At 47.3% G+C, this 135597-nt stretch overlaps 1 protein-coding gene across 1 annotated transcript; it reads right to left on the bottom strand.

The window, feature by feature from the left end:
- Positions 1-16529: 16529 nt before the first annotated feature.
- LOC119433893 (membrane metallo-endopeptidase-like 1) lies at positions 16530-100347 on the bottom strand. The gene is made up of 15 exons (XM_037701177.2): positions 100258-100347; positions 99548-99643; positions 83915-83992; positions 71186-71295; positions 70919-70977; positions 65447-65498; positions 59095-59162; positions 57252-57373; positions 49915-49965; positions 43164-43176; positions 33491-33510; positions 32976-33065; positions 22868-22972; positions 22704-22780; positions 16530-16794 (listed from the first exon to the last, which is right to left on the bottom strand). The coding sequence occupies exons 1-15, from the start codon at positions 100345-100347 to the stop codon at positions 16689-16691; spliced, it is 1137 nt and encodes a 378-aa protein (XP_037557105.2). The 3' UTR covers positions 16530-16688.
- Positions 100348-135597: the final 35250 nt, after the last annotated feature.

The following is a 135597-nucleotide window of genomic DNA, read 5'->3' as shown; positions in this document are numbered from 1 at the left end:
CATTCCGTACGTGTCGGCCATTACACAGCTAATCGCCGCCTGATAAGTGGCACTGTACGTTTTTTGTTCACGGATGGTCTCTGCCTTGTTACAGCTTTGGAAGCTGCAGCCATTCCTCGGATGCTTGTGCACAGCTGACTCAGCAAGGGTTGCTGCAAGGCAGTAGTTACATGCGTTCACCTTTAACGCTTGAAGTTGAGCAGCCAACGGCTGAACAACCGACGACGGTTTTGCTAGGCACCTGCAACCGGGTAATCTTCGAGTGCGACAAAGCCGGACTGCAAGCGCAAGTGGCTCAGTCAGCTAAGACGTTGCGCTGCTAAACATGAGCTCGCGGGATCGAATCCCGGCCGCGGGGGCCGCATTTCGATGGAGGCGAAATGCGAAAACGCCCGTGTTCTTGCGTTGTAGTACATGTTAAAGAAGCCCATGTGGTCAAAATTAATGCGGAGCCATCCACTACGGCATGCCTCATAATCAGAACTGGTTTTGGCACGTAAAACCCCAAAGAGAAGGACGGACTGCAAGCGCATCAAAAGAATTCAATGGCGAGGTGGTGGCGGCGGCTGCGCTGACTCGAACCGGAAGCAGCTAGCAGACGGCGCATCCCACAATCCCTCGCTATTTCACGGGTCACCTATTGAATAACGTTCAGAGCATGCGCAGTGATGACGACGCTGTTTTTTACGTACGTAATGCGTTTACGTTTGTTTGCAAACGTTAGACTAAAACTATTTACTTGACATTTTCGTTAACAGGTACAGGGCCCTTACATATCTTCCACCAGTTCAGAAGTCATCAAGTTTCTCACTGCCTGCCATGTTTTTTGCGAGAAAGTACCCAGATGCATTAGTAATTAATTTAATGACAATATCTCAGAGTCATCTAGTCGCAACAATTACATGATTTTCTCGAATACAGTATCACTATATTCGAGAAAATCCAGTGTGTAGGTTCCAGAAATCAATGGCTTAATTGAAATACGGAAACGTATCTCGTTAGTACATTCACCGTGATCACTAGAGCAAAAGCTACCAAGCGCATGCGTATATATATACCGGGTATTCAAAATTAGACTTTACGGAATTTTTAAAAATCGCCTGTGGCAGGTAGCATAATTCTTATCGCATAGCTGGGTTATTCGAAGAGGCGGACAGTAGTAGCACGAGCAATCAAACACATATTCAACTAATTAATAAAATTGACTAATGAACTTCCTAGTTATTTACTTCACGGCACATATTGCACTCTACGAATTGTAACCGGTGAGTTTGCAAGACGCATCCACTTGAAATGATTTTCTAGGATGACACCAGTTTCGAGACATTATTTCCCAAAGTGTGGGACAAAATACATGGGCATTCTAGTTACTTTTGTGCTTCAATGTAAAAAACAGCATTTTGATAAAAAAGTAAGCAGAATAACAGTGCATTTTTACGGCGAGTTCGATGGCGCATATCTCCAAACTGGTGTCATTCTGGAAATTAATTCCAAGTGGATACGCCTGACAAGCTCACCGGCTACAATTCGTAAATGGCAATATATGTTGTAAAGTAATTCACTAATTAGTGAAATTTTGTAAATTGTAAATGAATATGTGTTTAGATTCATCAGATTCAACCCCAGCTCAATGATAAGAATTATGCTACCTGTCACACGCAACTTCTAAAAATTCCGTAAAACATAAAAATGAACACCATGTGTAGCATTTGGGAATATATAAATATACTTAATCCAGCAAAAATGCAAGAATGTTCCCAGCTGTTTTGCAGAGAAGGCAGTCATGAAAGAAGCTTGACTTTCCTGATACACAATCTTCTCAATCCATACGCTAATCAGATTCAGTTTTAAGACCATTCCACAGGCGGTTTCCCTTGAGAAACAACCTAATGTTTATGTAGAAAATAAAAAGGATGCAACCACCCTTTGAGTAAAAACCAGGCATCACTCTCAAAATTTGCATGCTGGTAAGAACATTGAGCTTAACATGATGAAGTTCCAAAGAAGGTGTGACTGAACAAGTTCAATCTAACTGATGGTAGAAAATAAACCACTTCCAACGTTTATTTAACTGCTTCAAGTGTAACACTGATACTTGAACAGAAGATTTGAATTTTTTGTGCAAGAAATGTCCACCTCTTCGAGTAGACGAGATCATGAACTGGAATTGTGCTGCCACAGGCAACCAATACATTTTTTCCGCAAAGTTTGGGCCCTCATATCTCCAAACTGGTGTCATCCTGATAATTCGTGGATTGTCCTTGCGTACTCAACGGCTAGAATTTGTAAACTGGAATATGGGAGAATAGGTAATTAGTTAAAAACTTAATTACTGGCTTTTTCTTAATTGTATAGCTGATTATGCATTTCTTTTTTCTTTTTGCAAGTAATGTCCGCCTCTTCGATTGGACCAGCTCATTAACTAGAATTGTGCTATCTACCACAGGCAACCTTTAAACATTTTTGAAAGTGTTCGCTGAAACAACCTGTATATTCACCCATTGTCTTCCCAGCATCCACCCAGTACACCCACCATTCACCCAGCACGCACACCATTCACCCACCATCCAAGCAGTACACCCATCATTCACCCATCATTTGCACAGGTCACGCAGTATGTATTCCACCGACCACCCAGTACACCCACTATACAGACAAGTCACCCAGTAGGTATTCCACCGTCTACCCAGCATCTACCCAGCACGGTCTACAGGGTGTTTTTTTTTTTTTTTTTAGCTGCACCAATTTTTGCAAAATTAGAAAAATGTAAATCTTTGTCACGTTATGTTTACCATTCGAGTGTACGGATTGGCGGCCTCCAGATACAGAGCAATTTCGGCACTTACATGCGTAATTAGCGAAGTTACGCTAATTAACTTTTTAATTACCAACAATAGGTGGCTACAGCAAATTAGTACTTTGGGGCCCGTCCTGGACACTTCCTATCCCAACGATAAAATTTTGAATAGCAGAGTTCATGTGGGAGCTACGCGAACAATTATATCCCGTTGGCAGGCTCCTTGACACCGAAACTGGCCGCAAAAAGAGCGTCTGTGTCATCGATGTCACCTCCCCCCCGCCTTTCGTCACGTCTCCGACGTCAGCGCCAGTGCGGCCCCGCGAGCAGCTTGCGTTATCTCCTTGCTGTCTGCAGCGTATGCCGGCGGGCCGCCTAATTCACTTCGTCATTCCGTAGGGCGCCACGTTGCGCTGTAGCGCCAACCCGGCTCCTTGGGCTTTTCGATATTGCAGGCACGGCGTCATATCAGTCTGTAGCTTCGACTGCGAACGCCGCAGATAGCAAGGAGATAACGCAAGCTGCTCGCGGAGCCCGACCGGCGCTTACCTCGGAGACGTGACAAAAGGCGGGGGGGGGGGGGGGGGGGGGGGGGCGGCGACATCGACGACGCAGACACTCTTTTTGCTGCCAGTTTCGGTTTCAAGGAGCCTGCCAAGGGGAACTAATTGTTCGCGTTGCTCCCACATGAACTCTGCTATTTAAAATTTGATCGTTGGGATAGGTAGTGTCCAGGACGGGCCCCAAATACTAATTTTCTGTAGCCACCTATTGTTGATTAAAGACCGGGTGGACGTTCCTGCGAAAAGGACGAACCACAATCGCGGAAAGGCTCGCCCGCGCGAAGGCTCTTCTTGCCGAAGCTGCTACGGATTCCACAGAAGCTGCCTTCGTAGACGCCGCCCAGGTGGCCAGTCGCGAAGCTTTTTCGGTAGCCGTAATAGACGCCCACGAAAGAGTCTTCAACGCACTCTCTGTTTATACCAAGAATCCGGAGGTGGCCGAACAAATGGCCATTGCACTCGCTCTGCTAGATCCAGAGCGCTCGGTAATCAATAGCGATTCTAGGGCAGCTACTCGTGCCTTTGCTAGGGGAGTAGTAGATGCGAAGGTTTCAATGTTACTGGAAGGTAGATGCATTAGTCTCCACTCTACAGTCTGGTTGCCAGCCCATATGGGCGATTTCGTGGGAGGACAGCGGAACCTTAACGAATCCGCTCATAGGGCCGCGCGAGGACTTGCCAGCCGCGCTCCCCTGCAGACCTCCTCGTCTCCTCCTAAGGCCTTTAAGGACCAGCTTCAGACATATAATGAGCTCATCAAGCACTTTTATTTTGGGTCGTAGAGAATTCTCCCTTCCAAAGAAGGAACTTAACAGGGCGCAGTCAGTGACTCTCCGCTTGCTACAGAAGAACTCGTACCCCAATCCTTGGCGTGTGAGCCGAATCGACCCAGACTACGACGGAACTTTCAATTGTGCACAGTGTGGTGGACATGTGAACTTGGGACACATGTTGTGGGGATGCGCGACGCAGGCCTGCTATCTGGAGGACAAGAACAAGTGGGACGGCGCTCTTAGGAGGAGCGAGCTCCGAGACCAACTCTGGGCTGACCAGAAGGCCCGCGAAGCGGCGGAGAGCCTAAGGCTCCCCGTCCTGACGTGGGGGGTGCCCTCTACACCATGACGAACAGTCTGGTGTCCTTCAGGACCCTTTTTGGAAATAAAGTTTCACCACCACCACCACCTATTGTTGATAATTAGAAATTTAATTAGCGTAACTTTGCTAATTACGCATGTAAGTTCCGAAATTGCTCTGTATCTAGAGGCCGCCAACCCGTACACTCGAATGTTCAACGTAACGTGACCAAGATTTACATTTTTCTAATTTAAAAAAAGATTTGGTGCAGCTAAAAAAACAAAAAACGCCCTGTATATCACTCCGCCATCCACTCAGCATACCCAGGATGAATTCCATCGTGCCCAGCACATCATCCAGCATGCCCAGCACATTTTCCGGCATGCCCAGCATAAAACTAATGATGGGCAATGCTAGGATTTTCACTGGGATGCTGAGATTGACAACGATATACCGTATCACCGTATCGTACATGGAATATGTCATACCCGATAGAAACAGAATAAACAAAATAAAAGGAGCAAACAAAAGAGTAAATGAAGTTTGCTTAACCTGGGCCTGCCACTTTCACTTCCAAAGTACCATTACATGTATATGCAAGAACAATTGTCAGCCTCGAACTTATGAACCACATCCGGGGTATGCACACAAATACAAAGGCGACACTCAAGCAAACAGAACATTGGGCATTCTTGTAGCTGAAAAAATATTTGCTTACAGAGACGGATAGGACGGAAGTATATGCGCGTATTTGCATTTAGCCTCTAGGCAAATGTGGTCGCCACTACTGGTAAACGAACCCGCAACCTCGTGCGCAGCAGTAAAAGGACATAGCCAGTGAGCCCCCACGTTGGGTATGAAGAACATCGCTTTCGCTTTTCTAAAGATTTACGCGTTTGATACATCATTTGTTACGTTCGCGATGAAGGATAGGATGCTGTCGTACTCACCCAACTTGCCGAGGTACAGGGTCTTCCACTCCTAGTACGAACACGGCGCCGCGTGGCCGCGCTCCGCGGAGCGCCAGCGCACATGGCGCGGCCGCGCATCGAAGCTAAATGGCGCAGGCGCACAGGGGCTTGGAGGTGGGGCTTCGTGTCGTCTGCTAAAGTGCGCGATCGCGCTGTGCTTTAGCAGACAACAGACAGCACAAACACGGCTCGCTCGCGCGCTTTAGCAGACGACACATAGCCCCGCCTCCAAGCCCTTGTGCACCTGCGCCACTTAGCTTCGATGCGCGGCCGCGCCATGTGCGCTGGCGTTCCGCGGAGCGCGGCCACGCGGCGCCGTGTTCGTACTAGGAGTGGACGACCCTGTACTTCCGTCGAAGCTATACGTGGCACTACCAGCGGGAAGGTGGTGATGGTAGAAGATGCAACGGCACGCAGTCCGGTGCTGCACACAGCCGTAAGGTGAACAGAAGCAACGAACCACGCGCACGAATGACAACTCGCACTGCACAAGATTTACAAATGAAGAGTCGTGGGTGCGCACGCGCATGGACAAGGATCCCAATTTACTATGCCGCCACAAAGCGGAACAAACATCAGAGCCGCGGCAAAGCTAACACAGCTCCGTTCGGGGAGACCACGTCAGAGTTCGCCAAACGGCGCAGTCGAGCAATATGGCGCACAGAAATTCTTATTTCGTTCGGGAGCGTGCGTGACCGGTTCATTTTCGGCTAAAAGGGGTGGTTGTCCAAGTTTGCGCGAAACAGGCTTGGCTTCACCGCAGCCTTTAAGATAGCCAAAACATTATTTCTATTGCCGTGCGGAACCTAAAGAGGAGCCATATCAGAAGATTTGCGTGCGTCATAGTATCACGCAAACTATACTTAGTTTGCGCAGTGACAATTGCAGACAGTAGCCCTCCGCGGCTGCTGCTGCTTCACGGCAGCCACCCCTCGTGGTGCGAAATGAACGTGTCTAGGAATCGGAGTGGCCGGGAGTGCCGCGCTGTCGGCTGAAGCAGCAACGCGCTATCATGGAAGCGATAGCACTTTCCGCCAACTTTTGTCGTCGTTTGTAGGCGCGACGGCAGAAGCTTCCGGAGCACGGCATAGTGAAAAAAAAATCGTTGGCCCTTCTACTCCGTAAAGATGGATAAGTGAAGCTTGTCCCTTTGTATACCTAACCATCCCCTTTGCCATCAACATTATGTTTACGGGAGTGCGCCCTTGTGACTAACGAGATGCGCATTGTGTGGATACTGGTGACATCACTGAAGACAAGTTGGCAGTGAAACATGTTTATTGAACATCGGAAACTTCACCGGTCAATTTTGTGGAAGTAAGCAGAGAAGTCGTTTGCAAATGTCAAATCTACACACGTACGTCTTATAGTAGTGGCTGCGTTTACAATGAATGGTTCATACCCCCCTAAACGCGGCCTTCTCATTACGACGACAGAAGATGTATACGCTGGAATGATATGAGCGGCAACGGAGCCACCTGTGGAAGACGAAGACGACGACGAACGCGGGAGCAATGGCCCGAGCGCGTTCGTGCGGTTCCGCCGAACGGCGCCAACGTGCCTGCTGTGGAAGAAGACGACGACGCTCGAGCCATTGCTGATGATGATAGTTTCTGCGGTACATCACCGGTGCAGGCTAGCCTATACAAGCTTCGCTTGACAATTGTTATTCTTTAGCGGACGCCACAAGCTGACGATTGTGTCGAAACACCATCTGCCTTTAAACGCCGCAGGATAGGCGTGTGCTAATATTCAATATTTTATGCAAAACTTGAATGGCTGCTGCTCTTGGATTCATATAAAACCCAAGAAATCACTATTCGAAGTTGTGAATTATTGGCTTGTTCTGATTACATAAGGGATAAGGCTCATTAGAATCTCTAAGTAGACAAAATAACGGAAGTGAGGACTCTTACGAATTATCTTGTTGAAGGAAACATCTGAGTGTTCCGCAAGGGCACCCGCTTTTGTATGAATGCATGCATGAAGCAGGTAGCTTCTCGTCACAATAATTTTCTGACACAAATAAGAGTGGCGCCCATCTAGACAGCCCACGTGCACTTTTATATATATATATATATATATATATATAATATTCTTCAGACAGCACCATCCTGAAAGCTTCCGCATTTCTGTGGGTACGCTTGACAAATATTAAGTATAGCGCCTGGACCATCACCATGTAACTGTATATGTCTACAGCAGGACGAAGGTCATTCCGAGTGAAGTCTAGGTGATCCTGTTTTCTTTTGCGGACTTGTTCACATGGGTGCTTATATAGGTCACATTATTCTCTACCGTCTGATATTGCGTTTACCTTTCTTTGGCGCACACTGCCTTTCTATTGACCCTTTTCGCGGAGCAGTTTGTTTGAGAGAAACGAGACGGCGCTCACGGCGGCGCGCCATATACCGCTCCTCAGCGACCGCGCACGAATACGAAACCATTACTGCTTCTACCTTGCTTCTGTGCGATCAGCTGTCCGAAATCCAACTGAGTTTTCGCTAACACACTGTGCTCTAATCATGCTAGATCGAATCATGTGTATTGAAGACGTGTGCAGTAGTTGGCTGGAAAAATAGTGACTTGCATGTTAAGGAATATAATGAATCTGTGTGGCCAAGTTCGCGGACCGCTGCTGCAACTGTCCGAACGTGTTACAGGCACTTCGTGATGTACGGCTTTCCTCGAGGATACAAAAATTTGCTCATCCGCCAGCCTTCTATCGCTAACCTTCAAAGAAAGGGCTTCATCCCCAGAACGTCGACAAGAGTGAGTACCACTCGTTAAACAATGACAAAGAGGGTAGCGCCGCTTCCTGTCATAGTAAGTTTCGCGCACGTTATCTATACACATCTGTCCCAAATGGCAGGAAAACTTACGCCCACTGTATTGCCGACGTATGAAGAATAAGTGCATGGGCGCACACTTGAATATATATATATATATATATATATATATATATATGCGCACTGTATACGCACGATAAATGACGGACTACACCTATGGCGCACGAATGGTCGAAGCTGAATGTTTCGTGACGGTCCACAAGAATAAGCGAGTTACTAGCTGTAATATACATTTGCTGTGCTACAGGGTATTACAATGTACAAAACAGCTACGTTTCAAGCATTGTGCGCAGCAAGAACAAATATATCGGAACTGAGCACACCCGCGAGCGATTAAGCAGAAAATAATCAGATAGTGGCCGCACCGAGGAATTTCACTGAGTCAGAAACTGACAAGCCACTGCTTCAAAGTATTTGCCGAATAAAGAACCAAGATCAAAACACACTATCCTGACTGAATTCATAATCGTAAAGCTGGGATAGCTTGGAATACATATTTAGCCCCGCTTTTAGAACAAGCATCATATACGCTGCTTGCGCCGTTTGGACATAGCTTAATCAGCTCCGAAAGCGCTTTTGCATGTCTCTGAAGCTGTGATCAAAGCTTCGCGTCGTCCACCTAGTCACCATCTACGATATCTCCGAAGACAGAGGTTTTCTAAGCCGCGCCGGCGTCATACACTTCCATTGTAAACAAGGAGGCAACGAAGGCAGTTGAGGCAAGCAATGGACGCGTCACCACGTGATCAAACATGGCAGCGCCCACGGATCGCCGCGAAAAGGGCCAATAACAAACCCCACCGGTTATCTGTAAAAATATCCATTTACCACTAAGGATACATGCAAAAAGTAAGACACGTTGACGAAGGCAAGGGGGCCTTCTATTTTGTGCGCGTCGCTTTAGCAGCAAATATATGTTAGAAAAAGTACCATCTAATCCAAGTTTTCTCGTTATTAATTGCAACAGAAATGTCCGCTACGATCCTTTAGATATATAGTTTCAATATTCAATAGTGTCACCCGCTTGTCTCATTGCGTTAGGCGTATAATTTTTGTGACATGGCACGTTGCCTGGTACTTAGCTTCCTTTATTGCAAAAGCATTACATTGCTAATGAGGCGCAATATCCGGCGTTAGCCTGACCATGACGAAAATGTCCAATTGAGCCAGTCGAGGCAGTTGACGACGTCAGTTAGAACAAAGATTATTAAGGCAGGTTTAATTAAGGTAGAATTCATTACTGCACTCGAACACACTACCATTGTTGAGAGTCGAAACCGCGACCGTTGCTGTTAATTACGGTGAACCTAATTAGGGCACATCTAAGCAGGATAGTGTTAATTAAGGCACCCGAACCCACGACCATTGGTGTAAAGACGAAGTTTATTAAGGTACCATTAATTAAGGAAAATTAATCCAGGTACACGTCTAATTAGGTTAGTTCATTAGGGCACTCGAACCCACGACCATTTGTGGGAATCGAACCCATGACCTTTGTTGTTAATTAAAGCGAAGGTAATTAAGGCACAGTTAATTAAGACACTCCAACCTACGACCTTTGATAGGAGTCGCACCCTAAACATTTGGTTCTCGCAATGCTTTCGCATTCATAGACGTACGGATAATGAAGTGCCCCTTGAATTTCTTCAGAATGCTTTTGTGTCCTGCACATTTCTACCCTTATGGTTATTGGTGTTACATGTATTACAGCAGACTAGGGGAGGGGCATCTGATTTCGAATTCTCGGTTTTTACGTGCCAAAGCCACAATTTGATTATGAGGCACGCCGCAGTACTCTGAAATAATTTTGACCACCAGCGGTGATTTAACTTGCCCCCAATGCGCGGGACACGGGCTTTCGTGCGTTTCGCCCCCATCGAAATCGCCCCCATCCCGTGACCTCGTGCTTAACAGTGCCACTGAAACACCGCAGCGGGTAGCAGCATCTTGATGACTGGGATGCATGGCGAGATGTCAGTGTGAGCCTAGCAGCTGGACCATTGCTCGGTTAAAATGAATAAACCAAACATCATCATGAATAGCCTACGGAATTACAGTAATTCCTTTCGGCATGTATACGAAATCGCTCTGCCAACTCTTCCTCGCTGAGGATTCGTTTTAGCGGCATTCTTAATCTTCCGTTGCGCGCCACCGCGATTTTTGACCACACACCGTCCCGACGTGGGAGCGGCCCGCGGTTCTCCCTTCATGAAAACGGTGAGTGACTACTTCAGGACCTCAATAAAGTTTACTACCTACCTACCTACCATAAGCTAAGGGGAAGAGGACCAGTCGGAGGCGCTCGCACTACCCTCTTTAACCGGTTATCCATTTCCACAGAGCTGGCTCGGCCCCATTGAAACCTCTCCTCTTCAGCGTGATCCTCGCCTCTCGCAAGCCAATTAGATAAAAAAAAAAACGCTCAGTGTAGGCAATGTTATTCCTTTCGAAAGCGAACAAAGGTGACCTCCTAAAAACGAGGACAGAGTTTGATTGGTCTGTTCAGACAACGCTGCGGCTCACGGCCCGATGCTTGCGTCGGTAGTTACGTAAATTTGACGTCAGGAGATTGGAATAAAAACAGATTGGGAGTAGTTGTCCTTTATTGGGCCTCTAATTTATTATATTTTGTTCTAACCATAAATTGGGGACTATGCGCGGAAATAACCTACTCGCCTCCACTGAATTAGCACCCTTCGCTCCAGTTTTCTTTAGCAGTTCGTACAGAAAGATCTCCTAGACGTACCGACACCTGACGCAGAAATGTTTGTGCCGACTTCAATAAGGTTAATGACGAAGTGGACGCAGTATTTGCGACCTTTTTAAATAGATTTGATTCATGTTGCGTTGAACCAAATTAGGCGTTTTTCAGAACTTAGGTTATTGAACTCACTGATCGCTTTGTTCCTGTACGCAGAATTTTGCGACATCCCGACGCACCATGGTATAATACACGTATCCGCCTTAACCGTTTGTCAAACAGAAAAAAAAAAAAACACGGCTGTACTGTTCAGTAAGAATGTCGCGGAGCCTAGCTAATGTAATTTGTACTACTCCGTCCTTGAAACACATAATTCTTCAATCAAATGTGCTAAAAGTCACCTTGTTACTATTATACTACCACACAAGCTTCTATAGACAACCCAAAGAAATTTTTGAATCTTGTTAATCCCGTGATTACACATTGTCAGAACGAAGTATAATGATGAATTAGTGTGTGACAAAGAAGGTGCAAATGTATTCAACCATGCATTTTCCAGCTGCTCCTCAAGTAATTGTTACCATTGGATGTCCATTGAACCGGGTGTTACATTGAACTGTAGCTCGATGTCCCGCCACAGTTGGTCCGTCCATTGTTCTATGGCTGTGATTTGTGCCACCTGTTGCTTGTCACGATGTTTGCGTACCTTATTCCAGTTGATGATCTTCATTTGGCGACCGGCATTGTGTTCCTGCGGGCCACCGTCTGCTTCTATGGAAATAATGTATTGATCGCTTCCCAAGTCTTGCATGGTGTTTGTCCAAGTGACTTTGCCTGTGTTGCACGTAAAAGTAAGGTCCTGCGTCGTTCCGATGCTGAAGCTGGGGTAAATGACCGATAAGCACTGCAAAATTGTTATAGGAAGACGGAGCCGGCGAGAGATGCGTCCGTTCTCTTCGACGACGCTAGCGCCTTCATGCCACTGGAGAATTTTTCTTTTTGTTATTTACTGGCTCCATCGCACCTCGTCGGTTAAAGAGACCAGACTGACGGGAAACCATCGGATTTAGTCAGCGCCCAGTGAAGTAATAGATACCACTAGTTTGATGTTCACTACTTAGTCCAGAGAATACAGAGAGCAGCTCAGCTGTAATGTTAGTGTGCTTCTAGTGCGCGTGCGCACAACGCTGGTGTCATCAGAGAAAGTCAGAACTATGTCCGTGATCCGGCAGCGCCGCCATAGTGCGTAGCGTGGATTATGCGTTCGCATGGCTTCTTCGTTTTTGCAGCCAGACTTCGTTTTACGCTCTGGCTGCCAGAGCCAGCCAGAGCGCCTTCGTCTTTCCCGGGTTTCTCCGTCCACCGCGCGACGCACTTCCGCCGCGCGTTCGTTTTACCCGGGCTGGACGGTTCTGGCTACCCGCGGGCTGTCAAAACCAGCCAGGACGATTTTGGTCTGGCTGGTCTCTAGCAGATTACATAACCAGGCGGTGAGCGCTCACCGCCATCTTTGTGGGGACTTGACGGATTACAACGCGGGCGCTTGAGGCCTTTTACCTCGCTCAGCCAATTGCATGGCGACGGTCACCTTCGCATTCCCTTACTTCTAGCATTATCTTTTTAAGGTTCTAACGCGCCGTTCCGCCTTGCGAGATGACGCGATACGAGCGGCGGTGAACGATTTGAAGCTTTGTGTACGTGTCTCGTGAAGGCTTCGTCCCGGCCGTGAACAACGCTCCGCACTTCCATGCGTGCATGATATCTGCAACGCGTTACGCGCAAGTTGTGGACGCTCATTCCCAAACATTGCGGTGCTTTTTCGGTTCATCTTTCTCTGGTGGTATCTCTTTCCATACCTCTCGCGTATATGCAGCGATATCTCCTTTTTCCCTAGCTAGCGAAGGCTTCGCAGCTAGTCGCCAGTGTGCACGCCGTCTCTTCGTCGTATGTTTTAGTGGCAGCCCGAAATGGATGTGTTCTAACTAGGCCATTTATGTTAAAATAAAGCACTGGTTGAGTAATAGCTACCCGACATTAGCTACTGTTCTCATGATCACGACTCGTACTGTTTCTTACTTGAAACATTTAGCTGGTCACAGGCGGCGTGCATTTCCATACGCCAGCCATCCCCCGTTTCTTTAGCACAGGGGCATAAGAGAATCAGCCAAACAAACTTCCTGAAATGTAAGCCCTTAGATCTTGGATTTAATCTTAGATTGAATAAATAAATAAATTTTATTTTATTTATATAAATATTCTAATGTAATTAATTTAAATAATTTAAATATTAATTGAATAGTAATAATATGTAATAAATCTAAAGTCGGCACGAAAGTTATTAGTATAAGATCCGATATCCTGCTTTTCCATGTCTTGTCAAATTATGACAAAACGCCAACTCATCAATGTCGCCCGTGAATGACGAGGTCGGACGCATCGGAAGCCGTTTGCTGCGCTGTGCAAAGTGGGATGCCCTGAGCGCGTCCTGTGCGCAGTCGCGCGAAATCTCGCGAAGGTGATCGTATCCCCCAATGCAGCTATATATTTTCAAGCTGGCAACGCATAAACGGCCCGACTACGCCGACCACGCGCCGGCCTCGCCGGCCGCTGCCATGCTGGTAGCATATTTACGTTTATCCCGCGGTCAGCTGTCCCGGCGTTCAGTTTTGCAAACTTCGGGCAGCATCGGGTTGTCTTGGGATCCTAGCCCACGTGGCTTCCCATCAGGCCCGGAACTGGCTGGCTGCCGTCTGGCTGCTAGTGGGCCGCCAGAACCCCGAAAATCGAAGAGGCCCATTGGTTCCGCACTCTACTTCAACTGATTTTGGAAAGCGACGGATAGTTCTTCCCGTGCGGACGTGGAGTGAACAGCGCCATAGAAACTGGTTGCGCGGATCGCTTTTAGCGAAGGTGTACTCTACAGATTTCTTTTCTCTTCAACGTATTATGTAAGGGCATGTCATATAAATATGGCCACCTGCTCAGATGGAGCAAAGGGCCAAAGCAGCCCAATTTAGAAGTGCGCTAGAGAAAAGCCAGAAGAAGTCACGCCTTCTGAGCCAATTTAGGCATGTGATCACTGATAAGGTTGTAGATGGTTTTCCCATTTGTTTATTTGGAATTTTTGGCATTGTGTAATGGTTATGTAGCTCTCTTAAGCTATATGCTACGGACGGTGAATTAATGAGGGTCAGTTCTCCCTTCGCCTTCTTGGTCTGTGGAAGCTCTAATTCATAATTGCTTAGCTCCATTACGTAAACCCAGCTTGTGTCTATTGGCGAGGACACATCATCAGAAGCTTTATCGTACTTTTCCGGATCAACGTGCACCTGGCGATGCAGGGTTTTCCTTTAGACATGATGCTGTCAGAGTATTGGAATTGGTACAGTCTGGTGATGAGAATGGCTTGCATGGGGCGCTTGCGGCATTGTGAATGACTGACAAAGGTTGCTCCTTGGAGCTTGTCATGTTGCATTTCTGAAGTCCAGTCAGAGCCCACCTATCAAGAGGCATTTGGCCAGAAGCTCCTCATTGTTGGAAGCTGTGGCCCCATGGCTTTGAACAATGCGGGCATCAAGCCGGCTGAGCTGCATCGAACAACATGACCTCCCGATGCATCATCTGGTGGCGGGGGTGCTGTTGTGCCTGCGTGGTGGTCCCTCGGGACAAAGGATGCTTCACTGGCAGACAGTGCTGCTCACAAACGTCGTTTTCTCGACGCCACGGAACTAGCGACTGATTGAGCGGCATGTGGGACTAATGAACGAGCAGTTATATTCCGCATCTTTGGCTGTTCGACCGCCCAAAGCTGATGGGAGAAACGAGTTCTGGGACCCCAGGCTGTAATGGGTCATCGGCCTCGTGCGTTGCTAAAACGTCAACGTCGCTCTTGGTGTGTTTCCATGAAGCACCAGCGCTGACCTGGACCAAGACGGGACCCAGCGGTAGCTTCCGCAGCAGCCAGTTTCCTGACCCTGACAAGCTGACCGTCACCGCGAGGCCACTAATTCCGGTAAGGGGCCAACGACGAGCATTTGCGTGGGACCAGCGTCGACGTTTCGTTCCCAAGTTGCAACCCGTTGCCTGGTATGCGGGGGCGATCGACCAACATTGGAGGTGGAGCCCGGCAAAATAATGCAACATCATGGGCGGGATTTTTCGAAGGGTCGACGACTGTGATTGGCCGAGAGGAACCACAGTGAATTCCCTCAACGAGTCAACGAGTGAAAGGGGGAAATGAACTAGTAAAAAACGGGGCTGGAGTGTTGTGTAGACACTCGGATATGCAACGAGTTAGCATGTAGTAAGCTTCGTTATTCATGGAGCCCTTCTTGTAAACTATCATGTACATTTGTATATAAAACGCTTTTCTCGTCTCTAGGGACCTCTCCTCCCGGCACTTAGCACGACACCAGCCATGGAACCTTCGTGGCCGCTCGGACCATCGGACATCACAACAGTATGCGCCGCTCTTCACTGAACCTCTCGCCAAGTTGTTCAACGAAAACTACGCTTAAAGAAAACTCGAAGAAATGCAAAATTTTGTGTGCCGAAATACCGCACATTGCCTTCGCTGAAAAAGTTGACATTTACTTTAGCATGAGCTAAAGAGGATGAAGGCGAAGGCATGCGCACTTGCGAGACATTCATTAAATTACTTGACATTCTTCTTAAGGTCGAGAGTTCTATTCCCACCGAAAGCCGAGCGTTTGAGTGTCTCAAGTTCACCCTATTAACAGCAAAGGTCGTGGGTACGGCTCCCAACTAAGGTCGCGCGTGCTGCTCCCACCAAAGGCCGTGGGTTCGAGTCCCGCAATTAACTCTACCGTAATTAACTTCGCCCTAATTAACACCAAAAGTCGTGGGTTTGTCTCCCATCAATTTTGGTGCCATTAAATTTTTCAGCCATAACGCCGGAAAGGTCCGTTTTATTTAACACCAAAGGTCGTGAGTTCCACTCCCACCAAAGGTCGAGGGTGTGACGCCCACCAGAGGTCGTGGGTTCGAGTGCTCTATTTAACTCCAGCTGGATTACCTGCTTTAATTAACTTTGCCCTAATTAACGCCAGAGTTCGTGGGTTAGGTTTGATGTGGAGGGTTCGACTTCCACCAAAGGTCGTATTTTCGAGAAGCTTAATTATGTCTTAATTAGGCGCACCTTATTTACCGTGACGATAATTAACACCAAAGGTCGTAGTTTCGAGTGGCTTATTTACTCTATGTTAATAAGTGTGCCCTAATTCGCATTAGGTGACACCGAAGGTCATGGGTACGACTCGCACCAAACGTCGTGGGTTGGAGTGCCTTAATTATCTATATCTTTGTTAAGCTACAGTTAACTTAGGCACTCAAACCAACGACCTTTGTTGGTAGCACCATGGGGGCACCAACACATGGTGGCACCCTGTAGCATGGTCGCACCACGAAAGTTGGTGGCAAAACGCCGGACATGACATTTTTCGACCCATGAGCCACCTAAGGCTTTCGCCTTAATAATTGCAGTCACCAATTGCCGTCAATTTTTGTTATGAAGCTAAGCACGTCTCCGCCCTTCCCCCTTAGAAGCAAACGCAAGTGGGCAATCCCAGATTACATTTATTGATTTCATTACGAATGAAAACGACAAAACACTTTGTACACATGCATGTAGCTAGCGAAATTCGACATTTTAATAGACTTCGTCCAACTTGTTGGGGGTTCATAACATCCATCGTGAACTTCTGTCCAGTTTTATCACCATAAAGTGCACCTTTCTGTATCAGGTGGGTTCATATACGACGTATTTGAGCAACTGAACGCTTCTGCGAAAGGTGGAAAATTTCTGAGGGCTAGGTTTACCCTGGAACAAAAATAAAACAAACCTGGAATGAAATCATGTCAGCAAATTTTCTCACGCGCCAGCAGTGACTCAAGATCTTCCTCTTAGCCTTAGTAGGAAGCACAATAATTTTCTCCTAAAACTAAATATTTCATTAGAGGGTGTACTGTTACGGAGCTGCTCAGCAGAATACGATGGATTCCTTAGTGGGAGTTTCAAAATGTGACGCGCTCGGTATTCATCATCATCAGCCTATATTTATGTCCACTGCAGGACGAAGGCCTCTCCCTGCGATCTCCAATTACCCCTGTCTTGCGCTAGCGTATTCCAACTTGCGCCTGCGAATTTCCTAACCTCATCATCCCACCTGACTTTCTGCCGTCCTCGACTGCGCTTCCCTTCTCTTGGTATCCATTCTGTAACCCTAATGGTCCACCGGTTATCCATCCTACGCATTACATGGCCTGCCCAGCTCCATTTCTTCCGCTTAATGTCAACTAGAATATCGTCTACCCCCGTTTGTTCTCTGATCCACACCGCTCTCTTCCTGTCTCTTAACGTTAGTCCTAAGATTTTTCGTTCCATTGCTCTTTGTGCGGTCCTTAACTTGTTCTCGAGCTTCTTTGTTAACCTCCAAGTTTCTGCCCCGTATGTTAGCACCGGTAGAATGCAGAAAACAATAGCCAATAGAATGCAGTTCAATAGCCTGGCAAGGGAACAAGAATTCAGGATCGCCAGTCAGTCTCTAGAATCTGTAAAGGAATATGTTTATCTAGGTCAATTACTCGCAGGGGACCCTGATCATGAGAAAGAAATTTACAGAAGAATAAAATTAGGTTGGAGTGCATACGGCAGGCATTGCCAAATCCTGACTGGGAGCTTACCACTGTCGTTGAAAAGAAAAGTATACAATCATTGCTCGGTATTCATCATGCTCCCAAATTACGGACACGACCCGTGTTTGCATCCAGCTGTCCCGTCTGATGTCGTCAACGTGGCCTGGAATCGAGCCACAGCCTGTTACTAAGCTGCACAACGGCTGCATTGATCCAACGTTGCCGATGTGCCAACAACTATGTAATAAATGAATGATAAGCTGAGCGGATTGCACCGACTTAGGGTTAGCCACAAGCAACTGGACCAAAGCGAAATTTGGCAGAACTAATGTGTAGATTTTAAGTGTTGAAATTAGAAAAAACGAAAATGAGAGCGAGAGAGAGAGAGGTTTAATGATGCGAAATGCAGAGAGGTCGGCCTGAGGTAAATTCCTCTAGCCAGCTACTCGGCGGTGGGGGAAGGGGAAGAGAGAAAGAAAGAAGGAAGAAAGAGGCGCATGATGGGTGCCGATGACGAGAGAAGGAGGATGTAAAACATATGGCAAGCAATTTGGCATGCTCAAAGCCTACAGTCCAGGCCCGTACTTTTAAAAAGTTCAGTAGCGCCTGGATGGCCTTGAAACTCGATTGAGCGTCTGGCCGAGGGCCTAAAATAAGTTCCTCCGACAATGGTGGGCTGTCGAGACGCGTAAGGTCATTCTTCAACCGTTGACGCTCTTCCACGTACGTAGGGCAGTCACAAAGCACATGGCCTATAGTTTCATTTACATGGCACAACTCACAGTCTGGAGACTCGGTGCTTCGCATGAGGTGCACGTATCCGCGCGTAAACGCTACCCCCAGCCTTAGTCTGTGCAGAAGACTGGCACAGTTGCAGCACAGAGAAAATACATTCTGGTGCAACAACATACTAGCAAAGGAACCTTACTCCTAGCTTGTTATTTATGTCCTGGTGAACGCTGTTAACTCTTTCATGTACACAACTTTACTTTGGAGTAAAACTTGGTTTTCTTTAAAAATGCTTAATATCTGGTAGGAACATGCTGTCGTCAGTACAAGGAGTTCTTTCTTTTTTTTTTCGCTTTTCAGTGAGACAGAGTACTGTGGTCACTCGGGGTGATCACCATGCCAACAATGGTGTAGCAGTCACTTTTGATATATGACCGCAAAAGGGGCCTTGTTTCCCAGCAGGCACAAGGGGACGTTGAATTTCGGGCACATCCACGTCGTCCTCGAAGGTTGTGGTTTTGTGCTGCGGACAGCACGTTTCCGTAAAATGCACACATTTGGCTCGTGCTTGCAGTGAAGTACGCGTACTGAAGTCTCTACATACGGCTTTGATTTTTGTTATCCGAGCCACCTCGGTGATGGAGCCTCAGAAAAGAACACATTTCACGAACCTAGTTGGCTTGCACAATTTGCAACGCTGCTCAGCATAGGCATTTGTCTGAAAGAACATCTATCGCATGTCAAGGTCAGCTTCAAGAAAACGCTGAAGATGCCACTTCAACTTATCTCTTTGTTGTGACTGGAAAATTACACTCTAATATGTGATGAGTTGTTCAATGGTGTTGAGTTTTATATAAGGTCTTCATATAAGCACCTTCGCATTCACGAGGTGAACATAAGCTTTATCAGCGTCTGTTTCAGGAGGCTCACCACACTGTGAAGGTCTTTTCTCGTGCTTGCTCATTTTTGTGCGTTCTAGTAAACCGTAGCATGAGCTCGAAAGTCAGGGTCGCTTGTATTTGATTTGTCGCACCTTTCGAAACTATAATGTGCGACTAAATTTCCGCATACGCCTAATAGTAAACGACAAGAAATATTTATAAAGACAGTCCCTCAAAGACACTTGAAGCATGGTGATCACTTCTGGTGCGCACCACGTTCAGTGGCATGGAAAACTGTAATCATGTAGCCTAGCACTTGTTACACGATATGAAGTGTCCCTGAACAAAATACGTTATCGCGTGCTTTCAATGTAGGAGGGACAGAACTTACATTTTTTTAATACAATGTATTGCTTATAGAAGGGTTCGATATAGAAGTGACTGCATGACGCAGTCCAATTTGTACAATATCATTTGTGTATTATGCTAAAGAAAGTATAGGTTACGAGTGTCTCGGTTTCGACGAGCTTGTAAATGTCTGCATATAGGTAGCGTACGACAAAACATAGGCAAACAGAAAGACAGAGACATACGTGAGGCTACGTGTGTCCGAGTCTCTCTTTTTCACCTCGTTTATCGTGCGCTGCGTACACATAAAAAAAATGTGAATATGTTTTCAAGAGCATTACAAAAATCAAAATGAGGCAGTTTACATTTCTTTGTCGAGTGAAGAAATGTCACTGAAATCGGTCCAGTGAACGTCGCATAAAAGCATTTCTTTGTTCGAAATATATTTGAATATAGGTATTTTGAAGTTGGTCGCGAGCTAAAGCTTCCTCCTCAATTAAATGCATTATTTCCCAGCGTATTTTCCTGAACTACAGACGCTAACAAAATAAAATCGAAACCGTGTGAAATGGATGACCAGCTGAGCCAGTACTGGCGATTCAGGCATCATTGACGTCGCCGAAAGATAGAAGCTATCAGTGTAGTATAAAGACGCCACAGGTACTTTAATTTTCTGCAAAAAAAAAAAAAAAAACATAAGGAAGATTACGGCTGAACTCATCTCACGATGACTGTCGACCGTAATGTGAATAGCAATCGAGCAGTGTAGCGAGTAACAATAATCATGAAGTCACGTTTATGTAACACGTGTAGTTCTAATTCTGAGACATTCGTTGCTTCGGCTATATACCATATGTCCCGATGTCGTCCTACTTTGCTGTGCCACTCGCTTGCCATGGTCGCGCATGAGCAAGGGTCCATTAGGGCGACTGTATGGCGCCAACGCACTGACGATGAAGCGCCAAAGAAGGAATGATAGCCGAAGAACGACAAGGGCGTAGCACCCGTGTCGAGGGTACACTGGCTCGGCTGACATTCGCGCTACCAGGTTATAAAGCATCTGATCTATACCTGGTCTCTTCAATAAACCTTCCTCACGCGAAAGTTCATAACGTGGTAGGTGCCACACGATTTGTGCCAAATCTCTTTGACGCCATGCTTGGGCCACGAGGTATCTGCTGTGAATGTGGGTATGGAAAATATCAGTAACAGTTTTTCCGATGTTGGGCGTAATCGAGAGCACGTCTTATGCAATTAAAGGCTGTTGTTTGAGATCAACATGCGCACGCGCCGCGTGTGCATGTTGCGATGCCGCCGCTAGGCGGGGCAGCGTGCGTCGTGGGATGCGCGAAAGAGGAACCCGATACATGCAGGCCTCATCCATAACGCGCCTCTGCGGCGGCAATACGATATGTCGTTACATTGCTTCAACGTGAATCGCACTAACGTCGCGATTTATCGTGAGACAGGATCCGCTTTTATATTAATTACATATTAAACTTCACACAGTTTGTGTGAAACATAGCAGAGAAAATGCATACAAAGTGATCCCGAAAAGGCAGCGTGATTTTCAAGGGCGGCTTCTCAGTATTTAAATTTTGAACCTCTTAAAACGCACACGTTAGTTATAATTTGTCAGCTGTGTTATTGTGGTACGGAGCCGCATTAAAGTACATATATAATTTACTGTCTCTGGGGACATAGAATGAAAGCGCTGGTCGCAAGGAAATTGGCAAACATACCCACGTATTGCGCAACTTCTCTTGAAACCACCTGGTTTTGGCAATGAAAAAATCGGGTGGGCTGTATCAGGGACGCAACTACAGCGACAAACGTACTGCCCAGCTATGCCTCTCGGAACGGTGCGCGCGAGGCTAAATTTGCTCCGATTGCGTCAGGGGTGTCATCATCACAATAGCGCCAACAGCGCACGCGACAAATGCATGGTCCAGGAGTGGCCTTTTGTTCGTATTCAACCACAAAATAACAAAGCACATTACATCTAATCATACATTGGAAAGCTTACACGCTGAAATTGTATAACAGCTAGGGGGACCGAGGGTTCCTACGGTGTAATCTGCAAGCCCGGAGGTGAGTATTTTTGTCCCACCGTCTTGCTAACGGGGCCCTTCACGCCATTTCTGGATTCTGCGTGTCGAACGCGGTGGCTCGATAACCGAGCAAGCGTGAAGTTTCCTGCAAAATTTGGACATTTGTAGGCCTTGTCACTCCCAATGAGAACAAGTTTGCGCTTAATGTATTATACAAGATACGCCTGGGCGAGTTCTCTTAAACGCGGCCGCTCTCGGTCGGATTGACAAACGCACTGCCGTGCTGCGCCTGTCGGAACGTCGATTGCGAGGCGAAATTTCGCTCCGGTTTGCTCGTGCGTAACGACGCCATCTGTGGCTTTCTTTCTGTACACAACTATACCTAAGTAACTAGCGTGGCTAGTACAGTTATACAACCATAAGTGATAATGCTTATATCATGTTTTCGTTACATGCGGTTTCGGCAAGCGATCCCCTGTAATTGAGTTTAAATATATTTCACGCCAAGATGTCACCGAGCATATATGCAGACAGAAGTTTAGGCTTAATTTTAAATAAATTTTATTAGGGCAAGGTGTAGTTTATAGTTGATGCACATTTCCCTATATATGAAGTAGATATAGTTATCTGGTTTAGAAGTCTAATGCTTTAAATGTTTATGAAGGACATGGTCTTTCTGATGAGCAAAAGATTGCCAGAAATCCTTATTGCTATGATCGACTACGAGAAAGCTACCCCTCTATACCTCCCATGGTCTCGAACCATCGAGGAATCTACACGGACATGATGTAAATGTGCTTGTTAAGTAGACTGCTTTAGAATAAAGTTCCTTTTATTGGAACAGTACGCTTTTACGCAACACTACGCACGGGAGGATGTTACTACACACGAATACAAGGCATATACGAATACAAGGCACACACGAATCTCGACAGATAGGCTGAGTTACACAATAACAGTTAGCAACCTGAAAAGTATACTACAGTAGCCCTAAGTGCATGATTGCGTGAGCCGGCAAAATCATCACGATCGCACGTTCTCTTATTAGAGTGCATTATGGACATTGAAATACCTGCTCCGCTTACCTGAGTTGCTCAGGGCTGTGTGCATCGTTTTCAATTTGACGGAGGATTCCTTCTTTCGTTACATTGCGACAAAAAGTCTGTTTGAAGAACCAAGAACAAAATTACTTACGGAATATAACGTAAATGACTTGCAGTGTGCCACCACGAGCACAAAAGCAACCTACCGATGCCCATGAAACGAAGAACAGCTGCCTCCCCGAAAAGTGGTCCATGCCTTGTAGACGGGTATCTATACCGTCGCATTCGTTTTCAAGTACTTTGGAGTAAGCCTGAAAGAGGTTATCGTTGAGATTATCACTGCAACAGGAAGTTGAAACAGAGCAGGCCGGCGATGAAAGAATAGACTCGCCATGTAGGCCCTGCGAAATTAAGTGGATGCCCAGCAAAGCTGTTGAAAACCACCACCACAAATGCTGAGGGGGGAATTTAATGCTTTATTGCTTTAGAGTGATGGTGGTAATGGTAGTTGTGGGAGTAATGGTAACGTTGACAGCACGCCGCCGCCCATAGCGTTGCTACAACAACACTGAAATCATTGGGTAGGCTGGTTCTTTTACACGCGAAAAGCTAGTGACATAACTCCCTACGTCACAAGCTGCCGTCTCCGGTAGATCGCGCCACAGTAATCTTCACCGGCAAACGAATGCGGAGAGGGCTACGTCCTTAACATATTTATCAGGAGCGCCTCATCATCAATTATATGGTTCGGATGCTCCATTTGTGCCTGTTCGTTATTGAAACGTATGCTCTTCTGTATTTCGTATGCATGATTCCAAAGATTGTATGCATTGTACGCTTCACTTTGCTGAGTGCTTGAAGCCTCTACCGTACGATCTGCAATACCGCCCGTATATAGGCTAACATTTTTTTCTCACGGACGCTGACATGAAAAATGCCGACCATCGAAGGGCTAGCAGCTTCGCTGTAAAAGAGGTTAAAGCACTAAATAAGAAAATGTGCACAGCTTCAACACTGTGGCCTTTACTGCCTGCGCTCACAGAAATTTTTATCCGTGGGACGTGCAGTTGTGGCGGTCGGTGGTTAATGAGTTCTGGGGTGGTTTAAGGGGGGCCTCATTCACACAGCTGTCAAACATTCCGTCGCGTCACTGTCACGGCACCGGTTTTCGTCAGGAGTCGTTTTTCGAGTCGTTTGCGAGTCGTTTTCTCCTCAAAAACGGGTCGCCGATGACGTAAAGCGGTGCTCTACGTTTCCGGCGCCAGCACGGCGACGAAGCCCCCGCCCTTACAATATCGACCAATCAGAAATTGAGAAGCCGTCACTAAACACAGCCATTTTACGAAGCTGAAGCTGGCAACCGCAGTGGCTAGCGGATAGGCTGCTCAAATGTCACCATCACCCCTTTGGTTGGTGTTGGAGAGTGTTGGTAATGCACTGTTAAACAACGTATTCTTAGTTTATGCTAACATTACACCAACATAATATTCTTTAACAGATTCAATGCATAACGTAGATTGTATTTCTCTAGGTTTAGGCGAACATGGGACCGGCCAGTCATCACTGTATAACATAGTGCCGGTGTCGACGTCACCACCGCCATTGCCTTTTCGTACACTGCTCCGTGGCGCCTGCTGTGCGTTATTTGACGCGACGGTGACGCAGCGGAGCGTTTGGCGGCTGTGTGAATGACGCCTAAGACACATGCGAACAACCTGGAGCCCAGAAAGGGACTGCTTTTTGAAATGCGTAAGCATATCTACGCCTATACCCAAGGAGGAAACCCGTTCATCCCTCTGTCACGTCAGATGAATCGCTATAAGGAAAAAAAGTGGGGGGAAAATTTAAAAGGAAAGCTGTGGCGGTGGTGAGTTTGGAGCCTACGGTCCCAAGCTCAGGAGCAGCGTCTTACCCACTGGGTTTAACACCCCCACTTGGAGAAGGTTAATAAATCGTTGATTCGCAGTCCGAATCAACGTTCAACCGATGTCGCTACGTGATTGCTAACATGTATCCCATCATACAAAAAACGCCTTCGTGGCGTGCTCTTCGTACTTCTCGTTCAATATCAATGATTTCCAATTTCATTGCCATAGCAATCGTCCAAATTTTCCGGTTCGCTGCAAGCACTGCCCTTTCAATTGTATACCGCTGCATTTCAATCTCTAGCTCAGTGCACATTGCAAGTTGCAATTCCGTTGAAACATTCCGCACATCGCTAACCCCTTCGGCTATTTGCTTCGCGATCCATGTCCGCCGTCCCTGCAGTGCTTAAATCACTCCGCCCATTATCACCACTACTTTTCTCTCTTTCATTGTGTTCCACGAGTGTTGGCCGCTTTCGCTATCACTCCTCTAATCGGTTTCCCGGAAGTTCGCCAATCTGGACTCGCTCGCCTGCAGCTACCCTCACTATTATCACCTACACACATTCTACGTTACGCACGGTTCTACTTTACGCATGTCATAAGGTCACTCATCAACACTTGAGTTGATGGGTGACCTTATTTATTTTATTTATATACATCATACTGCAGGCCGTGTGGCCCAAGCAGGAGGGGCAAGGTAACACAAAAAATACGCGTACAAAAGGCAGAATTGCAAATTATAATACTTAAGAAAGGAAACAAAATGGCAATGTTACTTAGGAAATACTAATAATATGAGTTTGTATTGAGTTAGGGGAGTTCAGACGATGGAAAGGGATGAGGTTACATTTTTCTATAGTTCTAGAAAAGAAAGAAAATTTTAAAAGGTTTGTCCGGGCAACGTAAGAGCAGAGAGTGAGGGGGTGGGAATGGCAGTTTTCCTGGATGCAGAAAGAGTTATGTATGGACTAGGATCTAAAGAAAATTTACAGTTTATGAAGGAGTAGAGGAACTGTAGGCGTATTATGTTTCCCTCTTTTGAGGGGTGTGAAAACCTTTAGTGCGCAATAATTCAGTTAGACTCTTCTTGGCCATATTTGCAAAAAATAAAACGTATGGCTCTTCTCTGTATCCTTTGAAAGGCGTTAATGTTGATTTTGGTAAACGGGTCTCAAATAACGCACACATATTGCACTTTGGGTCGAATAAAAGTTGTATAGGCTAATGATTTCACTTCATCGGATGCATCTTTAAGCTTATTGCGAAGTAGGCATAGCTTTCTAAAAGCATAAAAGGCGGTAAGACTTAGAGTGTGACTCCAACCAAATAAGGGCATTTATTAGCCCGACGTTTCGTAGCCAATACGGCTCCTTCGGAACCAATTCTCCTTCGGAGCCAATTCTCCGAGGAATTGGCTCCGGGGCCAATTCGGCTCCGAAAAGTCGGGCTAATAAATTCCCTTATTTGGTTGGAGTAACTCCCTAAGTCTTAATTATTTTCCCAACCAGACAGGTAATTCTGTCGAAATGTTTAGCTTCAAGTCTACACGTGCAGACTTCGGACAAGAGGCTGTGCAACTTGTAAAGAACTATATCAAAGCCTTGAAAGGTGTCTCCACCTTCAAGACCCACCTAGACTTCACCCGTAAATGCAAAGACAAAAACGTCATTCCACGAAGTCTCCAGCAACGCCAAGCGATCAACACAGCGGGAGGCCGGAACATCGTCACAAAGGCTCAGCAAAGACTGCTGACATCGCGGATACATGAGTGCCACACAGTGATTTGAAAGAAAGAAGTCGCCACGTTCTTCGCTAGAAGACAGCTCGAACAGCACGTACCCCATCTCTTTTCATCAACTGATTCGTTTGCAAAAGCGATTGCGTCCTCAGAGGAAAAGAAACACCGCGAAACGCAGAAGAAAAAAACTCTCTTCCTTAATCAGCCAAATCGAGAAACCAGGAATGTTAGACAGGCACACTGTAGCCAATTTATCATCGAGGAAGCTCACAACAGAAGAGACTGCAATCCTGGCAAAAGGTCATAAATTCAATGTCACCACAGATAACCTCCAAGATTGTCACCGCCCTCGAGAGCGGCATCCAGCATCTGGACCCCAAAGTGCCGGAACAGGTCAGACTGAAAGCAATAGGCATAATAAGGTCCAATAACAACCGCAGAAGAGAAAGAAACTTGTCTTCAGACTAAATAAGAGCACTGAATTCACTGAGGTCACTGAAAGAAGATACAAACATTGTAACCTTACCGGCGGACAAGGGCAACTCAACCATTGTGTTGAACATACAGGACTACGAGGAAAAGGCGTCCCCCTATACTTAACAGCCAAGATTACGAAAAACTAAAAAAAGACCCCACCCCAAGGACCTAATGAGTACTGAATAAGACGCTGGTCGAAATATTCCGAAACAACCAAAATTCTCGAAATATTTACCTAAAATTAATGTGCAGGAACGGGTCCGCACCAGCCTTTTACGGCTTGCCAAAACTCAATAAAGAAGGAATCCCCGTACGGCCAATCGTAGACTTTTCATGCTCCCCACTTCGATCACTATCCACATACTTGCACCAGATTATATCACCCCTCACCGGAAGGACAGCATCCCACGTGCGCAACCCCGAGAACTACATCAAGCTCATATCAAATGTACGTCTCGAAGATGATGAATGCCTGGTCTCTTTTGATGTGATATCTTTGTTCACCAGAGTACCCATTCAGTTAGCTATATGCGCAACAAGGGATGCCCTGGAACGCGACGATACACTCGACGAGAGAACCCCCTTGAGTGTAGACGAGATCTGCCGCCTTCTCGAGCTGCGCCTGTCAAATACCTACTACACCTTCCGAGGCCGCTACTACAAGCAGGTGAAAGGAACTCTCATGGGGGTGTCAATTTCCGTCACCATGGCTAACCTAACTATGGATAATATCAAGGAGAGAGCTCTGAGTACTTTTTCCCCGAAGCAAAAAGTTTTCCTCAGGGACGTGGATGATTGCTTCTGCATCGTGAAGGAGTCGCAAGTCGAAAACCTACAGAGCCATTTAAATTCCATAGACCCTGATATACAATTCACGTCGGAGTGCCAACAAAGCGGATCGCTACCATTCCTAGATGTACAAGTTACACGAGCCGATGGCAATCTAAAATTTTCAGTCTACCGAAAACCAACCCACACGGGCCGTTACCTTAACTTCGCATCCAACCATCCGGCAAACCACAAGGCATCTGTTTTAAATTCTTTATTGAAAAGAGCCGAAACTCATTGCTCATTGGAATCAGATCAAAAGAAGGAAAGGAGAACGGTTCTCAACGAACATAAAAGGAATGGCTATACAACGAAATTCATTCCAAAAACCACCCGACAACAACAACAAAAAAAGAAACAAACTACTAGACCTCCAACCGCTGACTTCCCCCCGACCACAGAAACGAGTGTCCATCCCATACGTAAAAGGTACCAGCGCAGCTCTCAACCAAATATTAAAAAAAGCAGGGCTCAAAGTTGCGCACAAACCGATGAACAGCTTGAAAATTCTCATTCCTAAACCAAAAAATCGTCCACCAAAATATCTCAAGGCGTCGTCTATAATATCAGCTGTGCCGACTGTCCGGCGTCGTACACCGGGGGAAACCAAAAATCTAAAAGAAAGAATCAAAAACATGGAAAGGACGTCAGAACATTCAACCGATGACGCCGCGCCGTCGCCGAACATTCCGAAGACGCCGACCAGAAGATTTCCCCCTTTCGAAGAAACGCAAATCCTTCAAACAAAGACAAACTCGCGCAAAAGGCTGCTACGGGAGTCATGGCAGATTCAGAATACGGAGGGCAATACAGGGTGTTTGTTTAGCTGCACCAAATTTTTAAAATTAGAAAAATATAAATCTTGGTCACGTTATATTTACCATTCGAGTGTACGGATTGGCGGCCTCTAGATATAGAGCAATTTCCGCACTTACGTGCGTAATTAGCGAAGTTAGGATAATTAACTTTCTAATTATCAACAATAGGTGGCTACAGCGAATGAGTACTTTGGGGTCCGTCCTCGACACTACCTATCCCAACTATCAACTTTTGAATAGCGGAGTTCATGTGGGAGCTACGCGAACAATTAGTTTACCTTGGCAGGCTCCTTGAAACCGAAACTGGCCGCGAAAAGAGCGTCTGTGTCGTCGATGTCGCCGCCCCCCAGCCTTTTGTCACGTCCCCGAAGTCACCGCCGGTCTGGCCCCGCGAGCAGCTTGCGTTATCTCCGAGCTGTCTGCGGCGTTCGCAGTCGACGCTACAGACTGATATGACGCCGTGCCTGCAGTATCTAAAAGCCCAAGGAGTGGGGTTGGCGCTACACCGCAACGTGGCGCCCGACGGAATGACGAGGTAAATTTGGCGGCTCGCCGGCATTGAAGTGCTAGGCCAACGCCGCAGACAGCAAAGAGATAACGCAAACTGCTCGCGCGGCCGGACCGGCGCTGGCTTCGGAGACGTGACGAAAGGCTGGGGGGCGGCGACGTCGACGACACAGACGCTCTTTTTGTGGCCAGTTTCGGTTTCAAGGAGCCTGCCAAGGGGAACTAGTTGTTCGCGTAGCTGCCACATGAATTCCGCTATTCAAAATTTGATCGTTGGTATAGGAAGTGTCGAGGACGGGCCCCAAAGTACTCATTTGCTGTAGCCACCTATTGTTCATAATTAGAAAGTTAATTATCGTAACTTCGCTAATTAAGCACGTAAGTGCGGAAATTGCTCTGTATCTAGAGGCCGCCAATCCGTACACTCGCATGGTAAACATAACGTGACCAAGATTTATATTGGTCTACTTTGAAAAATTTGGTGCCGCTAAAAAAAAAAAAAACCCCTGTACAAACCGCGTGAAGGGCATCCCCGCTCTAGGTCACCAACACCAAGACATCTCGCCCCCCCCCCCCCCCCGCCCTCTTTCAACGGATTTCCCGCAGGTAAAGTGCACCCAGCATCGGTCAACCTAGCCGACCAGCAACGCCGCAGTCAACCCCCCACCCCACCCTTCCGCCTGTTCCGTCTGTCAAGAACAGGTGCCCTTTCAAGTGTCTCCCAACCTTCGGCTCTCTCCCCCTTCCTCATTCTGACGATGGACCTTTTCAAAGCTGCACAACGCCACCTCCGATAAATACCCCCTGAAGAAGGCGCCCAATGGGCTCCCACACGTCGGGCTATAAAATTCCCTTATTTGGTTGAAGTCACTCTCTAAGCCCTAATCAATTTTCCCAAACAGACAAGTAATTCTGTCAAAATGTTTAGCTTCAAGAAGACGAGGTAGTACCAACGTTGCTACTCGAATTTAGGTTGTTACTAATTGTAATTCCTGGATACTTGTAGTCGCTCACTTCGGCCAAGGGGTCGTGGCCAATGGGATAAGAAAACTTTAGGGGTAGTTTTTTTTTTTTGTTATACGTAGAAGCTCAGATTTATCAGAGTTAGGTTTCATGACCACTTGGTACTCCACTGAAGAATTTTGTTTAAGGATAAATCGAGAGATAGTTGATCATTAACTGTATTAATACTGTTAAAAATGATACATTCGTCTGCGAACAGACGAATATTAACAGGGGTATCAATTACATCATCTATGCCGTTACAATAAATAAGAATTAGTAGTGGGCCCAGCACGCTGCCTTGAAGCTCACCAGAGGATACTGAAAGAGAATTGGACTGGTGCCCATCAACCACTACGTACTATTTTCGACGCGTTAAGTAAGCAGAAACCCAGGACAGGATAAAGCCAGGAAGACCAAGGAACTCTAATTTACAAATTAATTTGTCATGAGGGACTACATCAAATCCCATTAGAAAATCCAACAATATAACATCTACATGACCAGCCTTGTCAAGGACCGAAGCAAACGAATGAATAACTGTCTTAATTGGGTGACTGTCGAGAGCCCCTTCCTGAAGCCATGTTGGATGCTCGTGTAAGAAATCATTATTGTAGTCAGCAACAATGTGATCAATTAATTTACAAGAAGTGGATAATATGGCAATCGAATGGTAATTCAAGGCTGAACTTGGGTCACCCTTTTTTATTACCGGGACAACACGTGCTACTTTCCAATCGAGCAGAACTACCACAGAATGTAGAGCAGCCTGAAAGACTACTACAAGAAATTTACTTATAGGTTCCGCATAACGCCGAAGGAACGTGCTGGGAATGCAATATGGACCAACACACCATTTCACTTTTAATCGGGGGAGCATGGTAAGTACACCTTCATGAGAAATATTGACGTCAGAAGAGCAGGCGGGGAGAACACACTGTGGAAGGGGTAATTTAAAAGGTTATTGGAAAGCTATCGTGCATAATGTTCGTTATAGATTTATTTCGTTCCTTGATAAAGTTCCAGAACTTCTGGAATATTTCCTTAATAAAATTTGGTCAGTGCTACTGAAATAATTTTTTTCCTTTGCAAGAGCTTCAGAAAGAGCGACACAAACATTGGTTAAATTCTCGGTAGCTGGGCCTTTCTTTCCTTAGGCATTTGGCTTTACTTTTAATTGAATATTCCACCTATTCATCCATGGTGTATGTTGAGCTGGCTATTTATTTAGTTAGGCATACATTGATCAATACAGGATATGCACACGGCTTTAAACTTTTCCCAAAACTGCGGAACATCATTCTGCAAAAATTAAGAAAGACAAGAAACAAGATGATCTGTTATTCGCACATCATGAGCATTCGCAAAATTTTTCACAATCGTACGCGCATGCGTGCCATGCGCGTGGGTAACATTCAACGAGAACAATACAACAATAAGTTCATGGTCAGAAAGCACAGGTTCGATAGATACAGAATAATCGGTAGATACAAAACGAATATAAGGCCCTACCGCAGGCTTGAGCGTTTCAAGTTCTGCATCCTCGCCTTTTCTGATTTTTCTTTTCTGAATCCCGGCATCGGCAACTGCTGTGAGGAGTGACACAGGGAAACCTGCTGCCAAAAGTCGGCGCATCTGATTGTCAAAGTTTTCCTGCATCTTATGCGCGCACGATTTTTTGACAGCCGATTCCACACATACTGCAATTCCTCTATTTACTATTTTGGAAGGAAGTGACTTAAAGGCGAACAGTTCCTTTTTTTGAACGTGGGTGGTAAGCCCAACACACATGTAGTTCGCGGTCCTCGAGCCTAAGGTCAAAAAACTGCAAAGCATTGTTCTGAGGGAGGTCGTGGTTGAAAACAAGGCCTTGTTTTCGTTGCTTAACATAATTTAAAACCGCATTAACCGTATCACGGTAGGAAGAGTCAAACGTTAAGAACACTAAATTATCAGCGATGTTTCTGAAAACACTTCAAATTTTCCTCTAAAAAAACAACGTGGCCTCAAGACCGGCTGTACTGCAAGCACTGCGTCAGTAACTTTCTTGTCTCTTTGTGGTTTGTCCTGCGTGCTTGCGCCGAATTTTTTCACCTTAGAATATTATGTACCATGTAGCACCAACCGTAGTTTTATCGATATTCTTCCTCCTATAGCTGCCGAAAGCTGTCCCTAAGGCCGCGATGATCAGTCGGATTGGTGGCTCCACCTGGTGTCGGACAGCTGAACCTGACAAACATAGAGCTATTATTAATGGAACAAAGTCCGTTCTGGTTGGCTGCAGGTCTAATGTTTCGGGAGCGGCGGAATCATGAACCCGTTGCTCTCTAAATGGAGGAGGAGGAGGAATAAACTTTATTTAGGGAAATTAGCAGACGCTAAAATCGTCCGAGGTGGTTTTTTTTTTTTTACAAGAGCGCTCAAGGAACACCAAATCGTGTCTGTAAGGCATTGTGACTAGACCAATCGTCACAAGTTGCCGCTGCCAGCATCTGGTAACATTGCAATGCGCTAAAGCCATTGCGCAGCCCGGAACCGTGGTCATGGTAAAAATCTGTATCTGCTCGGAACGAAAGCTAAAGATGAACCACATTGTCTACGTTTTTCAACTTATGCAGTGCAATTTGCGAAAGACCAGTATATACTATTTTCGATTTTCGAGATGCTTAAGGGCGTTTAGGAATAAACGATTTGTCTTTATCTCTGTCCACAAATATTTTACCAGGTGCAAAATGTGCCAGCCATAATTCTGCAAAAAATATCTACACTTAGGCACGTACCCAATGAACAGGATAGTGAAATTAGAGAAGGTAAGTAACCTCAGAAGCCATGCAGTATACAGTGTCGGGAAATATGGAACGTTCTTCCACAACATTTGTTGCAAATGTTAAATTATTTTAGGCACTCATCGTATGCGGTGAGCTATGCTGTTTAGGAAAGCATTGTGGCCTTGGTTCAAAAATCTTGTTTGGCACTATTCAGCAACAGATACGTAGTTTCAAATATAAGTAAAGAGAAATCATGATACTCAGAATGCACCTGTTTCAAGAAAAACATTAAAGAAGAAGCCACCTACCATAAAAGCCGTCTGCAGGCCTCCGTTGTCCACGATGTCATCGTCCAATGTTCTCGCATATTTTACCCCGTTAAACAACAGCTTCATCTCCTTGAATTCCTGAAGAAAAAGTTGTATTTGAGGTAAACCGATACAAAATATAACCTCGATATGTTAGCGAATAGACACATGCCATTTCGAAAACTATAAAAAACGGCCAGCAAGTATGGTATAATTCAAAGCTTTGAGATACCATGATGCCTTAATCAGAAAGCCTTAATCATCAATCAGAAAGCCTTAATCAGAAAGCCTTAACCATCATCAATCTCAACCTCATCAATCAACCTAATCAATCAGAAAGCCTTAACCATGAGCCTTAATCAGAAAGAAAGACATCATATTGGAATAAGTGATATACCTTGTCTAAAATAGACGTCCTTGCATACATTAACCATGATTTCACATTTCTTTGTGATATTGTTCTTACACAGCGGTAGCTTGAGGGCATAGCTCAGTTAGACCGCAAGTAATATGACTTCTGCTAACTTACGGAATCCTAAACCGATATTCAGAGAACCGGCTCGTGCTGCCAGTAGCCACCCCACTCCACCGCATTTTCCCGACTACTTGGCGTAATCTTCCTTGACTACCGAGCACACTACCGCAGCTACAAAAAAAAAAAAAAAAAAACGCTGTCGCTATCGTAATTTTTAGAACTCGCCGGCATCTGCAGGATGCGGAATGGTAGCGCCATGGACAGTGTCTCTCGGGTAGTTCAGGCATTGAAGTCACTCTCTGCGGAGAGATCAGTATGTGTCCGTCGACTAAGTAAAAAACACTCTCGTTCTTGCTTGCAGCAGGACACTCACCGCTAGCGTTTTTTTTTTTTTTTTTTCACAGACCATTCGTGTTTCTCACGCAGCAGTGCCATTGAAAGCACAGGGTCATTATACGTCCAACAATTAAAGTTATCTAGCTTCATAACAATTTACCACGAGCTTTAATGTTGCAAGGCTGTCAACAATATTTCTCATATTTTCTTTAAAAAAAAACTATACGCGTTCTCTGACACCGAAATTCTCAAATATCTTGGGTATTCGCAAAGGCACTTTTCATATTCCGGTATCATGTGGAAATATTTACACGATTCCTTCGACAGCTTTGAAATAGTATCGCCTACTTTCTCCATGTGAAGACAGTATGCCTCGAAATTCTCAACGTGATAGTCCTAGTATAACCTGTCACACTTGCTTTGATGGGTCGAGTGACTGCCTGCGGACGGCGCCAGCGTCCGAAGCTGCAACCTCGCGGTAGCTGCTGGGTACCAAACATGACCATGCGTGGTCTCGTTACGGTTTAGGCCTGAGCTTCTTTGTTGCGAGGAATAGCGGCCAAATCGACCGATTAACCACTCTATACAAGTGTGATTCAGACTGTAGTTATCTATGGCACTCGCTTTGAACTCTTGGTAAGCGCCGAGTCACAGCGAAAGGGGTACAATTTTGGCATCGCCTTCAGGATCCCGCATTCACTCTAGCCTTTTATTGCACGAAGAAAAACTGCACATGAAAACTGCGATTAGCTTTAATTTTCTACACTTGTGCATCAAGAAAAAAGCCACCATTTTTTGCTTCTTTCAAATGTATATTTCGCAAGATATCTAATGTCGACCACAGTGCACAGCTTGCGCTCCAGATCCGGTGAGTGTAGCTACTGACGGCCTTCTTTTGCTCCAGAAAGCGAGATTCCTTTATCCACAATAACATACGGGAGACTGAATACAAAATTTCGGCTGCGCTTGGATGAAATGCGAAAGAAAAGCGGCGGTGCTCATTCGACGATGACTGTCCACGGTAATTCATTTAGGATTGAATCAATATAGCGACGCAACGTATTGCCACCATCGAAATGAGTTGGGTATGAGGCGTGCACTGCGCCCAGATTACTATGTCACGCTTCCCTAAGAACACTCGGCGCCGTCCGGCACCGCCACCGCCGAACCTGCGCGTGGCCTCCAAACTGCGTGGGGCGCCAGTGACTGAAAATGCTGAGAAGCACGTCTTGCAGCAACCGGGCTGCTTTTAACGCGACAGCGTTAAGGGCCCCGCGTCGCAGAAATTCCGGCGTCGGCGACCGGCGTGCGGTGTCCGCGGGTGGCGGAGAAAATCATCCCCAACCCCGACCGCGTAGGCCCTCCACCTGGTGCAAGGTTTTGGTGAACAAAATTTGGGTTTCTCACAGTGAAATCGGTCACAAAAGTTGTAAAGTACGACTGTACCATTCGGCGTCGGATTCGCCGACGGATTGTTTACCAATCGGGGTCGGATTGTAATTTCAATGTACGACAAAACCTAATTCTGCTACGAGGAAACTGAAACGCAAACCCCTTTTTAGCATTTCTACCAGACCTACAGCCGCGCGTTCTGGTACCTTACTTGCGATAATAATATCCAGATGGCGCTCGCATCCTAGGCAGGTTAGGGAGCCTACATTCAAGCGCTGTTTTAAAAAGACGGCGTTGCATTTAGGCTCCCTAAGGCAAGTCAAATTGGGACTTTTCCTGCTAATTTATGACACGCGCGCGCGTCGGGGAAATAGCCAATAATTATTAAAATAATTTTTAAAAAGGCGCTAGGACCTCCACATTTTAATATAAGACCACGTATATTTCCCCTGGAAAAACGTCTTTCCAGCAATGCATTTCAGTTCAAAAGCCGACTTTAAAGGGATCGGTGTAAGCTGGCGTTCCCACGTTTAGTGTTGCAGTGAATGAAGCCTACTTGCCGTATGCGAACGGTGCGATGCGAACGGGTCTCGATAACGCTATCGCGTTCTACCCTTAAAGGCGAAGCTTAAGCGTCCTCCCATTTTTTTCTGGACATGCTGCGTCATGTAATGTCACTGCCAAGATGTACGCGCGCGGCAACCGAAACGAGAAGCCTGGCGCGCCAGTGCCTACGAACGCTCAGAATTGCTCGCTCGCTTGCTGCACACTCAGTGGCACATACCATGTGACCTCAAGCGGGCGATAAATTTGTTGAAGAGTGGCACATACCCAGTGCATTCATAGAGCAGCTCTCTAAAGCGTTAGCGTGAAAGGAGGTTATTGAAAGCCACACATAACTAGTGAATTTGTGGCCCAACTTGCTGTTGCGTTGGGTTCTTGTCCTTGAGGAACATTTGTGACATGGCTTTGATTCCATTCAGCATCGAAAAAATTTCACGGGATAATTTTCGTCAGTGAGAAGCACCACATTCCCACATACCTAGTTACCCAAGTTGTCGTAAAAGACGTTAATTGAACCGCGACACACCCAGTGACCCAAGTTGGGACAAAAGAAGTCGTTTTAAGACCATCACAGACCGAGTTGTATATGGAAAATTAGCGGATCGAAGCAACCAGGAGCGTGCCGGACCCGTAGGAAGACGAGGAAGCCGAAGTGATCGACGGCACGCTCACGGGCAGGGATCAGTCAGTTTTCGCCTCAATGTTGCAATAAACGTCGTCTCCGTCCCAAGTCTGCGAACCAGTTCTTTCGTTACATTGTTGGCGTCGCGAAATCCGGGATCCGCCCCTTCGGAGACTTCCGTTCACGCCACGGCCGCGAATTCGGACATGATGCGGAAGAAGCGCGGTGTCATCAAAGCTGGTGCCACGCAAGCCCTTGCGCTCTTAACGTACCTGCTTCAGCAAGCGGATCCTGATGCCTCTCAAGGGTACACGGGCACACGGATTACCTCACAGACAAAGAGGCAGTACTGTTGAGGCGCGACGACGTCATTCTTGCGGTAACGGACGAAGAAACCATCAACCAGGCAATCAAAACGGCGCACGAATACAACGAAAAGGTCCTCTACGCCGTGTCACGCGCCAAGTTCTCGTTGCAAGAGCGTGAGAGGACCACCAGAACGCAGGCTCAAGCAGCTGGACCCGGGTCGAGCAACGTCGACCGTCCGAGCTCCGTCGACGCAGCGGGCCAGGTGAGAGAGCAGTGTCAGCGCTCAGTTCAACTACCGAAGCTGCAGATAGCAACATTCGATGGCAACGTGCGTGGATGGCAGTCTTTTTGGGACCATTTTGACGCCACTATCCACAAGAACACCGAGTTCAAGTACCTCCTCACGTATTTAACAGGAAGCGTGAAGCGGGCCATCGAAGGTATCCGGTTGGCCGAGCAAAACTACGACCTCGCAATCAAAACACTCACGGATCGCTTCGGACGCCGAGACCTCCTTGTCAATGAGCACGTCAATCAACTCCTCCGGTTGAGCTTCGTAAAAAGCTCCGCAGATGTCTGGAATGTCCGCCTGCTTTACGACAATGTGCAGCTCCTCGTCAGTGCGTTAGAAGGCGTTGGAGTTTCACTAGACCAGCACATCGTGGTATTGAATCGTGTCCTGATGCGTTGCTTACCAGAAGATTTCGCCCTCAAGTACAGGCAGAAAGCTAAGGAAGCAGACAGCGCATCCAGTATCGCGTTAACTCCTGAATACAGAACACGACTGGCAAAGGAGATCTAAGTTTTCTCTGCATCCAAATGGAAATTCTGGGAGGAGGGCCGGCTGCAGTCGCATTCTCGCTCATTTCAATACGAAGACAGGACCCACGTATCCGAAGAAATGTATAGCGCGGAAACCATCCCATCAGTGTCAGCCTTATCGGGGTCTACTTTGCCCGTTCGACCCGCATGCCCATTGTGCAACACTTAAGTATCATAGCATCGCTCTCTGCAACGCCAACCTATCAGCTGAGGAATTGCGTGCAAGGCTGCAGTACGCCAATTGCTGTTTCCGTGGTGGAACACGCAATCACATCGCCAGATTGTGTAGGAAATTCCACAGCCCCACGTGTGGTACCTGCAAGCGACGCCACCTGACAGTTCTATGTGACTTATCAAGGCCAACTGACTGTCCGTAGCCACACGCTGACTCCCCTGCGTTGCATGGACCACCCTCGCCAACCCTGCGAAACGCGACAACCGTTGAGAGTAGTCACTTTGGATCTGCTGCTGTATTGATGCTGACAAGCCGTATTTGGGCCAAATCCGGAGGCCGACGACTCCTTATGCGGGTAGTGCTGGACAGCGGCAGTCAGCGCACATACATTCGCGCAGATGTGGCAAGGCTTCTTCAGTGCTCGGTCGTGGGTAAAGAAGAACTTTCCCTCATCACCTTCGGAGGATTAAAGTCGCAAGGACGACTCTGCACCGAGCGCATCTGCGTGTGATTGCGCAGCCAGTTGAACGACTCGGCGATAACTTTGGAAACGTTAACGATTGATGAGATATGCGCCGTGACGAGTCCACTGCTCAACCCCACTATTTTGCAGCTACTGGTTGAACGGGAGTACAACATCGCTGACAGCTTTCAACCATATACATGGCAACCAGACGAGATAAGTGTTCTCATCGGATCTGATGCCTATTGGAAAGTTACGACCGGGAAAATTGATCGCATCAACACAAGTGTAACAGCGTTAGACATATACCTTGGGATGAGTGCTAAAAGGCTCCCTTGAGTCCAACGACCACTCCCCATCAAGCGCACTGTTCGTATCGAGTGCCAACTCTGTATTGGAGAACCCCGACGTATTGTCGATGTGGCGTCTCGAGGCCATCGAAATTGACGGAGCCTGTTCCCAAATCCTCGAGAGCGACCCTCACCTGTCCGCATTTAAGCAAGTAATCTCCAAACAAGACGGGTGTTATCAAGTGCCTTTGATGGTTGAACCGCCGGGGTTACCATCCGGAAGCAACAATCGCCGATTGGCGGAACGTCGACTGCGAATTAAGGCCAACCAATTCCGCGAGCAGCCATAATTGGTAGAAAAATACAACCAGGCAATTCCAGCCTATTTCAACGATGGATATGCGGAAAGAGTTCACGACGAGCAGCAAATCAAGGACAACGTCTATTACATGCCTCATCAGGCCGTTGTTCGTCGCGAGGCAGTAACGATGAAGCTTCGTGTCGTAGTTGACGCGGCCTCGCACGAAGCTGCTCATGTTTGCCTTAACGATGTCTTATCGAAAGGCTTAAAAATCGCCAAGAGTAAGGGGCACTGTTTCTCACCACCCACAGCTTCCGATCGCCAAAGTTACTCCAGAACCATCGCCAGCTTCTTGAGAGTGAACGTGTTGCCGCAAGCTGTGGCCTGGAAATTTTTGACCACCCCTGTTCTATCGGGTACAAAATTACCCAAGACGTGCGAGCGTCGACCAAATTGCATCGCTGCATTATCCGCCGGTATGAGCCGCGATATCATCTGCGTTCAAGACCACCAGAAACCGTGGAGCACTTTCCAAGCGCAGATGTTAGTGTGGCTGATCGCGGCAGATACCGCAGCGGTAAATTTCGGTCGACACTCACGCGTTCTTAGCACTTGTGTTCCCGATATTACATTTTCTACACAATGAATATGCTCTACAAAGCGTAATAAGAGAAGCTGTAACTTAACGGTTACATCGTACGATACATATTCAGCATACAGTCTTCGTTTTCTGAATACGGGAAGCACCTGTACTTTAACGGTTCAACCGTATACTACAGATTCAGTATGCAGGCTTCTCAATACGAAATCACTGGTATTTTGTATTACGGTCTCTATGTTACAGCCGTCGGTTCTAGGCAAATGACTTCTTTATTTGCGGAAATATGTTCGGTCACAAATTACCAGCAGAGTTTTCCGTAAACTAGAGTGTATGAGTGACTTGGGCAGAAAGTGTAATCTACTTACTTTCTTCGTCTCGTAGTCCGTATCCTGAAAGAGTGAGAAAACGTTCAAGGTTATTGTGGCACTTTTTACTTCAATGTGTTAGTGAAGAAATTACTTAATGGCTCGTCGCATTTGACACGGTGTATTTAAATAGTATTCCTTGTGACGAAGCCAGACTTACCTGCAAGACCTCGTATATCGGTTGATAGCTCGGAAGCAAAAGGACAAAATCGAGAGAGGACGAACACAGCGTCAATAACACCCTAGTGGGCATTTATGCTTATTTATAATTACGTGAAGGAGTGTTTGTCAGCGTACGTTTGCAGTGCACTTCCTTGAGAAGCCGCACGATGAGTTATTTGGTGGTAGCCAAGCTTATTCAGTGCAGTGGTCAAACCACCTTTGACATGCATGGACAAACACAAAGTAAGTGTGGAGGCCACCTAACCACCTAACCTTTCTTGTGAAGGAGCGTGAAACAATGGTGAGGTCCAGGCGGCTCCTGTCCAACGCAGAAAGGTGGGGCTTCCATCGCTTAGCAAACACAGTTCTTGCGCGGAGGCAAACGCCGCTAATATTCCGCCCCTCGAGTTTATCTTAGAGCTTCCCTAGAGATAGTGGTGGGCATGAAAATCTCCAGTCATCACACAAGGCTGCCCCATAACCGCTCGTAGTCCAGCCCACTTGAGGGCGATATTTAGGCTTCAACTACTGTGAAAGTGAGCTTGCGTTCCTTCACTGTTAGACACATGTACTGGTTTTCATGGTCAGGCGGCATTGCATAATGGAAGTACGTAAGGTCACGTCGTATGAAAACAATAATCTTGCTGCATTCTCCGTGTTTGGTCGACATGAAGCACTCATAGCTGGATAGTCGGCAGATCAGCCGGCAGATCAGCCGGCAGATCATACGCCCTGTGGGAGTCGATGTTATGCGAAGCAGTGTGCAGGGAGTCTACCAAGTTAACGGAACGACCATGAGAGTACCAAGACGTAGGCGGCTCTTTCATGACCTACATGACACGCATATCATGACATTCATGGCATGAGTCCTTAGGAGTCCCTTTAGCAACGCCTAGGAGTCCTTAAGGCGAAAGCCTTAGCCATGCTCATGACTATGACTGCTACCATTATCCTTTAGTATTTCCTTCACTTAGTACCCACGTCCGAACCCATTTCAGTGGTTTCTGAGTGTGAATGTTTTTTCGGTGAGTCATGGTCATTTCTGCTATGTCACGGTCATGACTATGGCTTCGACCAACAACCTTAGCCTTTTCTTTTAACTAGTACCCCCTCTGAACCCATTCCAGTGGTTTTTGAGTGTTAATGTTTTTCGCTGAGTCATTGTCATTTTTGTTCAGTCATGTTCAAGACTATGACTTCTACCACCATCCTTTAGTGTTTCCTTCGCTTAGTCCCCCCGTCAGAACCCATTCCAGGGGTTTCTGAGTGTTAATCTTTTTTCGCTGAGTCATTGTCATTTTTGTTGAGTCACGCTCATGACGATGACTGCTATCATAATCCTTTAGTATTTTCTTCACTTAGTACCCCCGCCCGAACCCATTTCAGTGGTTTCTGAGTGTTAATCTTTTTCGCTGAATCATTGTCATTTTTGCTGAGTCATGTCCATGACAATGACTTCTACCATTATCCTTTAGTGTTTCCTTCATTTAGTACCCACGTCACAACCCATTACAGTGGTTCTTGAGTGTTAATGTTTTTTCGCTGGGTCCACTGTCATTTTAGGCGGCTGTTTTAGGACCTATATGACACGCATGTCACGACCTATCATTTATGTTCGTCATACACTGTTCTCACAATATGCCAATTTTGGTACCTAACAAGTTAACAAAACGACCATGAGAGCACTAAGACGTAGGCAGCTGTTTCATGACCTACATGACACGCATGTCATGATATTCATGTCATGACTTATCATTTATGCTCGTTATACATTCTTGTCATAGTATGCCAATTTTGGTAAATACGAAGTCAGCGATACGACCATGAGAGCACCAAGACGTTGGCGGCTAGATAGATACTGTCAAATGGACAAATGTTCGCCAAGAAATGCTTCGCATTTAAAAAAAGCCGACAGATTCCACGCCCTGTGGGAATCCATGTTATGCGAAGCAGTGTGCAGGTAGCCTACCAATTTAATGAAACGACCATGAGAGTACAAAGACGTAGGCGGCTTTTTCATGACCTACATGACACGCATGTCATGACATTCATGGCATGAGTCCCCAGCAGTCCCTTTAGCTACACCTAAGATACCTTAGGGCGAAAGCCTTAGTCATACTCATGACTATGACTTCTACCACCATCCTTTAGTGTTTCCTTCACTTAGTACCCACGTCCGAACCCATTTCAGTGTTTTTGAGTGTTAATGTTTTTTCGCTGAGTCATGGTCATTTTTGCTATGTCACGGTCATGACTATGGCTTCGATCAACAACCTTAGCCTTTTCTTTCAACTAGTACCCCATCCGAACCCATTCCAGTGGTTCTTGAGTGTTAATGTTTTTTCGCTGAGTCATTGTCATTTTTGCTCAGTCACGGTCATGACTACGACTTCGACCAACAACCTTAGCTTTTTCCTTCAACTAGTACCGCATCCGAACCCATTCCAGTGGTTTTTCAGTGTTAATATTTTTTCGCTGAGTGATTGTCATTTTGGCTGAGTCATGCTCATGACTATGAGTTCTACCATCATCATTGAGTGTTTCCTTCACTTAGTGTCCACGTCCGAACCCATTCCAGGCATTTTTGAGTGTTAATCCTTTTTCGTTGAGTCATTGTCATTTTTGCTGAGTCATGCTCATGACTATGACTTCTACCAGCATCCTGTAGAGTTTCCTACACTTAGTGCCCACGTCCGCACCCATTCCATTGGTTTTTGAGTGTTAATCTTTTTCGCTAGGGCATGACCTACATGACACGCAAGTCATGACATTTATGTCATGACCTATCACTTATGTTCGTCATACACTCCGGTCATACTATACCAATTTTGGTACCTACCAAGTTAACGAAAACACCATGAGAGCACCACGACGTAGGCGGCTGTTTCATGACCTACATGTCACGCATGTGATGACATGACATGTCATGTCATGACATTCATGTCATGACATATCATTTATGTTTGTCATATGCTCTTGTCATTGTATGCCAATTTTGTTACATACCAAGTTAACTAAAGAACCATGAGAGCACGAAGTCCTAGGCGGTTAGATAGATAGACAGAAAGATGGATAGATAGATAGGTAGATAGATAGATAGATAGATAGATAGATGGATAGATAGATAGATAGATAGATAGACAGATGGATAGTTAGATAGATAGATAAATAGATAGATACTGTCAAAGTAGCAAATGTTCGCCAAGAAATGCTTTGCATTTAAAATTGGAGTTGCTCATGCATTCTTAAACCGATCAACGAGTCAGACTTCAATCTCTAAAATTAATTGTAATGATACTGCATATGAAGACGACCTTCAAATTGCTAATGCTTTTAGTGACTTTTTTTCAAAATTTACAATCAGCATCACGTGGGTGTTGGATGTATCATGGATCGAGTTAGTTTATCGTTTTTTCTTTTCCCTGTAAGGCTAAAAGAAGTTTTCACCGTGATTATGAACCTTAAGGATACTTGGCCCAGATTAGATGGCATTCAAGCACGTCACTTAAAAATGGTAGGTCATTAAATCTGTCAAACGTTAGCCCACATAATTAACAGCATCTTTAAAACTGGCATTTTTCTGTGCACCATTAAAACACACAAGTCGTACCCATTTTTAAGAAAGGTGATAGGTCTATTATCTCTAATTACTGACCTATTTCTATCTTCTAAAATAAGCAAAATAATTGAGAAGCGATGTTTTGTCGTTTGAATAATTATTTGAGAAAGTTTAATCTCTTGAATAACTTCCAATTTGGTTTTCGTTCAGGCAGTTCAACCGAGTTGACGGTAATCTCATTAACAGTCTACATTACGAATACCTATGACAAAGGACTTATCGTTGGTTCTGTATATTTGGATTTCTCCAAAGCGTTTGATACAATTAATCGCAATATGCTACTAAAAAATTAGAAGCCTATGGAAGAACAGGTCCAGCGTTAATCTTTTTTAAGAAACTACTTGTGTAACAAAAATCTAACAGTTTATTTCTCGGGCGAGTTTTCAGACACAACAACAATTCATCATGGGGTGCCGCACAGCCCTATCTTGGAACCCTTATTATTCCTTCTCTACAAAAATGATCTTACGCAACAGGGCCTCACCCTCACAATCCATTTTATATGCTGATGACACAACTATCTCAGACTCAGATGTATCTTTAACAACGTAACTTATCAATCAAACAGTGCATTAGTAAACATTGCTACTTGGTGTCACAGTAATCACTTGATTTTAAATCTAAACAAAACTAAATTCATGGTTTTTCGCTCCCCTAAAAGAAGACTATCATTTTCACCTCAGGTTTCCCTTGATTCGTACTTTATTTCGACTAGCGACTGTGTTTCATTCCTTGGTATCTACCTTGATCAACAACTAAAATTTCACAAACATATTGCACCAGTTAAGAAAAGAACTTCTTTCGCTATAAGAACACTCATAAAAGCTAGAGCTTGTCGGTCTACTCCTGCTCTCCTTTCACTTTACTATGCATTCATTCATAGTCATATTAATTACGGTATTGCTGCTAATGGCAACACACATGAGTGTCACTTATCATCTGTTCAGCACATACAAAGCCAAGCTCTGCTCATTATGTATAACTTTAGGCGATATAAAATTAATATCATACGCATGGAGAATAAATTGCTGACAACTTCTGATTTATTCATACTCAACTTAATTACTATGCTTTTGAGGTTGATTATTAATGACCTTACACACAATTTTATTTCCTTGGATTCCTTGAAGAAAATTATCTCTACTCGTTCTGCTCATAAAAATTGTTTGTTGCTGCCTAAAGTTCTTACTAAGTACAGTTATATGACAGCATCATTCTGCGCTAATAAAATGTGCAATTCTCTTCCCTACCCCATCAAAACATCATCTCTTACTGCATTTAAAAAACACATAAATGCCATCTTTCAAATAAATAATTCTGTTATGAATTCTTTACTGTATGTGCGCTGTTCTTTTGTTGTTCTTTCTTTTTCTTTCTCTTTTTAATTTAGCTTTGTGATTATCTTACATGATATCGATGCACTGTTACTGCTCATATTCACTTTCCTTGCATATTTTCAGTGTTAGTGTGAATTTGTGTTTCTCTGTCAAATATTTCTGCTCTCACAAAACAGATTTATGTATTTAAATACTTTGGTTATTGATGCCTTTATCAATGTAATAATTCTGTAACTTATGCACCCATTTCTTCTGTTGGTTTGGTTATTTCTATATTTCTCTGCTAATTTCGTAATTTGTATGCAATAGTCATGTACAGAGGGTCTCGGTACGGTCTTGTGACCTTGGGACCCTCTTCTCCATATCCTTGTTGTTGTACTCCTACTTCGAAAAAAATAAATAAGCGTTTGATTTGATTTGGCGAGTTCCCAAAACGCATATAGATAGCAGCCTGATATTCTGTGGCAAAAGAAAGAATAGACAACGGAAAATACCCACAAAAAAGCCGTATAGCGAGAGAGTAACAAACTAACGCATAACATAACACAGCATAAATATCATAATACACAAAGAGTCTCATGTTATGCATTCATAAGTACACGATACACGATATACATAATACGCAAACAAGAAACAATATATTCTTCATATTTAGTGGACTGTACCATATAAAGGAAAGTCACGTCACTTTAATTACAAGGGACGTAAGAACGGTACACACGTTATGTTCTCAAGTTTACAAAATACTGAAGCCGCTCGTTCTTTGTAAAGTGTATCATGCAACTACAAATCGTGCAACATAATGTCGCTGGAGGGATGTGTGCGTACGACATAGTGCTACTATGTCGTACGCAGGTCAATACAAGAGGTATAGAGAAACTTGCAAATATGTGTGGTGGCGCAGCGACAAATCTAGGCCTTATGTCTAGCAGAGAGAAATCGGGAATTATCTTTAAGGAAGAGATGAGCAATTACGTGGCATTAATTCAACAGCTAGTCATAAGTCTGGGGCAAGCAATATAAGCACCTCGACATATACATAAACGAAGGAATGACTTACTCAAGCAGCCACTAAGATAATATGATAATTAAGGGGAAGCGTAATGCAGCAATAACGAAACATACAGCTCTTAGGGGCCGCTATAAATATGAGGTGGCGCGTGGAATCTGCAAAGGCGTAATGGTGCCAGCGCTAATGTTCGCAAATGCCATTGTTTGCTTAAAGTCGCATATCTCGTCGAGGTTTCAAGTTAACCAAAGATAGGTAGGTCAGTTGGCTTTATGAGTCCACGGTAAAAACACAAATGATGCAGTGCGGGGTGACATGGGTTGGGCAGCTTTTGAAATAAGAGTAGCGCAGAGCAAAATTAGTTTTGAAGAAAGACTCAGGAACGTGGATCGAAATAAGTGAACGGCTACAGTGCACAAGTACGAGGTGTGAACAAAAAGAACCGAACTTTTGAAATAGCACGCTAACCGGCATAGGAAGCACGCTGCGGCTACTAAGCGCACGTAACGGCACGTTTAGACAACAAAGTGCCCTTTCCCGCGTTTCGCTGTGACCGCTAGTTGTCAAGCTACAGCCGCTGAAGTGAGTACATGCACAGGCTGTTCGTCGGATTAGTGCCAAAGTTACAAAGAGCTTGAAGAACAACATGTGTGAGTGAAAGTTTGCTACAAACTTGGCAAAACTTTCACTGAGAGATTTCAGTTGCTTAGCCAAACATACAGGGAGGACTGTATGAGTCACAGGCAGTGCCATGAGTGGTTTAAGCATTTTGAACGCGGCAGAACGACGGCCGGTGACCATGCCAAGCATGGACGACCTTCCACATCAAGAAATGATGACCCTGTCAAGATAGTTGTTGCTGTGACTCGTGCACATCGTCATTTACCTGTTCTAAAAGTTGCCAATGAAGTGGGCATCAGCGTAGGATCATGGCCATCAAATTTTGAGTGACAAACTTGAGGTGCATCCTATCAGTGCACAATGTGTGCCACGTTTGTTGACTTACGGCCAAAAACAGACCATGTTAAAATTAGCCATGAACTGCTTGCCTCTGCCAATGAAAAAGGAAACTTTTTTAGAACATCGTAACAGGCGATGAGACGTGAGTGTATGGTTATGATGTTGAAACGAAGGTGCAGTCGTCGCAGTGGGTGGGCAAATGGTCTTCTCCAAAAAAAGCACGCATGAGTAGGTCAATCAACAAGGTGATGTTGGTTGTTTTTTCCAACGCAAAAACATTGTCCATCAAGAACTTGTACCACGTGGTCAGACGGTAAACAAGGAAGTCTACCAGAAAATTCTAGCACGTTTGAGGGATGCTGTGCGCAGTAAGAGGCCTGATTTGTGGTAAAACCAGACTTGGATGTTGCATCATCACAATGCGCCGGCTGATGCGTCGCTCCTTGCCCACAGCTTGCGAAACATCGCACTCAGCATCCCCCTCACACTCTCTCAGCAATCACGTGATGGCACAGCGGCACATAGCAACAATTGCGCCGCCACAGCTGTGGCCTCTCCCCCTTGCACTCTCTCAGCAATCACGAAATGGCACAGCCTTTTCGTGATTTCGTGATGGCACAGCCATTTCGCCACGCTCCTTCGTCAGACATCTCGTTGTAGCAGTCGGATGGCTCCCAAGCGGCCCGGTGATGATTCCACGGCAAGCGGTTCGGAAAAGCACCCCACGAATGTGGATTCCCCCGATACGAAACGCCAGAAGAAGAATGAGCGAGTGCGCATGCGGCGGTAGTGAGTCTAATGGGCACAGGCTTTCGCCGAACACACTTTGGAAACTACAAAGTGTCCTTCAATTTTTGAAGTCTTGCCCTGATGTCGATTACGCTGGGAGCACACTCTGCACGACCGATGCAATGGACAGAGCGCCCACTCATAAAGGATAGTTACATCGCCTGGTCACGTTCGTCACGAGCGCACGCAGGCGCGCCAGAGTGCAGCATATGCCCTAATTCTAGTAGACCCTTCGCCTGGCGCAAGTGCGTTATTGAACTTATTCAATTGTTCAAATTGAAGTGCGTCAGAAAATTTGTAAAGGACGACTTATACAATACCTGCAGACATGACAGCATCCGATTGTAATTTTAACGCACGAGAAAATATAATTGTGTTTTATATTCAGTTTATGTTTTAAAAATTCAACGCAAAATTGCACTAGCTCTAGAGAGAAAATTTTTCTTTGTCGACGCGACGGTGTACACGCACGTACGCAGAAAATTTGCCAGTGTAGCCGTATACAGCTGCGCTGTAAAATGTGATTACCCGTGGAAGTGTGGTATGACGAGTTTCGGTTCTCTGACCGCACAAAACCGAAACTGGGAGGCAAGCAGCGCACTGCTGCAGCGAGGAGTACGGAGCAGCAGTTCGTTGGCGGTCCGCTGCTGGGTCACGTAAGCAGTACGCCACGTGGAATGGTGCGACTTTGCGCACCGTGGAGCCTCTCAGTTTCGGTTTTGTGTGCTCGGAGAACCTAAATTCGTCGTGCCACAGTTCCGCGGGTAATCGCACTTTACGAGCAATGGTAACTGGCCAGCTGGCGTAATCGGCAAATGTCTGTTCGAAGCCACGAAGAAAGCGGAGGACAAACGTGCCTGGAGGTGAAGAGAATCACGCGCCGGGCGAAGTACGGCACGCGATTGCAACGCAATGCAACGCCACCTTGAGAAAGTCTAGGTGACGTTGAGCAAAGAGGGGAAGGAGAAACGGGGCTAAGTGTCGCGGTAGGAGGAAGGTTGGCGGAGGTGCGCTGGGTTAACCTAACAGCGCTTGCATGTAGGCTCCCTAGGTTGACCTCCTGGCACAATTCATTTTCCAGGGCAGCTGGGCCCTCGGACTGTGGCGCCGCCGCACGGGAGAACGTGAACTACGGCGGCGCCTCGGATCTGTTTGAGCCCCGTGCCGTGGCGGAAGCCGCGGTGCCGGGCGCCAATGCGAAACGGCGCTCGTTGGGGTGTTGCGGAGCGCAGCGTAGCAACAGCCCAAATAAAGAAATACTGCTCCAGTCAGGTAGACTGCTCCCTCCCTTATAGTGAGATTATATTTGGATCATCAAAACAGTGATGCGCTTATTTAGCAATAACATTGATCCCTTAACAGCAGCCACAGTTGTGCCTACAAGTCTGGCAGGTGACAGTGATCTGCCTTTTCTGGTCCTTCGGCTATTGGGGTGTTCAGGTGTTGCTACGCTGCACTCTGCAACACCCCAACGACCGCCGCTTCGCGTCAGCGCCCGGCACCGCGGCTTCCGCCGCGGCACAAACAGATCCGAAGCGCCGCCGTGGTTCACGTTCTCCCGTGCGGCGGCGCCACAGTCCAAGGGCCCAGCTGCCCTGGAAAATGAATTACGCGACCTCCTGGGGCAGTTGCTTCAGGTTTTGTTTGCCACAGGGACGTACCGTATCCGTCTCGTGATAACATCACCCTCTCGCACCGTACCCTCCGTGTGCGAGTGAAAGCGTGCGACGGTGAGCCGACGATGGCGGCCCAATCTCACGTGAGCGAGGCCTGCGAGGGAGGGGGGCGGCGGTTCTACTCCAGCGGCAGCTGCGCATGGCGCGGCCGCACGAGCCGCCTCGAATACGATCTGCGACGTGGACAGAGTAGACGGTCTAGGCGCACCGAAGGCCGGTAGCTTAGTCTCAGCTATAGCACCGGTAAGTTTGCGCGCCACCTACGTTCACGAAGTGCAACCTCAATAACGTTTTCCCGACTCAAAAGTTGATGTGGCTTGTACGGATATATTGCTTCAATTTCCCAATTACGATGAGCCTAGTGAAAATAAGCTATTTAGCATATTTTTGGTGATTATCGACTAATTACCACATATGACCCGTCACACCGTGATTGCCAACGATAACGGCATGTCTTTGAAAGGACAGCACATTTAATTCTCAATCACACTTTTTAAGCATTACCTAAAGTCTGCGTACAAACGCCCTGTATAATATATTGTGCTCTACTTGTCGAGTAAATACAAGAAGAAAGTTTGCCAGCTATTGTGCAGCGGTTAGTCATCACATACCACGTATTCACAGTTCAAGCAGTGAGACAGACTGAGAACAGAATGAGACGTATTTACTTACGTTTTTGTCAAAATCTTCCTGGGAGTCCTCAAAGTGCGTGGCGTTGATATTCTAAGGGATGGACACAAACTGAATGAACACGAGTAACAAACAGAAGGAATAAGACGACAATTGAGCATTAAAAATTATACTTTTGGTGAAAACGTAGCATGGAAATTTGTAAAAATTACACTGTAAGCCCTTTGATACTCGACGCCTCTGTGCTCATTATTCTTGCTCTTTGTTATGCTGCTCAAGCACCGCCACACGAGGACTTTTCTTGCCTTCGCAATACAATGGCTATATTTAAAATTGTCTTGAACCATCTCGCAGATAAGGCACCCGACTGTGAGCATCTGCGCCAAATCTCGCAGTCGTGCGCGTCGTGTCGAGCTCGCAAAGGGAGCGCGAAGTCAGCTTTTTCTCAAACAGCCTCTTTTCAACAGAAGCCTTCTTCTCACTCTTTTCGGTCATGTTGCACTTCCTCATAGATTCCCATAGGTGGCCGCTGTTGGCCAAAAGCTGACATTATTCATGAAGTGTGCTTGAATCACTGCGCTCCTTTCTGCTGTTACTGCGTATATTCTTGACGCACTTTAATAAACAGGCTGAAGGAAGCGAAAATTTCCATTTCGAATTTATGATAACTACTGACTACCACAAGTACGAATGTCGTACTATCCCCGACTATCCTCTGCTAACGCTCAGTTGCGGCCGCCCGCGTAGGAATGAAAATTTGGCCACAGTGCTTATGAGTGTAGTAGCCATCCGGTCTCGCTAATTCCGATTAGTTTTGAACCTTTAACTGTCTTCTAACCACGCGAACCACACATACGCTTTCCAGCGCGTCTAACTCCTGGCCGCTCCTGGCTAGACGCCTTGGCTGACATCCCTTCGTATTGAGATATTATTCAAAAACCACAATGTGAATGTAGCTGCTGTCCGTTGGTGAAGCTGGAGCAGGGCAAAGCTGGTACGCATCACGTAGCACCACCAGACTGGAGCACATGAGCCCGAGCTTGAACGCCAGCCCGGTCGTGCACATATTAGCCACTACAGTCGCATCTAGCTGCGTCTGCAGCGTAGCGCAGACGCTGCGGCGGCTGCAGGATGTCGCTATATGAGCCCGATCGCTGAGCTCGCTATGGCTCGCTGAGGACAACAGCTTACTCTGACTGGTATCTGTGAGTGACGTGACTCAAAGCCCGAGCGTCTACACCTGACGAACAAGTTATCTGCATCCCAAGCGCGACACACTCGAGGTTTGTCACAATCATGGTCGTAGCTCGTTATGTCAAGAATCCATCCAACACGAGCCCGGAGGGCGGCAGCAATCGCTCAACCGGTATGCGCTCTGCCGACGTACTCGCACGAGCCAAAATGAACTTGAAGTTTCTTCGACCATGGAAAACTGTGTGATTGTTGCACAGATAAATGCTAAATGGAATGTGATACTCATGTCACTCGGCATGCATAGGAGCAGCGCGTAGCTCTCCAGTACATTGTACCAGATCAAAGGCATCAGACACCGTGCACTCAACCATAAGCTGAGGGACAGCCTCTGAGTTGGCTCGTCGCAGGCGCCAGAATTGGAAGTAGGGGCGTCTATTCGAACATCAAAGGCAAACTTCAACTGCGCGCCGCGGTGACGTTGAATAGACGGAGCGTTTAAGGCGCCATCCCGCACCGCCGTAGACTTTGCCGTGCAAGGCATTGAAAATCGACCAGGAGCACCGCGAGGGGATCAAAGGCGATCTTTGCAAATACTTCAGATGTATTTCTCGACTTTAATAAAAAGTGTTTCAAAAGCCCTTGACGGCTCAGTCATTCACTCAAAAAAAGCTGAATATACTAGTTAAATTGTCCGCAAGTCAACTCTGCCCAATTAGCATATGTGCGAAAAACTCGGGCGCATTTCGAGCTCCATTGTGGTTGTGGACAAATAAGAACTTTCTCTGTGTACATATACAGTTAAAATTGCAGGGACGTGTCTTTTTTAAACTATCCTTTCAACATAACTGATACGATTTTGTTTAAAAAAACTTAATTTCTACAGCATGGTTGCTCTGACACCAAGCTTAAGTAATTACAAGATACCCATATCCTACGTAATATTAACGCCACACAAGCAATTTTTCCAAGATTTTTTTTGAGATGCAATATTACATTGGCAGCAATGGTACTGTTCGTAACTCATACACCACCTAGTTGCCGATATAGCAACACACGAGTGCCTTTCTTTGTATCTGCTGACTGACATAGTTGATAACAAAGTGCAGTGGTGCTTATCGTTTTAACCTTGGCAGCACCAACCTCTTTGCTTTTTTGTTGCAACATAAAGTGATTTCCACGCGCTCAGTGGGTATTTACTAGTTCTGCTCTATGTTAATAAGAACTTAGAATTAGGTGCTTCGACGGGCGACGCACACTGCAAACCATTTTACACCTTTAACAACGTTCTTGTGTGTTTAGAACTCGCACGCTTATACCCCTCGATATGAGTATTACACTTACACTATTTTCTAAGGTGGATTTCACAGCGCTATACCCTAAGCAACTTAAGATTTCGATGGGCGTAATCATGAAAATCACCCTTCCACGAAGGAAAAATAGATTTATTTCAACAAGGCCTCTAGAACACTATATATACGCTGTGAGGAAATCCATGTGTCTTCTGACTGAACAAATAAACGACCTCAAGAATACTAAGCTGCCATATCAGCATTTGGGCGCGAACTCACCATTACAATCGACATTAACATCGACCAATTTATATTATATCAGCCAATTAGTAATGCATAAATGAAAAGTGCAAACTTGGCAGCAAACATATCACAGGTAGCACAGTTTCTCCCTCAATTTTTTTACGACTTATAGCCCACATCGCGAGACGTAATAACAACTACCCAATCAGTATTTACAGTGAAACATTCAAGAGCACCGCTCAAAATGTTAAGCGCCTTTCTGCGTGCATAAATAAGCGGTCATATCCGCTCATTTACCAAGCCTATTGTGCATGCTTTTGTTTGTTAGTGAACAGCACATAATTGTTAACTGAGCATTACCTGAAGACAGTGATTTGCAAAAATAACATTATAATGTGATAATCATCTTTACTACACTGCCAAAATAAGGCATTTCTACAACCGTACACATGTATAAGCTGCAACCTGCGAAATATATCCTTTGTACACACTTAAACACCTTCAGAGTACAGTATGGGAGCTTTCGTCAAAGTTACGCCAAATTAAAAAAAAAAAGGCTGACCAGAATAAGGACAGGTCAAGGGCATTTTGTACGGCTATCCACCCTTAAAAACGCAAAAGGCATTACACTGCCAGCAAGCAAATTGACTTTCGCAACACATTATCCGAACACAGTAGGGTATGGAACCTGTAAACAAAATATGTTTCTGTCCATTTTGGTTGATTGGTGTTGCTGTCTTTCAACCTTTTAAATGCTACTATGGTCCAAATGCAACAGAGTAGCCGATGTTGGATGGAGGAGATATCAAGCTTAAAAAACCTTGCGGCCCTTTTATGCAATGCCTCACGATTTCAAGTGTGCCAGAGAGCTGGAGAAACGCCAACAGTAAACTAATCCATAAAAAGGGAGGCGCTAAAGAATTGAAGAATTATAGAGCCATTAGCTTGCTTTCAGTATTGTATTAAATATTCACCGAGATAATTTCCAATAGGAACAGGTCCACACTTGACTTCAGCCAACCAAGCGAGAAGGCTGGCTTCAGGAAGTGATATTCTACCATGGATCATATCCATGTCATCAATCAGGTAATCGAAAAATCTGCGGAGTACAATGAACCTCCCCATATGGCTTTCATAGATTATGAAAAGGCATTTGATTCAGTAGAGATACCAGCAGTCATAGAGGCATTGCTTAATCAAGGAGTACAGGAGGCATACATGAATATCTTGACAAATATCTACAAGGATTCCACAGCTACCTTGGTCCTCCACAAGAAAAGTAGAAAGTTACCTATCAAGAAAGGGGTCAAACAAGTAGACACAATTTCTCCAATGCTATTCACTGCATGCTTAGAAGTATGCAAACTCTTTGACTGGGAAGGCTTAGGAATGAGGATCAACGGAGAATATCTCAGCCACCTTCTCTTTGTAGACGACATTGTCGTATTCAACAACAATGAGCACGAATTACAACAAATGATTGAGTACCTTAACCAAGAAAGTGTAAGAATGGGGTTGAAGACTAAGATGCACAAGACAAAGATAATCTTCAATAGCCTCGCAAGGGAACAAGAATTCAGGATCGCCAGCCAGCCTCTAGAGTGTGTGAGAAAGTACGTTAATCTATGTCAATTACTCACAGAGGACCTTCATCATCAGAAAACATTTACAGAATAATAAATTTGACTTAAAGTGCATACGGCAGACATTGCCAAATCCTCACGGGGAGCTTACCATTGTCGTTGAAAAGAAAATTGTACAATCATTGCATTCTACCGGTACTAACATATGAGGCAGAAACTCGGAGGTTAACAAGGAAGCTCGAGAACAAGTTAAGGAACGCACAAGAGCGATGGAACGAAAACTGTTGGGCCTAACGTCAAGAGCCAGGAAGAAGGCGGCGTGGATCAGAGAGCAAACGTGGATAGCCGATATTCTAGTTGACATTAAGAGAAAAAAATGGAGCTGGGCAGGCCATGTAATGCGTAGGGTAGATAACCAGTGGACCATTAGAGTTACAGAATGGATACCAAGAGAAGGAAGGGAATTGCAGTCGAGGGGGCAGAAAAGCAAGTAGGGTGGTGAAGTTAGGAAATTTGCAGGCGCAAGTTGGAATCAGCTACCGCAAGACAGCGGTAATTCAAAATCCCAGGGAGAGGCCCTCGTCCTGCAGTGGACATAAAATTGTTGATGATGATTATGTTCCAATTGCAACGATGTTTAGTTAAAGATCATAAGTAGTCTAACAGCAGGCAAGCAGCAGCGAACAGCCCGAGCTCTCTTGCAATCACAGCACGACTCATCGTAGCCGTTCTTGAGCTGCTACCGAAAGCACGAGGCGTGTCTGCTTCATTACATTGGCCCCGGATGTGAAACGGAGCCATCCTGGCGACTCAAGGAGCAGACAGGATGAGGGGGTCATAATAAGGCTTCAGCCGACTAACATGCACTGTGTCGCGACATCGGCAACAAAGGTCCGGCGATGGTGTGATGGGCTCAACGATATAGTTCACAGGTGAGGAGGCTTCGATGATCCAATACGGTTCGTCGTACCACGCAAATAGTTTAGAAGAAAGGCCGGGAGTGTGAGGCGGTATCCATAGACAAATAAGGGAACTCAATTATGGGGTTTTACGTGCCGAAACTACGATCTAGGCACGCCGTAGTGGGGGACTCCGGAAATTTGGACCACCTGGGGTTTTTGAACGTGCACCTAAACCTAAGTACACGGTTGTTTTCGTATTTCGCCCCCATCGAAATGCGGCGGCCTTGGCCGGGATTCGATCCCGCGACCTCTTGCTCAGCAGCCCAACACCATAGCCACTAAGCAAGCCCGGCATGGAATGTGAGCGTGGCCTGATGACTGTCACGTCTTGTCTTCTGACACCCCTGATCCTCGATGGTGAACGAACGAGCCAGCTAGCGGCAATCATCGGCGTATCGGGAGACTTCTGAAATAGTTGTCACTCGGACGCGTCAGGTCGGTTGGGCAGGATAGTATCCAGAGGACACGAAGGCTTACGTCCTTACAAGAAAAAACAAAAAAAAAACATGAAAAACTGGTGGTCGCTTGCGTCGCGGTGTTATAGGCGAAAGTAACGAACGGGAGAACAGCATCGCAATTGGTGTGGTCGGACGAGACGTACATCCTGAACATGTCGCCAAGTATTCGGTTGAAGCGGTCCGTGAGACCGTTCGTTTGGGGGTGATACGAGCTCGATTTCCGGTGAATGATCTGGCACTCGTGAAGGAGGGATTGTATCGCTTTTGACAAAAAGACACGACCCTGCCGCGGAGTAGTTCTCGAGGAGCATCGTGGCCAAGGACGAAGTTGCGAAGAACGAACATCGCCACGTCGCGCGCGGTCGCGGCGGGAAGAGGCCCGCTCCCATCCGCTATATGGCCCACTCTACCCGCTGTATGGCCCGCTCCCATCCGCTGTATGGTAGCGGGCCATAGAGGTCGATGCCTACGCGGTCGAACGTTCGAGCAGGACACGGTAGCCGCTGTAGTGGGCCAGTAGGGCGCAGTGGGGGAGTTTTGCTTTGTTGGCAGGCGGTGCATGATCGAACGTACTGCTGGACAAACCGATACATTCCACGCCAGCAGTGGCGCACCGACAGGCGGGGATTCGGGGGTTTTAACCCCCCCCCCCCCCCTTAGGCCGACTTAACCCCCCCTTTTGTTTAACCCCTTTTCTTTCCTTACGCATTTCAGTACTGCAACTAAGATGTAAGACGCGCAATCGTCTGCACACTCGCAAAAAGCGCATTTGTTTGACAATTTCCCGTGACGACATCGAGAGTAGTGCTGTTTAGATGGTATTGGCAAACCGTCCCCCCCCCCCCCCCCCCCCCCCCCCCCCCTCCCGGCAGCGATCCTGGGTGTGTTACTGCACGCCAGTAATATCGTTGGCGCAGCCTTATGAAGGTTTTTAGGACGACGGCCTGGGCGCTTTGAGGGTCAGCATGGAAGTATTCGCACATATCGGAGCGCAGGTGACGAGGGATAGCCAGAAGCCATTTCCGACCGTCAGGCCTACAGTTGCGGCGTTAGAGGGTGTTGTCTCGCACGGCAAAGTGGGCTGCTTGACGGCGTAGCGTCCGCGTTGAAGGAACGACTGATGGAGTGGCAACGTAGTCGATGGGTCCTTGCGTTTGAATAGGGCATATCAATAGCGGTCAGAAGTGACGGGTATGAAGTCGTAGAGAGAATCGAAACAGAAGCCACATCAGGTGTCATCGGCGAGCGCGAGAGTGCGTCCGCGTAGTAATGGTTTCGACCAGAAGGGTATACGACACGAATGTCATATTCCTGCAGGCGAAGTGCCCGACGACCGAGGCGACCCGACGGGTCTTTCAAGGAGGAGAGCTAACAAAGGGCGTAATGGTCAGTGATGATGCTGAAAGGACGGCCGTAGAGATAAGGACGAACATTTCCCAATGCGCAAATGATGGCTAAGCATAACTTAATGCATTCACGACAACATGACTTGTATTTTCCTTTTATTTTTGTTTTTACTTTACTTGCTCGCCTGCTTCGTTTAATTATTCTCATATTGTCAACATGGTAATACTTAAAAACGTAATGGTAAAAAAAATCACACTGTAAATGTTGTATGTCGCCGCCGAAAGAAAGCGGTTAAGTACTCACCTTCCACAGCGTTTTGGTGGCGTTTTTGTATTGGCTGAAAAAACACTTAATTTTGTCTTCAAACGCAGCTGTAGCGTTAGGATCCAGTTCTATACTTGATGGGCCCTTTATTTTTCTCATAGCTTGGATAGAAAAGAAAACATGTATGGTACTAAGCATGGTCATAACGTTATGACGTATGTATGTCCACTGATATAAAAATGACGTATATCCACTGATAGAAAAAGGCCCCTCAGTCACCTTCACCTATACCTTCTTGCATCTGCTGACTCCACCGTAGGCCTTGAAATTGGCAAGACAATTTCTTTCTAAGAGTGTTATGCTCAATTTACCGTATGAGGTAGGTAGGTTTCTAGCATTTTTAACAAATCACGAGAGCCACTTCACAAAACTATTTTAAGCAAAAAAAATCACGATTCGAAAAGCTTAAATTGGTTATTTTATACAATCAATAAAATGTCATAAAAAGTTCATTTTAGATTAGAAAATTTAATTACGAAGTATGCAAACCATTGAAATTACAGAACAGGTGCCATAACCCCAGCGAGAACCGATCGCTCCATTGAGTTCATTGAGCAATTACCTAACCAGATCGTCTGTTAGTCTGTTTGTATATTCTTAGTGTTTGTTCGTTTGTTTGTACTAAAATCTTGTACCCACTCCTGCTATGTCTCGAAATAGAGACAGCAGTATTTGTAAATAAATAAATAAAAAGCCCCCCTGTTTTAATTACCTAAACTCCCAACTGCACCTCGTACAGCAATAAAGTGGGTCTACCTACTGCCCGAGTGATCCACAGTAGCTCTTCACATATATGGGAGTCTATCCGGAGGACTGTGCCATCTTGAAGGACAGATGACGCGTGCAGCCTCGTCCTAGGCTTCTCCTGCTCTCCCCACGCGATGGGTGACGTGACAGACTGTCGCGCACAGTGACTCCGCCTTCAGCACGTGGATGAACACTGCATCGCGAATGCGCCGGATAATTTGAACACATCACGGCAGGAGAATGAAATGAGAGCAGCATTCACTCGCCGACTACTAGCCTTCGCACAGGAATGCCGCTCTCATTCAGGGACACATTTCCAATGATCCACGTCAACTGTAGGCTGAATCGCCAACCAACTATCTTATTCCTTGTTATCCGCTGCCCAATCCTCAGCTGACTTTGGCCTATTCCACTTTTATTTTTCGAACCCATTTTGTCACTATAATAGGCGACGGGCTATCTGTTCCACGCCATTAAAAGGCAGATCCAGCTTTTCTTCTTAGAAGGCAGATAACTCAGACGCCCACTTAGGATCGCAAAATTGTTTTTCTCGGCAATCACTGCACCGAATTTGATGAGTGTTTTACATTTTTAGCTTGTGCAACGGTCCACAAGCGCTGGCCATCTGTTTGTAAAATTATAATTGAAGAGATAGTGAATACGTCCGCGTGTTTCTCGTCTTGTCGCACGGGGAGGCCAAGGTCTACCTGTGGAGCGCATACCGATAGGGTCATGCGTCATAGCACGCGCATGCAGCATAGCATCAACGTAAGAAATAAGTACCCTGCACGTGTATCTCAGCACATGCAAAGACTCTATTCCTTTACTTTGGCCACTGCCACACTGCCCTGATGCTGTTTCAAATTGCCGTAGTGACTATTGACTAACATACTGGAAGGGAGCTAACTCGCCTTTATGACTTCCGTTCTTTAGGTGTTTCTTCACAAGGATAAAAACATTTTTGCATTCTTTCACACCGCTGGCACACTTTAAGACCACATCCATTGAGTGCGCCTCCGTGCGAATGAATCGCGCCATACCCTTTATATATATATATAATAGGACTTATTCTCACCGCTTGCGTCGAAGGCATGGAGCATTTCGTGAGCCATAAGCCCACCCAGGGCACCAAAGTTTAGGGAACTGCAAACAAAAGGACACCTACAATTACCCTGTGGTTGAAACAAATGACCTTCGCAAGGTACTAATTCCTTATATAACAGACATGCACTCGAAAACACTCTCGCAGTTGACGCAACTTCCTAGAGAATGCACTTTAAACTAACTGCGAGGATTCTTCTACGTGTAGTTCTTAATAAATCCTAATTTGGTAATTATAGTCTAAAAGCTGCAAGTGAGCTATGTGTGATGGTGTTGTAGATGGCTGGGAAGTAACATCAACCACTTGCCGTTCTCGAACTCCCACGCAAATATACAGACAGACAACACTTCAAAGGAAGATGGAAAGTGGAAATGGTAAGGAGAATTCCAGAAAGGAATGTCGCTTTAAGCTCACATTTCGACAAAGAGAGTTGTCTAAAAGGAGTCTCCTTGTCGGAACATTGGCCTCAAGCAACATTCCTTGTTTGAGTACTCCTCATCAAACAAATATACGCAAATAAGCAGCTTTCCGCACTGCGCATTGAGTATCAATGCGCAAAGCTGCTTATTTGGGCAAAAGCACGCATTCCGTGTCATATTATGCGTTCCGGTCGCTGTTGAAAATCTTGCGAAAGACCTACTTTTTACTTTATGGTGGAACATTCACGTGCTACCCACCTGTGTGACTTAATGTTTATGATATGGCGCTGCTTATAACGAGGTCGCAGAAACCAATCCCAGCTGCGGCGGCCCCATGTTGATGGGGGCTGAATGGATAAAGATCCGTGTGTCGTGCATTACGTGTACGTTAAAGATTCCCAGGTGGTAAAAATTCATCGCTACGACATGCCTCATAAACACATGTTCTGGCACGTAAAACGCGAGATTGTTTTTGAAACATTCGCGTGCATTAGCTTTATTCATTTTACTTCTGAAGCCTTATTACGAGAACTATGAAAAATGATATTGGAGTGATTACAGTTTTAATTAGCCCTAATCGTACGATATTTTAAGCCAATTGCAGGTACTGCTTGTCATTCCACTACACTTGATGTAGAAGGCCACCAACTCGGGCACAAAATTGTCGCGACGATAACTGTACATTAAGTTACTTTATTACAGAAGGTTCAAACAGTAGCACGGTTCAAACAAAGAGACAGTTACTAAGTGAACGATGGCACAAGTTTTCGTTCATCGCAAATGCGGGCGACAGAATCTTATGCCATTACTAGGCGTGTTCACATCGAATATGATTGTTCGAGAAAGATGAAAACCAAATATCAAATAAATATCTATTATTATTTCATTTCTAACGCAACAAGAACTCTGAAGTTCGCGCGGAGTCCGTAGAAATTGTAGAGGATCTCTAAGCATACTCTTATGAGGTGAGAAAGCGAAATCGTTTATTTTCGCTCAGTTACCTTACGGAGAGGTGCTGCAAAGTGGTGTTGCGGAGTTGTATTATGATTAATGAGGTATTGTGAGAGGTCAAATTGTGTTTACTTTCATGGTTTCGTGCAATCAAAGTGATGTCGACAACCACTTTACATGTCCTCTTCTATTTCGTCGTCGAGGCAGTATGTACCACATGTACTGGGTAGAGCACTGCACGGGCCGATTTTTGCGGCCCGGGCCCGTTTTCACATTGGGCGGCCCGCCCGAGCCCGATCAAAACTTTTATGGCGAGACCCGGGCCCGGCCCGGGCCCGGAAATAATCTACGTTACCAGCCCGGCCCGGCCCGCCACCCCTTTACCTTAAGCCCGGGCCCGGCCCGAGCCCGACTCGAAACCGGCCCGAACCCGGCCCGAGACCGAAAAATACATGTTTTTCAGAGTTGAGAAGCCCGAGAAAAACTCGCAGAAAGCCCGAGCCCGGCCCGGGCCCGCGTCAAAAAACCCGAGCCCGGCCCGGGCCCGTGAAAAAACTCCTCTACCCGGCCCGGCCCGGCCCACGGGCCGGGCCGGGCCCGGGCTTTCGGGTAAGCCCGAGCCCGTGCAGTGCTCTAGTACTGGGTATATCGTAGGAGTGCGAACGCCATGGCGTTGTGGGTTGTGTCATTTTAAGTTTCCTGTGTCATCATGTTCTTGTCGTTCCGGTGACGCGTACATGCATCGGGGTGCATCGGCACTATCATGGCTTTGTGTCACACACCCCGTGAACGAGGCGCCAATGCCGGGCCAAATTCCAAAGCCGGCTTATCAGCTTCTGAAAATAACCCCCCGAAAAAAAAGGGCAATTCATAAGGGGCCGTTCGGCGCGCCAGCGAACGCCGGTTGTGGTCCAAAGACCGCGTCACAGCCCAGAGTTGTCAAAAAACCACAAAATATATTCTCCAAATAAGACAGTTACATACACACGTGTACACTTCGGCTAGACACAACTCAATACAATTCAGATGGGTATTAACAAAACATTGGAAAATAATTAACGACAAGCACTAAGAGTTCAGCACATCCAGTATAGAATGAATAGAAACACGAAGTGTCCAAGCGTTCACCCGTGCTGGCCTAGAGCCGGACGATCTCGGCGTAGCTCGAGGCAAATCTCGAATAAGGAACTTCTGGCGGTAATGCAGACGCTCGAGGAACTCTCCCACTAGCTTGCCGGGGAATCCCCTGCTTCAGCAGACGGTCTTCACGTCACATCTCTTCACCGGCGCGGTCTTATCCCACTTCTGATTCCTGCACGGCGCTTTTATTGCCTTCGCCGGCGTTTCTCGAACTTTCTGTCGGAGTCATGCTCCCATAGTATGTATAAAGCCTGGGATTCTTCTATACATATCTCGCGTTTCCGGCCGAGGCCGCCGAAGTCTTCGAGCAGCGTGGTGACTCATCCGTTAGCGCACGCTCACGCTGTAGTACTCCTTCTCCCTCTCGACTCGCCCTCTTCTCGAGAGTGTGTTTTGGCACGCGCTCTCTGCTCTCTCTCGGTACTGTAGCCTTCGCGTATCTTGTCGAAGTTGCGTTGATCGCGTCGGCCGTTTGTTGCGTATGCGCTCTCTCCCTCTGTCGAAGCTGCCGCGGGGCCGTCTTGTCTCCTTGCTGGCTTGAATGATGCGCGGCGCGCGCTTTGATTATGCGCACTTTTGTGACACCTTGTGATCCGATCTTAGGTGGAGACGTCGACGCGCTTACGCAGCACGCCGACTGGTCCTATGATCTTTCGTTCTCCCCTACTGCTGCGGGAAATCCCCTCTCCTACGCCGCGGTTGCCGGTGGTCGCTGCGGCTGAGGAGGGCACGCACCGAGTGTTGCTGCGGCTGGCTGAGCGTTTTCGCCAACCTAGCCGAGAATAAGGCTTACATGAACCGGCGTATGCATGTGATACCATTCACAATCGCCCATCCCGACAATTGAGAAACTTGTAAGTCGTAGGCAACTGCTTTCAATTATCTTGGGCACCCTGACAAGAATAGTTATGTAACGAGGGGCCAGCGTGTTACCAAACGCGCGTGTAGTGTTGCGCTTGCGGAGAGAAGTGTGACTGAACAGCGCAAATTCTTTATAGAGGTGCCAAATTAAAAGTGTGAATGAATTCGCAGTATTTCTTGAATGACTGGAATTGAGAACGGTGGTTCAATTGAGAACGGCGCTGTGCAACAAGCGCCGCTATAATGGTGCCGAATCATCCGGAACAGTCCTCACATTCATATTTCCGTCTCCCTCACTATTACCACAGATGTTTTTATTTTTGGTATACTGAAAAGAGACGAATATTCGGGAACTTGGAGAATTTAATTCACAAGTAAATGTTCAATCGAATCACAGGTGCTATTCGATTTATATTTCAAATTTTGAATATTCGCACGCCCTCTGTAATTAAGATTTCAATGCGAGATGTGACGGCCACCAGCTAGCTTGGAATAGCGTTGACGAGGCACGCAAGATATCTAATCAGCGAGTGGCCAATGTGATCTCGGAAATGGGCTCTGCATCCAGTCCGTAAATTCATGAAAATTCGGCTTTCTGCGAAAATGAGCACTCAAACCCGAGGTCCAGGCGCGCTGTTCTGCGGAAAGAGCATTTCTCTACCGCGGAAGGAATAAGAGATTGTTGGCAGAGTGCCCACTTTTGCAAGGAAACTGAGGAGTCCCTCGAGTAGCACTGGCCAAGTTGCTTGGATCGTGACCTGATTGATCATCTGAGAGGTCGCGACATAGATGAGGCGAGGAAATCAACAACAAATCGTTTAATTTCATCGCTAAGTAAAAAAGGCTATTTATTGCTCTTTAAGATTATTGTTAAGCAGAGCTAAGGAGAAAACTCGAATGTGGAATCTCGCAATGTCCGCTGTGTATTTATAAATACACGGAACACTGTCGCACGGGAAAGAGGGTGAATCCTTTCTGTCCATGCTCGCGCGAGAGGCGCGTCCAGACCATAGTTTCGGAGTGGCAACTCGGGAGTAGTAATGATTCCGGAGTCATTCCTGAGTAGTCTAGGTGTCGAGATTGAAGGGGGCCTGTGTTGGCTGTACTTGCCTAAATTTACGGGGCTGATCCAAATTGGTGTGCCTAGCGGTAAATTTTCGCTGAGGTCAGCGATAGTTTATTGCAATGCGAATTAGGTGGTGGTCGATGCCTTATGTAGTCTACGTTGTTTCCCTTTGCAGGTGGGCCACGTTTCTGCCAACCGTGAGGTCTAGGCTACTATGCGCTGTAACACTGTTACCAGTAACATTGGTAGTAACACTGTTGCCAGTAACACTGGTAGTAAGACTGTTACCAGTAACACTGTTACCAGCTGGCGTAGATAAGCTGAAATCATTAAAGATGGTAAGGGCGGAGCACCGGCGTTTCATTCAATAAAACTGTGCCTCTATGGTTGGTGCGCCAATAGCCCCAGTCCAGGTGAGCGCATGTAAAGTCACCGGTAATCAGTAGAGGGTTTGATCCAGCCATTTGGGCTTCGGATTTGAGCAATGGAGGGAGTAGGTGAATTGGGTGTTGTGGGAGAAGATGGCAGTTAAGCACGATCAGTGGGGGGGGGGGGGGGGGGGGGATTTTATGAAGATCTGAGCGATAGGGGAGGTCATGTCGTGTTCCACGTAATGCAACGGAGTTACATACGTATGTGACCACCCACGAATAATCAGGGGAGTCCGAGGGGATTAACAACGTATCCTGGCAGTTGCCTGCAAACATTGGCGTCCTGAATGTGACACATGGTTAATCCTTGCTGCCTACAAGATCGAAGGTAAAAAGTAAGTGAGTAGATGAAATGAGAAATTGGAACTGAGAGACAAGGACGAAGATTTGGGTGAACCACGAGATGTCGTCGAACCGGTCAGTTCTGTAGAGAAGCGGACACGAAAAGGCAGCGAGCGATTTCCTCTGGATGAGTAAATCCGGAGGTGCCGTCAGCGTAAAGCGGAGGCCAAAGCAGTGCGTTTCCTCCGCCAGGGTGGCTTAAAAGTCCGAGCCTTCAGCATCGGCTCAACCCTCAGAATACTCTTTTCCCAAGGCACGGCTAAGCTACGCACGTTAGACGCAGGTGGCTCGACACCCACATCTGCTCGGGTCCGGCATATCGCAACACGCCAAACGCCTGCGGCGGAAGAAACAAAGAAAGACAACTGTGCCTGTCGAAAGGAACTCGTGGGTATGCCATTCGTGAATATGCGCTGACAGCGCTCTTTTTCAAGCTGGTGTTCGTGCATGCAAAGTTCACGTTTTAGATTGAACTGCACATTCCAATCCTGGCTGCTCATCTTATCAAACGCACAGTTTTACATTTCTTGCGTTAAAGAAAACGTGCAGGAAAGGATGACTTCAATTTTTTTTTTTCACATTCTCTCGGTAGCGTTGTTCTTAGTGAAATTTTGAGACCCGCTGCACATATGTCAGAGTTCTTAGTGCCGAGCTGTTATAAATGACTCCTAATAGCGGAAACAGGCATTGATTCTTGCAAAGTGTTTCATTGCAATATATAAATAACCACAGAAACAATTAGAAATGACGTAGCAAAGCCTATTGTGTTCGTGGCTTTGCGAAAGTAAGAAAATATATCTCTTGGGGAATAATGGGTAACTTTAATGTTTCGAGCATATGACTGCACCTTTCAGAATATGAAAATAAACCAATAAGAACACTTCCAGCTTTTCAACGACTGTGCTCAGCAAGTGCTGCTCCTAACGCCTCACATAGCGAAATCTCTCTATAATGTCACCAAAACAACATGCCCTGTCTTTCGTCCAGTAGCCATAATTTAGCGACACATTCCGCCAAAGAATCCGGGCATCGAAGCCGATCAGATTCTTGCACATTCTATATTCGTGACTTTACCTATTCTTACAAAAAATATATGCAAACAGTGTATATCTTACCGAGGAAGTCCTGACTGGAAAAAGGGAGCATGGAGCATTGCCCAAGGTATTTCTGAAATAAGAACATCAACATCACTTTTCCAAGATGCGCAGGAAACTGGTTAGTTATTTACCTGACACTTTACACTTTACATGGCTGCTGAATTAATACGCCTGCAAACATAATGCCACATCCTATATTGCCACCGCGGGTATGTGCCAGCCCATAAAAACGACGCTGAAGTATAGCGCGCGGGTAAAAAAACAGAGACGACAACGACGTTGCGTTGGCTATTCATATAAAGTGTTTTTATACGTGCAGTACGCCGGCTTTCACGTCTCCTATACTAGGTCGTGACACTGGTGGAGGTGCTGGGTAGCATTGCCTCATGCTTGGCGCCCCTTCGCAGAGCCATCCATCGAACGCGGGATCGCCTTCGTTCGTCCAAACTCATGTCCACCGGTACAGCCGCGTGAAGTTATCTCTGCGTGAAGTTATCCGAGAGATTGTGCGAGAGGAGATCCGGCAGCTCGGAATGACTCCCATGGCACCGGTGAGCTCCGGCCTCTGGCGCTGGTGTCGTTCGGAAGGAAGTTCGACAGGCTTTTTCTTCGCCCGACTGGCAAGCGGTGCCGCGATGATGCACATACGCGGAAGCTCTTTGTCGTCCATCTCCCACCACTTCGATGCTGCTGACACCGTCGACCACTCTGACGCAGCCACCGCCGCTATCCCCGACGCCCTATCTTCGAGAGTCACAGCCGCCGCCAGCAATTCTGTATCGCCGACAGCCGATCGCTGCGCCGCGGTCTTACGGAGAATTCCCTGCCGGCTACCCGCTTCGAAAAACCGATTTGTGGCGCACCGCTGACCGCCGGCCGCTATGCTTTCATTGCGGCGAAGCCGGGCATGTTTATCGAGCTTGCCACTACCGCGCAGCTGGGTTTCCCAGATTTCACATCAACTGCAGTTACCTCAATTTGACGCTCCACGTACCTGCGACGACAATCCTTCAAACTTTCTACCGGAAGGTTCAACGACGCCTCGATCGCGTTCCCCATCACCGGCCCGTTACACCCCACCGACCCTTCGCGATTTTCCTGACGTCTATAGGGGCAGGTCCCCTAGCCCGCGCCGTGGACCGGGCCCAACATCGGAACTGGCGGGAGCCAGTTGATGACGCCAATTGGAAAATGCACAGCCAGAATCGTAATCGCCGGTTCAGCCTTCGTCGACACCTTCGTCATTCTCTTTGAGTGCTGTAAAGAACTTATTTTGGGAGTGGATTTCTTGAGGGAGTACGGTGCAGTTATTAATGTCTGCGACCGCATCATTACATTTTCTGGGAGCTCCGAAGACGTCGACCCCACGGAAGACCAGCGACCGCGTTTACGTATCGCCGACGACGATGTGACGCTTCCGCCGAGAAGTTGTTCCCTCGTGCCTGTAATCTGCGACAACTTGCACACCGGGTCTGGCGTCGCTGAACACATCAACGCACTGGTACTGAGTCAGGGCATTTCCGTCGCCAGGGCCGTAATTAATGTACGTGACGGACATGCTGAACTCCTGCTGACGAGTTTTAGTAGGGAACGTCGACAGATTGTTAAAGGCACTGATGTTGCTTACTTCGACGAAATTGCCTCAATACAAGACTGCCTCTCAGTGCAGCACGCGGCGTACACCGTGCCTGCACCAGTCGAACGTTATCACCCATCGAACGCAACAGCCTCCTTGAGCTCATCAACAAGTTTAACAGCTGCTTCTCATCTGCGTCAAGAGTTAGCCAGACACCGCTCACCAAGCACCGTATTATCACCGAAGACGACGCAAGACCCGTTTCACAGAATCCTTATCGTGTAGCACCGAAAGAGCGCGAGGCAATACAAAACAAGTGAAGACAATGCTTGAGGACGGGGTTATTCGGCCATCTGAGAGTCCGTGGGCATCGCCTGTCGTATTGGTGAGAAGGAGGACGGTAGTCTGCGATTCTGCGTCGACTATCAAAAACTCAACCAGGGCCGGTATTTTGTAGCGATGCCTTTAATGTAATAATGCCTTTTTGCGCTTATAGCGCTTTGTCAGTGGTCGGAGCGACGGTACGCTCGCATTATCAACGGGATCAGCCGGCCGTGAGCGGTGGATGATAAGACTAGAGTAGAATAAGTCATAATGCCTTGCTACAAAATCACGGCCCAGATCACAAAGAAAGACGTTTATATGCTACCGCGTATCGATGATTCACTGGACCGGCTACAAAACGCACGTTACTTCTCGTCGATAGACTTGAAAAGTGGCTACTGGCAAATCGAAGTTGATCAGAGAGACCGCGAGAAGACCGCTTTTGTGACACCCGACGGACTTTATGAATTTCAGGTGCTTCCCTACGGTTTGTGTTCTGCGCCAGCAGCGTTTCAACGACTAATGGACACGGTACTCTCAGGCCTCAAATAGCAAACCTTCCTAGTGTACCTCGACGACGTGATTGTTTTCTCCGCCACGTTCGACGAACCCTTACGGAGACCGAAGACGGTCTTTGAAGCAATACGCTCAGCAGGCCTAACTTTGAAACCGGAAAAGTGCCATTTTGGTTTTGAAGAACTTCAATTCCTCGGTCACGTGGTTAATCATGAAGGTATTCGACCTGACCCTGATAAAATCGCTGCTGTCGCTAATTTCCCGATGCCATCTGATAAAAAGGGCGTGCGACGTTTTTTGGGCCTTTTCGCCTACTACCGGCGGTTTATTGCGGACTTTTTGCGCATCGCGTGTCTATTAAGACATCTCACTCGAGAAGATGTCCCCTTCGTGTGGGGCGAAGAGCAGAAACGGGCACAGGGGGTGTCTGCAACGGCTACAGACACCTCCTGCGCTCGCACACTTCGATGAAGACGCCCCGACGATTCTTCAAACCGATGCTAGTAATGTCGGACTTGGCGCACTGCTTCTTCAGCGGCAGGACGGCACCGAAAGAGGTCTCGCTTACGCCAGCAGGACCCTATCCAGAACGGAGGCTAAATACTCCACTACAGAAAAAGAATGCCTCGGGGTGGTATGGGCCGTCCAAACATTTTGTCCTTTGGTGCGTGTCAATTAGGCACAAGCCATGGGTCAATGATTTCTGCTATCTACAAGTTTATTGAAGCGCCAGGAAGGCTTCACTGCTAAGGTACCGACCATGGGACACTTAATTTTTTTCCCTAAATTTATGAATATGCCCTCTCAAAATTTCTGTTGGCATTGTGTTGACTATTGCTTTGTGTTAAATGTTTGCCTTTCCCCCTGTTTGTGTTTTGTTAGACGCACATTTCAAACAATCTAATGTGGCCAATCTCCCCTGTGGTTACGAGCCATGTTTTGAGGCAACAACAACGACGACGTTGCGTTGGCTGTTCATATAAAGTGCTTTTATACATGCTGTACGCCGGCTTTCACGTCTCCTACCAGGTGGTGACAATATGTCAATACTTCTTCTGCCTCCTCGTAATTTCGAGCTAGAACTTTGATGATTACACGGATAATACTATGAAAGAGTGATATTGTCACACACTTGTGCTAAATGATAGGTATAGAAGATGCTCAAAATGTTATAAAGAAGCAGCGTTGATAAGTCACAATCCATAAATCGTAATGTATCGATGTAAATTGGTCGCTTCTTAAGCAGAGTGTAGCTGAAATAGTTACAATATTTACATACATAGTCACAACGTATATTAACTAATATGAGCCTTTATTTACGCAAGCTTTGAATTGCGTAATAAACAAGAATAAAAACATTCCGTAGTAAGACCAAATGAAGCGAAAATTTTGCACTTAGGACTAGTATGGCACCATAACCCGCCGTGGTTGCTTAGTGGATATGGGGTTGGGCTGCTAAGCACGAGGTCGCGGGGCCACGGCGGCCGCATTTTGATGAGGGCGAAATGCGAAAACACCCGTGTACTTAGATTTAGGTGCACGTTAAAGAACCCCAGGTGGTCCAAATTATTCTAGAGTCCCCCACTACGGCGTGCTTCATAATCAAATCGCGGTTTTGGCACGTTAAACACAACAATTTAATTTTTAATTTTTGTATGGCACCCTAGAAGCTACACATTCAACCGATGCGCTCATAGTCAAGCGTTCCTTATAGAGAGTTGCCAAAATATTTAACAAGTAACGAGACGAAATTCTCGCAAGCAATAAATCCCATGCAAGCCACCTCTATCACATTAAGCAATAATGAATGAGGAATAGGCCTCCGATGTAACATGGGGAGATATCTACAATAGAGCATTGATATTTCTTTTCACACATGAACTAGCAACACATTCTTTCCTTCACCCACGGGACGATGCATCAACCATGTCCCCCATTACATTTTCTGAAGTCGGAAATTCAGTCATTCTAGGTTGCACAAAGCTCCAATCCGCAGCTCTAAGGTTAGTCGAAGGTTCTGAAAGTATCAAACGCATCTCTTCAGCGTATCGTTTTCTTTTATTCACACAGTCTCTTCAAAAACCTATCAGTCAAGATGACTAGACATTTATCAGGGCAGTTTGTTCCAGCCTTCCAATCAGATAGCAGAGACTCCCCTTAACTATCATTCCATCTGAATAACAACCACACCAAAAAATCGCGAAGACGTCATCTTTCCGCAACTAATAGACTTTCTAGACTGAAACAACTTTTTTCACTATTTCACCAATCACCACTTGGAAAAGGACTGTCCTGTTAAAACGAAACGCATTTATTTACTTTTACACTGCAGTGCAACCTGGACATGAACATTCAAATCGATGCTGTCTTCCTAGATGACGAAATCAGTATTGAGAAAGGACCGCACCCGCGCCTATAGGCAAAGTAGCCCTAGCTAAAATTGTGCCCGCATATTCTGAACTAGATCAAAGTGCGTTTAACAAACCGCCTCCAGTCTATACTGAGTAATAGCCAGAGATCTGTTTCTTCTACAGTAGTATGAGGCGTCCTCCAAGGCTTTGAGCTCGGTTTGCCCCTTTTCCTTATGTACACTAGTTACTAGCCGCTGCCTGTGTCATTCCGTATTTGTTCATTTGTGAACCACTGCTATACATAGCAGATAGGTATTAGCCATCTTATGAATGTTCCATGTTAGTACTTAGACCACACACAAGACTGGTGCGATAAATGACTAGTGACCATCAACAGTTAAGAAAGTTATATCGTTCACCCGCTGTCGCTACCATTTCATTTTTTCAGCCATTTTTTTTTTCAATGGACGCACGTATGAATAAATACTTGCAAAAGACGATTGTGGCAAATTGCTATGAAGGTTTCCGTTACGAGTCTTGTGCAGTAAATTTGTGCAGTAAATCCTACACAGCGTGATTACAAAATTAGTAGTTGAAACTGCACTGACGCGTTAATATCAGCGCTTTTTCACTGTTACTCTCAAGCAATCTTATCAACGGTCTTATCACTGGCTATTATAATATTCGTGCATAAATGAGTCAGAAAACCATTATCTTTCTCACCCATTTGGTTGTTCACAGGAGAGTAAAATGCACCCACGTTTATGGCGCCTGGCACCCACCTTTGGAACAAGCAAAAAAAAAAAAAAAGGAAACAGGAAACGACAATCAGGATTGTTACCTACAGTGCAGGTTCCTTAAGGTACTGTGTGTGCAGTCGAAAAATACTGCAGTGAATATTTCTGTAGATCAAGCATAATTAAAAGGGGTGCGGAGCATGTTTGATAAATATATTTCTGCAAATTTTTTAAAGATGCTCGCACAACTTACCTATCCCTTTGCCTTGGTACTCGTAACAAAGCCAATTGCTTCCAGTATGTGTTTTGTTTAAAATGGTACAGCATTTCGAATAAAGTTGTATTGGCACTGAATCTGGGTACCTGCAGAAAACGTTTATTAGAGAATAGCGTTTGGCATTGATGTAAGCTTTCAACATTCTTGTTTAAACTGGCAAGAGCGACTCCTTCAGATAATCGTTTGATTCCATAATAATAGCTTCAATTTCATCTGTGTTTGCACAGCATACGTTTTTGTGACTAACGCAGAGCGATGAATCAGGCCTTTTACCTTTGCTAGAAAAAATAGCGTGTTCAGTTCACAATTGTTCCCAATGTCATCGCAAGTGGAGATTTTCTTCGAGCATTTTGCTACCATATTTTTTTCGGATTGAATAGGGTACATATCCTGCTTTCTGAATGTGATCCCCTTCACAGAATGCAGAGTGGAGTAAACTTGTTTTTATGTAGTATGCTGTGTGGTGCAAAAACACCTTGTATACGTTCTTTCAGCTTTATCCAAAGAAGTGTGTATTGCGTCAGATTAGACCGTCACCTTATAGTAAATTACGTATCCAATTCGGTGAGCAAGTCTTCAAATGTGGGAGCCTTGGGAGAAGCCGGTGTCATTTGAGGACGTTTTGGCCTTTAGTCTGTCCATTTAGTCTGTCCTCGGAAAAGGCAGCTAGCTCTCTTGCGCATTTTCATTGACAGAATGACTACTGACTGTATCAACGCATGAGACAAGGATCAAAAACAAGGATGCACAAAGAGTAAATTCACTTTATAGAGGTCGTAAACAACACCATAAAGTTTTGTTTTTTTTTTCTATTTGTTTTCCATGTATGTTTATTTTTAAAAAGGTAGTTCTCACTACCGCTTCTTTTGTTTCAGTTATTACATCCTTCTCGAATCAAGAGGAGGTTGGTACTAAAGCATTAAAGCCTGACGAGGTCCCAAAACCTTTGAGACAGCCCATAAATCACTGAGATAAACGCAAAATATGACGACAATCATAAACACTGCCAAAAGACAGTTTGCAGAGCACCTTACCTCACAGGCAAATGCAAATTTACAGATATGATATTGCATACCCAGACTAGGAAAACGACTACAGTGGTAATATTGCACAGATGATCACTCTCAGCAAATAGAAATGAAATGATACAAAACGAACAAAAAGAATATTGCATCGGTACACAATTGGCGGCGCTGTAGCTCGCACTTGCGGCGCTGTGGCTCGTACTTCCACGCTATGGGCGGGAGTAGCTTGCTCCTGTAATCCAAGCAGAGCCCGGGTGGTTGGTCCAGTCACAGGTGGATCTCCACCGTTCGTCAGGATGGGGCACGCGGCATGTTGAGATTTGCTTCGCGGCCGTCGTCCTGGTTATTCACCCAGACGTGCTGCGTTGCGAATGCTTCGACTGGTGCAGGAGATCCACACAAGTCACAGGTAAATTCGCTGCGAGAGGTGGCACTCTCGTGTAATCCAAGCCGATGATCTCGATCAAGGAAGCGCTGCCTGTGTCTAACCTCGCCCCCCCCCCCCCCCCTTCCACATGGGAAGGGGGGGGGGGGGGGGGGGGCGTTTCACCTGTTTTCAAACGTGCACGAAATGTCAGGGCAGTCACATTCATGGTGGGCACAGCTTGAAGCGAGGCGATCAGCCTCTTCATTTCCAGCGATGCCCACGTGCGAGGGTACCCACTGGGCAATGAGGGACACTCCACAGGAAGTAATTTTGCCGGCAGTTTCTTGGATACTGCACAACAATGGGCTATCGGCATCTTGTCTAAGTCTGCTGAGGGCAGCACGGGAGTCTGTAAGAATGACGACCTTCAAGGCGTTTAATTCTTCGTGTACGTATTTCAGAGCAACATCAATCGCTGCTAGTTCTGCAAGTTGTTGATGAGGTTGGATGTAGTATTCTAAATACCCGTCTGATGCCAGTCGAAGGGCAAAAGAAAGCTGCAGAAGCGCCTTGCGCGTCACTGAGTACAGATGCGTCCGTGAATACTTCAATATAACCTTCAAATTTTTCAAATGGGTGGGACTGGGCCAATTGAAATAGTGCCGGAACAGGCTGACTAGATTTTTTGTGTATTTCAGGAATTGTCAGATAAATGGGGAAGGAGCATTTGTTGCGCTTCTTCGGAGTTGTGAAAGAAGTAGTGTCTCCTGAACTGTGAGTAATGTCCACAAACAATGCCTCCATTTTCCCCATCCGAGAGAATGGGCGCTGAAGCAGCCGATTAATCAGTGTTTGGCCGTCTGATGCTCGGTGCAAACGCTCGATATGGTGTAGCGCTCTCTGGTGTGCTTGCAAGCTCAGGGGCCACTGGTGCGCTTCCGTGAGTAGTGGAACAGATTGGGCCTCACGAGGTAAGCCAAGCATGACTCGGAGGGCAACACGATGGTCCCGTTCCAACTCAGACATCACATTTGGCGGCACGTTCAAGACTGGCAAGGCATACATCACGCCAGAGAGGACAGACGATTGGTAAACCTGGGGCGCGATCTTGTACGCGTTCCAAAATGAAACGGAGGCGTTCCGTTCCATCGAGCCGCACACGATTGGTCAATTTCAACCGCGACGTTCAAATTGACCAATCGTGTGCGGCTCGATGGAACGGAACGCCTCCGTTCCATTTTGGAACGCGTACAAGATCGTGCCCCTGAAGTGCTGTCGTCTGGTCGCAGCCAGCGCCCCGAGTAGTCAAGGCGGCCACATACTTAAGCAGCGACCGGGATTTGCACCTAGACGCAGCCATACGGCGGCGCACAAAACAACTTCGTCGAAAGAGCTGGGCAGCACTTTGTAGTTCACTGCACACGGCAAATGGTTTGGAAGTGTTTGGCGAATACTGAAGGCTCTTCGCACTCCTGAGATCTGCAAGAATCCAACTGCTGCTTTGTGCATAACGACTGGCCGGACTCCGAAAATTCTTGCGGAAGCATTTGCCGACCTTTTCGTACCTCCTATGTCAAGTGACAACGCAAACAATGGCCTTAATCCTCTGACAAGTCAGAACATCACAACGTTCTGCTATGGTCCAGCCTGCCGGATGGATGAAACAGACTTGACTCTCGAGGAGCTGCATCACGCCCTCAGCCTCTCCAAACGTCGCACTGCCCCTGGTGAAGACGGTGTTACGTACCAGGCATTACGAAACATCGATGAGGCCTTTCATCAAAATGTCTTGGACGCATATAACGAAGTGTGGCGAACGTCTCTGATCCCCAATGATTGGAAATCATCTGTGGTGATACCAGTCTTAAAGCCCGGCCGCCCTGCAAAACACCTCAAGTCTTACCGGCCAATATCGCTAACTTCTAATGTTATGAAGCTGATGGAACGAATGGTACTGTTTCATCTAGACGGCAGGCTACAAGAGCTTAATTTCTTTCCTGATGTCATGAGCGGCTTTCGTCGTCACCGTTCAGCCCTCGATAGCATAGCAGACCTCGTTTCATCTCTAGAGTCTGCTCGAGAGAACAAGCACTCTGCATACATGCTCTTCTTGGATATACAGCAAGCTTTCGATTCGGTTCCCCATAAGGCGATTATTATCGCCCTTATGAATGCGGGAATTTCGGGTTGACTGCTTCATTTCGTGCATAACTTTCTATCTGAGCGCCACATGAAAGTGCGTGTTGGAGGAGCAACAAGTGATTCTCGCGCTATTAAGTGCGGTGTACCACAAGGCAGCGTCTTGTCGCCGCTTCTCTTCAACAGTGTACTTGCTAGACTTCCAAGCCGATTGCCTCAGGAAGCAGACTTTCCAATATGTATAGCAATCTATGCTGATGACATTGCACTGTGGATCAGCGGTCCTTCGTACCACGGTCCACGTCTTCGTGGAATCTTGCAGAGAGCTCTGAATGCGACTTCAGAGTACTTGGAGGAAGTTGGTCTGCAGATCTCACCAGCTAAGTCAGCCGCGATTGCGTATCATCCAAGGCTCGTCGAACCATGAGCCGGCTGTACCTCGGAGAGACACCGGTACAATGGGTACAACACCACCGCTACCTGGGCGTAACTATCGATGATCGCCTCTCTTGGCGCCCTGCCATTACCTTGAAGGATGGAATCCTCCCCAATCCAGCCAAACTTCGTGCCGTCGCCGAATTCCCTAAACTGAACGTCCGTCAAAAAACTGCGCAGTTTCGTAGGCTTGTGTTCCTACTTCAGGCGCTTCATTCGCAATTTCGCCGCCGTCATATCACCCCTGACGAAGCTCCTTGGAAGCAACGGACCCCTCTATTCGTGGCCGTCCGAGTGCGACGAGGCGTTCGCTAAGCTCCGTCGTTTGCTGACGTCTCCTCCCATTTCGCGCCACAACGATACAACGGCAGCTATTGAGGTACACACAGATTCCAGCGGTGTTGACCTCGACGCTGTCCTAGCGCAGTGCAAACAAGAGTTTTCTGAATATGTTGTGTTATATGGAAGCTGTGCGCTTACTAAAGCCGAGACCAATTACACCGTCACGGAAAAACAATGCCTGGCGATCATCTAGGCACTTACTAAGTTCGGGCCCTATTTGTATGGACGCCAATTTGATGTCACGGACCACCATGCACTATGCTGGCAGTCGTCATTGAAGGATCCCTCAGGCCGTTCGTTACTTCGCTTACAGGATTACGATATCCGCGTACTGTACCGCAACGGACGCCAGCATGCTGACGCTGACGCCCTCTCACGTTCTCCCTTTCCTGACGACAATGCCTGCTGCTCACTATCCCAGCTTGGCGTTTCTTCCATCGACATTGGGACCTTCGCTTCCAAGCAACACAGGGACCCCTGGATTGCCTCCATGATAGACTTCCTTGCTGATCCATCATCGCACCCAACCACTCGTTCTTTGCGCCGTCAAGCTCGTCATTTTGCCATTCGCGACGACCTGCTTCACCGACGCAATTACACCTCGGACAGCCGCCAGTGGTTATTAGCAGTACCTCGAAGCCTGCGTTCTGAAATCTGCGCATCATTCCAGTCTGATCAACAATGTGCACACTCGGGACTTTTCAAAACCTATGACAACGCTACTACTGGCGAGGAATGTACAACATATACGTTCAAAAGTTTGTTCGCTCATGCCCCGACTGCCAGCGCCGGAAATCTTCACCCCAGCTCTCGCCAGCTGATCTGCAGCCCCTACACTGCCCTACCCGGCCGTTCGGGCGCGTTTGAATCGATTTGTATGGGCCGCTTCCCTTGACGTCGGCTGGTAACCGCTGGGCCATTGTGGCAGTAGATCACCTTACCCCGATAGCCGAAACCGCTGCTCTCCCAGCAGCTACAGCGCGCGATGTTGCCTCATTCCTGCTTCGCCGATTCATCCTGCGGCATGGTCCACCTCAAGAACTGCTCAGCGATCGCGGACGCGTATTCCTGTCGGAAGTAATTGAAGTGATTCTCAAAGAGTGCCACGTTGTTCATCGTACGACTACGGCGTAACATCCTCAAACGAATGGCCTCACAGAACGCTTCAACCGTACGCTCGGCGACATGCTTTCAATGTACGTCGCCTCCGACCACACGAACTGGGACGCCATTCTGCCCTTCGTAACCTACGCGTATAATACCGCTACGCAGAGCACCACTGGAATTTCACCCTATTTCTTACTGTATGGTCGGCACCCTTCGCACACCACTGACACAATTCTACCGTACCGGCCGGATTCATCCGAGTGCGTGCTTATTTCTGCCACGGTCAGACATACAAAAGAGTGCCGCGACCTCACACGGGCCTTTACTTGTGATGATCAAGAGCGCCAGAGGATCACTTCACAGTCAGTGGTGACTGACTGTGAAGTGATCACGCCACAGTCACCTTCGATCCGGGAGCGATTGTGTGGCTCTCAGTCCCTTTCACTGCCCCTGGCCTCTCATCAAAACTGCTTCCGAAGTATGGAAGGCCCTTACTGTGTTCTCGAACACGCGTCTCCTGTGAACTATGTAATAAAACCAGTTCATCTTCAGACATGCGCCGTCGTGGACGAGACATTGTCCATGTCGACCGTCTAAAGCCATACTGCGACCCGCTCATCGTGACGAGCTCTTAGGTGGCCGGACGGCTCCCTTATCCCTCCCGGGGGTGGTGATTGTAGCGAAGAAGAGAGACACTAGGGCGTTCAGCGCTACTGGCTCAAAACGCTAGTGGGCCGGGAGCTCTAGCTAGGGAGCGGCTCTCGTGCTTAGAAGCTGTGGCTGCCCTGCCCGACGACGTTGCGCTGCTCCGAGATCTGCCAAATAAACACCTTTAGAATATATATATATATATATATATATATATATATATATATATATATATATATATATATATATATATAATATATATATATATAATATATATATATATATATATATATTGTAAAGATGAAGAGATGCACTTGGGCTCGGGCGCTCGCACACCAGGCGCTAGGGGGCGAACGAGGAGAAAACGAGGCAAGCGAGAACGATGCCAGCGTTGCAGCGCGGACGCTAGCCCTGTTTCTGCGGGCGCTGTTCGAGTCGTGTTGCAGGGAATTGGTCAAGTATCGGGCGGTTTAGTTTCTTCAGCTTTGTTTAGGACTTTCCTCTTATTGTGTAATTAATCTGATTGTAAGTTCCTAATGTCTCTTTCTTTTCCCGGCCAGAGGTCTTTCCTCTGGACGGCTTCACTTCCCACTAATGACATTCCTATAGAGGCTTTCTTGCGCAGTGGCATTCACAGGGTTCTAGTGTCCCTAGTGCCGACCAATGGGGGATTCAACCGCGTGAAAGATCCAAAGTTGACTCAAGATGAGTTGCGGAACGCCACCCCGCACTTCCAAAGCATAACCGATGTTCGACAATTTGGCAGAGGGGGCATTCTATGCTGTTCGCCGGACCAGACCTGTGTCTCCGACCTTCTGAAGTTTCAAATGTTCGCGAATCACCCTCCGAGGCCTTTTATTCCTCCTCATCTAGCTTGCGTTAAGGGGCTAGTTCGTGGAGTCGATGCGAGTCTGTGTGCTTCCGAGGTCCTGCAGATGTTCTCCCCGGCAGGTGCCGTCTCAGTCTACCGATGTTCGCGCGTTTCTGAGAATCGAAGAGTCCCCACAGAGTCGGTCATTGTCACCTTTGCAGGCACAACTAAGCCGTCAGAGATCAAGGCGTGGCCCTTATTATACAGGGTTCAAGCACTTTCTCCCCGCCCAGTGCAATGCGTTCAGTGTTGGCGATATGGCCACAGTATTAAGGGATGTAGATCTGATGTTCGGTGCCGCATTTGCGGAGAAGGCCACGATGGAAAAACGTGTTCCTCTCAGAGGGAACGATGCTGTTTGTGTGAAGGTTCCCACCCTGCGGACTGTACCAAATGCCCTACGAGAGACCAAGAGCTTGAAATTATACAAATTATAGAACGGAAACAGTGTTCGCGTCGTGAAGCTCTTGCCCTTGCATTAGAGAAATCATGTGGTTATGCTGAAGCTGCTGCTCGTCACTCCAAAGCTATGGATGCAACTCTTGGTGATGTTGTAGCTGCAGTTGTAGAGAAGAAGGCTATGGCAAAAGCCCTTGACAGTTTATTCACGAACCTTTCAGAGACCATTGGGCAAGTTTTCGCTTCTCAGTTGTGGCAACTTTTGAATGTTAGTGCGCGTCAAAGTGTTCCTTCTGGAATCACAGTTTCTGATGAAAATATAAAGAAACACCTATCGGCAGAGGTCTCGCCTCGCAGTTCAGATGACACCGCAGCTCCCGCAACTCCTATCGAACCTGAGGGCTTTAACAGTCAAGAGTCCGGTTCAGATACCACTGAGAATATGGATTTGGATGCTTCTCCATACTCCCCGAGAGCAACTACCCTCCATAAACTAAAAGCTAAAAAGAGTCAAAATGACAGCTTAACAAAGGATGACTTCCTAAAGGATAACATTCTACAAACGATAGTAAATACTGCCGGAATATCGTCAACATGGGAAGCTTGAAAGTGATGCAGTAGAACTGTCGTTCCATTTTTGCTGCAGCCGCTGATCTGTTATATCTTTGTGAAGAACTTTCTCCTGATTTGATTATTTTGCAAGAAACTTGGTTATCCACAGAAAAGAGATTTCGTCTAAACAATTATCGCAGTTTTCGTCTAGATCGCCCTTCTCGTAGAGGGGGATTAGCATTTTTCATGTCAACAAAAACTTGTCATAGAGCTAAGATTAGTCACCTGTCATTCACTGCTGAAAGTTAGATTCTAGCATTGGATTTCACGCTTCCTGGATGCGCCCCATTTTCAGTAGTAAATGTTTATTTTCCTACAGGAGTTCTTAATACAGGTTCTCTTGATGCCGCGCTTGCAGCCTGCAGAAAGGATCTAATCATAGCTGGTGATTTTCATTCTCACCACGTATCATGGGGTTATCGGTCCGACTCTTGTGGTAAAAAATTTTTGGATTGGGTTTCGTCAAATAATCTTAACTGTGTCAATTAGAGAGCCCCAACTTATGTATCTGGCAAATCGCGTTTCGTGTTACACCTAACTTTTTCCAGTCCGGGTTGTGTAATTTTCTCCTGGTCTGCTATCACCTCGGCCACAAATAGCGGCCATCTTCCAATAATTATTGAAGTCATGCGACCAATTAATTTAGTCGAAAGCATGTCCGCACTTACGTTAACTATAGTAAATTTCAAGACTCACTGCGATCAGCTTTAAATAAACAGGTTGGCCTAAATGATGAAGTTAAGGCAGTTAATTTGTGTCAAGTGATAAGTGACAGTTACAAAAAAATCCAGCTTCAGTATGCAGTCAACTAAAGAGGGTACTTGTTCACCATGGTGGAATCCGGACTGTGAACGCGAATACAGAAGAAGGAAGGCAGCCTGGAGAAAGTTACTGTATAATCAATGTCCACGTAATTGGAATGACTATAAATTTGTTGCAACTACATTCAGGCAAACAGTTGACAAAGCGAAAGAAAATTATAACACTAAACATTACAGTTACCTATCGCAGTCTAGTAATAAAAAAGCCATATTTAGGTTTGTACGGTCTAAAAATATTGTTTCAGCCCCGATAAATGTAGAGTATCTTAGCTTAACTTCCACTGAATTGGTACCGTCACTGGAGGAGATTGCAAAAGGCTTAGAGGGTCGATTCACATCACTTCGCCTCTATCATATACCGGCGCCTGAAACAACTAATGATTACATAGCAGTCACAATAGAAGAATTAATGAGAGTGGTAAAGATGTTGCCAGCTTCAGCCCCTGGTCCTGATGGCATAACTACAGCAATGATGAAACTATTATTCGAATTATCTCCCCAGGATTTGCTTAATTTTATAAATTTGTCGATTAAAATGCATGGATTCATCCAGATTGGAAGGTTGCCAAAATAATTCCGCTACTGAAAAATCCGGGTGATGGATATACAATAGACAACATTAGACCTATTTCTCTGACCTCAAATCTCGTAAAGTTAATCGAGAGTTTTGTATGGTCACATCGATAGATGTATAGGCCAGAACCAAATATTAAGTGATTCTCAAACAGGATTCAGGCCCGTCTGCTCAATTTGGTGTGCTCATGTTGACTTGGAGCCGAATTCAACTCGCTCGCCACAACAACCAGTACGCGGCCTTAGCGACATTAGACATTGCGAAGGCGTATGACACTGTCGATCACAGTACCTTAATCAACAGACTCGAAAGTGTGAGTCTCCCACATTATATAATTGAATGGATTCAAAATTTTCTAAGTGAACGCACATTTTATTGCTATCAAAACGGTGTTTCTTCTCACAGTTACAGACAAGGGGCGTTCCTCAAGGTGCAGTACTTTCCCCCGTATTATTTCATATTTTACTAAATCACATCCCGACACATCATGACGTACAGGTATACGCATACGCTGATGATATAGCATTTTTCTCGGTATCAAATGATATACATAGCCCATATAAACCTTTGCAATCGTATTTGAGTCAGATTGAAATTTGGCTAAAAGGAATACAAATGTCGCTAAACCTCAACAAAAGTGCAATCATTGTTTTTCCCTTAACTTTTCCTATCCGAATAACACTGTCGTATGGCCAGGAGATTATTCCGCAGGTGCAATCTTCAAAATATTTGGGAATGATTTACACAGAAAAGCTTAATTGAAAGACACACATAGAATACATCGCATCTAAAGGAGCACGCCCTGTTGGTTTATTGCGAAGAGTCAGCAATAATCGTTTTGGAATGCGCAGGGAGACCTTGCTGATCATTTATTGTATGTATGTCCGCCCCATTCTAGAGTTTGGATGCGTGTTATTTTCTGGAGGTCCTACTTATAAAATACGCCCTCTGGTTTTATTAGAACGCGAGTCACTACGTCTATGTCTCGGCCTTCCAAAATATGTAGCGAATAATATTATTTATCATGAAACTCACCTGCCTTCTCTTCAAACTCGATTTCGTCTACTGACAGTCCAAACATTACTGAACATATATGCTTCTCCCCAGAGACGCTCCTTCTATATGTTTATTAGAGAACCGGCTGCATTCTTTGAGAATCAATGGTCCAGACTGCATTGTCCCTAGGTAGTTTTTGTGCAGAAAATATTAGAGGGATTACAAATATCAATCCGTGATGTGGCTTTTCAAAATTTCCCTACTGCGACAGTAAGCGTTGAATTCGATTATATATTTCCTAATAACGCTAAACTCCTGCCTATTCGATACCTAACATTTTGTTAGATGACCACCTCGAGGACCTCCAAATAAATGTAGTAATAGCCACAGATGCTTCTGTCAGTGAAGAGAAGGCAGGAGTGGGTATGTTTTCGGCATCATTAAATTGGTCTTTCTCCCTTCGACTACCCGACTTTACGCCAATATTTCAGGCGGAGTTATTGGCGATCATCCTAGCTCTCCGAAAACTTCCCACATCTATTACTTCAGCCGTAATCTTAACCGACTCCTTGTCTGTTTGCTCCGCTTAATCAGTGCTCAATTCATCTATCATTCTCCGAGAATTTCATTCATCCATCCCCCAACATTTACGCCTTATCCATCTGGTATGCGTGCCACGGCACATGGGACTCACATTAAACGAATCAGCAGACGCACAAGCAGCGGCATCTCTTAAAGGCCCGGTACTGAGGATCCTAAGACCTTCGGCACACGTCACTTCTGCGAGATTTTAAAAAAACTTTCCGTCCAAGAAGAACATGCCAAATCATGTTTTTGTCTGGGGCATCACGGCATGTATTGAAGGAAAGCCGCCCTCAACAGCAGCTTTTTTTTTTTCTTTTTGTAATTTCAGTGCTAATTCAAAACAGAAATCAATGATGTAACATATTTTCAGAATCAGAATTCCATGGAAGAGATGACTACTTAAAAAAGTTGGCGATTGTGGTAAGTTTTTAGGAAGTTAAATTGGCGGTTAAAGGGCTAGGGACGCCGACCATGTAGCGGGGCACTCTGCGGCCCGCAAACTCTCTCTGTTAGATTAGACAAATAAATGTTCTTTACCACCACCACCTGAACAACACTTTGCAATATGATGAACGCGGCTTAACATATGGATACAGGATGATGAAGATGTGTAGTGTTTAATGGCGCAAGGGCCAGCTAGATGGATACAGGGCCTCATAAAGATGCGAAAGAACACTAACACATTTCTCTCTCGCATTTACTGCTAAATCGCCACGCAATTTTTAGCCATATCATTTACAGAAATGACATCCTTCATATTTTCATACATTCCACTTTAATTGGTGTCTAGTAGGTGGCCTTTGCAAGTACTGGCTTGAAATTAAATACGCAGGTTAGCTCTTTCTTTAAACCGAACATGTTATAATTCATTATATATTCTGGCGTCTTATGTGCCAAAACCATATCCGATAATCAGGCACGCCGTATATATATAGCGGGGAACTCCTCATTAATGTTCCGAACTAGCATTTTTCAACGTGCGCCGAATCCGTGGTACGCGAACGCTTTCGCATTTCGCCCCATTCAAAATGCACCGCATTGAAAATGTGGCCGCCGTGGCCGGGAATCGAACTCGCTAGCTCGCACTTATTAGCGAAACGCCATAGCAGCAAGCCATCACGGCGGGCTGAGAACAATATGTGGGGTTCTGCAAAAAGGCTCACAACTGCCGGCGAATACCAGAAACTAAGACTCATTTGAGTGTTGTCATGGCATGCCTTCAAACGCTACGTTCATAGCAGGAATAGGAATGGCTGTATACCCAAACGTGCGGTGTATCTAGGAACAGAAAGCGGGTGTGGCATTGACGACATACTGGCACAAGTCTGATGAAATAAGAAAATGTTTGCTCTTATATCCATTTGTTAACTTATATAGGGCACACGTTCCAATTTCTATTAATAAAGTACGGCCAGTAAATAATTCCGCTAAATAATATTTAGAAATAAATTGGCTTCTAATGAGGTACAAAATAATATCGTAAGGGAAAAGAAAATGACATAAAATATGACTTTACGCCAGTGGCAGTCACATGGCGGAATTTTTTATAAAGAGCGTGGTGCTCGACTGAACGCTCCAAGGTGGATGTATCTCCGTTCATGTTGTTATGTATAGGCATAATTGTGATAATAATAGCCCTGGGAGTGACAGCCAGCATAACACATGGTTTCGGCGGAATCTCCGCAGTTGGGGCCGTGTGTGACTCACTCGCACGTGCATCAAGGCAGCTAATCCCAATTTATTTCCCTAAATCTTTCTGCTGTGGATTGGGGAAATATACTTACGTGTTCGTACAGACCATCAAGATATGTGGTATTCAAAATATTATCCGGGAATCCAATTGCTAAAGTCATGTTCTTTAACTGCAATTATATTGGAAAACACATGAAAATGTATTTTCACGCCCTCACGTTGCATGTGAAATTACAAAAAAATCTGAATATAGGAAATACATATTCGGGCAAAATAATTGATACAATTTTCTCGGAGCAACATTTTAACATCTATACATGTATATGACATTTGTAGATGATGATTTACCGCCACTGCTCCGTTTCTCTGATGAATGAAGTGCGCGAGGCTGAATCCATTGTTTGGAAAGAAAATGACGTGGACAACGAAGGGTGCGCGCACTGACGCAAGTGCTGTGTTTGCGAATAGGCGATGGCAGCAAAGCATCAAGAACAAGGACACGCGCCTCAAGAAAATAGTAAAAGCAAAAGGGGCCAACCGCAAAAGCCCACGAAGCACCAACAACCAATTGGCGAAACACACGAAGTACGATAGAACTAATCTTGGGCATCACACGAGGCCCAGTGAAAAGAAAGGGATGATGCGCGTTGTAGAACGGGAGTGAAATTTCAGAAAGCCATGCAGGAAGAAGGCCGCGGTCACCAGCTCAGGCGTTGAAGATGGGCCGTCGGGTTCCGGACCCTTGCCACCACGACTTCGACCGTCCGCGGCTAGCAGTCAATGGCCGGCCTATATGCCTTCCAGCGCTTGGCGACTTGCATGGATGGAAGAATGCTGTGAGCGTCCCCTTTGATACGGGGTGGCGGGTTGCGCCACCAAGCGCTTGTTATTATTTTGCCTAATGTCCGACCTAAATTTTTGAGAAAAAGAAAACCCACACAGACAAAGAATTCCCGGCATCAAACATTTTGAAACATTACTGGGGAATTCTGTTTTTGTACGTCTCGGTTGTTTGTGGTCTCCCTACTTTTCCTACCACGAACCCTCCAATCGCCTCTTACCAATCTCTATTGCGGACATGTTTAATTTCAACTTGCTATCCCTGTACCCAAGGGCTTCAAGGAGGTGAGAGGAGCCTAAATTGGCAGCTGGGTAGACATCTCCAATGAGACATGTTAAAGCGTTTCCCTAGCTTTACCACGGCGAACAATGCGTCTTCGTCCTTGGTGAACCTCGCTTTATAACTACGCCTTCTAAGGCAACCTAATCTTGCTTCGAAAAGTAAGGAGCTTCCCTTTGAGTTATCATAAGTTGTTTATTTCTTGATCTCGTTTTTTTTTCTCTGAGGTAGTTAAGTCACAGCAGTTTTCTTTTCCACTGCCGCCACCCATGACATTGTCTCATCCCCTCTTTGCGTTTGACGTTCTCTGTTGCCGAGCTGCCGACCATACCGGTCGCATACTTGCTGGTAAGCTTCCTAGTTATTTTCCTCCACTGTGAATCGATGTTCTTCCTGTACAAATATCTGAACACCTCTCGCACCCCATCTACTCTCTTCCATATTTCTCAGTCGTTGTTCTTAATCAATTTTGCTATAAGCTTCCCTCCGTTCAAAACTTGTCCAACCCATATCACCCTGCACAGCTTCATTTGTAGTCTTGCCGTGAGCGCCCAGTGCGTGGGGTCCCACTGACCTTTCGTTGCCATCGAGCCCCGATTGTACCCCTGACTTCAAGCAAACCACCACATTTCCAAATGTAAGCCCCGGAACAACTATACGTTTCTACATACCCAGAAACACCTCGTACCTATTGTATCCCCATAGCGCTCTGTGTTTCATTACGGCCACATTTCTCTTCTATTTTGCTATTATTGTTTTTTCCTGTGTCTCCAGATATACATCGTCTTCATTTATTCATACACCAAGGTATTTGTATCCATTTACCCGAGGTATTTCCTGTCTTCATTGAATATCATAAAATCGGATTTTCTAACGCTAAGTTTTAATCCTACATTCTTACATTTTTCTCCACAAATATCAGCAAGACGTTGCATATCACTTTGATTGTTACCAGGCAACACAATGTCGTCTGCATAAAAAAACATGGAAGCTGCTTCTAAACTATTGTACCGGCTTGCTTGTGTGAGGGGTTAAACCTCATATTAATTCCTTATAGCGCCCTTTCCATCCTTACCATTATAGCATAAACAGCAGGGGGATAAAGGGCACCACTGCCTCAGTCCTTTGTCTACGACTGCTGGTATCTCTACTGAATCAAATGCATTTTCATAATATATGAATATCATATAGAGAAGTTGATTGTACTCCGCAGATTTCTCAATTACCTGATTGATGATATGGATGTGATTCATCATAGAATAACCCTTCCTGAAGCCAACCTGTTCTCTTGGTTGGCTGAAGTCAAGTGTTGCCCTGATTTTATTGGAAATTATCTTGGTGAACATTTTATACAATACTTAAAGCAAGCTAATGGGCCTATAAATCTTCAATTCTTTAACGTCTCCCTTCTTATGGATAAGTATAATGTTGGCGTTCTTCTAGCTCTCTGGTATACTTAAAGTCGTGAGGCATTTCGTATAAAGGGTCGCAAGCTTTTCAAGCATGATATCGCCTCCATCTTTGATTAAATCGACTGTTTTCCATCTTCTCCAGCAGCTTCTCCTGGTAATGTCTTGCAAGGCCCTTTTAACTTCATCGCTAATAACACAAGGAACCTCTGTATCCTGTTCACCACTACTTGGAATGAAAGTAACTTGGCTGCTTTGGGCATTGTACATGTCCGTATAGAATTCTACCGCTGTTTTTACTGTGTCATCGAAATTGCTGTTGATATTACCCTGCTTATCTTTCAGAGCATACATCTTCCCATGTCATATGCCAAGTTTTCTTCTCACTGATTTCATGCTGCGTCCATATTTTACTGCTTCATCTATTTTATCTGCGTTATAATTTCGAATATCCCTTACTTTCTTCTTGTTGATCAGTTTTGAGAGTTCAGCGAATTCTATCTGGTCTCTCGAGTTTAACAGTTTCATGTTTTCTGGTTTCTTTATTAGGTCCTTTGTTACTTGGGAGAGCTTACCTACTGGTTGCCTTGGTACCTTAGCTCCCACTTCAATTGCTGCTTCTGAGATCAGCCTAGTTACGGTTTCATTCATTACCTCTATGTTGTCTTCATCTTCCTGTTTTAAAGCTGCATATTTGTTTGCAAGCACCAGCCTGAATTGGTCTGCTTTTACCCTTACTGCGTCTAGGTTGGCCTTTTTGTTCTTGACTAATTTTATTATTTATCTCTTCAAATTGGGAGAAATCCTAGTCCTCACTAATCTATGGCCACTGCACTTTAGCCTACATAACACTTCTACATCCTGCACTACGCTGAGATCGGCAGAGAGTATGAAATCTATTTCATTCCTTGTTTCTCCATTAGGGCTTTTCCAGGTCCACTTCCTGTTGCTGCGCTTCCTGAAGAAAGCATTCATTATTCGGAGCCTATTCCTTTCCGCGAATTCTACAACATCTCTCCTCTATTGTTCCTAGAATCGTTGCCGTAGTTGCCAATTGGTTGCTCACCAGCCTGCGGTTTCCCCACTTTTGCATTGAAGTCGCCCATGATTACAGTATACTGAGTATGCACGTTTCTCATTGTAATTCAAAATCTTCATAAAACTGTTCTATTTCTTCATCATCGTGACTGGAGGTTGGGGCGTAGGCTTGTACTACCTTCATTCCATACTTCCTATTCAGCTTTATTTAATGACCCTCTCATTAATGCTGTAGAATTCATCAATGTTGCCCGCTGTGTTCTTATGGACTAGAAATCCTACTCCGAATTCTCTCTTATCTCCATGTCCACTAGTCAGCACTGTTTAAGCCTCACCAGTTCTTCTAACCTCACTAAGGCCAATAATATCCGGGTAATACCTGGAAATTCTTCAAATAGCCCTGCTAAGCTAGCCTCACTCGATAGGGTGCGCGTGTTGAACGTTGCCAGGTTCAGCTTCCAGTGGCGGCCTGTCCGGACCCAGAGATTCTCAGCACCCTCTGCCGCGACGCAGGTCTGACCGCCGCCTTGGTCAGGCGCTTCAAAGCCGCTGGGGACTGAGGGCCATGCGTTAATTGTCGGAGTCATCAGGGAGGTAGTGGCCGAATACTGCACCAGGGAGGCCAATTCCTGTTCTGGTCAGACAGTGACTTTGTTGAAGCTTAGTTGTCCTTCCTAATTTGGTTGCACCTGGTCAAGTATAGCCCCACCAGCTCTCGGCGATATTTCTTTTTGCTGGAGTCAGGCGCCACTCCATGCCTGAAAATGTACTGAACTGGAGGAGGATTCCAACTTACGACCGTCAGATTAGAAGCCGCGAATTCTACCTCTGCTCCACGCCGCCACCACCCTTCATCAACACGTGGCGTGTTTAAGTGGTAACAATATGGCGTATAGCAACATTGCTTCAGTGCAAACTGCATTCACGTCGACATCGTATAACATATGTATGAAATGAAAGCGATAAATAATATGCCGCACAGCTGGGAAAGACAGCAAACCTGGCTATTTTCAAATGAAACATAAAAATCCGCCGCCTATCAGTTTTTCACAGTAAGTTCTCTTCAATTTTATTTACATCTCAGGGAAAGAAAAAAACAAACGGTGGCGCGGAGTTTTCTTAAAATGGCATGCCCCAATCATTTCAATAGGCTCTTCTTGTGTCTCGGTCCAGTACCAGAAATTGCGGCTCAGTCAAGTGGTAGAAATGAGAAGCTCTTTGACGTGACGAAGTCCTGTTGGGGAGCAACAATGCCACAACGTGATCCTCCTCGCTTTCGCTATGTGTGTGTAATTTTCAGCGTTGAGCCTCCCTCCAGAGTTACGGTTAACACAATCCCGAATAAGGCAGAGGCGCGGCTTGGGTGGGGCCGCAATGTTCAGCCTTTCACAGGCGCGGGGCAACACATTCCTTCTACTTTTCTCTTTGAAAGAGGCGCGAAAGTGGGGTGTACACATAGCTGTCCCAAAAATTGGATTCAGAGGACGGGGTCTACAGCTGAAAAAAAAATTTTTTTTCGTACCTAACAACTATTGGGCGATATTGCATGCAACACTACAGGCTCGAACGCCACGTGTACCCTCCACCACACCCAAACCTCGGCAAAGAAGAAAGCGTGGTCCTCAGACGCCTACAAAGCAATACGTACACTCATGGAACTATAATGAACCGCGTCTACCCGACGCTCCACGGCTACCTCTGCCCTCACTGCAACGTTCCCGACACCCTGGCAGATTTGCTCCTGGAATGCACGTGGCATGAAAACAGCAAAATGCAGGCGGAAATGGACGCGACCACAGAGCACAACAAGAAAACGAAGACCACCTAGTCGAAAAGTAGGAGGCCAAGCTCACCCTCGGGGACCTGGAAGACCAACGACAACTCGCCGCCAGGACCAAGACGGTAGTCGAAGCCAGAGGGTTCCTGGACTACGGAACCTTCCCACATCAGGGTGATACCGGGCCTCGCTCGGGACACTGTTTCAACAATAAACCTTTCCTTCTCTTCTCTCTCTTAGCCTCTCCGTCCACGCCTCAAATCTGCTTTCAAGCAGCAAGCTTAGGCTGCGCATCTCTTATACACGGAGTATCTGAGCAGTGGTGCACGTTGTGTGCGCAACCGGTGACAGGCACAAAACAAAGGCTGGTCGTTCTCCAGAGAAGCACAAAGTCATCATTGTTTCAACAAATAAAAATATTCTGTGGCTTCAGACAACTGTTTTGCATGCCTGTCAATTTTCCTTTCAATAAAGTTTTTCGTTCTCTCTGCTCCCGTAATCGCTATGTGCCTCTCATAGGCATACGCGCTTGGGGGGAGCAGCGACGCGGATGACCTTGTGTCTTCACTTCCGAACGTTTGGACACCGGCGGCAAACGAAGCTAAGGTACACGAAAATTACTTGAATATTTCTAGACACAATTGCCACTCGGCTTGAGCCTCTTGAAATGGGCTCTCCTAATTGTCTCCTCGCACTATTTCAAGCCCACTAACCGGTGTGTCCATTGCAAGGGAGGAAATATGTCAGAGTAAATTTCACTAATATTCACTATTGAAAATACCGTACCTATTGTAAATAGGTCCTCTGTAATATTTTGGCTCCCCACTATGTGCTTTCTCTCATTCTCTTCTCTGTTCATTGCAAAATCCGCCTTTCTGCCCAGTTACAGGTATCAGCCATCGCCATTGCGGCTAGAAAAATTCTTCCAACAAATGTAGTCGCTTTTCACACAATCATATGCGTGCAAACGCGGACGCGCAGTAAGCCGCCGCTTTCGCCTATTTCTTCTTGATGCGATGGCAAAGATGTTTTGTGCGTGTGCATGGTAGAGGTTATCGCCCTCATGACAGCCCCCCGTCTTCTCTATTCGAACCGCCGCTAACCCTTGACTTGCTTTCGCATTCAACCGTTTCCTTTCCTCTGTGTCCCTCAATATAAGGCAGCCTCCTGAAACTTTCTGTTCCGTGGGAAAGGGGGAAGGGAGAATCCGTATTGCTTCTTCCCTCCGCAACCGTAGCCTGGCCACCGTTAGTGACCAGGCCAGGTCGCCATGTAGCCGACATGACGATCGATGGAGCCGGTGCCGGTACAGCCGCCATGCCGACCGAAGCAACCGCTACCATAACTCTGACAATCATCTTGTCACAACGCGCGACCAAGGGAGCGTTTTCTGGGATCGAAAATCTGGACGTCGATGAGTTGAGTAGCTTGAAATGTAAGAGCGCGTCAGCGCCCCTAACAGGTGGGACCAGACCATAATGCTCGAGGTGGAGGAGGAATAAACTTTATCTGTGTGAGACCTAGGCCTCTCTACCTAGATGACGGCCTCGAGCCCTTGGGATCTGGCGACATCTTCGGCCTGCTGGATTGCCTTAAGTTGCTCTTCCGGTGCAGAGCTGAGCAGCGCGGTCTCCCACTGCTCTCTGGTCTTGTGTGTTTTATTCTCTGTGGGTGTACCAGAACAAGACCAAACCATATGTTTTAAGTCCGCCCTTTCTTGACAGAATCTGGATCTATCGGTGTAAAGTTCTGGATAGTAAAGGTGGTAGGCCACCGGGTTCGGATATGTTTCTGTTTGCAACAAGCGCCATGCTTCGCTTGCCGTCTACTTAGCGAAGAGTGTGCCGGGGGGAAACGGGCCCTGCCCAATTTATAGTGTTTGGTTATCTCGGTAAAGCAGGTCATCCGGTCTCTCTCCGTTCCCAGTATTTGCGTGTCACCTGCTCGGTCCGTCAGTTCTCGAGCCAGGTAGCGCGCTATTTCGTTCCCGGGAAGGAAGGAGTGTGCGGGTGCCCATATAATGTAAACATCTCGATCTTCACGAAAGTTGCCTAAGATTCTTCGGGCTTCCGCCGAGATTCTTCCTTTGGCATAGTTCTTGACGGTGGTCTTGGAGTCACTGACTATGATGTTGGCCTCCGTGGAGGCTATTGCCAGTGCTAAGGTAGCCTGCTCCGCCATCTCAGCCTTTCGTGTTTTTACAGTGCCACTAACTCTGGAGTCACCCTCTAGACTGGTAGCAACTATCGACATACTCTGTCTATTTGTGTACTCCGCCGCGTCCACATAGACCACGTCCCTAGCACTACTGAACATTTTGTGGAGAGCTCTCGCTCTTGCGATTCTTCTTTCTTCATGAAACTTCGGGTGCATGTTTCTGGGGATTGGGAGTATCGAGAGATGTTCCCTTATTTTCCTTGGGATGTCTCCCCGCAGTCCGTACTGTGCTTCGTAGGATATTCCGATGTCGTCTAAGATGTGTCTGTCCGTCAAACTCTGCGTAAGTCTTTCACACTGCACCACTCTCCGGTCCTCAATAAGTTCATCTAATGTGTAGTGCACGCCGAACGCTAGCAACCTCTCGTTTGACGTATCTGCTGGAAGTCCCAAGGCTTGCTTATACGCCCTTCTAATGATACATTCTATCTTGGCTTTCTCCGCAGCGTAGAGCTTAAGGTCTTAATGCTCGAAAACAATTTTTTTTTTACCTGAAAGTCACGGCACGTGTCTGATTTCGAAACCACGAGGAAGGACGAACAAGCTGGGAGCAATCCGAGCAAAAACTACATCAGTTGTTCTGCAAACCTGCTAGCCATCAGTGAGTTGCCAAAAAGGAACTTGGCTCCCGCGTTCAGATACCGACCGAATCGTGTGTGACGTTCTCGCCCTTTGCTGCAAGTTTGACTACTAAATGTCAGAAGGCAAAGTGAATAACGTACTGAAGGGAATAGTGGGCAACGCTTTTAATCTTGCAGTCTATAAGAACTTTTCTATCACCGCCGACGTCATTAATGAGTGCGAAGACGCAAAAAGCCGTCGGATCACAACCAGTTCACGCATCTTCCAAGAGCCGCTTCTACTTCGTCGTGCGAGGACCTTCATCCTGTGCATCAACCGCCACCGTTCAAGAGTCTCCTTCGTATCGTTCACTGAGAGATTAAAACCGTAGCACCGGTTGGCTTCCAAGCCCGTTCTGGCGATTCTTGGCCTATGATTTCCCTTGGGCTGTCTGTCGTGCGCGAATAATTGGCGAACCTTATAATTCAATCTGTTTCGGCAACTGATAGTATACCTGCGCCTTTCCTACGATCCCTTCGTCGCGACGCCAGCACTCGTCTCGGCCTTGTCGAAACCCATCGGAATGGCGGGCATCTGATGGCCGACCAATTTGTTTCAACTACCGACGTGATGACCACATTTGGCGTCGCTTATTCAATACCTCGACGTCGTCCCGATACTAGTCTGCGTTGCAACCTTGCTGTCGTCCACCAGGTACTCACCCTCCACCGGAAGGTTCCACAAAGCCATTAAACTGAACTTTCTCTAGGAACACGATCTATGACACTGTCCCCCACCTGTAACTTCCACCTCTCCTTCCCTGGCACGCCACCCCTCTACCCCATAGGATACGTGGCTGACACACGCCACTTCCTTACTGGTACAAGAACATCTGGTGAAATTCATAACCCTGCGTTGAAAGATAGCACGAGTGAGGCCTTAGTTTGTGGGAATCCACCACCTTCATTATTGATTTAAAATAAAGTGTTCATCTCTCTCCCATCACATGTTCCACCGAACAAAGACGTGCACGATAAGGGGAATGAAAGCTCGTTGAGGACTCGTAAAAGGGTGGAGGAGGAAGTCTGGTGAGCTGGGTCTCGGATTCACCACTGCACGTGGCACGTTGGAGCTCAGCCGCGCGGAGCGCCCGGCGTCGAGCGACGGGATCGGTCCCGTAGCACGCCGGCTTCGTGAAAGATTGCAATAAATCGCGGTACATCAGCTCTTCCCCCTGCTATCATTTTATCATCGTATATAGGAACCTCAGTGGTCCCCGTAGGCGCCACATTTGTCAAGGTGGGCCTTCGTTTTACCATTTTTCGGTCATTTGAACCAATCGTCACGCCGACCCACAGCTAAGCCTAACGGCGGCAAGGCCCGTGCTGGCCTCGATGGGGGATTCTCTGGCTATGGCGGCTCCAAATCAAGTCACCCGATACGACCCAGAGTCCTTACGGATCGTAAGCATGGATACTACTCAAACCGAGGTGCCTCTACCAACCGAAGAAGCATACCTCCAGGATGCGATGCGCGTCTGGCGCGAAAGGAAGGGCATGGTGGCGGCCTCGAGGGACGCCGGCGCGGGTGCAGGCTAGCAACAGGCGGCGGCTTGCTCTGAGCACGCGCAGGGCGAGAGCGCTCTGCGCGTAGCCCCGAGGCGCGCCAAGCAACTCCGGTGGCGGCGGCAGAACACGCCGCGCATCAAAAAATACGACATCATCGTGGTGCTGACACGGCGAGAGACCCTCGACCTCAAGGCAGCGTTTGGTCCTGGACAAGCCGGAGCTCCAATCCGCAGAATCATCGGGGACGACACAAGTGCGCAATTTGTGGTATGGCCCGTCTGGGACCAAAACGTGCACGCTGAAATCAGTGGACGCCGCAGAGAAGCTACTCCGGGATATTATGCTGCTGGTTGGGGGCCGCCAGCTGCCATTCCGGGGACGCCCCAAACTTTCCGATGAGTTCTGTGGGGCATCGTGACTGTCTCCCAGGACGAAACGTCACAAACCGTGAAACGCAAAATCAGTGCGGAACCAAATGTAGTGTCTGTGCGCAAGTTGGGGGGAACCCCGGTTGGGGTGCTCCCCTTCGCGGGGACCAAGGTGCCACGGACGGTGTTATACAGCTTCAAGCGGCTGCCTGTTCGCCTGTATAAGACAGTGCCTGCATACCTCCTTTGAGGCATAGTGGGCCATCGCGCCAATGCCTGCCCGCGACCGCAGCCCTTGCCCTGCGGAAGCTGCGGGGTCCAGGTCCCTGCTGCCCCACCTGACGACCTAGCAGAACACCAGCGTAGTCTGAGCTGCCTCCTATGCGAAAGCGGCCAGCCAACCGGAGCTCCCAGCTGTGCCGGGTGGTTCCGGAAACCCATCAAGTGGGTACCACCATAAGCAACACAAACACTATGTGTGAAACCTCTATTATTCTTCCGATTGCAATATATGGGCACACAGTCCAAGTGCATTTTTGCCGTCGCCGTCGCCGTGAGGTTCCGTATGAAGTCCAACGGCGACAAAATCGTCACCGTTTTTTGTTCTCGTATAGTGTATATTGTTTTGAACATTTTTGTAGAGATTTTTTGTGGGGAGAGAATGGAGTTTTCATGGGTTTTCAACTTGTAGTTCCTGCTGAGTGCACTAGTGGTACATGATCTTCATTTGTTGTAGATCAGCCCCTGTTTTAACAGCGCAGCTGTTCTATCCAGCCGTAATTTGTGGTTCGTGGTGCGTATCAGAAACTACGAAGAAATAAAAGAAAATAAACTTGCTTGCCCAGGCGGGATTCGAGCCCACAGACCCCCGGTCGCAAGCCGAGCGTCGTGACCACTACGCTATGCAGTCACGCTTGCAGAACCTGCATTTATGCGAACCATATATTTGCTTTCGAGCGTCGCCGTCTTCGTCCACATCTGGCGTGTTCGCACGCTCGTGCTGTGCGAGGTGAAGAGGTTTTGCGCGCTATGAGAGCGAGAGAGAGAGAGACGCATTCACGGAGCCGGTCTGCTGGAACGCGTTGTCGGCATTAGAACGCGATGTCGGTGTTGCACGCTGCGCTATGCAACGCGCCGTGACGGTGGTAAGTCCGAGACGTGCGAAGAGAAATTATCACCGTCATGAGTAATAAGATGAAAAGTTCGCGCGCACTTCCGGAAAATGCTGGGCTACGATCGCCCAGCATCGCTGTTTCAAGCGTTGCGCGGCCGAGTGCAAGGTTAAGCGTTTTTTTTTTTTTTTCATTGCCATATGCTTCCCTTGTGAGCGCGAGTTGCTTATGTACAAAGCACCTTGCAGTACTAACCTAGTAAAAGCATACCATCCCACTGAAATTTAACAGCGAAGCTGTATACTTCTCGTTGGTCGGAAAATTTCGTGGCGTAAACACGAAACTCGAGGTTCACAATGGAAGCCAAACCACATATATTTGCACTGAGGCATATATATATATATATATATATATATATATATATATATATGTGATACTATTGCATGTATATATGGCTTCTTATGATATGATTATATGCATATATATACTTCGTGACGTCACCACGCTTTCATATATAAAAGGAAGCCCTGTCAAGCAACTCATTCCGTTTATTCAGACTGCCATGGTAGTCCACGGCAACAAAAGACACCAGAAGAACTGCGTGAATACAATGCTCGACCGTGTGTGGCGTTTGATACAGCTTCGCTGGACATCCACGCTCGCAGGCGGGATGGCGGCCAATTTTTTAAGGGGGAATACGTTGTATTGGTAGTTTTCGTTTGGATATTCCGTCTGGAAACCCTGTGAAGGTCTTTGGCGCTGATGTCCCCATGTATACAAATTGGTGTCATCAAATAAAGGAAGATCATTCGTTGGGTTATGGCTGATTGGCTCTCTTCTTCGTCGGCGCGTAGGTCGCGATACCACACGACCGTCCCAGAAAAAGATATTGTGCATCAGTACGTCGCCTTCCCAATGTGTTTCCGTGTCCTCTGTGCTGTCTTTCGCAGTTTGTATCGCACGTAACGATGTTTGACAACACCTAGCTCGATTTCCCATTCGGTGGCAAGGAAGGAAAGAGTGGAGAAGGAAAGGCAGGGAGGTTAACCAGTTCAGGACAACCGGTTTGCTACCCTACACATGGGAGCGGGGTGAGGGGGAATGAAAGATGGGGAGGAGAGAGAGAGCACATAACGTACACAGCACACACATCGTCAGTCACAGTCCGTCACTCTTGCGTGGTACGTGACATCACTGTCATAGCCGCTTGTTCAAGCCCGTTTCCTTTAAAAACTTAAGCAGTCCCTTCGTTGCTTTCAGCTGCGATGTCTTCTGTCGACGACACGCGAGAATGGTTTCAATTGACAGTGGTCGATTGTCCAGGTGTGCTAGAACGGACGCCAGGGACTGTCTCGGAACATTATATTCAGGACAGTCGCATAGAATATGTTCTAGCGTCTCCTCGCAAAGACAGGCATTGCAAAAGGGTTGTCGGCCATTCCAATGAGGAATGCATAAGATTTCGTGAATGCCACCCCTAGCCATAAGCGATAAAGCATAGTGGCCTCTTTTCGGCGGAGTCCAGTTGGCATACAGAGATGCATCAAAGAGGGCAGGTGGTAGTGACGATTGCTCCGGTTGGTCTGGCTGCTTGGTGTGCACCATAGAGAGAGCGTGATCTCCTGTGCAAGCACTCGAAGTCTGCCGGCTGCGTCGGACCGTGAGAGCGGTATGGCCTCTTCCTGTGTGTCGTCAAGAGCTGCCCGAGCGGCATTATCGGCGTTTTCATTCCCTATGACGCCGCAGTGACTTGGAAGCCACTGAAACGTCACGTGGTGTCCTTTCTCCTGTGATGTATGGAGTAAGTATCTAATATCGAATACGAGCTGTTCGTATGGCCCGCGACGCAGAGCTGATAGCACAGATTGTAGGGCTGCCTTTGAGTCACTGAAGATTGACCATTGTCGAGGTGACTCCCGATTGATGAAACGAAGTGCCGCACGAAGAGCAGCTAGTTCCGCAGATGTCGATGCCGTTGGGTGGTCAGTCCTGAAGCTAATGGTAATTCGGTGGCAAACACGGTACCGGTACTTCCGGAATGGACAAGTATTGGCTGCGTGATCCTGACGACATTGGATACACCGTTGTACCTGGCGTTCCTCCCTTGACCATGTCAATGCATACGCCCGCCGTCTGCTTTCTTCCAGCTGTGCTGAATTATTCCATCGCGGAGCGTGAGTGCGTGGCCCTTGTAAGGCGAAATTTCGCCTGTTTACAGTCACCAGAGACAACCATGCGCTATGCTGGTTTTCGTCCCTTCAAGACCCTACCGTTCACCTAGGGCACTACGCCTGCCGGAATACTCGTACATAGTTGCCTACAAGTCCGGCCGTTCACACCAAGACGCCGACAGCTTGTCCCGCCATATCCCGTCAACTCTGGTGATGTTCCTGAAAGCGATGCTTCTGCTCCTTTATTTTCGCTATCTGCTTTCGCTGAGCTTGCCGCCGAACAGCACCGAGATCCGAATATGCGTAGCATCATGGACAAGCTCGCATCTGCGTCAAGCGATCCCTCGCTTCCCATGTTCGTACTCTAGGACGGCACATCATGTTGACACAGCATGCACCCTAGCTGCCCTGATATGCTGTTTGTCATCTCCGGCACCATCATAGCACTGTTCCGTCCTAGCTGCATGAAGTACCTACTTGTGGTAACTTCGGACAATGTCGTAGTTGCAACCGTGTCCGGCGATAATTCATTCAGCCTTGTATATGCCGACCCGTCCGCCACCATGTCGCTTCCTGCCAGTTATGTCAGCGCCACAAGAACTTGTCGGTGGTCCATGCTGCTCGACTCCAACCTCTTGACGTTCCGGCAGAACCATTCAATCGTGTTGATGAAAACCTCCTCGGACCTTTCCCCACATATGACTACGGCAACAAGGGGATTGCTGTCAAAACCGATTATACAACTCTGTTAGCGATCACCAGAGCCCTTCCAATCTGTGCAACAGACGTAGCTGTTGCACAACATCATTCTTCCGCATGGCGCCCCTCGTCCACTTCTAATCGACGGGGGTCGCTACTTCGTGGATAAAGTCGTGGACGACTTAGTCCGCTCCTGTTCTACCAAACACAAATACTACACACCATCCGCAGACGAACGGTCTTACTAGGCGGCGTAATGGAACAATAACGAATATGGTCTCCATGTGTGTTTTTGATGACCATGGAGACTGGGATATTGCTCCCCCAATTGTCACATCCGCGTACAATTCATCACGCCATGAAACTGCAGGTTACTCATGTTACTGCAGGTTCTACGGCTGCGATTCCATATTGCCTCTTGAAACAATACTGCCTATCTCAACATACCGTGTCTGAGTGTGCCCGCAACTTTATTGCTCAAGAAGAATAAGGACGCCAAGTTGCTCACCGTCGCCTTTGCGATTCTCCGCGCAAGCACAAGAGGATTTATGACAGCCGTCACAGTGACGCAGATTATGTTTCTGGGGCTCTTGTCCTGCTATGGCCTTCTAATGTCTCGCTACTGCCATCCTTACCAGGTCCTCTTCGAGGTGATCGACGCAACCTACGAGACCTCTCCAGTCACACCTACTATTCGCTCCCTCCAGACTTCCCATTAGGTCGTTCAGTGTCAGCCGCCTAAAACGCTACCAGTCATCTTCTGCCTAAGTAGCACCGGACGGCGCTCCCACGCAGGGGTGGGGACAGGTTACGCTGCTCTGGACAACATTGAGAAGGAAGAACACGAGTTTGGGGCTTAAGTCGATGCTGCAGTGAATGGCCTGCTGTAGACTTGTCTTTGTGAATTGTGTACATACTGTAAATACATTTCCCATCTTGCTTCTTCCCTCCGCATATATGTATACATATTAATACGTGGCTCTACTATGTGTTACTATACTGCGTTAAACTAAGCGCATTAACGGCGACAAGGTCGCACACACGTTCTGCCAGATTTTTTTCCTGTTCAATTTTTTATTTCATGCAATAACACTCATCCGCGGCTGTTCTTGTTCATATAGTACGAGCTTTCCTGTCATGTTCTTGGTGTTTCATATAGTTTATCAACTCACAAGCGTTGGCCAACTACGTCATGCCACCATTGCAGGTGCGTCTGACTAGAATAAGCAAGACGTAGAGAGCAGACGTGGTTGTAACGAAGTAATCATGTCGTTTCCGCAACGCCAGCAGATAATCATGACGATATTACAAGCAAGCAGGATATTTACTCCTATAACGTGGCCAACTTTCATTTGAGTTGTGCAAAAGGTGCACTATAGTCAGAGACAGTCGTCGTCATTCTGACCCCTTATCTCTGCGAACCATCCCTAGAATGTGCTTCTTTCACATTGCTTATGCATAAGCGCAAAGCTAGCATGTTCATCAGAATTACTGTGTGTAGGGTTTTGCTGATAATATTTAGGCGTAGAATTGTATATGATGTTAAAGTGTAGTTATAGCTATAATTACTGTCTTAGCTATGTTATGGCGGGGACTTTTGCACTGTCAACATACTAATATTAAATAACACGTCTTGGGTAGTTTTTTTTTTTTTTTTTTATGTAGGTGAGATATATCGTTCGTACCTTCTGCTCCATTACACTTGTGCTGTTGTTCAACCAATCGGCTTCATAAATTGTAGCGTTGAATGTCTCACGAATTTTTTCAGCAATACCGAGCGCCTGAAAAAGCATTAAATTATGACAAATCACAAAAACGATTTTAACAGTCTTTCATAAGGCAGTCCTACAAGCAACTTTACACAAACAGAATACAGTTCAAATAATATATGGACTAGACTGCCGAATAAATGTGCTTCCCTTGCCTATATACCAACGTCCGCAATAATATGCGAGTGAGGTATAAAGAAGATTCTATGTTGTAAATGGCACGTATAAAAATCGCTTATGCTGTAAACAAATACAATACCAACAGCCCAAACCTGCTGGCATCATTGTGGATTATCCGGTGTCGTGGTCACTGCATGACACAAGCATCTTACAATATTGTTACAACGAGCGCCACAAGAGACTTGAAATAGACGCTGTAGGTCCTATGTCACGCTGCTGAAACCTTCTGGTTGTCAACTTCAGCAGCGGAAAATAAAACCGTTGCCCTTAGCATACCCGCGCGAACTAACAAACCCATTTGTCCCTTATCTCTACAAGTCGTGCCAATTCCCGGTCACTCAAAGTGGCCACACGATCCGAGAAATTCAAGGAATCGTCCACGGCCTCGAAACAACGGCTACGGGCATGGTGTGAAAAGGACGTCAAAGAAGGAACCTGTCGCCTACCGTAAGTATCGTGCTTCCGTTCCACATCTCGGTGGTAGCCAGTGGGCCTTGCAGCTGGTATTCCGGCGGTAATCTTTGAATGCTCGACATCGGGGAAGCAGCTTTTGTGGAAGGTCATCGCGCGAAGGCAGAAGAACAGCGAAAGACGAGGTCGCCCACGCTAAACTAGGCCACCCAATGACGTGTGTCCTACAGGCAATTCTGGTGAACTGTCGAAAGGTGAAGACGGGCAATCCAGCATGTCTCTTCTTGCTGTGCGAATAGCGTCACAAGCCTACTTCGTCGACAGCTCGAAAGTACTCGGAGAAGCCTGTGAATGGCAGCGCCGCTTTTCCTTCACGGAAATGTTAAAGGTGAGTTGCGTCACTGAGCGACGTGGTACAGGCAAAGGCACCGAAAAATCGTAGTGGTGTGTTCCAGTTGATGGCATCAGATGAAGCGTGCGTGCTATTCAGGCTTTCGTTAACGTCGTTCGCTTAATAGTGGTGCGTTCTCGTAAGTTTGTCTTTTGTGGCACAAGAGCGCAGTCCGTTTTCGATCACCATAGATAGTAAGTAGAGACGCCGATCGTTCCCCACGTGTAAAATCACGCCTTGTAGCAGGTAGGCTGCGACATCCGTAGCGTTGCTGTTCGAGAGAAGTGTTGTGACGGTACGGGTCAACTGACCTGTAATCACATCACTTCTATTCATTTCAATATTGCAGAAAGAACGAAATGCCAACGACATCGAAGCGAACACATCAGAATGGCTTATACGCTATATCAGTAGGAACGATATATCATCGGTAGCACAGCTTGATTTTACGGCGCTCACGTGACTCACGGGCAGCGATATAGGAACGTAAAGAAGAGTGGAGACCCGACCTTAAAAAGCATTGTAGAATACGGTCGTGCACGTTGTAGTTACCGAGGGTGCCAGCCATGGCAACAGAATGAAGTTTCTCGAGTACAAGGGTCGGCAGGTGGAGACGCAACGACGAGCAGCATTTCCTGCCCTTCGGGGTGCATAGTGCGACGATATAATGTGTCATTAAGGAATATGCGAAGTGAACAGTCCGACGAGCCACAACGCTTTCGGTTGATATTGCACAGATGTCCCGCCGTTTCTAGTCACAATCGCTTCTCAGTTTATTTATTTTTGGGATTCTTTGTTACAATTCGTTAATGTAAGTATACCCTTAACATGGGTGGCGACCTTAACATTAACGTTCTGGCAGATATCACTGCAAGAACAGAATTAGAAGCACCAATAAATGTTCATTGCAGCCAGAATGTCATAGCCACACCAACAACAGTCATGGGGAACACAGAAACATATTAGGCTATTTGGTCACTAGTATTGACACTGGCAGATTAAAAAGTCACTCGATTATGCACGTTGTTTGTAACCACTTAACGATTTTCTTATCTCGAAATCATACCCTCAGGACTGATAAACACATAAACAAATCCCATAATTTCCAGAGTAATAATCACGAGATCTTACATTTTCGCGAAGGCATAGCTCATTTGGATTACAGCGAAGCCTGAAATTAAATTGAAACAACTAATGCGTCTGACTTGATTATTGTCAAAGTCATAGGAAATTATCGCAATTGTTTAGCGTAAGTATTACATTCGCGGCAGCGTAAAGTCCGTGAACCGTGGATTACTCGTACACTGCTCCAACACATAAGCAACAGACACCAACTTTATGGAATATTCCTCCAGACCAGGTGCCTCCAAATACTGAAAAGGCACAAAGCCTACAGGAATGGCATTGCGAAAGAGTTTTGCCTTGCAAGACCACAGTATTACGTACATTTGTTCACCCCACTCGCGAACAGTCACGAAACAGATAGAAAACCGTAGATAATTAATAAGGCATAATTCTTATTGAATCACTTTGCTCATGTAGGGTGACTGAAAAATAACAGGAACCAAGATTGCAAATGAATTCAATGATTTCTCCCCTTCCTTTGACCCTTCGCCATTTTTTATGTGCCCTTATCCAATATTAAATCTTACCATGACATATTTTTTAGCGCATTTCACAAAAACCAGTCGCCCCTCCCCTGTCGATAGATTGGGGTAAGCGAAGCTTGTCGTGTGTTTCTTCGGTGTTCCAGCGTACGAATTGCACTGACGAGTACCACGTTCTGCTCGAACCACAACCGGTCACATGCACTGCAGCTGGCTCCGAAGTTCCGGTTGACAAACTCGCGTTGAAACCTGGCCGTCGCACCGCTGATGTTCGCGCTAGCGTTGCCGAGGCATGCACCACCGTTGTCGGGTTCCTGGAGGGCTAGACGACGCTGATGTTTGGCCTCAACATCGCGCTCCCGCCACTCGGTGTCGACGGCTCTTCGCTGACGATTGGCCTAACATCGCGCTCCCTCAGCTCGGGGTCCGCGGCTCTTCGCTGACGTTTCGCCACGGCTTCAGAAGCTCTCACGATAGAATCGGCACGTCGAAGACGAGCTCTTTCCTCAGCGCGTTCATTCTGGATGAATTTTCATGAAATTTCTTCAAAATGAAAGCTGTCCGTTACGTAATACAATGAATGGATCATACCCCCTTAAGCAATGGTTCATACCGCCGTAAACGCAGCCTCCCCATGGCGACGGTAGAATAAAAGTGAAATATTTGGTTGGGAGCAACTTTATTGATAGTCCTGCAGAGTTTTTGCCGACGGGGCCTTAGGTCACCCACGTGGGGACGCCGAGGTGTTGACTCGCCGACACCTCGCGGGCCTGCTGGACGGCCCAGAGTTTCGCCGAGGCTGGGGCTGCGCAAGGCAGCGGCCCACCGCGGATGATGATAAAAACTTTTATTGAAAATAAGAAAGTAAACCTTGGGTTACGGGAAGATATGGTCAGGTCCCTAGTCCGGGACACCGTTGGCAAAAGCCGCTGCCCGTGCTCTTTCGATGAGGGCTCGTTGCTCCTCGAGGTCCGAGCTAGACAGGGCCGCCTCCCAGTCCTCCCACGTTGGCTGATTTATTATGGCAATACTGCTATTTTTCTGACAAGCCCATACCATATGGTATAAGTCTGCCTTTTGGCCACAAAATTTGCACTGCGCCGAAAAAGACTCGGGCTCTTTGGCGTGAAGCTTAGATGGATTATTAAAAGACATAGTTTGTAGCCGACGGAGGTGACACTCTTCTGATTTATTAAAACCCCTAGCGGGCCCCGGCAGTGTCTGCCTCTCAAGGCGCAGATGCTGTAGTATCTCTGAGTATGTTGTTAACGGAGAGGGGGAGACAAAGTCAGCAAAGGAGGACGTAGAAGGATCCCGGGGAAGAAAAGCTCGGGCTGAAGCATGTGCACGCTCGTTTCCCTCAACCCCCTCGTGACCTGGTACCCATATCAGCTGCTTAGGTGCAGCGCGAGTCTTAGCTTGACTAAGAATTTTGCATGCCAGCGGCGTGATCCTACCACGCATATAGTTTCTATAAGCCGCCTGCGAATCTGTAATAATGTATTCTGACGCGGAGTGTGTCGTAGCTAGGGCTATCGCCACTTCCTCCACAGTCAAGGTTTCCCTGTCACGAACTGAAAGCCCGTCTACAACCTGCATTTGGTGCACCACTGAGATTGTCGATATCCCCTTTACAGGGCCCGCAGCGTCCACGAAGAAGGCTCCTTCTGCGGGCGGAAGGGTTCCGGAGTTAGCACCGTGCGGGTTTTCGTTACAGTCCTAGAGCATGTGAGTTAAAGTGGCTATCTCAGTGTGGCAGACCTTGCATATATTTGTAGTGTATGTACCGGAGTAGTCTGTGGTATTGAGCCGGGTTAGGGTACGCTAGCGTCTGCAGTTGTCTGAAGGCCACCGCCTGCGCCCTGTCCAGCTTGTCGCTGGTTGGAGGGAAGGTTCGGCGGGCCAGGCAGAGGGCCTTGGTAATTTCGTTGTGGCTTACCAAGCAGTATTTGGTGATGTCCCATAGACGACGGTCGCCGGCACCGTTCGCGAGCTCGCGCGCCTTGGCGTGTGTTTTCTCGTTTCGGTCGCGATGCGTGTCCGATATTTCTCCCATGTGCGCTGGGAACCACTGGATTCTGGTTGGAAATTCTACCTCCCGCTGGACATGGCGATTGCTCAGGACTCGGGCCGCTCTCCGTGAGATTCATCCTTTGGCGAAGTTTCTGACCGCTTGTCGTGAGTCGCAGAGAACTGTCGTGCACGTCGGATCCGTGAGAGCGAGTGCCACCGCCGCTTCCTCCGCTTCTTCTGCGCGTGAGCACGCTACACTTGCTGATATGCGCGTTGTGCCTTTCGGACCAACGACCGCAACCGCGAATCGCGAGCGATCTGCGTGTTCCGCGGCGTCAACGAATCGTGTCCCTGGTGCGTCTCCGTGGGTGTGGAGGAGACTAGAGCTCTGGCCCTGGCCACCCTTCTGCCCCGGTTGTGTTCCGGGTGGACGTTGCGTGGAATCGGGTCGACTCTTAGCGTTTGTCTAATCCCGTCCGGAACGGCAACTTTCTGCCACTGTTATGTGTGATATAACGGATGCCTAGACTTTCCATGATCTGGCGTCCCGCTCTTGTGCCCGCTAATCTTTCTAGTTGTGAAGTGCGCTGCGCCTCGGCAATTTCGCTCGGCGTGTTGTGAAGCCCGATCTGGAGCAAGCTGTGCGTGCTTGTGGACTAGGGTAGACCCTGTGCTATCTTGTACACCCTGCGGATGAGGACGTTGATCTTGACTTCTTCTCCCTTGTACCAGTTGTGGAATGCCACGACGTACGGAATGTCGCACATGACGAAAGTGTGTATGAGTCGTGTGCGACTCGCCTCCCTCATTCCGTGGTTTTCAGCTAGCGACCCTCTTGAGGAGTCTCATGGCGTTGGTTGTCTTGTGCTTGAGTTTAGTAATTGTTTCGCCGTTGACGCCGTTGACCTGGATTATCATGTCCAGGACCCTTATTTTCAGGACTATTGGGATGGTTGCTCCCTTGCTCGTGCGTAGTCTGATCTCTTCGTATTCTCGCCTGGCCGTCTCCGCATTACCACCACTCCCGTGTGGTCTGTCCCTTTGCGTGGGGTGGTAGAGTAGGAGTTCCGACTTTTTCGGCAAACATCGTAACCCCGTACCCCTAAGGTGTTCCTCTATTGTGTTGCTCAAGTGCTAGTTGCAGCGTTGTTTCGACTGTGACTGTCGCTGCCTTCGTGCACCCAGATGGTCATGTCGTCGGCGTATATGGTGTACCAGACGTCTTCGAGTTCCTGCAGTTTTTCCGCTAGCCCAATCATGACCAGGTTGAATAGCGTAGCCGAGATGACCGAGCCCTGCGGGGTGCCGGTGCTCCCCAGCGTTTGCTCTTCTAAGTGGAGGTTGCTGGCCACTAAAACAGCTCGTCTGTCCGTCAAGAAATCTTTCACGTAGTTGTACGTGCGTAAGCCGAGGTTGCGGCGCGATATTTGACATAAGATCGCCGAGTGCGTGATTCTATCGAACGCGCTCTCGAGGTCGAGGACTTGAATTGCTCTGGTGCCTTTCGTCTTGCCGTCGAGCACCTGGTGTTTCAGTTGTATCATTGCGTCTTGCGTTGACAGGTGTGGGCGGAATCTTATGGTGGATGGTGGGTAGGCCCCTTTCTGCTCTAAGCGGGCTTGCCAGCGGTTAAGTAGTGCGTGCTCCATGGTCTTGCCGACGCACGACGTTAGCGATATGGGGCGAAGGTTGTCGAGGCTCGGCGCTTTTCCGGATTTTGGGATGAGGATCGTTCTCGCAGTTTTCCACTGTTGTGGGAGGCTGCCACACTACCAGCAGTGATTGATGTATGCCGTCAACAGTTCCACAGATTGGTCGTCGAGATTCTTCAGGGCGCGATTTACGCCCGGTCGGGGCCTGGCGCCGATCTGCTGTGGAGCTTGTACAGTGCCGTCCTGATCTCTTCTGCGCTAAAGTCCTCATCCAATTCTTCGTTCGGGTACCCCTCATACGGGCCGTGTTGCACTGTCGAAGTGTGCGGCAGGTACTTTGCTAGTAACCGGGCGGTCACTGCATCTTCATCATGCTTCTCGAACCCCTTGTGCAACAGACGTGCGAGACAGTCCCTCTGGTGGAACTTGGTCTTCGTTTCATCCAACAGGTATCTGAGCAGGTTCCACGATTTCCCGTTGTGTAGTTGGCCGTGTATTGAATTGCATAACTCGTCCCATTGCTGGCGGTTGAGCGAAGCGGCAGTGTTACTTGATGTTGCGGTTGATCTCCGCTATTTTCTTTCTGAGTCTCAGATTGAGTCTCGGTCCCTTCAATCTGGCCAGGACCGAGCTCTTCGCCTTGATGAGATGCGCCAGGCGTCTGTCCATTTTGTCCGTTTCGACCTCGGTTTCGATGGTCGTGGTTGATGCTTTGGCGTCCGACCAACGAGCGGGTCCACGCTTCGATGTCCGTGATCGTATCTCCTGAAGACTGTTGTTGGTCTCGTTTCTTTCTAAAATATTCCCAGTCGGTCCATTCGAATTTGCGATTACTGCTCTGCGCCTTGCCCGGCGTCGGGACGTGTATTTCGACGATCATGTGGTCACTCCCCAGGTCGGTCGACGTGTTTGTCCCAAGGAGGTTGAGGGGGGATTCAATATCATCTGCACGTTTCCCTCGAGGTGAGTGGGCCTGTTTGCGAGCCCGAGGACTGTTGCATGAAGGGTCTCAAAGGGTGCTTTGCATGGTGCATAATGCACCATGCAAAGTAATGATGTCAGTAATTTCCGCTCGTACCTGGCTCTCGAAACCTCCCTCGTACGATTGTTGTTGTATCGCCCGTTTTTTCGGGGTCGGTGCGTCCGCGGCAGGAACGCTCGCCGGCACCGGGGGTTCTGCGCTCTGTTTTGTTCTGCCGCGGCGCGCTCGCGTCTGAGTTCTCTACATCTCTTGCATTAGCTTTTGGACTAATTCGCGCATTACCGAGTTCTCTTTCCTTAGCGCCTCTAAGATGCCGTTATCGGTCTTTTGATTGTGCTCTGGGACTTCAGATGCTTTGCCGACTCCCTCCAGCGCGGTGCCCCGGACAGCGTCCGCCCAGCTGACCTTGTCTACGAGAGCTGGTGTCCTGGACGTGGATCTCATCGGAGCGCGGCTGTGTTTTTGCCTGCTGCGAGACCGGGACCGGCTAGGCGATCGCGACCTGGATCCGGGTCTGGTCGACTGGATGGGCGGGAAGTCTTGCTGCGTCAGTTGGTTACTTGCGTTTTGGCGCTCCCATCGTCATCTGCGAATCACGTACGGAGTCTTGTACCTTGCGTTGCAGGCTTTGTCGGTGGTCATGTGAGCACCACCGCACAGGTTACACTTGGGCGAGCATTGATGTCCTTGGTCAATGTTGCGGAGGCCGCAGCCCCGGCAGATGGAGTTGGCGGGTTTTGGGCAAACGTCCATGCGGTGGCCGAGGCGACCGCATTGATAACAGATGTCAATCTGCGTGCGGTACAACTTGCAAGGAATTAGTGCTGCACCGTACTTGACGAGGTTGGGTACCTTGAGTCCGTAGAACGCGATGACTACAGTGGTCGTAGTGCCTATGCGTGTGGCCGCCAGTGCCAGTGAGTTTCTCGGGTTTACGATGTTCTTTTCGAGCACTTGGGGTCCGTCCTCAATGGGGATGCCGCGAATCACTATTTTCGTTGTATTATCAGGTGCCGTTTCGAAGCCGTTGACTTAGTGCGGTTTCCCTTGGATGTGAATTTGCCGCATTTTGGCTTAGCGGTCCGCGTTCGATCATTTGGGAGTGCTGACAACGACGATGTTCTGGTGTGAGTTCGGACAGACGGTGTCTTCCGCCCTTTCTTCACCAGTTATACCGGCGGCCGCAAAGATGGCGGCGGTGATTGTCTGGGCGCCAACCTTAACGATGTCGAGGCCACCCTGCGGTCGAACCACGATCTTGATTGCATCCTTCGTTAGTCTGAGCATGCGTACCGCCTTGATAACCTTTCCTTTGATATACTTGGGTTTATAACCTTGCTGGCCGGTGCCGAGCGTGTCCGTTCTGGCGTTGATGTCGTGCGTCAGGTTGTTCTCGCGGTTTCGGGGTCTCGAACGCCGCGCCCCGACGGTCTTCCATCCGGCTTCTTCGGTAATTTCGTCGGGGGAAATGTCATCCCCCATCAATTGCACGCTCATTCTTGAGTCATGTTCGTCGGCTTGTGCCGCTTCGGTTGAAAAAAGTCCGTATACGCGGCACCCCATCCGTCGGCGGTGCGTTACGGTTGCGCCAGCTAGGCCTAGCGTTTGGCGTAGACGCCTAGACCTAGAGTGGCTGCGGCGTGATAGGAGCACAGAAAGTTCAATATCTCCGCGTAGGGAGCCTACATGCAACGCCGTTTTAAAACGGCGTTGCATGTAGGCTCCCTATCTTCGCGAGTAATGGTGGCCCACCTCAAAATTGGGTATCCGTCGATGCCTCTCGACTTCACAGATCCGTTGGTGAAAGATTGTCGCTAGAATACAGTTGAAATCGCTGCGAAAACTTTTGTAGAAGATGGATCTGATGTGAACGCGTCCACTCACCTCGGCGCCGAGGTGAGCGGTGAAATTCTACGCTGGAATAATTAGCGGCAACGCAGCCAGCTGTGGAAGGAGACGGCGACGACGAACGCGAGAGAAATGGCACGAGCGCGTGCCGAGCACGAGCCACCTGTGCAGCCCTGAAAGCAGCTGTTTTTCTTTTTTTTTCTTCTTTTTTTTTAGCGTTACATCGCAGGCACAAGCTAGCGCATACAAGCTTCGCTTGAAAACGAAGTTCTGCGATTTAAGGCGCCAGAACCACTATATGATTATGAGGCACGCCTCATCATCATCATCATCATCAACCTATATTTAGGTCCACTGCAGGACGAAGGCCTCTCCCTGCGATCTCCAATTACCCCTGTCTTGCGCTAGCGTATTCCAACTTCCGCCTGCAAATTTCCTAACTTCATCATCCCACCTGGTTTTCTGCCATCCTCGACTGCGCTTCCCTTCTCTTGGTATCCATTCTGTAACCCTAATGGTCCACCGGTTATCCATCCTACGCATTACATGGCCTGCCCAGCTCCATTTCTTCCGCTTAATGTCGACTATAATATCGTCTATCCCCGTTTCTTCTCTGATCCACACCGCTCTCTTGCTGTCTCTTAACGTTACTGCTAAGATTTTTCGTTCCATCGCTCTTTGTGCGGTCCTTAACTTGTTCTCGAGCTACTTTGTTAACCTCCAAGTTTCTGCTCCATATGTTAGCGCCGATAGAATGCAATGATTGTACACTTTTCTTTTCAACGACAGTGGTAAGCTCCCATGCAGTCAGGATTTGGCAATGCCTTCCGTATGCACTCCCACCCAATTTTATTCTTCAGTAAATTTCTTTCTCATGATCAGGGTCCCCTGTCAGTAATTGACCTAGATAAACGTAGTCCTTTACAGACTCTAGATGCTGACTGGCGATCATGAATTCTTGTTCCCTTGCCAGGCTATTGAACATTATCTTTGTCTTCTGCATATTCATCTTCAACCCAATTCTTACACTTTCTCGATTAAGGTCCTCAATCATTTGTTATAATTCGTCTCCATTGTTGCTGAATAGGACAATGTCATCTGCAAACCGAAGGTTGCTGAGATAATCGCCGTCGATCCTCATTCCTAAGTCTTCCCAGTCTAAGAGCTTGAATACTTCTTCTAAGCATGCAGTGAATAGCATTGGAGAGATTGCGTCTCCTTGCCTGACCCCTTTCTTGATAGGTAACTTTCTACTTTTCTTGTGGAGAACCAAGGTAGCTGTGGAATCCTTGTAGATATTAAGTGCGAATGCACTTCTTAAGCGACCCCGAAAACTCCGCCGGCATCCGCGCTCCTCCTCCTCTCCCCTAGCAACGGCGCGAGGAGCGGAGAGGAGCGTCTGTAGCAACGGCGCAGCGACGTCACGCCCCACGTGACTGCGCGCGCTCCGCCCTCCGCTCCGTGGCTGCGCGCGCCCCGCGCCGGCTCCGCTCCGCTCTCCGCGCCGTGACGTCACGGCGCGTTGTGCAGCTGGCGCCTCCGCGCCGTGGCTGCGCGCGACGCGCCGGCTCCTCGCACCCTCTCCGCGCCGTGACGTCACGGCGCCATGCAGCTGGTGTGCCTCTCCCCCCGTTAGGTTTGCACTCACCCTCGGCCGCCGCCTCTCCCCTCGCGCTGACAGCTCCCTCCTCGCCCGGTAACAGCCCCTCGTGTGCGTACTCTCCCCACCGCTCACCCCCTCTCCAACCGCCTGGTGTGTTTCGCTCCGCCGTCACGTGTTGTGTGTGTGGCGCCGGCGCGTCAGTCGTGCTCTCTCGCTGCCGTCTCCTTCGCTCGGCTCTGCAGTTTAGTCGCGCGCGCCCCCTCATAGCATCACCCCGTGCTTCGCACTTCCTCATACTCTCCTTCGGGGAAATGCGGCTTTTTTTGCTAAGATATTCACGTATGCCTCCTGTACTCCTTGATTACGCAATGCCTCTATGACTGCTGCTATCCCTACTGAATCAAATGCTTTTTCATAATCTATGAAAGCCATATAGAGAGGTTGATTGTATTCCGCAGATTTCTCGATTACCTGATTGATGACATGGATATGATCCATCGTAGAATACCCCTTCCTGAAACCAGCCTGTTCTCTTGGTTGGCTGAAGTCAAGTGTTGCCCCGATTCTATTGGAAATTATCTTGGTGAATATTTTATATAATACTGAAAGCAAGCTAATGGGTCTGTAATTCTTCCATTCTTTAACGTCTCCCTTCTTATGGATAAGTATAATGTTGCCGTTCTTCCCGCTCTCTGGTACACTTGAAGTTGTGAGGCATTGCGTATAAAGGGCCGCAAGCTTTTCAAGCATGATATCGCCTCCATCTTTGATTAAATCTACTGTTATTCCATCTTCTCCAGCCGCTTTTCCCCTGGTCATGTCTTTCAAGGCTTTTCTAACTTCATCGGTAGTTATAGAAGGAGCTTCTGTATCCGGTTCATCACTATTTCGAATGGAAGTAGCTTGGCTGGTTTGGGAACTGTACAGGTCAGTAAAGAATTCTTCCGCTGCTTTTATTATGTCATCTAAATTGCTGATGATATTACCATGCTTATCATTCAGTGCATACATCTTGCCTTGTCCTATGCCAAGCTTTCTTCTTACTGATTTCATGTTGCGTCCATATTTTACGGCTTCCTCAATCTTTCCCACGTTATACTTTCGAATATCCCTTACTTTCTTCTTGTTGATCAGTTTCGACAGTTCTGCGAATTCTATCTGATCTCTTGAGTTGGACACTTTCATGTTTTGACGTTTCTTTATTAGGTCCTTTGTTTCTTGGGAGAGCTTCCCTACTAGTTGCCTTGGTGCCTTACCTCCCACTTCAACTGCTGCTTCTGAGATCAGCCTAGTTACGGTTTCATCCATTACCTCTATGCTGTCTTCCTCCTCCTGTTCTAGAACACGCCTCATAATCACGGTTAAATTGAGTTTAACCACCGGGGTTTCTTTAACGTGCACCCAATGTACAATGCACGGACGTATTTACATATACATTCCATTGGAATCCAGAAAAAAGTATGCTTTTAAACTGTTTATGAACCTAAACACTAGCTCAGTATGTATATAACAAGGACACTTGATTGATAAACCTTGCTAGACTAAAGAGGAACTACATCAATTACAGTATCCGCAAACACGGTAACTGGCATGTAATTCGCTGCTGGACAAACTATGGTAATCAAATGCTGTGTTTTCTGGCTAGTCTGGGAGTCTTCATTTACATGCAATGACAAATAAGAAACTGCGCGATGCATTATTGTGATATTTTTATTGATCCAACCATTAGTCAGCAATTATCACTGACAACAATAATCATTGGTAACCTAGGTAGAAAGCTGATAAGCCAACTGAAGTATTTTTTCCCACTCGTTATTTAGAAATGTTGTCTTTTTTATATTGTCCTACTTATTATACGCGTATGAGTTGAATTATGGGGTGTAAATCTCATGTTTTTTTCTTTTGTTACGAGGTGTGTGTATAAGAAAGCCTATCTGTTGATACCATGCTACAGATCTCCGTTAAGCCGCATTTTTGCGACTTTTTTGCCTATGCTTCCTGGCCCAATGTGACTTGATCCTGAACATTTTCAATTGAATTGCATTGTACCAAAGCACCAGGTCGGACAGCGTAATGCCAAAACTGAGTGTGATAATTGGTAACAGTAAATGGCCGACCGAATTAATGGGGACTGGATTTGTTTACTTCCGAAACAATGGCGAGGCACTCGCGCTATGTTGTTGAACGTTTGCGCTCTGCAGGAGAAAACACCCTGCTATTGTGTACGACTAACTCGACCTGGCCTACGTTGAGAATGCTACAAAACAGCTCCTCAAGATAGCTCAAACTGCGTAGCAACTAGCCTCAGTGGGGATCTCTGTCACAGGGGACGTGTCAGAGGGGACGCGAGCAATAATTGGAGTGGTGAGGAACGTAATAAGGGGTGTAAGAAGGCAATAGCTTGACTTTAAAGCAAATATCTTTATTTGGCGACCGTCTATTGGCCTTCCCATCTGTGCTGTCCAGTATCTCGCTTAATCAAAAGCGCAAGAGTCACGCACGACAGCTATCGCTATTGAGGATGGTTTCGTCACCGAAAGCCAACTCGCTCTTTTTATTGCGATATCAATTCTATGGACACTCCAGGCGCATTTCTGCCGTCGTCGTAACCGTGAGCTTCCGTATAAGGTCCACCGGCAGCAAAATCGTGGCCGCGTGCCGTACGATGTATGTGCGAGTGAAATCATGCGATTGTGAGCCGGCAATCGTGGCTCGCGCACGCATGGGCGGGAAGCGGGAAGCGCGCAGTCTTGCAGTCGTGCGCAACGCTCCGGAGCGATGGTAGGGAGGTGGAAGGGCCCCGCTCTACTGAACGCCACCCCCTCCTCCCCGAACTCACCCACAGGGGAGGGGGGGAGGGAGGGGGGCTGCGTTCCGCACCGCGAACTCACCCACAGGGGGGGGGGGGGGGGGGGGGAGGGGTGGCTGCGTTCTGCACCGCGAGCGGCCGCCCGCGCGGCTGTATCTTGACAGCCATTTGCAGCGGAGGTAGAGTCCGCCCTCCCTGTGCTTTCGCGGCTAAGATCACGCTGATGCGAACGCCGGCACGAAGCTCAATTCGCTCGCTGCTGCTGCCGCGATTACTCATTCCAGCGTTTTGACAGCGAGTTTGCCTGTGCGCGCGTAACACCATGCTTGTTAATTTATTTACTGTGTCTATGTTTACAAGCTTATGCGGAGGATAAAACTACTATTCTCACTTTGTATAGCTGTCCACTAATTTGATATCGCAATCCATCGCTTCGCCTTGCAGAAGAAACTGGGACTTTTTTTACGCACACGTTCTCTGTCACATCATCATCATCATCAGCCTATATTTATGTCCACTGCAGGACGAAGGCCTCTCTCTGCTATCTCCAATTACCCCTGTCTTGCGCTAGTGTATTCCAGCTTGCGCCGTGGAGCAGAGGTAGAACATCCGACTTCAAGTCTGAAGGTCGTAAGTTGGAATCCTGCTCCAGTCCACTAAATTTTCAGGCATGGAGTGGTGCCTGACACCGGCAAAAAGAATATATTGCCGAGAGTTAGTGGGGCTATACTACTAGTTCAGGTGCAACCAAACTAGGCCGGGCCACTAAGCTTCATCAAAGTCACTCCCTCACCAAAACAGGAATTGGCCTCCCTGGTGCAGTATACGGCCACTACCTCCCTCATGACTCTCTGTCACAAAAGTGCGCTAAATCAAAGCGCGCGCCGCGTTTCATGCAGGCGAGTGAAAGAGCACGTCGGCCCAGCGCCAGCCTCGACAGAATGGGAGAGCGCATACACCATAGACAGCCGACGCGATCAACGGATTCTAGAAGCTTCGACCAGATACGCGAAGGTTAAGAGAAGAGAGGGAGGGCGCGCGCCGAAAACGCCCTCTCAAACCCAGACTCACGGCGAGCCGAGAGGGAGAAAGAGGACAACCCCAGCTTGCGCCAACGGATAAGTCACCACCCTCCTCCACGACGTTTCCGCGGCCGCGACCGGAAACACGAGAAATGTTTAGAAGATTCCCAGACTTTGCTCACACTATAAGAGCATGGCTCCGTCAGAAAGTTCGAGAAACGTGGGCGAACGCGATAAAAGCGCCGTGCGCGAATCAGAAGGGAGATAGACCACGCCGGTGAAGAGATGTGACGTGAAGACTGACAGTCTGCAGAAGAGGATTCGCCGACAAGCTAGGCGACGAGTTCCTCGAGCGTATGCATTTCCGGAAGAAGTTTCTTCGATATTTGCTTTGAGCTACGCCGAGATCGTCCGGCTCACGACCAGCACGGATGAATTGGAGCGGCCACTTTGTGTTCCTATTCACCCTGGATTGTACGTGTTAGACTCTTAGTGCTTGTCGGTAATTACTTTTCGATGTTTTAATACCCACCTGAATTGAATTGTGGTGTGTCTAGCCGAAGTATGTGTATGTGACTACGTCATTTGAAGAATATATTTTGTTGTGTTTTGACAACTCTGGGCTCTGATTCGGTCTTCGGACCACAATCGGCGTTCGTTGGCACACGAGAGGGCCCCTTATTAATTGTCCTTGATTTCGTGGAGTAACTTCCGGAAGTTGATAAGTTGGCTTTGGAATTTGGCCCAGCGTTGGCTCCTCGTTCACGTTGTGTGCGACATTCTCACACACAACGTGTTATTGTGCGAATTTTTCTTACTTAATTTTTTATTTTTCTTCCATCAGCCTTTATTCCCCTTAGTCCTTTCCCCTGCACACGGTAGCGAGCCGGTACTTACACTGGCTAACCTCCTTGTCTTTCTTTCCCTTTCTTTCTCCCTCTTTCCCACAAGAGCTTCGTGACGTCTTGCAGGTCAGATTTTGTCGTAGATGATGGCACTGTGGCACGCTTCCTTAGCGGCTGGGGTGGCCTTAGCGGGGTGCGTTCGTCGGCGAAGTGTGCTGCGCGCCTCTTGCCAATATGGGCTTTTAACACGAAGCTGTTTAAGCCAGCCGTAATTTGTGGTGCGTAGCAAGAAACTACCAAGAAAGAAAAGAAAATAAGCTTTCTTGCCGAGGCGGGATTCGAGCCCGTGTGCCCCCGCTCCCAAGGCGAGCGTCGTAACCACTAGGCTATACATCCACGCCTACTGATCATGCATTTATGCAAACCATATGGTGGCGTTCGAGCGTCGTCGTCTTCGTCCACAACTGGCGCGTTCGTACGCTGTTGCTCTGCGAGGTGAAGAGGTTTTGCGCGCTATGAGAGAGAGAGAGAGACGCATTCACGGAGCGGGTCTCCTGGAACGCGGTATCGGCATTAGAACGCGGTGTCGGTGTTGCAAGCTGCGCTATGCAACGCGCAGTGACGGCCGTAAGTCCGAGACGCGTGAAAAGAAATTATCATCGTTTTATTTCGTTATCATATTTCTGCACTTGCTGACGCCAAATGTCCAATCACATAATGTGGTGCATACTTATTCCTCCATGCCTGACAGTGGTGCCTGACACCGGCAAAAAAATATACATATTGCCGAGAGCTAGTGGGGCTATACTAGTTCAGGTGCAACCAAACTAGGCAGGCCCACTAAGCTTCATCAAAGTCACTCCCTCACCAGAACAGGAATTGGCCTCCCTGGTGCAGTATTCGGCCACTACCTCCCTGATGACTCCGACAAACGCAGGGAGAGGCCTTCGTCCTGCAGTGGACATAAATATAGGCTGATGATGATGATGATGACTTATTCCTCTACTCTCGATTAATTTGGTACAGCAATTTCCCGCTCTTCCGCAATCATTAACAACGCTGCCGAATATCACGTTGTTCCCCATGCTTCTACTAAGTGTCTACGAAGCTTAGCCAGCTAAAAAAATCATTTGCTCTCGAATAGTCTATACTGATATGAGCCTGTGGTCTCTGATAGACGCCGTAAATTTTATACCCTCACCAATCATTGTCAATCCACTCATATTGAAAAGTCCTGCCGTCAATACCTTCGTTTAAGCCAGCGAGAGAATAAAAAATGAAATTCGTCTTTCGCCTTTTACAAGTGCCTAATTTGAGAGGTTATTTTGAGTGATGAGTAGCTCGCAGATGTTAACGTCATCACAATTGCTTGTAATGCTGGCCGGAATGAGTTCACTTGGACAACTTATAATTTGTGAAATATATTGGGTAAGTCATGTACACGATAGCGCAGTGCCCTCGTTGCTCTCGTACGCACAACCGAGATTGGTAAACTCTTTGCTCTTACCTCTTTGCGATAATCGACAGTGAAAGTGGAGTTGACGTAGAGGTAGTTAATCGCCTGATGCATATTCTTTCTCAGCAAATTGTAACACTCGTCCCAGTCTCTGTCAGGTATACTTTTGTGCCCAAGCTGGCCTAAGTACTTCTTACGGACTTCTTTCGACCCGTACTTGAGAAAACGAAATAGGATGTGGATGGGAGCGTAATTGTACAACATTTCTCTGAAAATGAAATTTAATAATGTAAGTAAAGCATGCCCTTCCCAGCCATATTTGAGGAGGCCACAACGCAGGTTTAACTAGAGCTGATTGTTTATCAGCTATGATAAAGTCGACAAAACCAATCGGGTATGCTGCCAATAAGGTATCAGTTCACATGTGTTACTGCATAAAATTCACAAATTAATGCCAATTGTTTAGCCCCTATCTTGTGTAGTAGCATAATCAAATGTAATACTAGCAGATATAGTTATTCGTCTATTTGACTGATTCATTTAGGAGACCTGTACTTCAAACAGTTTTTAGTAAAGTTTCAAGCACATTCTAATGATTCATCGCTTGGGTATTGTCTTCATGAGTTGTAAATTCTAAGTAATATATCCTTCTATATGTCTGAAATCTTGTCAGAAAGTCACATTGACAACCATATCTGTTCTTCCTACAAGCAGGGTCGGCTAGGCAATTGCTAGCATTACAACAATGATAAAGAGATCGGGTAATTCTGTTTTCCCGTGCAAATGAAATTTGACAATAATGGCCTTGGAATTGGTACGAACGTCAAAGTAAGCTTTCTTTTTTTAAAAAAAAAAGACCAATAAAAAAACGACATGAGTGTCTTAGGTTTCACGAATATCATTAATAGTACACTGCGCATAACCTCTTCCACTATAAAATATTTCAAGTAAACCACATTCTCACTCTGTGAGTTTATTCTAAAGAAACTTAGCTCAAGCGTGCTCTGCGCATTTCCATGCTTCATGTTGTCCTCTACTAAGTAACTATTCATTATACAGTGGAGCCTGGGCACGTATTTGGAAAATGTTTAATTTCATTTATTTCTGAAAGGTGCCCAAGAACATCTCTACGGCTTAATATTGGTGCACTTGAGTTACACAAAGAAAAGAGAACAAAAACAATAAACAAAACCGAAAAACTCAAAGAACAGTGGTAAAATGCAACAACAACATTGAATTACGTCAGTGGCAGACGTCAGATAATGAGCAAATACAAGAGCTGAAAATATCAACATCATAACGTATGTACATGACGTATTAACATAACGTATTAGCATAACGTATTATTAGCGTGTTAACATAACGTATGTTATTCCACGTTTAAGGTTCGTAAAAAATCTAGGGGCATTCTACTAACTATTGTAATGAGTGTAAGCGAAGCTCCGAAAACCCGGCAAGTTGAAAGACGCATCGTTTTAGTAGACACCCATTGGACTTTCACGACGAGCGCACACTCAGGTAGCCAGCCAAGTCGGCGGATAAACTCACCACAGCGCCACCACCGACTACAGGAGCTGTACCTTCGAACGCCAGAACTCTCGCGCGACTGCTCGTGCTTCTGATCGACATTGACACGTGCATGTGCTTCGCTTACATTCAGTGTCGCGCGCTGATTCTACAAGACCTGGCACACGCACAAGCGCTTATAGAAAGAGCTACTTGCGTGTAGTTCTAGGCCCCATACTACGTCTCGACTGTTTTGGGTACGGACGCAGATTGGAAGGTTTGCCAAGACACGCGACAGGGGTCGGCGCCAACCACTGAGCAGCATTTATCATTCCAGAGCTACGGGATTATTCTGCCATCGCTCCTAAAGGCGACGAGACAGTTACCTTGCACTGCAGACTCGCTGGTCACCAATATCGCTCTAATTACTTCTGGCGACCACTCAAACACTTGCGTGCCTTCTAAGCGAGTGGCAATGGAGCATACGAGATGTCGCACGTAGGGCTCGTGAACATAAAGATGGATGAAGCCCAGAAACATTTTACAGCGTAAGCTGTTATGGGCTCATTCCAATAGCCGTTTCTGGTCGCGATGATGCCGCCGCCGCCCAGAAACCGCTATCGCCGGAAATGCGAAAAAAAGTACCCGCTCTCCGCCGGGATCGAACCCAGGCCCGCTGCGCGGGGCAGATACTGTACCACTGAGTTAAGCAAGCGCTTGCTATCAGGCACTAGAAAATATCCCTTTATACGCGCCCTATAGGCAGGCGCGCAGGTGCAAACGACCCGAGTCTCCACCCGTATGGTGGCGCCGTCTAGTTAACGTGCCTGCAATCGCCGCGTGCGACGCGATGTGATTCAGACGCGATGCGATTCAGACGAGGCGCGCAATCAACGCTATCCCTATGTTAGATGTGCGTCACGCATTCTGGGTACCTCTTCGGTACACGTTATGGCGTCTCCTCGCAAGGTACGAACCGCTGCTGAAGAAGCGAATCGTAGAGCTACGTGCGCGGCTACAACCCGGCATCATCGGGTTCGGCATACTGCTGTGCAGAGAGCATTACAAGCCGCAACTCGCCGTCGACGCCGGGCGGACAGTTCAGATCGTTCTCGTCAAAATCGAGGCGAAGACACTTTGCCGCGAATGACCTTGTTGTGCATGGTGCCGAAATTGGAGCTACTCTTGCGCCGCTCAACCAGCTTACGTTGTGACTCTGCTGCGTGTGCCGCGCAGGCCTGTGACACCATATTATCACCACAGGACCACTTGTGCACAGTCGTTCACGACAATCGCACCTGATCGACTCAAGATTGCCAGAGCCTAATTTGACCAATTGTACAAAGTCCCCAGGCGACTGCCGGCCTTGCAGTGACTGCCGCGCCTTGAACAACGCCACTATTCCCCATCGCTTCCCCCTGCCTAACATCACCGTTTCACAGCACCACTGCATGGAGCAACTATCTTTTCAAAGATGGACCTCGTCAAAGCGTATCATCAGATACATGACGAACCCTCGCACATTCCGAATACTGCTGTCACAACGCTTTTTGCCCTCTTTGAATGCATGCGGATGCCGTTTGGTATTCTCAATGCCGCTCAAACCTTCCAGCATTTCGTGGACACAGTCACTGGAGTTTCCTTCTGTTTTGTCTACATCAATGACCTCCTCATCTTTAACCGCGATGCATACGACCACCTCTCACACCTTCGACAGCTTTTCCAACGCCTTGCCGAGTATGGCCTAATCATCAACAAAGCTAAGTGCATGTTCGGCGTGCCTAAGCTTAGCCCACTTCCGTACGTAAGCCACCTTTGTTCCCGCGACTCATTAATTTATATACCCCGCTGTGCTCACTTGATTCGTCCACTTACTGGTCTATTCCAGTCAAACACGAAGAATTCTACTCCCATTATATGGTCTGAGAATACGTCCAGCTCTTTCGAGGCTATTAAGACATAACTCACCGACGTCACCACTGTTGTTCACCCAATACCTAACGCTTCGCTCTGTCTCGTCACAAGCGCGTCAGACGTGGCAGTTGGAGCCTCCTTACAACAATGCGTTGACGGATCGTGGCAACCGCTAGCGTTCTTTTCACGCAAGCTCTCCTCCACCGAAAGCAATTACAGCACTTTCGGCCTTGAACTTTTTGCTGATTACATGGCTGCGCGTCACTTCGGGCACTTCCTCGAAGCTTGAAGTTCCCTCATTGCCACGGACCACAAGCCGCTGACGTTTGCCATCAAATCGGCCTGCAGCAAGTTTTAACCCTTAGAAAGTAGTCACTTCGCTTATATCGCGGGATTCACGACTGATATCCAGCGCGTGTAAGAATATACAAACGCTGCAGCGGATGCGCTCTCTCGCGTAACAGTATCCGTATCTTGCGCCGCATCGCCAACAACAGACGATTTCAATGCCCTCACTGCAGCGCAAGCACAAGACAGAGAAATCGCTAAGCTTCGCCTGAACTCTGGAACGCTCAAGTTTCGTGAAGTTACCCTTCCGTCCTCCACTCTTCCCATTCTCTGCAACATGTCTAAAGGCAATACTCAACCACTTGTTCCCAGCGACTTCCGTCGCGCTGTTTTCGACTCTCTGCACGGCATCGCCCATCCTGGCATCCGCGCCACGCAACAAACACCTTAACACCCGGCGTTTTTTTCTGCCGGGCATCAACAAGGACTTTCGTGGGTGGGCCTGCAGTTGTCTGAATTGCCAACAATCCAAGGTCGACCGTCATACCTTGTCTCCGTATGGTTCCTTCCCACCACCTTCGGACTGTTTCGACAAGGCTCATGTTGACATCCGAGGACCACGGCCTCCATCAGATGGAAACACCTACGTGCTGACGTGCATTGACCGTTTTACTCGGTGGCGTGATGAAGGGTTACATGTATCTCATCAAGGGTTGATGATGAGTTCGACGCGGATGGATATTGTGCTAAAGAGTGATAGGCGCTTATATTGGTCGAATAAATTCTGATTAGGATAATAAGCGCCGATAAGGGTTGATAAGGGTGGGATCAAGGCCAATAGGGTCGATAAGAGCCGATAACAGTTGATAAGAGTCGGATCATGTCCGAAAAATTGACAAGGATAGGTAAGGCTTGATAAGGACGGGGTCGATTGCGAGAAGGTTGACACCGACCGATACGAGATGATAAGGCTCCGATATGGTTGATAACAATCGATAAGAGGGGTCTAGTCCGATAAGGTTCCTAATGAACGATAAGAGTTGATAATTAAGCGTTTATACACGTGGGATCAAGTCTCTCAACAGTGATAATGACCCAGGGCTGAGTGGAGATGAGCAAGCAGCATAATGCAACGCATACTTAAACAACTCCAAGATAATAAACCCCCAGAGGAGCATCTTCGTGAATTATTTTATTTCGATAGCAATTATATGGACACTCCAACCGCATTTTTGCCGGGGTCGTGGACGTCGCTGTGAGGTTGTGTATTGAGTCCAAACACGGTAACATCGGCGCCGCGTGCCGTATACGCTGTATCTGCGTGTAATAGATTGCGAGGGTCTGCTGACGATTGTGGTTCAATCTTGCGCAAGCGACGAATACAGGCGGGGCAGATGTGCGCGAGGCACTGGGGGAGGGGGGGGAGAGAAGGGGGGGGGGGGGTTACTCAGGCAGCCGCTGCGCGCGCGCCGTCTCTTGAAAGCAGTGTTGTACGGAACGGTGTTCCTGGAACTAGTTCCTTTTGGGAGGAATGAAGTCACGCCACTTGAAGGAGGAATGAAGTCACTTTTAGGGTCGGTGGAACTGAAACGGTAACTCGTTACGTTTATGAAGGAGCGGTAGAGGGAACGGCGTTCCTTCTGTAAACGTTCCACGGCATTGAACAGACGCACGCACGTACGCAACACGTCGCGCAGGGCGGATGGGCGACCACGTGAGGCACAAAGAACTACTGTTTGCCTGTCACGTGACTGTCGGGCATTTTTTTCATGAGATCTGTGTTGCATATTTTTATTGCTAGGCTTTAAGATTGCCACGTGACGCTCCCTCCTGTAGTTTCTTTCCTCCATGCCGGGCTGCCGCAAAGGAACCATGACGTCAGGATCGCAGCGGTACTCGACGGACTTCGGGACGGATGGAAAGTTTTCAGTCCCCACTTCACCACGGGCACCGAACCCTTCCAGCCGAGCCACAGGATGAGCTGTCGCGGTACTTGCTGGTACCAGTTGACTACCCGGTGTCGCAGATGAAGAATTTCGAGCGATTGAACCAACTTTTCCTCAAGTACAGCACGGCAGTGCCCTCAAGCGCTTTGGTGGAACGGCTCTTCAACATTGGCAACGCAGTGCTAACGAAAAAATCACCAGCCCTTCGGCTGTCGAGAAAATGGGGGTAAGCGAAGCTTGTGGCAAGACGACACTGTCGCAGGCGTTCCGCTTCTTTTGCCCTAGACTCACGGTCGGCGGCTCTTCGCTGACGTTTGGCTTCAACACCGCGCTCCCGCAAATTGGGGTCCGCGGCTCTCCGCTGACGTTTCACCTGGGCTTCGGAAGCCTTCACGCTAAAATTGTTACGTCGACGACGAGCGCTTTCCCGAGAGAGTTCGCGGCTCCCGTAGCTCAAACGCAGCCTGTTCCGCGGCGGAACGCACCACGTGCGGGCGTTCCCATCCGGACGCCGAAACTGATCTGAGGTGAGGGAAGCCCGGCGGAGAGCGCGCCAAGCTCCGTTCCTTTCTCTCCCCGTGAGACGCAAAACGACCCTGATTTGTCGAGCGCGACACATGATCCGGCGCCGGCGCAGCTTTCCCCGCACCTGCTCTAGTCTGGCAGCGGAGCACAAATGGTATCATCCACACGTGATTTCTTTCTTTCGTTCTCTCTTCCTTCCTTCCTTCATTCCTTCCTTCCTGTCTTCCTTCTTTCTTTCCTTCCTTCCTTCCTTTCATTCTTGTCTCTGGCTCATACGCGCACATCCAATGCGGGGATGCGCCACGCGTGATTTTATTATCGGTAATTGTGCATCTGATATTATTGACGTCATGACATATCAGTCATGTTAGTTACACTTTCGTACCCTTCCATGCCAATTTTGGTATATGCCAAGCGAACGAGACGCGACATTTCGACACATTTTCAATAGGGTTTTAGCATGACACCACCACCACCACCACCGCCAACACTTGTGAGGCAATACGACCTTCGCCTGAAAAACGGGTTCGTCTGTCAGGCACCAACATCGAGATGCCACTCTTGCCGAGTTCAAACAAGGGACTTAACTAAGTTGCGAATATCTATTCTAGACATTTCTTTTTCCCACTCATACTGCAATAATTCATTAGCATTCATTAAACGACTATGTATTGTCTCTTTCGATGTGGTTTCTTGTGCAAGAAATGTAATAACATTGGTGCATGTGAGTAACTTTCAATTTGCACATCTGAAGCGCAGTACCCATACTGCGCATTTGAAGACCGAAGCGGAAAATGCCGTATGTTTTTCACTTGTAATAGACGAGCACCAAAGTTGCAGTTAGATATCTCTGGAGCATGTCCGGTGCTCCCTGAAAAAATTCTTATATGAGCGTTTATTTAGATTCTCTTTTATTTCCAGGTAATCTGCTGCCGGCGATGTTCAAATTCGTATAACATACGTAGTTATATGTGAGTTTTAAGTTGCTCATTTTATTTCGCCCCAGGGTTATCTGACACGATATTTTAATTAAATAATCACAAAATGTAACGTTAATGTAACGACACGTTCCAATGTTCGAAGTGTAACTGGAAAGCGTTCCTTTCGTATTAAAGGAACTTCTAACGGGAACTGGTTTCAATATTGGGAAAGGACGAGGAGCGAGCTTTCGTTGCTGTTTTAGAGGAACGTGTGCAACACTGCTTGAAAGCGACTTGCGACGTGGAAAAAGTGCGCGCACGCGCGGGCCTCTACATTAAAGCGACCTGCGATGTGAAGAAAGAGTAACTAACGGCGGTAGCTGCGTGCGCGCTGCGCTTCCGACCTTTAGTTCGCGTTGAAGGAAGAGACGGGCACGACGGTCAATTCGCTCGCGGCTGGTGTCGGGCCGCCGCACTCCTGCGGTCATCGAGCGAGATGTGTTCATGTTTAAGTGTGCACGCGTAAACATTCGCTTACAAAATAAATTAAAAAGCACAATTTATTTTGTAAACGAATGTTTACAAGTCTATACGGCCGTTAAAGCCACTATTCTTAGTACGTATAGTTGTCTACTAATTTGCTCACGCAACGATCCTTCGTCTTTAGAGGGTAACTGCGACAGTTGTTTTCTAAAGCTAACGATCGAGGCCCGAGAACAGGTTCGCGTTGAGGGCCGGACTGAGGAGTTTCCGGACGCAGCGTGGTGCCACATTGGAGGACTGGAGTTAATTTTTAACCCACAATAACTTATTCAGTGGCTAGCATGCTTCGTGCAAGGGGCCCCAGAAATTCAACTTGCTAATCACGTTTAGCTTCAGTTTTCACGGGTAACACTAGCGGCGAGTACTGAACGCAAACGAAACAACCAAAGTTCTTTTTAAGCGAAGCTTCTTATATGGTACAGATTACGGTGGCGTCATTGGCTCGAGCATCGTCGTCTTCTTCCGCAGCTGGCTGCGTTGCCGCTAATCATTCCAGCGTGGAATTTGACTTCTCTTCTGCCGTCGTTAACGGGGACGCTGCGTTTACGGGGGTAGGAGCCATTGCTAAAGGGGGTATGAGCCATTCATTGTTTTACGTAACGGACATATTTAATTTTGCAGCAATTCAATTTCGGAGAATTGCAAGCGACAATGGCGGGCGAATGCTGCTAACCACGCCGCCGAGCAAACTCGAGATATCGAACGCAAGCGACAACGGCGGACTGCGGGCATGGCGTCAGTGACGTCATTCTCTCCGTCGCACCGGTCGCTACATGGGTTAGGTGCACCCAGGACAAGCTTCGCTTACCCCCATTTTCCGATGGGGCAAGGGTTGATATTGTAGTTGTTTGGATGGGCCTTTATTATCAGGTTCGAGGATAGCCATCAATTCTAGCGCTTCGATTTTTCACATCCCACACGTGTTCTTGAAGATGCAACCAATCTGGGCAGTGCATTGCACAGCTAGCGAGTTCTACTTGCTTGACGCGAAACTTCGCGAGTTAATCAGCCATTTTCCAGCGCATAGCTCAGTTTCGAAGAGCACGTCGCAGGAAATACGACTCCTGGTAGCCTAGTGCAGTTCGCTGCTTAATAGTCGCTGCAGGACGAGTGTCATCATTATTGCATTTCACAATAGGCGCCTGGTGACAATATGCGAGCCTATCGGTAAGGTAACCGATGTGACCCATTGTTATCAGATGATTACGCCTTTTTAATACGCCCTATTGAATGAACCCTGGGGTTTTACGTGCCAAAGCCACGATTTCATTATCAGGCACGCCGTAGTGGGGGGCTCCGGATTATTTTGGATCAATAATGGATCTTTAACGTGCCCTCAATGCACGGGACACGGTCATTCGCCCCCATCAAAATGCGGCCATCGTGGCCGGGATTTGCTCCCGTGACCTCGTGCTTAGCTGCGCAATGCCATAGCAACTAAGCCACCGCAGCGGGTCCCAACGTAACCGTTGATATAATACGAACCAAATCTGTGGCTTACTTGCAACCTGCGTGTATTGGAGTATTTGGGAGAGCATTACGTCATCCAGTAAGCCCGCGGCTAAGCTTCCTGTCACGTCCCAAGGTATGTCGCACCACCACATTACTGATTCTTCCCTGTTGTGCCGCTATCGGCCCGGCAGCTGCTTCGCCGAGAAGAAACTGCCGACCTGACTGAGTAGCTAAAGGTCGATTTGACAGGTACAATGCTCTCGGGCGAAACCCTTGAGAAGACAGATATATCCGCGGTTACGAACGTTCCGGCGCTTAAACAGTGAGCACACTTCCTTCAGAATCAGCTCGAAATAAAACGCCCTATAAAACACTCGCCACGACACATATCACACCGTGTCCATCCATTAAGTATCGACCAATCCACACATTCAAATTGTGCCAGGAAATTTCACCTCAAGAACACTGCAAAGCTTAGCTAAAAACTCCAAATGAGACTTAGCACAATTAGAACTTATCCTTTTCGCAAGTTACATCTGTCGTGTTTGCAACAAATGACAAATTCTGATTCCCCGACTTCATTTGTTGGCGAGTTGATCGCTAACTTATCAAGCCCACTATCTTTTCCAAATGTGTGTCATATTTGGGTCTATAATAGATGTTTTGGGGATCTTAAGTGATAATACTGCTTCTCGTGTAATTATCTTTAGTTTTTTTTTTTTGTGCAAGCAAGTATACGTTTCGTTTCCTTGAGAAGGAGGGTGGTCTAAGTCAGAAAAAAAACATGCATTAATAATTAATGCCGTGAACGTGAATGTTTTGTTCATACAATACCAGTGAGCACTTGTGGCGTGTAGATTTCGGTCCTGGTCATATGCTTTTGCTTCTTTGTTTAATCATGCCCACTTTACCTTTAAAGCCGTAACATTTGTTATGCGACCATTGGTCCATATATTGGTCCATATATTGGTCCATTGGTCCGCTATTAAGCTGATTATGTATGTCGTGATAACAGCTTGCAAAATTGGTGTGGCTTAGCTTTGGTTAACCCTGGTTGATAACGAAGCTTCATTGTCCTGGCTAGGCCCATTGTCGAGCTGTGGCCGAGGTGTGGTTTCGCAATGATATGCAGACATGTTTGCAATGAATACAGTGTTTATTCATCATTTTTTATGCCTATGAAAACACTGCGGTGATCAGTAAAGTCGTGAGACTTGGTTGCAACTCGCAGCCGGGCCCAACTCCACTCGGGCAACGGCGGAAATGTCTGCTTTTAGGACTCCGTAAAGGTCTAAATAGAGTCCGACGTAGCGTGAACGCGCGCACACGTTATGTCAAGTTGGCGAGAACAATAGCGGCTATAGTTCGACCGATTGCTCGACGTACCGGCGCCGCCAACGTAACCGGACGCGCGGCCAATGCCCTCCGACGCGCCCGGCGTCTGATGACGCTCGCCCGCGTGCCGATAACGTCGGTCTATAAACGCGCCTTAATGCTCCCTTGTGGTTTGACCTCTAGCTCCCAAGGTGAAAACTGTTGAGTCGCCGACGACTGCCCGAGGTAGCGTAATGAAGCTTTCGCTTCAAAATTTCCGCCTTTTATCCGGTATGCAGACATTCATGACTCCTTCATTTCCGTGGTTATACGTAATTAATTTCCAGAACAGGTTCTAACCAATTGCGGGGAACAATCTTACTGAAAGATAGTAAAATTGCAACTATAATAGCTCGAACAAATTTTATGCGGTATTCAAAGGCTGAAGTGCAGGAAGAAGCCGCAAGCGGAGCCCTGGACTGAGGGCCCCCCACCGCAAGCCAAGAACCTCCGACCAGCCGGAGTCTCTTCGCAGCAATTTTAAGGACAATAAATAAGTTTTAACCACCACCACCGCCTGACTCCTCTCTCCACGCCAGAGCTGCTACGCTCTGTTAGCCCGGTCAACGATCCTATACACCGACCTTTGGTGAGATCGACGCCACTTCTCTCGTCGTCTCGTCTCCGCTTCACCGCGTCGAGACTGTAGTGCGTACTCACACCCGCAGCCTGCCCGAACTTGCCCAATATCATTAGCGTTCTAGCCACATGTGTGTTGTATTATGAGTTCTTTTTGAGTGTTTATTTTATGGGGTTTTTCTCTCGTTCTAGTTTTATTAAAAGTTTGTGTGTGTTTCCCAACCAACGGCTTTGTCCTCAATTGGGTTCTGGGAGGCTCCGCCTCACAGAACCATCTGAAACCCTTAAACGAAAGAACCTGCACATCACAACATCTAACCAGAACCGTGGAACCAATCTGCACACCGAAATGTAAAAAAAAAAAAAAACTGCCTGTATGCAGCCAATATTTTAAAATGGGGCCGAACATGATAAAGCAACACTTGTTATGATATGCATAGTAGTGAGCAGATAAATAATAATTTCGACCACCTAGGTTTTACAACCATATAAAACAAGCTATCCATGCGTGAATCTAAATCGCGACATCTTGCTCTGCAGTTTAATGCCTTAGAAAAGATCCACTGCAGAAGATGCAGACAATGGTCCTAATGCGTATCGACAACTGACAACATTTCTACAACACTAACGTATGTATATTACGGATGCGGTACTCACAGATCAGCAGAAGACGCATTAGGCAGAAATGCGTTTAGCTTCTCGTAGTAAGACAACGTGTCCAAGTCGACGAACACACTCTCTGATGCATTTAAAGTTATGTTCAGCTTTGATAATTCCTTGTTCAGCAGTGCTAGAAGAGGTATCTGCAATAACAATTCATATATATAATTAGTGCGAAAGGTTCAGCAGTGCTAGAAGAGGTATCTGTAATAACAATTCATATATATAATTAGTGCGAAAGACTACCGGACATGCCTCATGTAGCGGTCATTGCCACTGTAAGGCTATTATTGTCCCCGGCCGTAGGGTTCAAGAATATATTTATTAAATCTGTCTATGTGAATTTATTGCACACGTTATATATATATATATATATATATATATATATATATATATATATATATATATATATATGCTGGTTCAAATGGGCACAAGCGTACCCGGCCTGTCGTTCGGCTTCCTCGGGGGTGATATGCTTGGCAAAAGAGCCTGCGCCCTCAATTCCCGCCTAAACACTCGTGAGAACAGAAAGAAAAAAAGTGATGTTCGGGCCGCTGCTATGGTTGAACGCAATTTCTGAATAAGAATTATCGAGGAGGGTGCTTTTTCGTGACGAGGATTCCGTTTCACCGTGACCTTGCGTGTGAAAGCGCAGAGCGGAGAGGGGAACTGCAAGTAGGCAGTTGATCTGGTGTCGAATATGTGGGCTTGGATTATCAGACCTACTCTCTTGCTTCTTCACTGTTTTCTATGCTTGTCTATCCAGGAAGGTCGGGCGTATAGAAAATTGGGCGCACACAACCACATATCTTTCAGACACGAGAAGTGATGCACGGCAGCTTACCTACCATGGTGTAACGCAGGAACCGTACTCGGCTCCAGACCAGGAGCTTCTTTGGCTTGACTTGGGTCAGTGACCATAAATTTATCAATTAAGAGAGCATGCATAAGCAGTGGCAAGCTCAGGTTAATGTCTTTATCTGCATGATTTTGTGGGCAAAGACTGATGAAAGGGGGCCCAGTGTGTTTAGTGATCCTGTCCAGTGGTCCATGATGTCAAGAAGTTTGAAAATCATTTTCATAGGCTAACAATCACAAATCAAACTTATTTCATTTGATCAAATCAGTGCCATGTACTTACTTTAAGGAGTGAAGGCAATATTGTAGGTGTAGTCAGTGCACTATATTGCACATCTAATTTTGGCTAAAGAAAGGAAAGGCAGACTAGGTCCTTCACAACTAATGGCAATATTCTTTGCATAAGTTGAGTTTTGCTCAAACCATCTGACAATTTCATGTTTTGGAAAAGTATGAAATTTTGTTAAATGCCGCTGCTGTCAGATGATTCTATATTAGCATTTTGCCTTATGCATATATTATTTGTTGTAAATAATTAAATTGTGGTATTTTATGTGCCAAAGCGGCAATATAATTATGAGGGACGCTGTAGTAGGGGAGTCCGAATTAATTTTAAACACCCGTTGTGGTACGGAGTTCCTCCTGCGCAATTCTGCTTAGCAGCGCAATGCCAAAGCAACAACACTACCACGCCTTTACAGCGAAGCTGTCTATGGCGAGGCCATGGCGTCCTCGCGGAAAAAAAATTGCTGCGGCTTACCTCAGCTAACCCTGGATATGCAAAGCGAGAGCTTGGTTTAGCCTGGTTAAGTCTTGGTTTCACTTGGTTAGCCTTTGATTTAGCTGTAATTATTACACTTAGCTATACACTCATCGATATCAGCCAGGTATAAATTATAAGCCGATAAGTCCAAGAGTTTTGTGAGCCGAACGGCTAGCTCTTCCTCAGTCACCGACGCTAGCTTCGCGCGCTTGGCATTCCGATCCCACTCCAGTAAAAGCAGTTCGCAGGGCGAAAGACGCGTGTCAGACGCCGCTTGCGACGTGGTCAAGCCAATTTTGTAGCACGAGCTACACTGACCGAGGTTGAGCAGTTTCGCGTGGCTCCTGGAGAGCCATGCTGCGCATGCGCGAGGGGCAGTGACGCGCTCCGCCGCCGCCGCGCGCGCTTCAGCCGGCTCTACGGTAAAGCCGTCCACGGTGTAAGAATAACGTTCTTACACCGTGCGCACGGTCTGCGCATTCCAGAGAAGTGACGGTCATAGCCGCGGCCGACGCACTGGCGCCGGAGCCTGCTTGATAGCTCCTCTCATTCTGTGCGCATGCGCAGAGGTATCAGTGGGGGTATACATATAGCGGGGCGTTTTCCAGTGTGGTATTGACCCTTTTCGCGGCGATCCCGTGGGCGCTGCCATGTTTGATCACATGGTGATGCGTCCATTGCTTGCCTCAACTGACTCCGTTGCCTCCTTGTTTACAATGGAAGTGTATGACGACGGCGCGGCTTAGAAAACCTCTGTTTACGGAGATATCGTAGACGGTGACTAGGTGAACGACACGAAGCTTAGATCACAGCTTCAGAGAACATGCAAAAGCGCTTTCGGAGCTAATTAAGCTATGTCCAAACGGCGCAAGCAGTGTACATGGTGCTTGTTCTAAAAGCGGGGCTAAATATCTATTCCAAGCTTTCGGATTATGAATTCATTCAGGAGTAGTGGGTTTTGTTCTTTGTTCTTTATTCGGCAAATATTTTGAAGCAGTGGCTTGTCAGTTTCTGACTCAGTGAAGTTAATCGGTGCGTCCACTATCTGATAATTTTCTGCCTAATCGCTCGCGGGTGTGCTCAGTTCCGATAGATTTGTTCTTGCTGCGCAGAAGACTTGAAAGGTAGCTGTTTTGTACACTGTAATACCTTGTAGCAGATATATATCACAGCTAGTAACTCGCTTACTCTTGTGAACCATCACGAAACATTCAGCTTCGACCGTTCGTGCGCCATAGGTATAGTCCCGTCATTTATTGTGCGTATACAGTGCGCATATATTCAAGTGTGCGCCCATTCACTTATTCTTGAGACGTCGGCGATAGAGTGGGCGTAAGTTTTCCTGCCTATTTGGGACAGATGTGTATGGATAACGTGCGCGAAACTTACTATGACAGAAAGCGGCGCTACTCCCTTCGTCATTGTTTAACGAGTGGTACTCACTCTTGCCGACGTTCTGGGGATGAAGCCCTTTCTTTGAAGGTTAGCGATACAAGGCTGGCGGATGAGCAAATCTCTGTATCCTCAAGGAAAGCCGCACATCACGAAGTGCCGGTAACACGCTCGGACAGTTGCAGCAGCGGTCCGCGAACTTGGCCACACAGATTCATTCTATTCCTTAACATGCCAGTCACTATTTTCGCAGCCAACTACTGCACACGTCTTCAATCCACATGATTCAATCTAGCATGATTGGAGCACAGTGTGTTAGCGAAAACTCCGTTGCATTTCCGACAGCTGATCGCACAGCAGCAAGGTAGAAGCGGTAGTGGTTTCGTATTCGTGCGCGGTCGCTGAGGAGAGGAATGGCGCGCCGCCGTGAGCGCCATCTCGTTTCTCTAAAGTAAACTGCCCCGCGAAAAGGGTCAATAGCCATAGAGAAGGAGAGCGAAATTGCTGCTCAGCGGCGCAGAAGAGTGGAGAAGCTTAACTCATCGGATCCCGAAGTGTTGCCTGGCAATTAGCGGTTGAGCGTAGGATGAACGAAGAGGGCTAAACGTGCTGCGGAGACACCGGAGCAAAGGGAGGAACGTCTAGCAAAGCGGCGTCGCCTGGAGGCTGAGCGACGTGCCCGACAATCTCAGCAGCAGCACCAACAAGACGCTGTCGATGACGTCAAGGCTCGCCGATTGACTGACTATATACGGTGAAACTTATCTAATCCTAGACAACCAGGAAAGCTAAGAATAACCAGCTGAACGTTACCTCACGCTACGTATATCCTGGCATAGCCGAGCTAGGATAAATATACATGTGTCACATAATGCGTATACCGTGTGTGTGGCATTGAAGCAGCAGTAAGCATGATAATCAAACTAATTCTAGACAACCAGGATAAGCTAAGAATAACCACCTGAACCTTAGCTCACGCTACGTATATTCTGACCACATGTGTCACATAATGCGTATACCGTGTGTGGGTCATTGAAACAGCAGTTAGTATGAAAATCAAGCTAATCGTAGACAACAGGGAAAGAAAAGAATAACCAGCTGAAACTTAGATCACGCTACGTATAGCCTGGCATAGCCGAGATAAGCCACTGCTAATTTTTCAACCTCCTTGGGTCAGGCGCCGGTAAGACGCCGCGCGGTGGTGAGACCATAGAGAAAGAAACGCTGCCAGCCAGCTGCGGAGCCAGCTGCGACGCCCGCTGCGGCGTATGCTAGGCAGCGTCTCAGCTCGCGTGCTGCCACCGACCACAGCGAAACGGCGAGAATGCGGCCAATGTAGCTTTCGCTAGAAAAATATCATAATCAGCAATGGCTCCAGCGTCGTCCCTGACAGTCAGGGCTGTGTAATCGATCGACCTTCACTTTCTTTTATTTATTTATTTATTTATTTATTTATTTATTTATTTATTTATTTATTTATTTATTATTTATTTATTTATTTATTTATTTATTTATTTATTATTTATTTATTTATTTACGGGCAAGAATTGCTTCGAGTCTTATTTATTTATTATTTATTAGTTATTTAAGGGAAGAATTGCTTCGATGTCAGCAAATCTCTCATTGCCCCAGCGCCTTTCAGGACGGCTATGCAAGAGAGACAGCACGCGCGCGAACGCCAGCCGTTCCGGCCCCATGGCAGCCATCAGTTAATGCAGCAGACGTCGATGAATGCCAAGGCACACTGCTATGATTGAGTACTAGGATCGGACACCCTCCAATTACGAACGGCGTTTTCGCTCACATCATAGGAAGGATCTCCAATAAACACGGAGGGCTTCGAGAGAAGGAACTGATTCAGCTCATCCAAGCTTTTGTCCTAAGTAAAATCACCTTTGCACTACCACATCTCTCACTCTCTAGGAAAGAAGCGGATACTGTAAACTGCTTGATCTGCAAGACACACAAAGTCGTTCTTGGTGTTCCGATTAGAGCATCCACACAAAGGGTGATGGCCACAGCCACAATTAATACCCTTGAAAAATTAACCGAAACACATCTATCATCGCAATATCACAGACTCTCCACCATTGAAGCTGGGCGTGAGATCCTGAGACAACTTCACCACGCTCCACCACTCAACGAGAACAAGCGACATCAACTTCCTCCGAACATACACGGCCAATACCACATCCCACCCCTACCCAGAAACATACACCCCGAATTTCGCGTCGAACGCCGGAAACTTCGAGCCAAGGCGCTACAATACAGCTGTGGACAGGCGGAAGGAGTCGATGTGGACGCCGCAGCCTATAACACTAAACATCGTTATGCTCTAGCGGTCGTAGACAAGCAGGGCAACACTGTTCATTCAGCATCAGTCAAGACCACCTCAGCGGGCGACGCAGAAGAGGCCGCCATTGCACTCGCATCGGGGCTACCTGATTGCGATGTGATCATCAGTGACTCGAAGACTGCTATCCGGAATTTCAGTAGCGGCTACATTACAAACCTCGCGCACTCTCTACTAGTCGTTCACCCGCCGAAAAACTACATCGCTCTCATCTGGACTCCAGCACATCAAGGACTACCAGGCAACGAAATGGCTCATGCCGCTGCTCGAGGATTCACGGACCGAGTGGACGGAAATGTGGGCCTTACCCTAGAACCCAATGAGTCCCAACAACAGACCAATAAAGACGCACTCATCACATTCCATGAAATTTGCACACATTACAAACAGCAACGCCTAACGTATCCACCTCTCTCTATGTCGAGCACGCGCCAGAGAGAAATACTGTGGCGCCAACTACAAACCCGCACTTTTCTTACCCCACGCACTTTGCACTTATTCTTTCCCGACACATACCCGACACCCAAGTGTCGCATCTGCCCTGTCCAGACAGCAGATCTCTCTCATATCATGTGGAAATGCCCCATCAAATATCCCCCCCCCCCGCAACCTCAAACCATTGATTAGTAGCGAAGAGCTGTGGGAGACTGCACTGCGCAGCTCCGATCCCACCCTGCAGGACCGAGTCCTGAGGTGGGCTGAGGAGGTAGCGGAGGCCTACCACGACTGGTAGGCGGACGTATGGCAGCAGAAGGTGCTAAGACTGGAGCACACAGGCCTCCCTCTCTTGCCCCGGCCCCTCCCCTTTCTTAGAAAGGGAAACAAAATTTAATTCATTCATTCATTCGCTCACCTCATTACACTCAACGAACGTCGGCTGGCTACCGTCCCCATGAAGAGCAATACTGCTATCCTAATGCCTTCCGACAGGACTGGTCACTCCGAACTGCCACGGGTGTCTCGACCTCCGCCGGTGTCTTTGTTATAGCTGCGGCGTCCCGGATCACATCTCGCGATTTTGCAACAACCCCCCTACATACCAGCGAGATCCCTTGCTCATGTCTCCCCAGCCTTTCAACCGCCCGTTCATTACGCCACGGCCATCACGCACGCCCACCAGTTTACGCTACCCCTCACCGGCCTCTGATCGAAGCTTAACGCCGCCACCAGCCCCACGTGCTCGACGATCCCCATCACCGCGGCGACGCACGCAGTCACCGCCGCCGGAAAACTAGTCGGCGCGGACAAGGGGGGTGAGGCTGCAAGATACCAGACACTTTCGACAGATATACCTCCGCCAGTGTTTATGCTGAAGAACAAAGTTCATGTACTTGTTGATGGCCTATCTACTACGACACTTGTGGATACAGGCGCCACAATTTCTATGATAAGTGTGAATTTCAAGACCCTTCTTAGACTGAAAGTGATGTTTTGTATAAGCCGTGGTGCGACATTCCGTGGTGTGAGCGGTGATGCGTTGTGTCCGGTGGGAGTTTGCACTGTGGACGTGTCTTTGTGCGGCAAGGTGTTTCCCACAGAATTCGCGGTTATTGCACGATCTACGCATGACGTTATTTTGGGAATCGATTTTTTGCAGGGAGTGTGGGGCAACTGTTGACTGTAGAAGTGGGCACCTTTCCGTGCACGGTAGTTTCCCAGCTGCGCTATTGGAAAATTCATCCCGTGATGAGTGCATCTTTTTTGTCTCCGAGGACACGGTCGTTCCTGCCTTTTTTGCTGTGTGCGTTCCAGTAACCTGTTGTAGTAACGACCTTGCTATGTTCGACGCGACGCTTGAACCGATTCATGCGACCTGTGTGAAAAAGAACATTTTAGTTCCCCATTGCGAAGTGTCTGTAGGTGAGCACCGCGCAGGTGTGTGGACAATCAACAGTTCATTGGAGCCTGCAGTGTTGCCTCCTGGCATGAAACATGCTGTCTTCAAACCAGAATCGTCTACGACGCTGGTTGCACTTGTTGATGCTACAGGCGAGAATGAACATCTCGGTTCTCAAGGTTCAGCCGATTCACAACTTCTACAATTGATCAGCAAGTCACTAAGCCAAAGCTAACG

The sequence above is a fragment of the Dermacentor silvarum genome, chromosome 11 (genome assembly GCF_013339745.2).
Source record: "Dermacentor silvarum isolate Dsil-2018 chromosome 11, BIME_Dsil_1.4, whole genome shotgun sequence".
In the NCBI taxonomy this organism is placed as follows: domain Eukaryota; kingdom Metazoa; phylum Arthropoda; class Arachnida; order Ixodida; family Ixodidae; genus Dermacentor; species Dermacentor silvarum.
Note: the sequence above shows the minus strand (reverse complement) of the source record. Positions and strands in the feature narration are given on the sequence as shown.

Excerpts from the sequence above, each read along its gene's own strand:
- LOC119433893 (XM_037701177.2), bottom strand. The coding sequence starts at position 100,347 with ATGTCGAGCATTCAAAGATTACCGCCGGAATACCAGCTGCAAGGCCCA. Across the intron at positions 65,499-70,918 it reads TCCTGTGAACAACCAAATGG|AAATACCTTGGGCAATGCTC; the intron begins GTGAGAAAGATA and ends TTCTTATTTCAG. Across the intron at positions 49,966-57,251 it reads CCACCAAAACGCTGTGGAAG|AATATCAACGCCACGCACTT; the intron begins GTGAGTACTTAA and ends TCCATCCCTTAG.